Genomic DNA, 142,022 nt, shown 5'->3' with positions numbered 1-142,022 from the left:
CTGCTGCTTCTCACTTCCCAGCTACTCTGTACCTGCAACACTGGGGTTAGGGGAAAGGGATGAGCTACTAAAGCCCAGTGAGTAGAAACACTGAAAAACAGTTCATTCATACGCATTTATTATGAAAATGTATCACAACTCAAGCATCTCAATATATCTTGGATTAGACATGACCCCAAAACTCCCTCGACGGGCTATTGAAGTCGCCTTGGTCCAATCCCCACTAAGGTAGACATGACCCCAAAAATACCCTCTGTCAACACTGACCTGACACAATGACAGGAGCCGAAGCTTAGGCTATTGGAGTCGCCTGGGTCCACCTAATCTCTGATCACATAATATGCAATGCAACAACTTCGTGATTCTAATGCAAATCACCCTAATATAAATCATAGCATCCATGATGCATGAACTATGCTCATACAGTCTGTGTCTGTAGTAAAAAGAAGATTAAGTTTCGTTCTACTCACCTCTGCTCCTCTGGCAGAACTGTACTGACTCTGAACCCTCTAACACTGATGACCTCCTCGATCTCTCGGGTCCAATCCTAAATCAAATGGACTCGAATGAGGTGTCAAACATACTCAGAATCACTCTTAAACAATCCCCTATAAACCCCTCTGAACCTCTGAAAACCATCACATAAAGCATGCAAAAGAAGGCTGGGCAGGACACGTTCGGCGGCAGGTTCGGCGGCCGAATGTCCTGAACAGAGCCGAAACTCACATACTTTCGGCGGCCGAATCTCCTCTTTCGGCGGCCGAACCCTTTCGGGGGCAATGTTTCGGGGGCCACTATACACTCCAGAGACGAAAGTCCCTGTCCTTCGGCGGCACCTTCGGCGGCCGAATCCCCCTAACAGAGCCGAAAGTCTAATCCTTCGGGGCAGGTAGGCAGCCGAAACCACCTCCTCATCACGTTCGGCGGCCGAACCCTCTTTCGGCGGCCGAAGCTGGGTTCTCCAGTTAGGCAGAACCTCGCTCTCCTCATACTCAACTTCCCCCAAAACTCACTCAACATGCATCTCAACACACATATCAAGCATATACTCAAAGATATGCACAAAGGGGTCCAAAACTACCTAAACACCCCAACAAACAACACCCATAACACATAAACATACTCATGCATAAAAACCCTCAAAAACCTCCTTGTACACCTCACCATGGAACTCTACCCTTTCCCTCCATAAAACTTGCTTAAAACATCATAAAACATAAGGATCAACACATACCTCTTGAAGAACAAAGGCTGGTGTGATCCCAAACTTGAAGATATGGAGATCCAAGCTCCAAACGTCTCCAAGCTCCACCTCCTTGCTCCAAGCTCACCACTCTTGAATTCAAGGAGAAAACTCATGAAAACCTTGAAAGATTTGAAGAGAAACCATGAAATCAACCCAAGGAAAGCATGAACTCACCTTAGCCCAAAAGAGAGAGAAACCTCCTCTTTTTCCAGAGCAAGGAGCCCTTTATAGGTGGTCAACCGCCCCTCTTTCGGCAGCCTAACCTGCATGCGAAACCATGCAACGTTCGGCGGCCTAACTTGGCGTTTCGGAAGCCGAACCTATAGCACTTTCGGCGGCCGAACATTACCTTCGGCGGCCGAACCTGCATTTTGCCTCCTTAGTCTTTTCTCTTCAAAACTCATATCCTTTCTAACATAAAACCATTAAACCACTTAAAACCATCTTAAAACCTTTGTTTTACCCTTAGGGAAGGCTCCGACAACTTCGAATTCCACCGGACGGTAAGAATTCCGATGTCTGAGAAAGCAGGGTATTACACTAACTTTTTTCTTTTCCCTTTCTCATGGAAGACGATCTGCGTCAATTGACTATCGATAAAGAAGAAGATGTTGTTGTCCCTATTAAGAGCTCCAAAGATATTCCGATCGTCACTTATAATTTCTGTATGGTGGGGATGTTTCTCACATATAATTTAATCAATTTTCAGAATATGCAGATCTTTTTGGCAGATTTATGGCATCCTTTAGAAGGGTATTTATTATGAAATTATAGGCAAAAATATATCTGTTTTGGTTTTTTGATAATGTTGATTTTGAAAATATAGTGAATGAGTGCTATCGGTTATACAATCAATTCCTACTTGTTTGGAATGAGATATAAGTCAATAGACAATGATTGAGAGGAGTCATTTCGTTAATGTGGAAAAATCATGTGTATGTTTCTATAGTTGCCATTTCTTTAAATTTTATTGATTCTGTTGTTTCGGAAGCTAATGTTCAATGGAGGTTTACTGATTGTTATGCGTTTTTGAAATTACAATGACGACGTTAGTCTTGAAACCTTATTCGAGTTTTATCTCGTATAATCTCTATTCTGTGGTTTTATTCGGGAGACTTTAATGATTTATATTCGAGAGATGAGAAAGAATGATAAACATCTTTGCCAAATTATCTTATGTAGGGGTTTAGACAGACAGTCAAATATCTTATGCAGAAATTTGATTTTGAATAATTATAAATTTTTGTTAAACTCTAAAATTGATATTTCTATTAGATGGGTTCATCGTAATACTACTCTAATTGCTCATACTTTTACTAGAGAATTTATTATGTATAGTTATCTCTCTGTTTTGGATGATATCACTCTTTATTTGATGGAAATTTATTAATATAATCAGTAGGTTTACTTTAAAAAAAAATTATTATAAAAAAAATTGAAAGTACTCTCCATGTGAAAAATACTAATTAATATATATATTTTACCAGATTTGTGGATCAATTAATAAGCTTTTCTATCTCTTAGAAATAGATAATAAAATACTTTATGACTAAAACTAGTGAAAAAATTTATTAATAAATATTGTAAAATATTAAAGATATTTTAATATATATAGTAGCTAATGAGTTTTTAAATATTATAAAAATCAAATAATAAATTTTCTCAAATTTAATTTCATTAAATCACTATGTTCTCGCTCTCATTTCCTACATGCAAATTATAGTGTTAAATTTAATCAAAACTTAACTCACTCAAAAACTAGTTTCACAGAAAAAGTGTCTAAAACCTTATAAATGACAGATTACATTTATTCTAAATTAATATGAAATTTAACACATACACTCACATTCATTAGTATATTGGAGCATGAAACATTTACATAAAACTCAACATCTGCAAGTATGTACTGATAGTATATTAAATTTAAATCAGACTTAATTTATTAAAAAACTAGCTCAAATAAAATAAATATCTACGACCCTTATTAAAAGCACATTAATCTATGGCCCTATCCCATTTCCTACTTGCAAATTAAATTATGGAGCACAAGAAAAAGCCAATACAATTAATATTTTTCAGAATTATCGATCCGTTTGGTGCTTCAAAATGAAGTATTCTTCTTAATTTATTTTTTTTTTAAATTTAATTTAATCTAATTTAATTTAATTTTTTTAAATTAATTATTGTGATTTTATATTGTTCTATTATGGATTTTGTGGTTGATGGTGGTGAAAAAGAAATCATAATTAAAAATAATCAAGGTCTTTAATTTAGATCAATTCAATATTTTCATTTGGTTGGATTTATAAAATTTTATTTTTCGATTTTGGTTATTTCATTTAATTGGAATCCAACTATCAACATTTCTAAGTAATTTTTTATAAACCGAAAAAATATAAAATTTAATTAGCAGCACTCTTATTAATATTTTTAGGTGAAAAAAAATCTCTGAAGCCGCACAATCGACAAAAAGAGAGCACCAGAAGCTTCAGAAAAAAGAAACTGAAATCCAGAAAAAAAGAAGACAACATAATAAATTGAATTTCCCAATTTACAGGAGCGCAATTGAACATTAAACCAAAAAAGGAAAGAACTAAAATGAAGAACAAATTTCAAATTAAAACATTATTAACGCATAAACACACGCAACTGTTACATTTTATTTTTCAATTAACCATAAAATGACAATTGGTCGTGAACCAAAATGCTAAATCCGAAACTGGTGACTATTACAAGCCGAGTGGCCCCCACCATTGACCAGACATTTCCCCACAATTGGCTTTTGAAAAGTTCTTACCATGATAAACAAAATATCGCGAGATTTGAATTTGTTGCCGATATCGTGTATTTCTTTTGCATGAACATTATAAATGACAACCGCATGAGACTTCAAGCTCAATGCTGCCAATGTCATCACCTTCCCAGAAACATGTCTTGTTTATTTATTTATTCTTACAACCGATTCACCTTATTTGTAAGGATAATTTAATTAAAAAAATTTAAATTATTCTAAAATTATATCTATTTAATTAATATTTTTACTTTATTTTTTAAAAAATTAAAAGTATTTCTTTTCTTAAAAAATAATTTACTAGTTAAATTATTTTATTGAAAGTTCGCTTCCTAAAAAATAACTAGTGGTTTATTTAGTTTACAGAGGATTCGACAATGGTGTGACATGGATGTTATGTTAGAAAAGAAGTCCATAATTGTGGGTAGGGTTGTTTTCTCTCAGGGTGAATAGTATTCGATTTAAATTAAAAAAATTAATTAAATTAAATTAATTTTAAAATTTAGTTCAGTTTTTTATTTAATTCGGTTCGGTTCGGTTTATAATTTTAAAAATTTAGGTTATTTTGATTAGGTTCAGTTTCGATCAGAAAAAATCAAAAAAATTGAACCAAATTGATTAATAATAATATATTATTTTTAATAATATAGAGAAATTAAATTATATTAAGATTAAAATATTTTAATTAAATTTTAAAATATTAAAAATAAAGTGTAAAAAATAAAAAATTTATTAAAAATCAAAACCGATCAAATCGAACCGAATCAGACCGGTTCAGTTCGATTCAATTTCTGATCAAAATCAATTCAATTCAATTTTTATAAATACTAAAATTTTGATTTTCAGTTTATTCGATTCGGTTCGATTTTAAACTGAACCGACTGACTACACACCTCTAATTTAAAGTTTAAACACTTAAATTAAAATTATAATTTATTTAATAACTAAATTTATAAGAATTATAATAATAAAATATAAATTAATTGTATTATTTATAATTCATCAGAAAAAGTAATAATTAATTATAAATATCATTGGTTGTATTCTAAATTTTATTAATCATGTTATAAATATTTATAAATTGATAAAGTAGATAATTATAATTTTATTATTTTATAAAATTTAAAGTTTAATCAATAAAATTTCGAGTGTAATTAGTAATTAGTAAAATTATATCTGACTTTCTTTTTTTATAAATTATTAATAATATAATTAATTTATATTAGTTATTATAATTCTTATAATTTTACAGATTCAATAAGTTACCATTTTAATTAAATATTTGATAAAATAATATAAAGATCTGAGCACATATTTAACTTATGTCTTCCTTTTTCTTTTTTAGTTTTATTTTCTCCTAATTTTTCTTTAAATAAATATCATATCATTTTTTTTCTCTTTTTTTTGGTAGACCATATAATTTTCTCCTTAATACTATTTCTACTTTCTTCCCTTTTAGAATTTTCAGCCTATTAGAAATCTAAATTTCCTTTTTAGTAGAGTTTTTATCACGTATTGCCTATTAAAATGAGTTCAAAATTTAATAAAATATTTTTTTATTGAGAAAAAATACATTATATTTATGTATAATTTTTAAAAAAAAAAACATTATAGTTATTTCTTGAAAACTTATAAATGAATTATTAATCTTTTATAAAAATGAAAAATACTGAATGAGCAAATTATATTATTATTATAATTTCATATTAGAATTTAATATTAAAAATTTTTTGTATGTATATTCTCATAATTAATTAATCATTATGACATGTATAGTTTGATTCATTAAGTTTGGGAGAAAATTTACTTTTCAATTTGGTATGATTATTTTTTACGAAAATAATTTAAATAAGTTTTATAAAATTATGTATAAATTTATTTTAAATTTTTTTTTGAAAATTGAAAAAGAAATTAATTTTTTTTATTTTAAATAAAAAATTAGAAAAATATTAAATTGAATTAAATTTATGTAAAATTTTTATTCTAAATATAAAATATATTTAATATATTCAGATTTAATCCCGCCACTTCAAATCTATATAAAACAAAAAAAATTTGTTTAAATCATTCCGCATAAAATAGCAGGTGCTGCAATTTCTCCCTCAAATTGGCGATTTTTCCACTGACAAAAGATTCTTAAAACAGACCTCGTTATTTTTTTTGTCTTAAACCACTCGCGCTTCCATATCGCGTTCCTTTTAACACTTTCTCAATCGAGGATATCTCGCGATATTTTAATTGAACGCGGATTGGGCAGATGATAAAAAGAGAGAGAAATATTCAAAAGTGAAAACGACAGTAAGCAATTAAGGGGGGCCGACTGGACGTGTGTAGCGGATATTCACCATATTTAAATTTGTGGTTTTGAATCCGCTGCACCGTCTTTTCTGTTCGTATCATTTCACGCTGTTATAAGCTATCAGCTGCTTATCATAAGACTGCGAAATGATCAATAATTGCAGTGTCTTATAACTGATAAGTCAGTACAGATGAAAGACCCTGTGCAACGCATTGAAGATAGCGAGAAGTCTCTCTTTTTCATTTCTTCTCTCTTGTTTATCCTCTCTCAAAAGCAACCTCTGAAACCCTAGAACGCCTCGGATTTCGAGCTCGGTTTGAGCCAGGAAGTTCCAGAATTTGGTGACTTGAGCTTAGATTTGTGATTCAGCTTCGAAATTTGGGACTAATTTGCGTATTCTTTGTTGAGCTGGGCGCTTCTGTGTCTTTTCAATTGAAAGCTCTCTGGCTATTCAATTGAGAGCTCTCTGCTTGTTTGGTTTTAGGAGTTTGGTGTCTGGATCGGTTGGTTTTGGAATTTGGGAGCTCTAGCAATGTCGTCTTTGAGTAGAGAATTGGTATTTCTCATACTTCAGTTTCTTGAAGAAGAGAAATTCAAGGAGTCTGTGCATAAGTAAGCCCCCTCCTCTCTCTCCTTCTCCAGCGTCAATATGTTGGTGTATGCTTAAGTATAAGTAGGTGCTCCATTAGGTTCAATTGAGTGGTGGTTCTGTGTATATTTGGTTTTTGTATTCCCTTTCTTTCCGAGACAGGTGTTTCCTTGGTCATGGAACAAACAATGGGAAAGAAAAGAGAGTTAAGCGAGGAGGTCAAAATTTGAAAGGCTTAGCTTAAGACCTTAAGTGTGGAGTTTGTTTATTTTTTTGAATGAATAAAAGTCTGTATTCTGACTCAAAGGTTTGTTTAAGATGTAGCTGAGTTTTAGCTGAGTTTTGGATTTTGTCTGTGGGGTTTAAGTAATGCAAATGATATGGTTTGCTGTCTTGGTTTGGTTGGGGTTCTTGGTTGTTCTAAGATCTAAATAATGTGAGAATTCTTTTCTTGTTTTGAGTGAATATCACGTTAATTTGTGAGTTTCAAAAGATCGGATTGTTTCGTTTCATGTAACAGGGAATTTGTCTTAGTTTATAAGTTGGTCAAAGTAGCTTATAGAGCTCTACAAAAGCTGACTTATTTATTTACAACATTTTTTTAGCATATAAGCTAAAAAAAAAATCTTTGAAGTCTAGTTTCTCATTTTTGGTGCTTATAATCGTTAGTTTGATAAATTATTTTAGTATATTTCCTCATTTAATTTTAAAGTTTCACTACATACCTTATTTAGTATTCTTTTTTGTAATTTTAAGAATAAGTATGCTTCTAAGCTATTTATCAAATATGTCAACTTATTATCAGCCACTTTTAAGTATTTTAATCAAGCCTGTTATTATTTAAAATTTTAAATGCTTATAAGCTTAAAACAACTTTATAGTGCCTATAATTTCATTTTCCTAAGCTAAGCCAAATATCCTTTAAGACTAAACCCAATTAACATGTGTTATAATGGTGTCGAAAGAAGGAGGATTTGAGTTTCTGAGAAGCATATCAAAAGAGATGTTTGACAGTTTTTTGAACTATGGAAACTCTAAAAGTCAGCCAGACAGTTAAACTGTGTGTTGAGCCGGGGATTTGTTTTTGTTGGTTTTAAATTAATTGCCATGATTTAATTAGGAAGTAAATAGATTGGAAAATTTTTGCTAAAGTATTCTTTTTCCTCCTTAGACTTGAGAAGGAGTCAGGATTTTTCTTCAACATGAAGTACTTTGAGGAGAAAGTTCAGGCTGGAGAATGGGAGGAAGTTGAAAAATACTTATCTGGATTTACCAAGGTCGACGATAACAGATACTCCATGAAGATATTCTTTGAGATTAGGAAGCAGAAATATCTTGAAGCTCTTGATCGGTATGCTGAGCTTGGATTTGTTTCTAGTTTACTTGATATAGTTTCTTTATAGTTGAAAGGATGTGATTTTGTTATCTTTTGGTTTCTTGTTACAGGCAAGACAAGGCGAAGGGTGTTGAAATTTTGGTGAATGATCTAAAAGTGTTCTCAACATTTAATGAAGAACTGTATAAAGAAATTACTCAGCTTTTAACACTTGGAAATTTTAGGTAATTCTTTTTCACGATATGTTATATTCATTACCTAGCCTGGTGGACCATGACTTTTGTTAATATTTTTTATGTTTGGTTTTTGAGAGATTGCTGAGAATAGACATAAATTGAGTATTAAAAATTGCATTGTTTGGATGAAGAAATGGATATTTTAACTCAAGTGAACTTAATTGATCGACTTGTATTGGCTAAAAATTTGTTCACTTCTCTGAATCTGAACCACCAAAGCAATTCACTTTTCCCACACTCCATCCAACCAATAATGCTAATGTGCTAGACAGGTGCTTAATTCATGGAATTTCCTGCTTTGCATATGTGGGTTTATGGAATTGGTGAACAGTGTAATCCATTATAATATTGTTTTTCCTGGTTATTATAACAGGGAAAATGAACAGTTGTCCAAGTATGGGGATACGAAAACAGCTCGTAGCATAATGTGGATAGAGCTGAAGAAGCTCATTGAAGCAAATCCTCTTTTCCGTGATAAATTTGCCTTTCCTTCTCTGAAGTCATCCAGATTGAGGACTTTAATTAATCAAAGGTAAAGTCTAACCCAATAGTTTTCCTTTGTTCTCTCTGTTTTTGCAATAAAACATCATGCTTAAGTTATTGTGTTTAGCAGGAAATCTACATATTTCATATTATTATTGAATTATTTTCAATTAATCAGAAAAATAGTTAATTAAATTAGCCATGCTTGAGTTCACTTTATGTTTGGGAAGCTTCTTCTCTCTCTCTCTCTCTCTGTGTGTGTGTGTGTGTGTGAAGTTTTTATTTGTTCGCATTTTTGTTTCAGCAAAATAATCAGCCACTTAATGCCTCTGCTGTTATTGCTTTTTTCTTGATAGTCCTTGCATATTTTTCTGCATGTTGCTGTCATGATTCATATTACTGCTCTATTTGGTTTTTGCAGTTTAAACTGGCAGCATCAGTTATGCAAGAATCCGAGGCCAAACCCAGACATTAAGACTCTATTCGCAGACCATGCATGTACACCTCCCAATGGTCCTCTTGCTCCTGCACCTGTCAACCTTCCAGTAGCTGCACCAGCGAAGCCTTTGGCTTATACAACTCTCGGGGTGCATGGTGTATGATATCTTAAATCTTAATTTTCTAATCCAGGCTGAGGCCATGATTTTGGAATTTATCCATTGAGTACTTCCTTTTCAATTTTTGTCTATAGCCCTTTCCACCCACTGCAGCAGCAGCTAATGCTGGTGCATTAGCTGGTTGGATGACAAATGCTTCTGCTCCTTCACCCGTTCAAGTGGCTGTTGTCACTGCATCATCAATACCTGTTCCACAAAATCAAGGTTTAGTTTTGATATATATTCTTAAACTGAAACAATTTGAAACTTCTAATATCTTAATTTTTTTATATTATTCCTAATGTGGCAAATAATGAATTAAAGAAGTGGACTTTGCTCCTTCAGTTTCCATCTTGAAACGGCCAAGAACACCACCAACAGCTCCAGGTATGGTTGATTATCAAAGTCCTGATGAACAACTAATGAAACGTCTACGGCCTGCTCAATCTGTTGAGGAGGTAACTTCAAATTGATTTTATCCATTTGTTTAATTTTAGGAAATTCTTTTATCATTCTTTTTATCATTGTGCAGCTGAACTGTTCTCAGGTCTGCTTTCTTTGTTTCATCTATAAAGTTGGGTAGATTCCCTTTACTTCATTTTTCCAGGTAACATATCCAGCATCTCGGCAGCAGGCATCTTGGTCTTTAGATGACCTGCCTAGGACAGTGGCTTTGAATTTGCATCAAGGTTCAGCTGTCACAAGCATGGATTTTCATCCTTCTCACCACACATTACTTCTTGGTATATTGAAATTTGTTTTAATTATTTGGACTACATCTTTTATATTTATTTATAAACTTTCATTATGACAAATTGCGTCACTTTGGCAGTTGGTTCTGCTAATGGTGAGGTTACACTGTGGGAACTTGGGCTACGGGAGAGGTTGGTTTCAAAGCCCTTTAAGATTTGGGAAATGACAGCCTATCCATTACAATTTCAGGTTATATGAAATACATTGTTTATTTATTCATTGGAAATTTACTTGTCCTATTATTCATTTCTGGATGTCCTCTATTGAATTGATTTGGCTGGTATTGGAAGTCGAAGAATGATTCATTGCACTGTTAATGTGGTATCTCTTGTCAGTTTCATTAGAAACATACGTCACCACTGAGAATTTCATGCAGGCTTCCCTTGTCAAAGATGCACCAATTTCTGTCAATCGCGTTACTTGGAGTCCTGATGGAAATCTTGTAGGTCGGTGCCTTTTAACGAATGCTGAACACTAATAAGTTTTCCTTTAGTACCTTATCAGTTTTGTTGCTACAGGGGTTGCATTTAATAAACATTTGATTCACTTGTATGCTTACACTGGGTCAAATGATCTACGCCAGCAGTTAGAGGTCAGTTGGTAGCTGCATGACATGGGAGCCGAAATCTGTAACTTAAGCATTAACTTGCCTTCCTGTTCTTAATTTTTTTTTTTTAATTAAACAAACACAGATTGATGCTCATGTTGGAGGGGTTAATGACTTGGCTTTTGCTCATCCAAACAAACAACTGTGTGTGGTAACCTGCGGAGATGATAAGCTAATAAAGGTAAGGGATTAAATTTCATTAGAGGATTTGTTAAATTAGAGTTTCAGCATTATCTAATATAAGATGAGAAACAGGTGTGGGATCTAGGGGGACAGAAACTGTTTAATTTTGAAGGTCACGAGGCTCCGGTCTATTCTATATGTCCTCATCACAAAGAAAACATCCAGGTATTTTAGGACATATGAATGCACTTATTTATTCTTATTTTATGCTTGCATTTTTCACTTTCTAGGAAGTAACTCAAAAAATATAACTGAAAAATATGTTCATTTGCTAGTAACTTCTATCTTGGTTCAGTGTGGATGTAATTATCTCAAAAGCACTGATACGTTTTTGGACTTCTACCATTTTAAAGGCATTATACCTATATTGATTAAGTCCTCTTTGTGAAATTTTCATAAATTCACATGGTTTATTCTACATGATCTCAGTCTATCCAGCCAGATAGAAATTGATTGTCTTCTGAAATTCTGCCTAGTTCAGTCTCATTTCATTCATCTCAAATTGCTTATTTCCCTGATAACACCACATTTTCAATTGCACTGCCCATCCCTATTAGACTCTTATCCACTATGGTGCTGCTAGTCTGTTTGATGATGTATATCAATTAGCATTTTAGTGATGATATTTCAGTGGCATTGATTGTTCTAGTTGTGAACTTGCAGTTCATATTCTCAACTGCTATTGATGGAAAAATAAAGGCCTGGCTGTATGATAATTTGGGATCTAGAGTTGACTATGATGCTCCAGGCCGCTGGTGCACTACAATGCTTTATAGTGCTGATGGTAGTAGGTAAGACCATTGAATTGTGAATTGGAAAAAAAGTAAAGAAACAATGCATGTGGAGTTGTAAATTTGAGGTGTTTACTTCTTCATCCTTTTCCCCCTTATTTTTAAGCATATAGTTCAAATTCTTCGATGACATTTTCCTTCTTTATTGTTGTATATTGTTTTATTTTGGATTTTAACATGCTGTTCACTACTACAATCATTCAGGTTATTCTCTTGTGGAACAAGTAAAGAAGGGGATTCTTTCCTAGTTGAATGGAATGAAAGTGAAGGAGCAATAAAGCGGCATTATGCTGGATTTAGAAAGAAATCAACAATGGGTGTGGTACAGTTTGACACCACACAAAACCATTTTTTGGCTGCAGGTGAAGATAATCAGATAAAGTTTTGGGATATGGATAATCCCAATGTGCTTATAAGTACAGATGCCGATGGTGGACTACCGGTTAGTTATTTGATTTAGTAGTGTGATACATATTCTTTTAAAGGCATCTAATCATATAAATTGCTACAGAGTCTCCCTCGCCTGAGATTCAACAAGGAAGGATATCTACTTGCTGTTACAACTGCAGACAATGGATTCAAGATACTTGCAAATGCTACTGGTCTCAGATCATTGAGACCGGTAGAAACTCCAGCTTTTGAAGCTTTGAAATCGCCTATTGAATCAGCAGCTATCAAGGTTTTCTTGATTTCTTTTACTCTTAAGTGATTATTCTTCTGGAAGAAAAAGTGCTGAGATGTAGAGGAAATTCTCTGTCCATTGATCAGGTTTCTGGCACTTCTGGTGTTACAAATGTGATTCCAGTCAATTGTAAAGTGGAAAGAAGCTCTCCTGTTAGGCCTTCTCCAATTCTTGTATGACTTGCTACACGATTTAATTCTGGTTTTTTTTATTTTAGTTTGGGTCTTATGAAATGTTACATGGCAGTTATTCCATTTATTATTTGCTTGGATTAGTTTAATTTTATAAGATGGCAATATCGGTTGTGGGCTTGCAGCTGCTTGGTTTAGTTAAAGCGTGTCTAAGGAAAAAAGGTTTGTGCACATGTCAGAGAAAAAGTAACCAACTAAGTATTGTAAAAGAGATGTCACGTACAAGTTAGAGAAAAAGGGGGTCATCTATTCCACCTTCCTAAAAATGTGCTTGTTTCCAGACACTTAACTGTTACATGATGTTGAGGCATGCATTTAATACTTTGCATGTCATTCAATGTGGACTTTGTTTCTCGAGATATAGTGGATAAACTCATCTTTCCAGAAAATAAACTCTGTGTTCATGGTGTCCTATTTATGATAATTGCAGTTGCCTACTGGCCTAAGGAAACTCTTTTCTGTTAATTCTTTCCAAATACAGCAGTTTACTTGCTTTGTTGGCAAGGATCAATTTGACTTTTTTGGCTTTCTTGTTCAAGAATGGAGTTGATAACTTGAATAGAAGCATGGACAAGCCCAGAACTGTGGACGATGTAATTGATAAATCAAAGCCATGGCAGTTGGCTGAAATTGTGGATCCAGGGGACTGCCGTTTAGTTACCTTGCCTGACAGCACGAACACTTCCAGCAAGGTTTGTTGTGTTTCATGTTGTATCAATTTGTTTTACATGACTTTCTTTCCAATAGTTCTATGATAAGGTCATTTTTATCCAGGTTGTTCGACTTCTTTATACAAATTCTGGTGTTGGCATTTTGGCACTTGGGTCAAAGGGTATTCAGAAGCTTTGGAAGTGGACGCGTAATGATCAGAATGTAACTGGAAAGGTAATGACTTTTTTAATAGTAGTTCATGTGATGATTTCCATTATTTTTTCCCCTTGTTTTAGTTATTTCTATATCTAGTTTAATGTTTGCTTTCGTTGTTTAATGATATTTTAAAATTTCTGTGTTTAAAGGCCACTGCCAGTGTTGTTCCACAGCTTTGGCAACCAAACAGTGGTCTTCTTATGGCTAATGATGTATCAGGTGTTAACCTTGAAGAAGCAGTCCCATGCATAGCACTTTCAAAGAATGACTCATATGTAATGTCAGCAGCTGGAGGAAAAGTTTCACTGTTTAATATGATGACATTCAAGGTATGTATACTCGATTTTTTTTTGGCATATCATCATCATCATTGTTGTCATTTTTAATTTTCACAATGAATGCTTGGTCGGCAGGTAATGACAACATTCATGTCTCCTCCTCCTGCTTCAACCTTCCTGGCATTTCATCCTCATGATAATAACATTATAGCCATTGGAATGGAGGATTCAGCTATTCATATCTATAATGTTCGAGTGGATGAGGTGATGAATTGCTTGAATAACACCCCCTCCCCCCCCCCCCCAAAAAAAAAAGAGGGTTTCTAGTGGAATCTGACCTTATATCTATTCTTTGTTTTCTAGGTGAAATCAAAATTGAAGGGGCATCAGAAGAGAATTACTGGTCTAGCTTTTTCCACCAATCTCAATATCTTGGTTTCTTCGGGTGCTGATGCTCAAGTAAGTGGGAGGCATGCTGCTTCTTATTTAAAAAAGTTAGGAACTCCATTAATGCCTAACAAAAATGTGTTTGGGTTGCATGCATACACACAAGTTGGTTAAGTTACCATCTGAGAGGGCTTTCTGTATGATTCCTCATCTTTTGATTTTTGGGGTTGTCTCTTTTTCTTGTCAAACTTGTAGCTGTCTGTTACAGTTCAATTTTCTGCTTTGGTATCCACTTGTCATGTTCATTGATTATAAGCATTAAGGAGGGAGTTCAGATTTAACATTATTATTGATTTGATAAGAGGGAAGAGGTTTGCAAGAGGGGGGCAGGGGGTTGGTGGTGAATTCCCAAGTCATGTCCTGGGGTTATAGAATTATAGTTTGATGCAACATTGGAACATATTTTTAATCAAGTGTTATTCTTGGAATCAAATTCCCCAATGTACAGCAAAATGTCTCTCTTTTGCCATCTTAGATGGAATGTCCTCTGCACCAATTAGGTTGCAAAACAGTGTTTGCTTTTATGCTACCAGTTAATGTAGTGACTATTTTCTGCAGCTTTGTGTTGGCAAAATATCTTTTTTTTTTTTTATTGTTTTGCCCGTCTTACATGGAATGTATGCACCAATTAGGTTGCAAAACAATGTTTGCTCTTATGGCACCAGTTAATGTGGTGACTATTTTTTGCAGCTTTGTGTCTGGAGTATCGACACATGGGAGAAAAGGAAATCACTTACAATCCAAATTCCAGCAGGAAATGCACCTAATGGCGACACCCGGGTACAATTCCACTCTGATCAGACCCGCTTGCTGGTGGTTCATGAGACCCAGTTGGCAATATATGATGCCTCCAAAATGGAACCTGTGCGGCAGGTAGTAGGTTGATGTTAATATTTCACATGCAGTTGCATTTAGAAGATTTAGTTACTATGTTCTTGTCCCATTCTGTTTCAGTGGGTACCACAAGATGCATTGTCTGCTCCCCTATCTTATGCGGCATACTCTTGCAACAGCCAATTAATTTATGCCTCATTTCGTGATGGTAATATTGGGGTATTTGATGCTGATAGCTTGAGACTAAGGTGCCGTATTGCTTCATCAGCATACCTGTCCCAGGCAACCATGAATGGGTAATGTGGTGTCTTCCTTGTATGGGTTTGCTGCTACTGTTTAATCCTTTTCTATGTGCTGGTAGATATAGAAGTCACGTGTCATTCATGAACCACAGTAAACTCTAACAAATTTATATTTATTTTATTTTAGAAGCCAATCCGTTTACCCTCTTGTTGTTGCTGCACATCCCCAAGAGGCCAACCAATTAGCTATAGGGTTGACAGATGGATCTGTCAAAGTGATGGAACCCACAGAATCAGAGGGAAAATGGGGATCAACTCCGCCTGCTGATAATGGTACGCTGAATGGCAGGACTACATCATCATCTACAACTAGTAACCACACACCTGATCAGTTACAGAGATGAAATTCCTTGTATTCTACTTAGGTTGCATCTGTAATTTACCAACATAGAATTTAGGTTCCTAATTCCCTATGTCCCTTATCAAAGGTAAGTTTGGACATGAATGATTAGAGATATGCTCATTCTTGTATACTAATGTGTAGTTAGCAGTAGTTATTTGATTTTTTCTTTAACCACGCTCGGGTTATGAGCTCTTTCAAACGGTTATTATATTGATAATTTATTTTACCATCAAATAAACTTAATTGTGATTGTGATTCCCTTGTGCTTTAGAAGTTGTAAAATGGACAAAAGGATGTTTTATGTGCATGGGAAGGGCAGTGATGGTAATCCCCACTGGTAGTTTGAAACTTAAATAGTTGGAGTGAGACTAGGTCAGTGTAACGGTCAACTGCCTACTTGCGGCAGGTAGCTGTTTCGTCCCACATCAGTAGATTGAAAAAAATGGAATGGTATATAATAGTTAGCACAAAATTACTAAATAATTTGGGTTAACCATTTTGGGTCAAGTGAAAAGTGGGTCCAAAAGTTATTTGAACCAGTTTGGATTCGGCTATTTCAATTGGTATCACTCTAGGTTAGACAAATTGTGTGGAGTTAGTGGGCCTGTGAGAAAAGGGTTATCTGTGAGAGACGAGGTGGAGTCGCCCGAGGAACTAGCGAATCACAACCCAAAGATCCAATCCTGGTTTAGCAATTGTATCCATCCAGTTGCGCCGAGGACGTCGCCCGGTCTTGGTTTAGCAATTGTATCTATCCAGTTGCGACAGCTAGTGGGCCTGCGAGGAAAGGGCTACTCGTGAGAGACGAGGTAGAGCTGTCCGAGGTACTAGCGAACCACAATATTCAAGGGTTCGATCCTGATTTAGCAATTGTATCCATCCAGTTGCGACGAGGACGTCGCAAATTTAGCGGGGCCGAGTGTAATGGTAAGCTGTCTGCTTGCGGCACGCAGCTGTTCCGTCCCACATCGGTAGATTTGAAAAAAATTGAATTGTATATAATAGTTGGTATGAAACTACTAAATAATTTGAGTTAACCATTTTGGACCAAAGTGAAAAGTGGGCCCAAAAGTTATTTGGATCAGTTTGAGCCTGACTGTTTCAATTAGTCTCATTTTGGCATTTTTGTTAATTTTTTTTTTAATTTTTTGTGCCAAACGTACGACTTTAGCTTCTGGATAGGCATGCTTTGTTGAGAGAAGAACAATAGTGTGGTAACGAAGCAAGAAGGATGAGGTTTAGGGAAGTGGCAGAGTCAAGCAACATGGAGAATCGGGGTAGTTGGTTCAACAGAGAATGAATGCCGGGGGTTAATGTGGTATGTTATAGGGGTGTGCATCGGTCGGTTCGGTTCGGTACCGAATCGAACCGGCCAAAACTGAATTAACCGAATTGTTTCAAAATGTAAACCGAACCGAACCAAATAAGATAGAAAACCGAACCGAATCGAACCGAACCGGTTCGGTTCGGTTCAAAACCGATTTTTGAACTTTTTTTTCTAATTTCATTGAATTATATTATAATTTGGACCAAATAACATAAACAAGACGCAGTTCCACAAGCAGTAAATCCATCAAATGAACTGTAGCACTAAAACTAAAGGAAAAAAGAAATCAGCAAAACACTAACAGATCAAAGTAGCAACAAAATTTATCAGAAACACAATACCAAAACACTCAAAAACAAAACCCAAAAAAGCATAATTCAAACACTTACAGCAACCAAATTTCATCCTAGAAAGAACCCAGAAATTACTCACCAAAAAATTTTCTTAAAAAAACAAATACCTGAGCTAACTCTACCAACACGGTGAGACTGAGCAACTGAACCTTCTTTGAGTATTTAGAGTGTTGTTCTACAGCCTGTGAGAGAGACGGCTGTGAATCATTGAAACTTACAAGCTAAACTTACAAGCTAAGTTCATGAAACTTACAGTGAAAAGAGTCTCGCGAGCGACGGCTATGAGAGAGAGAGACGCGAGCGATGGCCGTGAGAGAGAGACGCGAAGGGTGGCAGGGTGGGTGGCCGGTGGGTGGCTGTGGGACTAGCGACTGGGGTGGGTGGCTGTGGCTACGGATTGAAGACGCGAAGGATGGAGATTAGGGATTTGGTTTGAGAGAGACAAGGTATGCGCCGCGTGAAGAATGACGAGGGATAGGAAGTGAATTGATATAACCTATAATAAAACGCTGCGTTTAAAATTAAATCGGTCGGTTCGGTTCGACCGAATTATTTTGACTCCAAAACCGAACCGAACCGACCAACCCGAAATTTCTAAAAATTAAAACCGAACCGAATCGATTTTATTTTAAAACCGAACCAAATTATTAAATTAAATCGGTTCAGTCGGTTTATTCGGTTCGAACCGAACAGTGCTCAGCCCTAGTATGTTATTTCTAAAATTTGTGTTCTTTGAGTTGACACGGCCATTTGTTGATCATTTGATGCTAGTTGTAGAGATGAATCATCGATGGAGAAAAAAGAAATCCTTTTGGGATTGATAACTTGTTGCCAATAATCCACGACATGCCACCTATTAACATAAAAAAAATGCTGAAAAATATTTCCCTGTTAATGTTCTATAATCCAAAGAATAGGGTTTATAATAGTTGTGTAAGTTTGTCCGGAGAGGAGGGTATTCATCTACTTTTATTCCTTCTCTTTCCTATGCTAATGACGCCTAACAGTCTCTCTACTACAGTGCCACCAGCCTCTGTCATGCATGTTTATACGTACAAGGTGTCAGATGCCCTCTCCACGTCAAACGACCATTTAATTCCTTTCGGCGCGCGTGAAGGCAGGGCTGCGAGGTGACTCGGCCTGCTGTCCTTCCTCATGTCACGTCACCAGGCTGACCTTCTTCCCGAGGGACCTGGGATCATGAGTGATCTGGTTCGCTTCATGGGTCTAAACCAAGGCTGAAGATATTGGACTGGTCCGCTAGGAAGGCTATATGGGTTTTGGGCCAGTGTTGCCTTCATGGGCCCGGCCTCAATCTGAGACGCGTGAAGCCCGGCTGTCATCAATTGCCCCTTTACCTTCTCAGCAGTTATTACATGAGTGATGGGGTTAAATATCTAAGCCTTCATAATGACCGCACGGCTCGAAAACGACTCTTCACAAAACGTCTTTTCCTTGCCTTTACTATCTTCAAATTCAAATTCTCAAACCTCTGCCAAACCCCTCTTCCTTTTCTACTCTCTGTGCGCTTCATCTCTTCCGTCTTCCTGTCAAATTATCTCTAAGGTACGTTTCTCATATTGCAATGGACGGTCCTAAGTTGCCTGATGTCATGAACTTAGAGTCCAATGTTATCCCTTCTTCCCTGGCGACCCTTTTCTCTCGGAAATATCTGAATACCCCTCTATTCCGGATTAGGGCTCCCCACTGCAACGAGAGGATTGTTTTTCCCGATCCTCCACCCTTTGGTCTAGTTGACCCTCAAAAGGATCGTAGCCTAGTCATTTTTGTCAAAAAACGTGAGTTTGGCTTAACCTTCCCTTTCTCCCCATTTTTTGTTGAGATCTTCCAATATTTTAGTATAACTCCTCGTATGTAGGGGTGAGCATTCGGTCGGTTTGGTTCGATTTAAATCGAAAATCAAAATTTTAGTATTTATGAAAATCGAATCGAATTGATTTTGATCAGAAATCAAATCAAACCGAATCGGTCTGATTCAGTTCGATTCGATTCAGTTTGATTGGTTTCGATTTTTAATTTTTTTTATTTTTTACACTTTATTTTTAGTATTTTAAAATTTAATTAAAATATTTTAATTTTAATATAATTTAATTTATCTATATTATTGAAAATAACATATTATTATCACTAATCGGTTTGGTTCAGTTTTTTGATTTTTGTCTGATCAAAATCGAACTGAACCGAAATAACCAAAATTTCTGAAATTAAAAATTGAACCAAACCGAATTGAATAAAAAACCGAACTAAAATTTTAAATTAATTCGGTTCGGTCGGTTTTTTCAGTTTGAACCGAATACTGCTCACCCCTACTCGTATGCTTGCTCCCAACTCGATTCTCTTCATGTGTTCCTTTGAGTTTGTCTGTCTGAGCTGGGATTTCACTCCTATAGCTCGTTTATTTTCCACCTTTTTCCGTCTAGTCTGTGCAAGCCAGGGTTTTTACTATTTTGCCCCCCGAGGAGGATTGTCTATCTTCTCGAGGCACAAAGACTCCATCAAAGGCTAGATAGAGGGGTTCGCTGTGGCGGAGCTAAAGGGGGGTCCCAAGTTGTCCTAGCAAGTAGATCTCCCTTGGAGGGATGTTCCTCCGGGCTGCAATGACCTTCCTTAGCTGACCTTCTCTGAACAGGTCGGCCTTCTCAGACTGACTTTTGTTAAGTGGAAGTATGATAATGAGAAGTACATGTTTGTGTCTAGTCTCCAGAACTGCAAGGATGCTGGTATTTGCTTTGTTGATGTGCTGTCTTCCCTTATTTTCATCTTTTATTGGGTATGCTTCTAACTCGTTTGATTTTTGTTTCTTTGTAGCTTCCAAACTCCACATGGAGAAGATCAAGCCCCCAAAGAATTTCGTCTTGTCTCGAGAGAGCATGAGGGCTACTCTGGACGCCTTTCGAGCTGGATTGTCGGTGGCTGATGCGACTCAGGAGGTTGCCGAGACCATCTCTCCTCGGTCAACTGGTCGAGCCATTCCTCCTGCCCCGACCTCTTCTCATGCTTTGGCACCGGGCTCTAAGGGTCTTCATTCGGGAGCTTCCAAGGCCTCCAGTCGTAGCCGATCTCACTCCTCCTCCAGGTCTCCCACAGCTCCAAAGTCTAAGCCAGCCTCAATCCTGACGTCTCGGGAGCTCGTCGCCATCGAGGAATCCGCTGAGGACGTCTCGCGGGGAGAGGATGAGGTCACTTCTACTACTGAAGGCATTCCCCAGGAAGGCACCGAGGTTCTCCCAACTGTTGGTGGTGTTTCTGAGGGTGGGGCCGAGGTCGTTCTGGCTGGCCAAAGTATCTCTGAGGACGAGGCAAAGGCCAAAGCCATTCCAGCTGCTTCTCGCTTGAAAAAGACCTCGGCTAGTGGTGGTATCGTTGTCAAGGAGGCCACTGGCAAGCGAGCTCCTCTCTTAGAGTTTCCTGCTATGGCTCTCGCCCCGAAGAAGGCTCGCGTTCCTAAGCAGCCTGCTCCAACTCTCCCTCCTGCCGAGAAGAAGAAGACGTTTGTGGAGCCGTTACACTCTGCCCCGGCCAACGAGATTTTGAATGCCGATGAAATCACTCCCCAGTCCCCCGTGAGCATTGTTGCCAGGCTGTTGCGGGAGAGGATGTTCGGTGGGGTCACTGATGCCTTAGACCCACGTTTACTCGCTCTCATTAGCCTTTTGGCCTGTTCTACTTGGGAGCAAGTGGCTTTTCGCTCCCGAACTCGAGAGGAGCTAGGGGACACAATCAGGGAGATGCTCCTTATGGTGAGATATTTCCTCTCTCCCCCTATAATACCCGGCTAGACCCCGGCACCGGAATTCCTACTTTCCGGCGGAATGTCCGTTGGAATCTGAAATTCTAGGATGTCGGAGTTTTCTAGAAGGGTAAAAGAAAGGTTTTCCAAAATGTTTTTTCATGTTTTTATTGTTTTAATTAAGCAAATTGGAGTTTTGAAAAGAAAAGACTAAGGAGGGAAGAAACCAGGTTCGGCCGCCGAACCTCAAGTTTGGCCGTCGAACATAGGGCTGTTTAGGGGGCACGTTAGGCTGCCGAAGGTGGTGGAGCTGTGGAGACAGTTTTGGCCGCCGAAGGTGGTTGACCGGCCACCTATAAAAGGGGCCTTTGTCCGGAATGGAGGTGAGTTTTCTCTCTCTTTTCGGGCATAGGTGAGTTCATGCTCTCCTTTGGTTGTTTTTATGCTTTTTCGTTAAATCCCTCATGTTTTCATGAGTTTTTAGTTTGGTTTTGAAGATTTTGAGTTAAAGAGCAAAGGTTTGAGGCTTGGAGACTTCGGATCTAGTTTTCTTGACATCACCGAGTTTGGACCATCAATCCTCTCGATCTTCAAGAGGTAAGCATGGATCCTCACCTCTCCTTATGTTTTAAGTATGTTTTGAGGGTTTTAAGGGAGTTTTATGCATGTTTTAGAGTGGATCATGATGGTTAGGGTTTATGTTGATCATAAGCCATATGTGTGTATTTGTGTTGTTTTTGGGGGTTTGAGCTAGTTCTAAGCCCCTATATGCATGAATAAGGGTATATGCATGTGTTTGAGAGGTTGGTTGCTTGTTGTGCATGTTTGGAGAGGTTTGGAAGGCTTGGGAGGCTTCTTGTGTGCGAGGCTGAGTTCTGAAAGAACTCAGGTTCGGCAGCCGAAGCCATGTTCGGCCGCCGAACGCCTTGAGGAGGCTGTTTTGGCTGCCTAAACTCGCTCCCGAAAGTTTGGACTTTCGGCTCTGGCGTGGAGTTTCGGCCGCCGAACCTGCCCTCGAAGGTTGGTGAGTTTCGGCTCTGAACCCCTTTCGGCTGCCAAAGGTGCCCCCGAAAGTGGCTGAGTTTCGGCTCTGGAGGGACTTTCGGCCGCCGAACCTGCCGCTGAAAGTGCCCTGTCCAGCCTTCCTTTGCATGTTTTTCCATGCAGGTTTAAGTTGTTTTAGGGGGGTTTTTGGGGAGATATTTAGAGTTATGTTAGAGTATGTTTGGTCCCTCATTTGAGTCCACCTTTGTAGGATCGGACCCGAGAAACTGAGGAGGCCCACAGAGTTGGCTGGTTCAGAATTAGTCCAGCGTCTGCTAGAGGTGAGTAGAACTAAACTATGTTTTAAATTAATGAAAGGGTTTTTAGCATGACCCATGCATCATGAATGCCATGTATATAATAGGTTGTTTGCATTAGAATTTACGAATATGTTGCATTGTATAATTTGATGATGATGATGTGGATGGATATTGAATGATCCTCTAGCCCTCAATATGATACCATATGACATGAGATGATATGATATGTATGATATGTAAGTCCAGGCCGAGGCCCATTCTACGCCCCTGGCATGATTGGTTATGTTATGTTATGTTAAGAGAAAGTCCAGGTCGAGACCCATTCTACGCCCCTGTCACGGTTGGATATGTAGAGGGTTATTGGTGACAAGTCCATCCTTGATGTGATTTACTTGTGATGTGACGCATTTCATAATGGCATATGATATTTAAATGTTTTTATTATTCTACTCACTGGGCTCTAATAGCTCACCCCTCTCCCTAACCCCATGTTTTCAGGGCCAGAGAGAAGACAGGGTATCAGCAAGGGTAAAGAGTATGTAATAGTGAGTAGCGGACATGTATTGTATAAGTAATGTAATGTTATGTCTATTGAGATATAGTATTGTGCTTGGCCCTAGAGTATGGATAATCCCTTTTGTACATGATCTGTATGTAATGTTTTATTGATGTTATATGATGAGAACCAAGCTTGATATGTAATGATGACCCATCTAGAGCATTTGATGAGGGCTCTAGTATGGAGTTTTATGGTTACAGAGTTAGTGCATGTGCAGGTCAAGCTTGGTAGATGAAAAAGTTTAAAGTTTTATGTATATGTTTGATCATGTTTGGGATTATACCAGTTGTACAGGATGCATAGTAGGCTTGCTACGGGTCCCGACGACCTTAAGTCGATATGGATCCTAGCGCCGGTAGCGGTCCGGTTTCCGGGTCGTTACACCCCCCTTTTTTGTGTTGTTCTTATTCTCGTTGTTTTCTAATTTTGTTGCCTTTTCTCTTTGCCAGATGATGGGTGTCTTCATGGAGATCGATGCTCGTGATTGGTCATTCCAGAGCACGGTGGACCGCCAGATTGAGGAGGCCCGTCACGAGGAAAACCTTGTAGCTACAAGTGATGTCTAGGGCCAGCTTGCCGCAGCTCAGGGTCACTTGAAGGACCTTAATGACGAGCTAACTTGGACACAAGACGCCATTAGGAGGGCTGACGAGAGGGCAACTACAGCGAAGTCTCGTCGTGATGAAGTTTTGGCACAGTTGTCCTCTCTGGAGGAAGCCCAGCAAGAGAGGGATGAAGTTGTGTCTTGGCGAGACGAGGCCTGGTGTCAGTGTGAGGCAGCTAGGTGATCAAAAATAATTTAGCCACATTTTTATTATCTTTATTATTATTTAATTACACATTTTTTCAGCTTAATTTATGTTTTTGTGATGTTTTGTAGAAAAGGAAGAAAATGAAAAGTTGGAGACAAAGTGCAGAAAAAGCTGGAAAATTGATTGGGTTAAAGTGATTTGGCCAAATCACTCGCAGAAAGCTAAAGCAGGAAACTGGGACTGACTTGCAGAAATGATTTGAGCAAGCGATTTGGGCAAATCACTGCCCAAATCAAACTGACGCAGAGGAGGACAACAACGCGGGAAAAAGGAAAATTTTAAATTTCAAAAGCATTAAAGTCCTATCCTACTTCAAACACTACAAGATCAATCATTTGACAACTCCAAAAGTCACACCAAAGAAAATCCTTCACCAAATGAATTCTATTCATTATAAAATACAAAAGCAAGAAGGAATTAAAAGGCCATCTCGAAGTCCAATTCAAAGAAGGATCCCAAGTCCTAAATGAATTAGGACTCTCCACCTATAAAAGGGACAGCACCAAAACCAGCAGGCATCATCGGAAATACTGTAGAAATTCAGCAGTAGCACAACAACTTCTTCTTTTATTTTTCTTCCTTCTTTTTGTGTATTTTTGTCCACCATGAATGGCTAAACTCCTTTTCTAGTTGAAATTGGGAAATTTCAGTTTTGTGATGAATTGGGAGATTTAAAACTCCATTGTTAAACTCCTATTTTTCAATATTTATGCAACTTGTTCTTCATGCTATTATTGCTTTGTTATTAGAATCAATTAAGGCCTGTTGCTTTTAATTACATAAGTGATAAATTGTTAGTTTAAATAATTTAGGTCCGTAATTGCTTAGATTGTCTGAACACAAGCACACTTGGTTGCATAATCTAAACTTGACCACGCGGTTGGCAAGGTTAGAATTAAGTTTCTCTAAGTCTTAATGCAGTTAACAGTTGAAAAGTAAAAAACCCCAATGATGTTCCTTGGGAACTTGTTAACTAGTGTTTGACTAGCGAACATTTCCTAGTCAAACTAAAACAAAGGAGAAATTTGGTTGTGAGAAGCGTCTTCCACAACCTAAACTAATTTATTGAAATAAATAGGAGTATCAAAGAATCAATGATCAATTCTAAACAACTGAAATAGATCCATACTTCAACTAGAGCTTTTCTTCCATTGATTTACTCATCTTTTCATATTATTGCTTTTTCTCACTACTTAGTTTTAATTTTAGTTCTCTATCATCAAAACAAACCCCCCTCTTTTTATTTATTTTTGTTATTTACTTGTCCAAGTCATAATTAGGAAGATCTTTAGTGTCAAATCTCTATGGTTCGACCCTATTGCCACTATCTACAAATTAATTTGTTCATTGAAAATAGGTTTATTTTTGACGGCTTTGACAATCGCTATCACTAAGGCAGATCGTGATGATGTCCAGGTTCGTTTTGAGACAGTGGTATCCCAGAGGGAAGAGGCCCTAGCCAAGAGTGTCGTTCTTGAGCAGGAGCTTAGCAAACGCACCGAGGACCTGAAAGGTCTGACCTTGGCAGCAGAGGAATCAAAGCTTTAGAATCAGCAGCTCTGCCAAGAGGTTAAGGCCCTGGAGGGGAGGTGTTCTGCTCTGCTTGAGGACGCTAAGCTCACTGAGGATAAGGTCCAGTTGGCATGTGAGGAGCGCCTGCAGGAGTATAAGGGCTCTGCTAAGCTAAAAGCTAAGATCGATTAGGCTTGCCAAAGATGTCTGCAGGAATACAAGAACTCTTCAAAGTTACAAACTGAAATCAAACGAGCCTGTGAGGATCATCTTCAACATTACAAGGACTCTCTTGAGTTGAAGACCAAGATTGAAGAGGCCTATGAGGTGCGACTTGCGGAGTTCAAGGCTTCTGATGCGATGAAAAAAGAGATATGGAGCAGAGCTTTTCGCATGTTCGCCCCCGGGTTCAACCAGGGTCTGAAAGAAGCTAGGGATGCCCCCTTCACCCCCTTAGCTCATCTCCGAGCTCCTGAAGTAGATTCTGATGGGGAGGAGGTGCGCTATGGGGAGGACGATAAACCCTTACCTAAGGGCGCTCCTTCTTTGCTAACTGGGCCTCGAGAAGGGGGTGGTGGGCCTTAAGGGCCTCGACAGGGCGATGATGAGTCATCTGAAAATGTCTCTGGTCTGCCTACAGAGGGTGCCGAGGTTCCGGGGGATGTTAATGTACATAGTATAGATGATGATGTAATTACTGAGGTTGAACCTCTTAGTATTATTTTACCAGATGTAATTGCAGACAAGTGAATGAATACAGACTGTGATTTCTTTTTATGCTTGTGTTATCTTTCCTACCTTTTATTTTTTTGTCCTTTTATTTCGATGTTTGACTGCATGTCGTTGTTGACTTGTGCTTTGAGCAATGGACGAGATTTTGTTTCTGCTTGTTCCTTACCTACACTTGGATTATTTTTTGCTTCTATTTTCTTTCTGGTTTTGCCGATCTGCTTAAACCCTCTAAAATTTACTTAACTTTATTCAATCGATGGATCAAGCTGTCTTCTCTGGGACTTTGCCAGTCGAACTGTCCCGAGGTAAGAGTTCGATGTCTAACTAAGCTTCTGACTTGCAATTCTTTTTTATTTTCTTGAAAACAGTATTGTCCTTGAGCTATAATCTTGTTAGAGCTATGAGCTTGGATATGTAATAGTTAGAGGAATATCACATTCACATGGGCGTTTCGTGTTTGTCCCTGCTACAGGCTTGGACACGCAATCCTTTGACAATCGGAGTGGTTTGGGCCATGTGCTTTGTTGAGACGTTGAGCTCGGCTTCCTGACGTTTTCTTTCACTTAGCTGTCTTCTGTTAAGTTTTTATTTACTTAGGAGCTGATCCGGGCTGGAAGCTTGGTTCCATGACTTTGTTTATCTTTGTTGTGTGCTTCTTCGTTTGTGGGCCTCTTTGTGTGGGGCCCATCCTTTTTTGGTTCGCTTAGTCTTATCCTGTCTGATTTATGTATTGTGGGTCTGCCCTAATTTCAAGCACGTTTTCTTGACGAGCTCGTGAGCTCGGACTTCAGTCTTCGCTTTTTAGGTGTCTCGAACTCACTATTGAGGTTGGACTTCTGTTTTTGTTTCCGTGTTGAGACAATTTTAGGTTGTAGCTCTGTTTGTGTATTCGTGCTTTTGTAGCCTTTATTTTGTTAGTTGGCTTTCCCTTTCCTCCTAGCTTGACCCTTCTTGTGTTTGGTTCTTCTCCGAGCTCAGTCCCGCTTAGCCTAGCACGTGATTCAGCCTTTCTCAGGTCTGATTTGACGTTTTTGAGTTTCCTTGGGCTTGTGTGGGATTCAGGCTCAGTGGCCTTACTGTCGCTTCATCATCTCAATCGGTTTTGTGGTGCCGGGGGTCATTTTCCGAGGCCCGTCACCTACCTCACTGAGGTCTTGCTCAAGATTCAGACTCTTTGGCCTTATTGTCGCTTCATCATCTCAGTCGGTTTTGTAGTGCCGGGGGTCATTTTTCGAGGTCGGTCACCTACCTCACTAAGGTCTTGCGCAAGATTCAGGCTCTTTGGCCTTACTATCGCTTCATCATCTCAATCGGTTTTGTGATGCTGGGGGTCATTTTCCGAGTCCGGTCACCTACCTCACTGAGGTCTTGCGCAAGATTCAGGCTCTTTGGCCTTACTGTTGCTTCATCATCTCAGTCGGTTTTGTGGTGCCGAGGTCATTTTCCGAGGCCGGTCACCTACCTCATTGAGGTCTTGCGCAAGATTCAGGCTCTTTGGCCTTACTGTCGCTTCATCATCTTAGTCGGTTTTGTAGTGCCGAGGGTCATTTTTCGAGGCCGATCACCTACCTCACTGAGGTTTTGTGCAAGATTCAGGCTCTTTGGCCTTACTGTCGCTTCATCATCTCAGTCGGTTTTGTGGTGCCGGGATCATTTTTCTATGCTGATCACCTACTTCACTGAGGTCTTCTAGTGCCTGTTCTTTTTTCTTTTTAAAGAGAATTCAGACACATAATGATAAAAATAACATCTTTTGACACGAATAGCCTTGTTTATTTCATTTATATTTATCAGAGTACAAGTATTCATTTATACTGTCTGTATATTAAGGAAAATACCTCTTCAAATGTTGGATGTTCCAGGCATAGGGTTTCAAATTTCCCTATAGGTCCTCGATCCGGTACACATTAGGCTTAACAACCTTGGTTATTCTGAAAGGGCCTTCCTAGGTTGGTGCTAGTTTTCCCACTGCAGCTCTCTTTCCTGTGGCTTCCAGCTGTCTTAGTGCCGGATCTCCTATCTTCAAGCTCCTTTCCCTGACTTTTTAATTGTAATAGCGAGTTGCCTTCTGTTGATAAACATCAGTGCGGACTTGGGCTTCTTCTTTGATTTCCTCTAGGGCGTCCAAGTTGCTCCTCAACTTGTCGTCATTAGTGTCCTTGTTATTGAACTGGACTCGATGAGTGGGGACTTGCAACTCAATGGGAACCACAACTTCCGTGCCAAATGCCAGTGCAAAAGGTGTTTCCTTCGTTGGCGTCCAAGGGGTGGTCCAGAATGCCCACACGATGCTATTGAGCTCGTCTGCCCAATTCTTCTTTGCTCCATCCAGTCGCTTCTTCAATCCCTGGAGGATATCTCGGTCTGTAACCTCCATCTGGCCGTTGGTTTGAGCATGGGCCACCGAGGAGAATTTGTGCCAAATGCCCATGTTTCTTGTGAACTCTTTAAAGGTCTTGCAGTCGAACTGCTTGACATTTGTCTGATATAAGCACCCTCGTTATCCCAAATCTGTAGATGATGTTGCCCCAGACGAAGTCTATCATTTTTCTTGCTGTGATAGTGGGGACGACCTCAGCTTCCGCCCATTTTGAAAAATATTCCACAGCTACTACAATGAATTTCTTCTGTCCTGTGGTCTTGGGGAAAGGTCCCAGGATATCTATACCCCATTGTGAGAACGACCACAGGCTAGATATGCTGAATTGATGGGTGGCTGGAATGTTGATTGTGTTGGTGAACCTCTGGCACATGTCACATCTTTTGACAAATTCTTCTGTCTCCTTCTTAACTATGGGCCCATAGTACCCTTGCCTGAAAATTTTGTTCGCCAACGTTAATGCTCCTTCATGAGCTCCGCACATTTCCTGATAAATCTCCTCCATAACCCTGGTTGCCTCTTCTGGGCCTACACATCGGAGCCACGGGCTAGACTTCCCCCTTCTGTACAGGGTCCCCCTTACTGCTTGGTAATTGGCAGCTCGGGCTACAATTTTCTTTGCCTTGGCTCTATGGCTGCTTTGCTGAGGGACTAGGTAGTTAAAGGTGGGTTGAGGTTCAGTGGTAGGGGTTCCCTCTACTACGGAAAACACATTCAATGGGGTATTGAGACCCCTTTGTTGCATTACTTGCCCCAGCCAGTGGGTGGTGTTTTGTAGTTGAAGAGCTATGGCTTAGAGTTCTTGGTTGGAGATGGTGTTTCGGGGTATGTTCCCTGCTGAGCTTGGTGAGGGTACAGACAACATTGGTGGCTGGCTGGTGGGAGTAGTAGGGCTAGAGAAAGAGAACCGCTGCTCTTCTTGGGCAGAGCTCACGTCATTTAGAGTGTTAACGGTGTGGTTTTCATTGTGATTTGCCATTGTGGATCTCAGTGGATTTTGCAAGAAAGGAACTCCGGTGACGAGAAGGTCTCCTTCGGTTCCCATAGACGGTGCCAATTGATGTTCTGCGATCCAAAGAATAGGGTTTACAATAGTTGTGTAAGCTTGTCCGGAGAGGAGGGTATTCCTCTCCTTTTATTCCTTCTCTTTCCTCTGCTAGTGACGCCTAACAGCCTCTCCACTACAGTACTACCAACTTCTGTCATGCAGGTCCGTACGTACGGGGTGTCAGACGCCCTCTCCACGTCAAGCGACCATTTAATTCCCTCAGGCACGCGTGCAGGCAGAGCTGCGAGGTGACTAGGCCTGCTGTCATTTCTCATATTACGTCACCGGACTGAGTTTCTTCCCGAGGGACCTAGGCTCATGAGTGGTCCGGTCCACTTCATGGGTCTAAACCAGGCTGAAGATATTGGACCAGTCCATTAGGAAGGCTATATGAGTTTTGGGCCAGTGTTGCCTTCATGGTTCGGCCTCAATCTGGGACGCATGAATCCTGACGGTCATTACCTGTCTTATACACATAAATTAGAAAATATATTAACGTAGTTAAAAACAATAAAGTTTTATATTGTCTTTTCTATTATACTCTCCATTCATATTATTCCATTGCTAAATTATTCTCAAAACTAATAAAATTTTTATTTTTCAATGTATATTAAATAGAGATATTAGAAAAATAACAAATAAATTAACAAATTAAAAAGTAAAGTAATATATAATTTGAAGGAATGAAAAATAAAAGTAAATATTTTTATAGAACTACCGCGGTATACTTCATGTAAAAAATTTCATACTTGAGGACTTAATATGATACCTTACCCCTAGCAGTATTCGGTTCAAATTGAAAAAATCGACCGAACCGAATCGATTTGAAAATTTGATTCGATTTTTTATATATTTCGGTTCGGTTCGGTTTTCAATTTTTAAAATTTCAGTTATTTCGGTTTGGTTCGATTTTGATCAGAAAAAAACCAAAAAAACCGAACCGAACCGATTAGTAATAATAATATGTTTTTTCAATAATATATAAAAATTAAATTATATTAAAATTAAAATATTTTAATTAAATTTTAAAATATTAAAAATAAAGGGTAAAAAATAAAAAAATTATTAAAAATCAAAACCGATCAAACCGAATCGAATCGAACCGAATCAGACCGGTTCGGTTCGGTTCGGTTTCTGACCAAAATCAGTTCGGTTCGGTTTTCATAAACACTCAAATTTCGGTTTTCGGTTTATTCGGTTCGGTTCGGTTTTGAACCGAACCGACCGAATGCTCACCCCTAACCTTACCTACCACTCTCACTTTGGCAGCCATAAAGAAACCAATTTTTGTTTTAATTTTCCTCTCGTGAAATTGCAGTTGGTACAACAATCTTGAGAACATTGTCATATACTTATCTTCTTTTCTAGTTTGCTTCTTGTTTGCTCTTTTTTCCTTGTGTGCCCTCTTGTGCTCTTCATCTTCAATTTTGTAAACCTTTGTTTTTTTTTTTTTTTTTTTTTTTTTATAAAATGAATAATGTTAAATAAAAAGTGATTGTGTGTGGTCATAACCAAACATTAATAAAATAATTGTTTAAAAAATTAAATAAATAAAAAAATATAATTGCAAAGAAAATTCAGAGAAATGTATTAGGCCCAAAATAAAGCTAGATGGGCCTTTTCGAACCTCCCAAAAGCTTGGAGAATGGGCCAAGTCATAGTCGGACTCGGAAACAATCAAACAAACCCTAGAACAAACTTAAGCTGCTGCTGCTACTCTTGCTCTGCTTCTCGCCCAGAGAGAGCGGCACTCTCCTATCTGCTTACACTCTCTCTTCTCCATCTAGTTGCTCTCTATTCTCTGCTGAACAAGTAATGCCTCTTGTTCTTCGTAATTTGTCTCTCACAAATTTTATTTCTAATCAATAGATGTATTTTTGTATTGCGTTTTTAACGCTTTCGTTTATTTTTTTTTTAATTTCGTAATTTGTGGATTTGTCTGTCTGTTTCCAATTTTAATTCGTTCTTTTCAATTGGTCTTAATTTTTTATTATCAATTTTCAGCTGGTTTATGTTTACTTCCGATGAATGGTAATTTGATTCTTATATGTTGCGGTGAGCAGGTGCAAATTTTGTTTCTAAGATGTCGACTTTTGCCAAACCAGAGAACGCTTTAAAGCGAGCTGAAGGTCAGTCGTAAATCTGGCTATTGTTCTTTGGTAGCTGTTAGCTTTAAATGTTCTCTTGCGTATTCGAGTGTTTATATGTTCTTCAATTCTCTGAGAAATGAAGTTCTGAGCTGTCTTAAAACTACTTAGTTTGATGTTGGCATATGGTTCAATTCTTGTGTCTTCTGCCCCCTTTTTTTTCCCGTATTATAATTTGAAGATCTGAGATGGTTGTGATTTAGTTTGATCATGGAATTGATGCTAATTACTGAATGTGGCAATGGGAGAACAGCCTTTTCTGATTATTTTCCTGGAAACGGTGCTGTGCACATATGTTGCTGTAGGGAACTCGTTATATACTATTTCAATTTGTCATCAGTTTGTATGCAACTGAACTACTCAAAACTTTTCATCACTTGACCAGCAACTGAACTCTTCACTGCTCCAATTTGTGGTTGCAGAGTTGATAAATGTGGGGCAGAAGCAAGATGCTTTGCAAGCCCTGCATGATCTTATCACCTCTAAGAGATACCGAGCATGGCAAAAGACACTTGAGAAGATCATGTTCAAATATGTGGAGCTTTGTGTTGACATGAGGAGGGGAAGGTTTGCAAAGGATGGTTTAATACAGTATCGCATAGTATGCCAACAAGTGAATGTAAATTCCTTGGAGGAGGTAATCAAGCATTTCATGCATCTCTCCACTGAAAAAGCTGAACAAGCCCGTAGTCAGGCGCAAGCCCTAGAAGAAGCTCTTGATGTTGATGATCTTGAAGCAGATAAGAGACCAGAAGATCTGATGCTTAGTTATGTCACTGGAGAGAAGGGAAAGGATAGGTCTGATCGTGAACTTGTTACCCCTTGGTTCAAGTTTCTATGGGAGACCTATAGAACTGTGCTTGAAATATTACGAAACAATTCAAAGTTGGAGGCATTATATGCGGTACTTCCTGCCTTCAACAGAAAATCCTTTTCTATTATTTTTATGTTTTGGCTGTCTGTTCTAATGATAATGTAATCATGGTGCCATGGTCTTTTGTAAAAGTATTATCTACTTTCTGAGAACCATGATCTTATCACTCAAGTTGTTAACTGTAGATGACAGCACATCGAGCTTTCCAATTCTGCAAACAATACAAACGGACAACAGAATTTAGGCGACTGTGTGAGATCATCAGAAACCATTTAGCAAACCTCAATAAATATAGGGATCAACGGGACCGGCCTGATCTGTCTGCCCCAGAGAGCTTGCAGCTGTACCTTGATACACGATTTGAGCAACTGAAAGTTGCTACTGAGCTTGAACTCTGGCAGGTATGTGAGTTGTGCCATGCTTTTTGTAGATGTGGTGGTTGTATGTTCATTGTTTACATATGGAGAGGTTATTCTTTAATGTTATGGATAAAAGATTACTCTCTTCTTTTCCCTTTTATTTTCTAATTCTCACATTCAGGAAGCTTTTCGGTCCATAGAAGATATTCACGGATTGATGTGCATGGTCAAGAAGACTCCTAAGCCATCTTTGATGGTGGTATACTATGCCAAGCTAACTGAGATTTTCTGGATATCATCAAGCCATCTTTATCATGCATATGCATGGTTCAAACTTTTTACGCTTCAGAAAAGCTTCAATAAAAACTTAAGCCAGAAGGATTTACAGTTGATAGCCTCATCTGTTGTGTTAGCTGCATTAGCAGTTGCTCCTTATGACCGTGCAAAGGGCGCGTCTCATCTTGAACTTGAAAATGAAAAAGAGCGCAACTTGAGGATGGCCAATCTAATTGGGTTCAATCTGGACCCAAAACCTGAGAGTAGGGAAGTGGTAATGTGTTTTATGCCATTGGATTTGACGTTAGTCACCTTTGTTTTTTTCTTTCCTACTACAATGTATACTCCCTCCATTCCACAAAGCTAGGCCTACTTGTTTTTTCACATGAATTAATAAAATATAGTTAATATTAGCAATAAATTTTATGTTATTTTTCCTAATATATCCTCCACTCATATTGCTCGAATACTATTCTTAGAACTAATAAATTTTACTTTTTTTCAATGCATATTAAATAGTGATATGTTAGTGAGCTAATAAATAAATTATCATCTTAAAAAGGAAACTGACCTAAAATTTGGGGCAGATGAAAACAGAAAACAATTTTATCTTTGTGGAAAAGAGGGAGTATATTATTATTTCCAGTGATGGTTTCCTTATTCCTATCACTTTTTTTTGTCTGCAGCTGTCAAGGTCATTTCTTCTGTCAGAACTAGTAAGTTTAAATTGCCATTTTTTTGTTACTCCATTTTTGTATTCTCCACTGCCACTATATATATGTAAGGTTTGCTTGTAAAGAAACCTGTATTTTTGAAAAAGAACGGTGTCCATATATTGAAAATAAGCATCTTTTTGATTTTTCATCATCATTTCAGTTGGATAAAATATGCAATGCAATATTTGTGTTATTTTGAAAAGTTGTGAATTTTTGCATCTCAAAGAGATAATAATTACATGTATAGATGTTTAAAAAGTTTTATGTTATCTGTATGTGGTTTCCTCATGAAGATGTGATGGGTTAATTCTCGCAGTGCTATGTGATTTTGATGTAATTTAGGTTTCCAAAGGTGTATTAAGCTGTGTGACACAGGAAGTGAAAGACCTTTACCATCTTTTGGAGCATGAGTTTCTCCCACTAGATCTTGCAGCAAAAGTTCAGCCACTACTGTCTAAAATTTCAAAACTTGGGGGAAAACTTGCTTCAGTTTCCTCTCTGCCAGAAGTGCAAGTATCTCAATATATTCCTGCCCTTGAAAAGCTTGCGACCCTGAGGTTGCTTCAACAGGTATAAAGATGTTCCCCTTTTTCGATGTACTTTAGTTATCTTCTTCTATGGTCACATATGCTTCTCCATGCTTTTTCCAGGTGTCTCAAGTGTATCAGATGATGAAAATTGAGAGTTTATCTCAGATGATCCCCTTCTTTGATTTTTCTGTTGTTGAGAAGATTTCTGTTGATGCTGTGAAACATAATTTCATATCTATGAAAGTTGACCATATGAAGAATGTGATATTGTTCACTAATGCGGTATGTTCTATTTCTAGGCTTGTGTTTTATAAAGTCTCTCTCCCTCTCTCTCTCTCTCTCTCTCTCTCTCTCTCTCTCACACACACACACACACACACAAAAATTAAAAAAAATCCACACACACAATCATGCACAGTTGCACATGTATGATCATACTTTATAAATTTTGTTATAATGTTGGTGGCTGCATTACTTGTTGTTTGGGACTGAAGCTTATCCTGTCTGCATTGCATCATTTCCATTTGTTGGTGCTGCTTGTTTCTGTTTTTCCTAATTTGGGCGTGAGCTGAAGCTTGATTTCATTCATTCGGTTGGCTCTTTTAAGGGTCTTGAATCAGATGGACTGCGAGATCATCTTGCAATTTTTGCTGAATCCTTGAATAAAGCAAGGTCCATGATATATCCTCCAGCAGAGCATTCTTCAAAGCTAGGTGAGATTTTACCTGGATTAGCAGAGATTGTGGATAAGGAACACAAGAGGCTCCTTGCTCGGAAGTCAATTATTGAAAAGAGGAAGGAAGAACAAGAACGACAGCTTTTGGAAATGGTATTCAAATTTAAACTGCCCTGCATAGAGCTTGATAATGTCTCATGTCCTGCAACCTTCTTATTGAAACTCTGCTTTTTTAAAGGAACGAGAGGAGGAGTCAAGAAGGCTGCAGCTGCAGAAGAAAAGAGAAGAGGCAGAGCAGAAGAGGCTTGCAGCTGAAATTGAGCAAAGGAAGAACCAAAGGATCCTTCAGGAAATAGAGCAGCGAGAACTTGAAGAAGCACAGGCTTTGCTTGAGGATGTTGACAAGCGAAGTAAAAGGAAGGGGGGAAAGAAGCCAATTTTAGAAGGAGTTAGTTAAAACATAATTTCAGTTTCATTTTATGTAATTGAAGTAATCGTCTCAATTGTAACACCTTTATGTGTATACAGGAGAAAGTGACAAAGCTAACTATAATGGAAAGGGCTTTGAATGAGCAGCTCAGGGAGAGGCACGAAATGGAGAAGAAATTACAAAAACTAGCTAAAACAATGGATTATTTGGAAAGAGCAAAGAGAGAAGAGGCAGCCCCATTGATTGAGGCTGCTTTCCAACGACGATTGGTGGAAGAAAAAGCTCTTCATGAACGCGAGCAGCAGGTATCGTTATAAGCTTGTTAAATATACATTTCAGAAGATAGACGTGGTCACTTATCTATATCTTAAGTGTTTTAACGCATGTATAGCCATTGCTTCTTAATTTGCTATGTCTTAATTGAGTGTGGTTTTATGGTTGGTGTTTTGTTATTATTTTCTATTTATTATGCTATTTGTCATAAATGTTGCAGCTAGAGACTGAACTAAGCAGGCAGCGGCATGATGGGGACCTCAGGGAAAAGAATAGGCTGTCTCGTATGCTGGACAACAAGGTCGGTATATATTTGCTGTATGTTTATTTTTTAGGTCATTGCTTAAAATGATTTTGTTTCTGTTATTCTGTCACAGATTATATTCCAGGAAAGAGTGGTGAGCCAGCGGCAAACTGATTTTGACCGGCAGAGAGCAGAGAGGGAAGAAAGAATCAATCAAATCATTCTGGCCCGAAAACAAGAGAGGGAGGCTAAGAGGAAGAAAATATTTTATGTGAGGTCTGAAGAAGAAAGACTCAGAAAGTTGCATGAAGAAGAGGAAGCTCGCAAGCGTGAAGGTAATCTAGATAATGCAAAGTTTTATTATCTTCAAGCTATCTAATAAATAATAATTCTTACCGTTTTCTTAATTCAGCTTGTTGAACTGGTATTTCTGAAATTGATTATTGTGCTTTTAAATGGTTTCTCTCCTTAATATGTGAAATCCTTCGATTTTTATGCAACTCAGCTTCCAAGTTACTATTGTACGTGTGGACTATATGTCTTATTTTCTTCCATTATACCCTGAATCAATACCAGCATTGTTTAACCATCTTTTTTATATTATATATATATATGGGTTTTTTTTTTTTAAACCATTGCATTGGCATTTTCAAATATGCAGAGGCTGAGAGACGGAGGAAAGAAGAAGCTGAACGCAAGGCAAAGTTGGATGAGATTGCTGAAAAGCAGAGGCAGAGAGAGAGAGAATTGGAAGAAAAAGAAAGGCTAAGGCGAGAAGCTCTCTTAGGGAGAACAGCTGACGGGCCTCCTAGGCCTTCTGAACTTTCAGCTGGGTCCCGTCTGGAGCCTGGAGCTGCTGCTCCTGCAGCTGCTGCTGCACCATCCCCTGGAAAATATGTGCCTAGGTTCCGGAGAGAAGGCGTAGACCAGGCGCCTGATCCTGACAGGTGGAGTGGAGGAAGCAGTAGGCAGGCTCCTTCAGATCCTGAACAGCGGAGCAGTGGGAGCACCAGGCAGCCACCTGCAGATGTAGATCGGTGGGGCAGCGGGGGCACCAGGCAAGCTCCTTCAGACACTGATCGGTGGGGCAGTGGCAGTGCCAGGCAGCCTGCTGCAGATTCCGATCGCTGGGGCAGTGGTGCAAGGCCTGAGGATCGCAATCCGCCTGGTGATAGGTGGCGTAGCAGCAGGTCATCATCTAGGCCATTCGGACGTTGAATTGTTGAGTTTTATTGAATCCTATGCTGCAACTGTGCAACAGAAACGAGAATGATTTTTGGTGAATCATGTTGAAATTTCTCCAGGAATAATTATTGTTCCTAATTTTGGGACTTGCAGTTAAAATAGATGTTTCCTTTTCTTGCTTCTTCATTCTCTTTATGGTAGCTCAAGTAATTATTCGATGTAATTTGGAGCTCAAAACTAGGAAGAGTTGTTTATTCCTTTTTGACTTCAAAAGATAACTTTTCTGTGAGATGATCCCGATGTAAGCTTTTATTTTTATTTTTATTTTTTTTTTGAGGTGCTGAGCCCCCTTTTCTCTTTTGGCACTTGTGGATTGCCATATTCTCTGTTACAAGTTTTAGATGATTTGCTAGCATCTTGAGGTGTACTGTAGCTAAGCCTCCTGTTTAGATACCAGTATGGATTGGAGTATTAGTTCTCGAATTCTAAGGTGTCAAGGCAATTTCTTCATATCCCTATCTTCTATTTGTCTGAAGATTTAATAAACAAATCTTGTATTTATTCATATTTTCCTTTTTCTTCCCCACCACATTTAGCTGTAGGACATCAATTCTTGTATTTCTAATGTGAGGTCGGTTTGAAGAACCATGGGGCATATAGGCAGATGGCTGATGGCCAAGACGTTTGTTTCCATTTTACTCCGAATCTGCTGATACAGCTGTAAGTAATTTCTTAAATACTCTCTTTTTTTTCAATTTATTGCATTTTTCAGTACATTGGATACATGTATTATATGTTTTATTTTTTTCATTGATTTCGATTGGAGGCTTCTCTAACTTGAAAAGGACTCCAGTAGCGTTATGCTAAACATTTCATTAATTAGATGCTTTGTATAAAGGGTAGGCAATTGCATACTCCTGATAAATCTCCCTGCGTCCACATGCAAAAGAGATCTAATTAGAGGTGTAAATGAACCAAACCGTTCGTGAGCTATTCGAGATTCGATTCGATAAAAGCTCGATCGAGCTCGACTCGATTTCTAAACGAGCCAAGCTCGAGCTTAATTTTTAGGCTCGTTTGGTAAACGAGCAAGTTTGAGCTCCATAGTATTCGGTTCATTAAGGCTCGTGAGCTCGGCTCGTTTCTGAGTTCATGAGCAGGCTCGCGAATAGGCTCGTGAACAGTCTCGTTAAGCAAACTGAAATTACTATCATAAGAGAAATAAACTCAAACCCTGCATATACTTTAATGAGCCAAATCTAAATTTTTTAAAATTCAGCTCTATATAGTTTAGTTATACTCTTAAACTTGTATATATTTGGATCATTGAGATTTAAAAACTATCTTTATAAGTTTACATGCTAATTTGTAGATATACTTATTTAACTAAAATTATTTTAATTTTAAACTTATTAGTTTTAAACTAAAACTTATTATACATGTAAATAAATTAAATTACTCGTGAACTATTCGAGATTCAGCTCGATTAAAGCTCGACTCAGCTCGATAAAAGTTCGACTCGTCTAAGCTCGTTTGCTAAACGAGCCAAACTTGAACTTCTTAATACTCGGCTCGAGTTCGATATGAGTAAAGCTCGAATTCGGTTCGAGCTCGAAAAAATTTTAACGAACCAAGCTTGAGCTCTTCAAAGCTCGACTCGGCTCGGTTCGTTTACACCCCTAGAGATCTTAAATCTCTTTCTCTTAGATTTGTTTATTTGTTCGAATAACCCTGGTTAATTGATATCAATATCATCGCCCGCCTTGTCGAGAGGGAAAAAATTGTCATTTTGAAATATATATATATATATATATATATATATATATATATATATATATATATAAATTAGTGATTTTTTTTAAAAAAAAATTAGATAATGAATAATAATTCTCTTAAAAAATAAATAAATATTTCTTTTGTTTATTTTTATTCTCACTTTTTAGAAGTTGTTTTATTTAAAATTATTTATCATTTTGCTGTTTCTTTTACCAAGTATAATAACTAATTTTATAATTTTTTTTAAAAATATTATTTTATCTACTAAATGGTAGAAAAAATTATTAATATATTAAAGTAATTACGAAAAATAAAGTCCCGTGGAAAGTATTATCTTAGAAACCGCCAAATCCAATGCTAAATCTGATTAATGGAGCTGGTTGGTGGTAGATTTTAATTAATTAATTTAAGTGATGGATTGGTTTGCATTCATTTTATTATATCTTTAGCTTACGTCACCCATGATGACACAACTCAAAATAATAATAATTTTTAAATTGCCTTCAAAATTTGAGAATTTTTCTTTTTCCAAATTAAGAAAATTATTAGCTATTATTTTTATTTTAATGAAATTAACTATTTTGCTCTTTTATTTTAAAAATATATTAATGAATTTTTATATTTTTATTCTAGTACTAATAACGGTATTTTTTTTGAAATTTGAATGAATTAATTAATAGAAAATTGATTTAAACTAAAAAGAGAATAGAAATGATGAAATAAAAAACAGAAATATTAACTAATCTAATTTTGAAATTAAAAAAATTAAATAATTAAGTTTAGTAAAATAGAGGGATTAGATAGTAATTTTTTATTAGAATTTTGAAGTCACCATTAAGCAATTATAGGTCTACAGATATGTTAGCTTCTTATTGTATGGTTGCATTATTAAAAGTTGTACCATCACCAGATTAAGTAATATCTGAATTATATTAAATTACAACAGTTTATTCCTTTCCTTAAAAAAACCAAAAAGAAATATTCTCCATTGCAACTTAGGACATCTTGCCGATTTGTCCTTTCCTCTTCTGATCAACCCAAATGATTTTTTATTATTTAATGCAGAAGTTGGAGCACCTCGGCTTTTTAAATAAGGAAAGTGGGTCCCATTCCAGGTTCTTTAGTCCCTGCCTGTTCAACACCTATTGGCAAAGAATCCATGGACAAGATGCACCTGTATCTTGGAAGAACTTCTTTGGTTCTTCTCCTCATAGATTATCTACAGGATAATGCAGACACTTTTCATTCCCTGTTATTATCAAAATTGGATAAGAATTTTCAGTATTCTTTCATATTTTCTTACAATTTATTATAATAATGCAATTTCATTGCAGGCTAGTACAAAACTAAAGAGGGCTAAAAACCAACAAGTTCAAACCAGAATTCCTCATAAAAGAAAAAATAAATAGTAGGCATGCATGCAACCCAAACAAGATATAAATGCTCTCAGTTAAAAAAAAAAAGCAGCCCAAAAGTAAATAACAAGTATAGAAGGAGGAAGGGCAGCAGAGCTCTAGGCCGATGAGAATATGACACACCATCTAACGGTACAATTCTAAAGTGCAAACCAAAAAAATTGAGCTACTAATCCTCAAAGACAAGTTTTAAAATTAACCCTTACTGTCGTTTGTCAAAAACTTACAAAGAAATCTAAAGAAAAAAAAATAAAATAAAATAAGAATCCATAGATTACCAAGAAGTATGGTGATGGCTCTCCTACTCGAAAGTAGAGAAAACAAATAAAATAAGAAAAGAAAAAAACCAAACAAAGTAAAAATAAACACCAAAGAATATAAAGAAACTCGATCATGATTTTTTCAAGTTATACAAAAATTTTAAAAAAAATTAAAATTAAAATATTTGAAAATTATTTATATGGTCAAATGTGTTTGAAAGTTTTTTGATAACCATATTATTGAAAGCGTATTCGACGATCTAATTATTGAGCATATAGTCTGTCGAACATTGATGTGACGATATTTGATATGTATGCTATGATAATAGACTGTAAAGAATTAATTTTTTTTATTTAAATCCTAACTATAAAAAATAATTGGATTCATGCTAATTTCAAAAATACTTCTTTGGATATTTCTGATTTTATTTTATTTTTTAATTTTTACATGAAATGAAAAAAAAAAAAAAATTCTATACGGACGCTCGTTCCTTCGTCACACTTCTTTGTCCTTTTCACCCTTCTCTCTAATATTGGAGAATTTTTTAACAATTTGACACAACGTTGCACAGTTTTCTTCTAATTTTTATTAGCAATATCAAAGTTGAGAAATATATTAATACGATAATATAATAATAATAATCACTATCTATTTGGTTTCCATATGAACTAAGAACAATAAAATAATATTAAACCGATATCATGGATGAATGATTCATGGCCAAAACACTCGCTTTTTATAAAGATGGTTGGCAGACAATGTTTAATTTGGCTAATCAGCTTCTTGGTTCATGCAGAATCCTGTACTGCTTAATCAATCATAACCTCCATGTCCTATACGACCTTCTACGATTAGTGAAGAGCAGTGCAGTTAAGGTATCCGAGACACTGACGTGCCTGGCCAGAGTTGGATCACTGAAAATGCACTTAGAAACATTCCACTTAGGAATCCATTATTATATTAGCAGCTTTTAAATTGGTGATCGGTTCACTTCTATGTAATTTTGGGGCGAGTTTTTCTATAAATAGGACTTCTAGCGATTGGCTTTCTCGCTCCATAGATTCTTTCCTTTCCTCTTCTGCCTTTTCAACACCAGATTTAAAATGTTTTTGATATATTTTTTGATGGGGTTAGTAACCCAAGTGTCAGCTTTCGATGCTTGCCCTAAATGTGGCAGCATGGAAGTCCCGTACCCACTAAGCACAGATGACACTTGTGGAGATCCTAGGTACAGAATCTACTGCAACAATGGCGTCCTAGAATTCCTGTCCTCTGAAGGGTTCTACTACAAGATCCTCAGCATTAACCCTAGTGCTTATAAGCTTGTCATAAAGCCTCCCACGATACAGAAGAACACATGTTACTCTGCTGATCTTGCTTTTGGAGGTCTAAAGCTTTCTGAGAACTTGCCTTTCAATATCTCTACTCATAACACCGTCCTGTTATTTAACTGCTCTGAAAGAATTCTCTTATCACCATTGAACTGCTCATCGACAAGTTTTTGTCGGCAGTACGAAGCAGATGAAAGGGGAAGTGGATGCAAAGGTACCCTCTGTTGCCATTTCTTGAAAGATGCATCAATGACACAACATAGGATTAGGGTGAGGGTTGGAGGGTGCACTGCTTATACTTCTATTGTGGATTTGAAGCCTGGAGATCCAGTTGATGCATGGAACTATGGCATTGAGCTGCAATGGCTGCCTCCAAATTTACCATTTTAATTAATGTGCCTTCATGGTACTGCTTGTGTGTGCTTCCTTCATCTTAATTTTCCTTCCTAATTGTTGGGGTCTTTTTTTTATTTAACTAGAGAACAATTGTCTGTTCCTGTCATTTCCTTCTTCTTTTTTCATGGACTAAATTGATCCAACTTGTTTTATTTCTTTTACACGAAACATCATCAACTGCTTTTTTTTACATTGACTAAATTTCTTGGCTGAAAAGGCTAGCAAGACTTGTTCAAATGGAGGTGGTAATATACTAAGATTTTTCCATGCAAAGGTGGTCCCAAGCAGGAGAAGCAACTTCATTTAGGGACGATGAAGGGAACTGGAGATATTCTTTTGATAGTAACGCTTAGGTTGTTTTTGTACAGAAAATATGGAAGAATTCACGTGGGTTTCCAACAAAAGTCACTGCTGGAATGAAAGACAAACTTATCCAGCCAATATATGCAGAGAAGAAATTAAGAAAACAGCCGACATATTTGAAAATTTTAAATATGTTTCTTTTAGACATGTGAGAAAAAGGGTGTAATAGGCTTTTAACAGTAAATCTGAGAGATCAGTTCAATAGTTTTAAGAAAAAATTTTAAATTTTTTAATTTTAAGAAAAATTAATTATTATCATTAAAGTTTATCCCATAAACCGCCAAGGCCATTGAGCTGGCTGGCCGTACAATTTTAATTAACTAATTTAATTGATAATTAGGTTTGATTTGCATTAACCATTTTACTAAATCTTTAGCTTACGTCACCCGTGATGACACAACTCAAAATAATTTTAATTTCTAGATTCCCTTCAAATTTTAAGAATTTTTCTTTTTTTTTAATGGTTTAAGAAAATAATTATTTAATTTCTTTATTCTAATAAAATTAATTATTTTAAAATAAAATATATAGTTTTAAGTTAATTAATCTTTATATTTTTGTGTTGTTTACTATTTTTTTTTTAAAAAAATTGGAATTTTTGTTTACTATGTTTTTTTTTTAAATTAGAATTGAGATTGAAAGAGTTGAAGACTTCTTAAATTTACTCAAACATATTTATCATCAAATTAAATCTATTGAGTACTGTATTATTTATTATTTACTATTAATAATATTAATTTGAATATATCAGTTAATTACATTTTAGAAAAAGCATTCTCCGTTCTATATTTAGAATTTTGTGATGGTTTATTTTTATTTTTTTTATCAATCTAAATTATTTTTTATTATATAATAAAAAGGATTAGAGTGTAAAATAATTAATTTAAGTTATTTAATAATTTTATATTAATTATTATATATAATTTTAATTTTTCGTATTTTATCCATGCGGAACTTGAGAAGCTTGGTTTTTTTAAATAAGGAAAGTGGGTCCCATTTCTTTGAATGTTGAACACCTATTGGCCAAAGAATTCATGGACAAGATGCACCTGTGTATCTTGGAGGAGCTTCTTTGGTTCTTCTCCTGATAGATTATCAACTTTTACAAGATAATGGAGATACTTTTCATTCACTGTCACTATCAAAATTGGATAAGAATTTTCAGTATTGGCTTTTTCGTGTTTCTTCACAATTTGACACAAGTTGCAATGTTTACTTGTGATTTTAGTTAACAATTCCAAAGTTAAGAAATGTATTAATGTGATAATATCATAATAATCACTGAGAAAAGTAAAATAATATTAAACCAAGATGATGGATGGATGGATGGATGATTCGTAGCCAAAACACTGAAGAAAAAGGAAATTTTTTAATTTTTTTTTTATAAAATTGGTTGGTAGACAATGTGAAATTTGGCTAATCAGCTTCTTGGTTCATGCAGAATCCTGTACTGCTTAATCAATCATAACCTCCATGTCCTATACGACCTTCTACGATTAGTGAAAGGCAGTGGTTAAGGTATCCGAGACACTGACGTGCCTGGCGAGAGTTGGATCATTGATAATGATGCACTGAGAAACATATCCCACTCAGGAATTTATTATATTAGCAGCTGTTAAATCGGTGATTAGCGCGAGTTTTTGTATAAATAGGGCTAGCTCTTGGCTTTCTTGCTCCATAAAATCTTTTCTTTCCTCTTCTGCCTTTGATTTTAAAATGTTTTTGATTTACTTTTTACTGGGGTTAGTGACCCAAGTGTCAGCTCCTGATGCTTGCCCAAAATGTGGAAGCATGGAAGTCCCATACCCACTAAGCAGAGGAGACACTTGTGGAGATCCTAGGTACAAAATCTATTCTAGAATTCTTGTGCTATGAAGGATTTTATTACAAGATCCTGAGCATTAACCCTAGTGCTTATAAGCTTGTTATAGAGCCTCCCATGATACAGAAAAACACATGTTACTCTGCTGAACTTGCTTTTGGAGGATTAAAGCTTGCTGAGAACTTGCCTTTCAATATTTCTACTCACAATACTGTCTTGTTATTTAACTGTTCTGAAAATATTCTGTTATCGCCATTGAACTGCTCATCAACAAGTTATTGTAAGGAGTATGAGGCAGAGGAGAGGGAAAGTGGGTGCAAAGATACCCTTTGTTGCCATTTCTTGAAAGATGCATCAATGACCCAATACAGGATTAGGGTCAGGGTTGGAGGGTGCAGAGCTTATACATCTGTTGTAGATTTGAAGCCTGGAGATCCAGTGGATGCATGGAACTATGGCATTGAGCTGCAATGGTTGCCTCCAAATTTACCATTTTAATTAGTGTAATGGTGTTTTGATAATGTGCTTTCATGGTACTACTTGTGTGTGCTTCGTTCATCTTAATTTTCCTTCCTAATTGTTGCTGTTATGGGTCTTTTTTCATTTAACTAGAGAATAATTTTCTGTTCCTATCATTTTTTTTTATGCACTAAATTGATCCAACTGCTTTTTTTTTTGACATGGACTAAGTTTCTAGGCTGAAAAGGCTAGCAAAAGCGGTTGAAAATTGGGGGGGAAGGGGGAATATACTACAAGTTTTTTCCATGCAAAGGTGGTCCACAGCAGGAGAAGCAACTTCATTTATGGTCTCAGGGATGATGAATTGAACTGGCGGTATTCTTTTGATGGTAACGCGAGTGCCTTGGAATACTTTCAAAAACTATTTTCCACTTCTTGTACAGAAAATATGAAGAATTTACGAGGAATTTCTAACAAAAGTCACCGATGAAATGAAAGATAAACTTATCCAGCCAATATGCAGGGAAGAAACTAAGAAAGCAGCAGATATCTGCATAATGAATTCCAGACAAACTATTCTAAATAAGTTTTGAATCTATATCCCGATTAAACCAAAATAGTTAACCTAAATTATTTACTAGTTTTAAGCTAGCTAATATATATTCTTTTCCTCATGCTCAAAATTTTATTGATGCGTGACTCATTCCAAAAGATAGCTCTAAGAAAAAAAGTGTCTATAACTCATTAAGAATCATATTACTCCTTTCCACGATTAATGTGCGATTTAACACACTTTGTAATAAAAATACTCAGAGTATTTGCGTTGAGATTCGGTGATCAACTCCTCTTCTTGATGAGGTGAAAATTAATTTGATAGATCAACTTCCCCATACTTGAGTTTGAGGGAAACCTTAGTTATAGCCGAGGACTATCATGGTTTTCCTTTGGGTTGAAATTACAGAAAAGTTAAAGATATCTCGGACCCTTTAAATATTGAGTGGGAGAAATCAGCTTCTCTTCTATCTCAAATATTATTATGGATATTCCAATTATTTCAATAATTTTTTAAAATTTATTTTAATGTTTTTAAATTTTAGGAAAGATAATTATCATTATTTAAAGTGAAACAAAGAGGAATTTTCCCACCGCATGTGCATGCCTGATCTGTCTTCGCGGTTAGTCTAGCTTGGATCTTAGTTCTTGTTCTTCTAGCTGATAGAAGAGTTCCTGATTCGGATCTTATCCGGATCTCTCTAAGGCTCCAAGTTTGTTAGGTTTAGTTCCTATTGTATTTAAGCTTTTCGGGTCGGTTCATGTTTGTAGTTTTTTTTAGATTTTATTCCTCCATCTCATTTCATTGAAATTATTTTTTAGGAAAAAAAAATCATATAAATTTTAATTCTGATTCACAGAAACAAAAATAGTAATCAATTTCTTTAGCTTAAGATTTTAATTCGATTCAAAAATTAAAATTAATTAATTAATTCAATCAATCCAATTTCAATTTAATTTAAAAATTAAAATTAATTAATCAATTTAATTTTAAATTTAATCGATCCGTTTCGGATTCGGTTTCCAGCCATGTCTATCTCATATACCGCCAAGGCCATTGCTAAAAGTCGGATAGATGGAGCTGGTTGGCCGTACAATTTTGATTAACTAATTTTAAGTGATGAAAATTAGGTTTGGGTTTATATTAACCAATTTATTAAATCTTTTGCTTACGTCACCCGTGATGACATAACTCAAAATAGTTATAATTTCTAGATTCCATTCAAAGTTTAAGATTTTTTCTCTCTCCAAAGTTTTTTCTTAATGGTTTAAGTAAATAATTATTTTATTTAAAAAAATAAATAATTATTTAATTTCCCTATTCTAATGAAATTAATTTATTTTAAAAAAAAATTATAAGTTCATCATTATATTTTTATTTACTATTTACCATTAATATTGATAATTTCTCTCTTATTTAAAATTTGAATACATCAACTAATTAATAGAAAAATTGATAATAAACTATACAGTGAAAATAAAGAATAGACCAAATGAAAATATAAAGATTTATTAATCCAATTTTTAAACAATAAGAGAATAAATTTTACTAAAATAGATATATTAAATAGTATTTATAAAAAATGATTATTTAATTTTAAACTTACTAATTAATTTATTAATTTTAAAAAATATATTAAAACGTGGTTAATATTCTCCCTGCCAACTTAGGTCATCTTGCCGATTTGTCCTTTCCTCTTTTGATCAACCCAAATGATTTTTTATTATTTAATGCAGAAGTTGGAGCACCTCGGCTTTTTAAAGAAGGAAAGTGGGTGTCATTCCAGGTTCTTGAGTCCTTGCATGTTGAACACCTATTGGCCAAAGAGTTCATGGACAAGATGCACCTGTGTATCTTGGAAGAACTTCTTTGGTTCTTCTCCTGATAGATTATCAACTTCTACAAGATAATGGAGATACTTTTCATTCGCTGTCACTATCAAAATTGGATAAGAATTTTCAGTTTTTTTTCATGTTTTTTCAGAATTTGGACAAGCTGCACTGTTTACTTGTGATTTTAGTTAACAATTTCAAAGTTCAGAAATATATTAATGTGACATTTGGTTTCCATGTGAATGAAGAACAATAAAATAATATTAAACCCAGATGAGGGATTGATGGATGCACGATTCATAGCCAAAACACTGAAAAAAAAAAGGAAATGATACAATTTTATATTCATATTTTTTATATAAAATTTGGCTAATCAGCTTCTTGGTTCATGCAGAATCCTGTACTGCTTAATCAATGATAACCTCCATGTCCTATACGACCTTCTACAATTAGTGAAAGGCAGTGCAGTTAAGGTATCTGAGACACTGACTTGTCTGGCGAGAGTTGGATCACTGATAATGCACTTAGAAACATTCCACATAGGAATCCATTATTATATTAGCAGCAGTTAAATGGGTGATCGGCTCGTTTTCATGTAACTTTGGGGCGAGTTTTTCTATAAATAGGACTTCTAGCTATTGGCTTTCTCGCTCCATAGAATCTTTCCTTTCCTCTTCTGCCTTCCCAACACCAGATTGAAAATGTTTTTGATATATTTTTTGATGGGGTTATTATTCCAAGTGTCAGCTCTTGATGCTTGCCCTAAATGTGGTAGCATGGAAGTCCCATACCCACTAAGCACAGATGACACTTGTGGAGATCCTAGGTACAGAATCTACTGCAACAATGGCGTCCTAGAATTCCTGTCCTCTGAAGGGTTTTATTACAAGATCCTGAGCATTAACCCTAGTGCTTATAAGCTTATCATAGAGCCTCCCATGATACAGAAAAACACATGTTACTCTGCTGATCTTGCTTTTGGAGGGTTAAAGCTTGCTGAGAACTTGCCTTTCAATATTTCTACTCACAATACTGTCTTGTTATTTAACTGTTCTGAAAATATTCTGTTATCACCATTGAACTGCTCATCAACAAGTTATTGTAAGGAGTATGAGGCAGAGGAGAGGGGAAGTGGATGCAAAGATACCCTTTGTTGCCATTTCTTGAAAGATGCATCAATGACCCAATATAGGATTAGGATCAGGGTTGGAGGGTGCACAGCTTATACATCTGTTGTGGATTTGAAGCCTGGAGATCCAGTGGATGCATGGAACTATGGCATTGAGCTGCAATGGGTGCCTCCAAATTTGTCATTTTAGAGTCATTGTGTTTCGATAATGTGCTTTCATGGTACTACTTGTGGTGCGCTTCGTTCATCTTAATTTTCCTTTCTAATTGTTGCTGTTATGGGTCTTTTTTCCATTTAATTAGAGAACAATTATCTGTTTCTATCATTTTCTCATGGACTAAGTTGATCCAACTGCTGTTTATCATTTCAAAATCAAATATTGTGGATTCGTATCTAATCATTAGCCTAAAAAGAAAAGCGAATCATGAAAATTGTTACAATAATTTTTTTTTTCCCTCAAAAGAATGCAATAAATTAGTGAAAGAAGAATGGGCAATAGCTCAGGGTAGTTTTAATTACTTTTATTTTAAAATTTTGCAAGTTTGATACTTTAACTTTAGTCGCAACAAAGTCATTAGACTCACTTTGATTTTATATTTAATATATAATTTAGAATTTTATATATGTGTATAATATCATTTAATAAAATTTATAGATATATATAAAAATGTATATATTATTTTCAATTAATGTTTAAAAAATCTATCAAATTCAATTCAATTCCCGTTTTATATCCAAATCGGAAAGGGGCCGCAAGGACTGCCACGTTAAGTAATATAATCATCGTTGCATCAATTTTTCCGTTCAAAATGACAAAATTCCATGAAGCCAACATAGCGAAGAAAATACAATTGTCACTCATCAGCAAATAAGTTTCTAGTTCGATCTACCGCTGCTAGCTTCCTTTTCTCTTTGCGAATTTGTAAAAGTCGGCACCCTTGGAGACACTTGATGGTGTAGAAGATGCTTTTACAATAATTAATGTCGTACATACATCTGCCTCCAGAAGCCAAGGCCGTGAATTGGAAAAAATAAATAAATAAATAAGCAACCGAGAATCCACAAACGCCTGACTTTCATGTTTGCATAGGCAATGCAATGCCTAGCTCAAGTCACCTGGCCAGGATCTTGATGGCTGTTGGGCCATTAGCCAATGCCACACATTGCTGAAATGCTTATAGATACAGTTTCACCAGTTGGAAGCTCGTATGCCATGTCTGATAATCACGTCACAGGCATCAAAACGTGAGCTCCATGACGAAGGTTCCTCTGAATAGCCTTCTAGTGTTAAAAGTTGAAACTCTGTACATAATTCTACATTTTCATGACATCTTTGTTACTTTTGGACTCAGGAACGGGTGCTAGAAATGGGTATATATCATTGTGTTGTCAACTTTCTATAAATTATGGAGATATGGATTTAAATTTGGATATATCATGTTATATAAAATAAAAATAGAAAAATAAAATAAAATAAAATTTTGTAACAATAATTATAATTTAAATATGATCAAATACATCATTCAAAATAAAATCAAATAACTATTTTTAAAATATATGCTCTTCATAAAAAAAAAACTCTTATTAATTATCCATCAAGTGTCTTACTAATGTCATACCACATGATGTGTCATGTCAACATGGCGCAACATGGCAAAATGAAGCATGACACTGACTACTTATCTACTACACAACTTATAATAACTAATTCCTTGTGAATATTCAGCTGTATACTGGATGCCCCCTCAATATTAGGAATTACCATAAGTTAATAATACGAAGCAAACAAATCCCTTCACCGTAAAAAGGAAGAAGGCACCTCTACAAATCTCACCTATAATTTTATCGAGTCCCGGAATTTCACAAACTGGCCGAAGAAGTTTCTTGCGTTCAATAGAGGCCATTTATCATTTGCAGAGGCTGCAGTGTTCCACTTGGACTGGACACGATGAACGATAAGTAACAACTTTAGAAAGCCGTCTCCAAAGTCGTTTGTTGTCTTAATACATTGTATCTGAACAATAGGTAAAAAGGCACATATGCAATCTTTCCACTTGGATTGGTCACAATTAAGAAGCTGCTGCGATGAGCACATCACTATGCAAGCTTCATTTTTTACTTACAACTTCAAGCTGTTAGCAATCAAACTATCACAAACATATCTATCAGGTCACATCTCTGTTCTCTGTCAGTTTAACAAAAGCTGGGAAAAACCAGAATTGACACAACCGGTTGTAAAACAAAACACCTAGGAACTATATCTCTACCTCATTTCTTATACATCTATTACAATCAGTAACAGAAAGCAAAAAACCAGCATGCATGCTCCCACTTCCAGCCAAAAAAATATATAAATATTTACTCTGTTACCAGATGATTTACTATGCAATCACTGTAGGTCTGCTTGGAATTTTCCCTTCCATGGCATCTTTCTTTTTTTGACAGTTAGGGCAAAGGAAAGGGCCTTCCCAAGGCTTTGATCCAGGTGAAAAAAAAGACCCTGAGTTTACTGATAAACCGTCAGTGGGGTTTTGATCGACTTGGCATACAGCACATCTGTATAGCCCAGAGTTTGTGTTTGAAGGAAAATCTTTACCCAACCTGCATTTTAATTATGAAAGTTAGAGAGACTAATACTGTAGAAATGCATCATCAAGACCAAACTTCTACGCTCCTAGTTCCTATTCTGGTATAAGCAGCAAATTAAAGCATCTGGACAACACAGCAGAAAATAAGGTCCTCATTTAGCAAAGAGCCAGCCTTTATTCTTTTTTACACACTTCTCAAATAGGCTATTTACTAAACAGCCAAAATGCAAAGGCTCTGACAAGTATCAGATGAACTTGACAAACCTTTCTGCAAGCATAGCAGAACCCTCTTCAAACAACTCTTCTACCACACCAACAGCAGAAAGTTTATTTGTTGCTTTGCTCACAGAATTTAGAGATTTCTTTCCAAATAGAAGTGAACTAAGCACGTTTTGTTTCTTCCTTGGTATAGAAGGTAAGACAGGAACGTCAGATGGGATAATATCAACAACAAGGCATGTTGTATCATCCTTCAGCCCTCTTGACCTTAATGCCTCCTACAGAGAAGGAGAAATAACTATTATTAAGAGAAACAAATGACAAACATAATACAAGACTGGACCCATAACAAGATATGACCTTAACCACCAACTTGGCAGCAAGCTCAGCAGGTAAACCCCGACAACACTTTGCAGCCATATCAGAAGATAATGCATCCCAGATACCATCCGAAGCAATAATGAGCCTTCCTCCAGCACTTGATAGCTAAATAACCGGAAAAGAATTTCCATAAATTTAAAATTTCACAAATAATGAAAGAAAAGTGATAAATCCATCATGAACAAGAGAAATTGACACCACCTTCACTTGCTTGACATGCGGTATCGGAACAATAAATTCTCCAACATCTGTATCTCCAATTGACCTAGAAAGACATAATCCACCTGGCCAGCAGCGCAAGGGACCAACCTACACCATTGAGATATTGAGCCATTGTAACAAAGGAAAATGCAGGAGAAAGTGGAAGGAGATGGGATATGATAAAAATTCCCCTGCAACAATTTGCATATGACAGACAATGATTGTGTTTTACCTCGTTTCCTCCAAAAACATTGAGCCTTCCTACTTCACCCCCACTTGCAGTTACACGCTCCCTCTCTTCTGCATTCTCTTCTAACCTGTGATCAACTGTCAAGAGTGAAACTACACCCCCCTGGATGTCCAAGATGCACCTTGAATCCCCTACAGAAGCAACAGTCACAGTCCACCCATCTATCACAACGAATGTCACAGTTGTCCCAGAAGTTTCCCCTGCCATTGTATCAAAACTTGAAAGAACAGTAAGCTCAAATGCCAAAAAGAAAATTGAAGTAATACACATAGGAATATGGATTCATACTTCTCTGCTGAAATTCTATGTCAGTTTTCACAAAACCAGCTACTAATGCTCGAGGAAGGGCTTGAAGCCACTCTTCCCGACTGACTTCCTGGGGAATTGCACTCAAAACGTTATCTAATAACTTCTCCTTAGTAAATATGGCAGCTGATATACCATTATGTCCATCAAAAATCTGTCAAGAATACCAATATAATGAGTTCCTATAGAAAAAGTACCAAAATCAAATCCATGTACGAATTCTCAAGGGCCTAAATTACAGTAATGTTTAAATAATTCTACATCTAATTGTTGAGAAAAGGTAGGAAATACAATATAATGCAACAAAAAAAAAAGTTGTACCGCAAAGACAGAAAATGTTGTTGATGAATCCCCAGGAATTCTCTGGCAGTCAGGTTTTATCAGAAAGTAATCCTCTCCCTTCTTAGCCAAAGCAGCTTGTCCATACTTCACAAAAGGTTTCTCAACCTTCTCGTTCCTAAGCTCACGACCAATCAAGGTCCCAAGTGGAACGAGAGGGGACGTCATCCTTGATACTTCAGCCTGGCTCATGGCAGTTTAGGTGTCAACATTCCACAACCCCAGTGCCAAAACCCTATTCATACTCAATAAGCAAGTGAATAACGTTCACCTTCATGTCTTAAATCATGTACCCTTTACATTTCAATCCAGTACAATTAAAATATTTAACCACTTAATGACTAATGAAAAATGCAAGGAGATCTTTAAATAAGGGAAAACCAAAATTTCAAGAGAATATTTCCATGAATTTCTCAACACCAGAAGAATCGACAAGAACCTTAGTATATGAAGTCATCTATTTATCACTCAAAACAGGGAAAAAAAAAAAAACACCATGCCATATCTGAGTTCGTGATTCTAGAAAGCAGTTCATTAAAATAATTATGACAGCCAGGAAAAAACAAAGCTAGAGTAGAGGTGATTTTTGCTCATGGTCACGAAAATTAATCACTGAATTTCAATGTGTTAACAAAATCACTCAATTTTATTTATTTATTTCAATAATATCATTGTTTCTAGTTTTCTCTAGATTTAGGCATTTAGCCAATCGTTAATGTGATAGACCAAGTATGAGAGCCCAATAGCCTATATAAATACATGCTGAAAAAGTAGCCAATCCGAAAAACTCACAATTCCCCATGTCAATCAAGACAATCACAAGAAATCCCACAGTTTGACCTAATTTTGCTCCATTTTAATTCATTACCCAAAAAAAATCATTAACATGCAATTTACAGAGGAGAAACAGAAACAAAGAAGGAATCAAAGAATTCAATCCAAAATGTTGAGGGAAGTAACCCGAGTGAAAATGAAAAAGCTTAATCCATCAGAATTGACCAGGCAAAGTTCCTTGGCAAAATTACAGAAATCTCAACAAATAGAACTTCAATTATACTTAGAATGAGAATAAAATAATCTAAAAAATGGCATTAGAGAACAGAACAAAAATGTATGAAAAAGAGAGCCATTAGAAACCAAGAAAACTCACAGTTGAAACATGAAGAGGCCTCAACAGATCCAGCATTGACGATAAGTGATCTAAAGCCAATCCATTTTGCTGAAATACCAGAAGATTTAAGTTGAAGAAAGTGAGATGAGAAGAAAAAGCCCTAATGTGGAGAAGAGGAAGAGAGAGAGAGAGAGAGAGTGACTCACAGATGTATCAGTGATTTTGATTGGTGGAGAAATCTAGAGATATGGAGACGCGGGTTTTGCTTTGCTGTGTGTCTTGGAGCTGATTTTCGGACAAGCACCTTTCTGATTATGACCTGTTATGTCCTAATCTAATCTCCCATTCGATATTATAGATGAAACTCGCTCCTTTTCCTTTTTTCGGATTTTTCTTTTGTTCTATTTACCCTTTTGCCCCCCGTTTTATTCATTTAGATTTTATAATTAGGGATTTAATGTATTTATTTTATTAAATAAAGCGTTTTATTAATTCTTATATTTTTACCAGTAAACATATTCACTGAATTTTCATTTTATTAACAAAAAATTTAAATTGTCGTTAATGATCATAATTTAAATTAAATGATAATGTCTAAAAAGGTCATTTAAGGGAAGTTGACTTTTAATGGAAGTGTACATGGATGTCAATGCACATAGAATACTTGTGCTCCCTCGCAAATATGAAAATAAGAGGGATTAGTTAGCAAAAAGTTGGTGGGTCATGATAATGGCATAATTAAGCTAATTAAGATAAGCAATTGCTTAATCAAAAATTTAGACTTTTTATAAAAGCCAGCTGTATTCTTTTTTATTAGAGATAAGGCCACTAGATGATTATGACACACAATCTATTCTCTTTATTTTTCTATTATATAATTTATTTCAATAGATTGTTTTCTTTCCAGTGATTATTTTATTTAAAATAAAAAAATTCAATTTTTTTAACTTATAGAAATTTTATTTTTAAAAAATATAAATCTAAAGGGTATAGTTGTAATGAAAAGAAAAGAGTAGGGGCAAATGAAGAAGAAGGGAAGAAAAGCAAGTAGGGATAAAAATTATAAATCTCCAAATCTGGAAACCATTTGTAAAGCTTTCGGAATTTGCCTAGGAATTAATGAATAAGTCCAATCCAACATCAAAAAGGGCAGGCAATTGTGGACGTGGCCATGTGCTAGTGGGGCCCATAGCTTACGGAGCGGTTTAGCCACTGATTTGGATGGGTCCGGACCCCAGCTGGAAAGGTTGACAGGTATTCCCCCAAGCAAGTGGATGTCACTCGCTTGCCCCACTGATTTGTAAATGTTCGGAGATAACTCCAATACCAGATGCTAGAAAGTATGTAAATCTGATATAAATGGTTGTTCCTATGCATCAGCTAGAAACCTAAACGAATAGAATACTCATGAAAATTAAGGTAAAAATTTTATTTATATTAAAAATATTTGAATTTAATTAAAAATTAATTTAAATGATGTAAATTTTAAATATAATTATTATTTAATCTCATATATTTTAATTAATAATTTATATAAAAAATATTTTTTATTAATAATTTTCAGTTAAAATTTTAATACTTTTAAATAAATGCAATTATAATTATTAAAACCTACCATCGATGTTAAGAGGCTGGGAGCCTGGGAAAGCCGACAGTCATGACAGGGAGAAGGGACTTGCCCTGTAAAGAGAAGGAAAATCAGAAAGAGTTTCTCTCTCCTTTATCAATTGAGAGATCCTAACTTTAAATTTTTTTTCTATTCATGAATTCAGATTATCAAATATAGGGAAATAGATGTTATTATTACTCCTGCTGTATAATTTTTATTATTATTTTTAATTATTCCAAAATTATTATTACTTCAAAAACTATAGTAATTGAATATTATAATTTTATGTAATTTTAATTTTATTTTTATTTTTAAAAACTTTTTAAAATATCTTTTAATAATTTATAAAATTGAATGTATTATTATTTAAAAATAAATACAAAAGTTTGTTCAAGTGTTAATCTGGGTATGTTCATTTCTGTGAAAATTTTAATAAAAACTCATTATTTATCTTAATTTTGATTAGTAAACCTGAAAGTTTCTATAATTTTCTCTGTTTGATTTTTAAGTGACATATCTTTCTTGTGGTTTGGTGGGAATGACGACCTTTGGCGTGGTCATCCCGGTGAGTGGATTTCTCCTCCATACCTCCTAAGCAGGATTACAGATAATTTTTTTATTTTATTTTCTCAGCTTTAAGAGATGAGAAAGTGTTCAGCGGTTGAGCAGACCTGTATATGATTTGAGCTTGTCTTTGGGCTGATTTTTATTTGTTTGGTGCAGAAGTGTGTTATGCTAGGTTATGGTTGGATTTGATATCTCCAGGAACGAGCATGGTGTCAACAGTCTTGTGGTTTCCAGTCCTCTATCTTCTCTCTCCTTCCACTTCTTTTCCAAAGTCCTTTCATAGCTGCCTTCTTGAGGTTTCTTTATCACCTCAAGTTTCTTTTTTTCTCTTGAGTTCTAATGGCATAATTTTGATGCGGGTTATCTTCTTTTTTTTTTTTTTTTTGTAATTTGGTTGTGAGGAGGAGATCTTGCACATGCAGAGACGGAAGGATGAATGGCACCATGGAAGAGATCAAATCAAATGACTCTGGAACAACTGCTTCTCTAGAAACCACAGGCAGCAAAGGCCAACAAATGTATAGCAACAGAAACTAAAATAAATTACATTTCATGATCCAATTTCTTTATCTTTCCTTTTCATATTCCCATTCTGTTTACAATAACTGCAAATGCAAATGTAAAAAGAGGACAACAAAAAAAAAGAAGAGGAAAAATCACAAGAGGAAAACCCCCCGTATTAGCAAATCGAGATCAGCAATCTTTCTCCCTGCTCTTTCTCTAAAACTAAGTGATAATGGTAAATACACAAAAAGGGTATTATAAAATAATTTTAAAAAAAAAAAAAACATATGGCCACCTCCTCCAGCAAATGATGGTAGAATTCTCACTTTCCAAAGGCAGTTTTCCTCTTCACATCAGCAGTAAATGGATGTCTTACAGGCTTGCTTTTGACAGGACTGACCCCATTTGCTTTCTTTGATGGAGAAGGAATCAGTGATGGAATCAAACTCCTGCAAGATAAGGGAAAGATCAGTAATAGCAAAGAAAATTTTCTTACTGAGGTTGCCAATCAGAGAACACAGCAGCATTCTCTGCAAGTGAAAAGCAACTTACTTGATTTCTGGTCTCCTTATTGCCTTAACATTAATCTTCCTTGGCTTAGATCCCAACCCATTGGGAATGCCACTCAGTCTAGGAAGATTAGATTGCCATAGCAAGTCTGGCTCAGAACACTCACTTGATGTGATCTCAAGCTCATCAGAATCAGTGGATATAACCTCAAACCGACGACTCTGTGCATCAAATTCTCGGTTGTCCTTATTATTTGAAGTAGGATTTTTATTATTACAAGGTTGTTCTGGGTAAATCTTCGAAGGATCTCGATTATAGCCCTGATAAAATGGCTCAGGCAATTGTCTGCTATCTAGTTCCCATTGTCCCAGAAGATTTTCCTCTCCACCTCCATTGTCATACCTATTCACCATGACCTTATCTACCCAGTCACCAGAGGCTGATTCTTTATCATCCTCTTTTCCATTCTGTGCAGGACTGCCAACGGGTGGCCAAAAAGGTGACTTTGTCTGCAAATCATTGAGATCCAAGCTTCGTCTTCCCGAGGTAGATGAAGAATTACTCCTCATCTAAACACAAATATAAGCAAAAATTTCATGCTTTGGAACTATTACTTGATAAGCAAAATTTTTTCAGATAATCAGTTTCTGCTGTTGCGGATAATTTACCTCTATGCTACTGGCAGCAGCATCCAGTGATTGCCTGTTACTGTTATCTCCAGCTCCTTGCCAACTATGTTGAGAACCAGAATGTCCGCCTGGCTTCATCCTAAGTCTTTCTGGGGAGCTGGATTGAGAATTTTGTGAGTTCTCTGAGCCTCCCTCTTTCCTAGCTAAGGCTGCCTTAAGGGTGGCAATCTGAGGACATATTGGAAAAAATGCTCACTATATTTCTGAATGCAACATATAGTCCAAGCATAATAGACAACGTGCAGAGCTGTTATGGTGGTTTAGACCCATCATTTTCTTATACAATGAACCTTATCAGGAAAAATGAACAGCATCTATTATGGAGGAGTAAGAACCTGCTCTTTTAACTCCTTCACCTCAGAACTATCCTTATTAACTCGAGCGGCACCAAGCTCAACTGTGGCAACCCGTTCAGCAAATTTAAGTGTACTAATTGTTTCTCCAAGAGCTTCATGTTCAGGACTTATGTGGACAAACATGAGAGTCTTGGCCTGTCCTCCTGATGGTTATGGGAACCCGAAGCAATCTTAGAAAAATATTATACTGAAGAAGAAAAAGTGGGTGTATTTGGTTTATCTTACCAAGTGAATCTTGGAGTAGTTGAGTGAGTTTACTGTTCCTGTAGGGCACATGAGAACTTTTTTGAGCAAGGGAGGATATTACATCTCCTAAAGCAGAAAGTGATTTGTTGATATGTTGCGCTTCCTTCAATCTATCTCCAGTCACCTCAGATTTGTCAACCCGTTCGCTTCCTGCTAGGTCAACTAGATGCATAGAACCATGAATCACTGCTCCAGATGTGAGGTTTTTCCCTTGGACATGAACTGTCAGGCAGCTGCAAATATTTTTCCACTATAAATTAATATTTATTAAGCATAACATCTGACTAGCAGAAATATCAGCTGCACCTATGATTTCGACTAATTAAGCATAATCAAACATAAAGCTTTTACTGGAAAATTTGTTGCACCTATGGGAACGACTGCTTCGGTCGTTCATTGCTGTAGCACTCACTGCACGATTCCTATGCCCAATGTTCATCAAATTTATGACATCAGCTGTTGAGGACACAGCAAGTTGGGTTGCATCAGGTACATTAATCCCATTCTGAGAACTGTTGCGGATTTCTAATGTATGCCGGAGTTAAGAACACAAGTAGGATGCAGGGTAGCATTGCAATACACATAAGTATTAACAAACAAAATTAATATAATAAGGATATCTTCTATTTATACCAACACTTGCAAGGAGATCCCTCACTTGCTCATTGTAAATCTCTAGCATCTGGACTGAGATTTCATAGCGAAAAGTTTCTTTCCTTTGATCTGAGAGAAGAAATAGATCACTCAATGCCCTATAGTTTACACCTTGGCTCTCTTCTGTAAGTTCATTGGGGCCACTCTGGATTATTAAATGAGATGAGCAAGCAAAAGTTATTTCATCTGTCAAAAGGCTGTAAAGAAAAAGAGACAAAAAAACACAAAACTAACTAATGATTTATAATGAATCATCTTGTAGCTATATGATTTCACTAGTGATATGATGTATCCTCTCACCATAGTGTAAGTTTTCCCTGATCCTGTCTGCCCATATGCAAATATACAAACATTGTAGCCATCAAGAACTGACCGAATCAAAGGCTGAGTGTCCTTAAATACTTCCTCTGCAGTGAATAATAAGCAGAAAAAAGTTAAAGAACAAAAGTCAATTAAAGTAACAAATGCATATTAAAAAAGAAGCAAAATGGAGCCTTACATACCTTGAGTTGCCATAGGACCAAAAACTTTGTTGAAATTAAATGATTTCCGTCCCTCTTTCCCATATTTTGAGGGAGTGATTATTGTAATGTTTCCTTCCTCTATATGATCCACAATACTGAAACAGTTTTGCCCACGCAGGAAGGGTCTAACTCGGCAGTATACCCTAATATTTCCTAATAATTTGTGATAACTATTAAACCAAGATGACAAACCTTTAAACCAAACTTTGCACCAATGACAAGTAATACCTTTTAGGTCCTGAACTTGATTGTATAATTTGTGGTTTTCTTCAAGGACTCTCTGATATCCTGAAGCAGCATGAGCTAGGCCATGCAAGTGCTTGCCTGTTGCAAGAAATGGTAATGATATATAACCATTCCTCTTCCAATAATATTTTTAGAAAAATGCACAAAATAATAATTTTACCCAATTTGTTGAACTCCTCCTGATACTTAATCTGCAAAAACTGCATTCCAGCTTTCGTCGAGTTAAGAGTATGTTTGAGTTCCTACAGGCACCAAAATATTTACTAATTAACCATTGTGGGAAGGTTCAAAGATCTGAGATGGGTACGATACCAGAACATTACCTGAATATGTATTTGCTGCTGCACCATCATTTGCTGCTTCAAACACTGAATTTTTGGTTCCTCTTTATGGTCATCCTTTTGATTACAGCATTCTCCTGTTGTGGTTTCTGTGGAAGCTTCTTCTGCTTTGATTGCTGTAGAAGTTTCTTCTTCCATCTTAACCATTGCATTAATTGAAAATAAAAAATCACCCATTGAAGACAGAATTTGCATTCTACTTGCATTCTATATTATATTGCAAATTAGCAAATTCATTATTCAATTAGGGATCATGCAAGAAATAACCACACCTTTGTATCACTAGAAGTTACTTCAAGAGACTTGCCAGGGCTAGATGCTGTGTTTGCAGTTGTTTTCATCTGTCAGATTACCAAAAATACTAAGAAATTGCTTAAAGAATAGTTATATATCAAGACAACTAGGCTTCACGTTAATCACAATTGAGAGGTGAAAACTGAAGAGAGAGAGCAGGAAAGACGGAAGACAATTTCACATTTTGGGAAACAAAGCTCCTCACCAGTTCTTGTTGGCTTGCTAGCCGACGTTCAAACTCCTCCATGACTTTATTCAACATAGATTCTACAACCTGGTATCCACAAATTATTCCTTAGTTAACATTTAAAACCAATAAATATATATATTGAAAAGTTGGCTCAGATCGTACCCATCTAAAAGAATAATCAGTCTAACAACAATGATTCTTACATTTGGTATTTCTTCTTGCTTCTTATTGGAAAGAACTGCACGGACTAGCATATGCAAGGAACTAGAAGCACCCTGCAAAATAGAATGCAAATGCAAATGCTTTTAGTTTTACTATGTCACCAATCACCTAAAACATTGAGAAACAGAAAAGCTGACTGACTGCTTCATTGAGGTCATGACCAAGATCACCATATAAAGAGTGATCATCACTGGGGAAAGATGTGGTCCGTGAAAAGGAATTCATGAAAGGTTCTGTAGCTTTTCGCATGAAGGGTTTTCCAGCCCCACTGTGTTGGGTTTTTAAACTTCCACCATATTTCCATGTCCCAATTGCACCACTTTGTTTCCACTCACTATATGATTTAAGTGCTAAAACGCAGTTCACAACCCTTGCAGACTTTCCTCCCTGAAAATTCAAGATATGTACCAATGTCACTAGAAAAAGACAACTTTCACAAGCTGATAGGAAATTGGCATGGCATTTTCAAGAATTTTCCCTTCCTTTTCACTTCAGCTCTCACCTCTCCCAGATCAGAGGCTTCAAAATTTGGAAGTCCCATTTCCTCCACAGCCACAAGGAAGTTCCTAACGTTTTCAAAATACTGAAATGCAGATAGAGGTGCACCATCAGGAACCGCAATTGAATCACAAGGGCCTTCCACGACCTGCCAAATTCCAGGCAACAATTCCACCGAATCTCATAAAAATCATGCAATTATGTAATTAAAGCGAAAACAGGTAAAAACCAGGTTAATCATACCTTTGGCACTGCTCCAGGTTGAACCTTGTTAATGACATTGCACAAAATTATCCCACTTCGCAAACGAAGCAGGAATTCTTCTTCTGAGGGCTCTGAAGGAAAATCTTTACCCCCAAGAACTTCAATCATTTTTCGAAGCCACCCAGCTGCTTCATACCTTCTAAGGGCTGCAAAATAAGCCGGCAACATGAAATTTTTATTCTTCTTTGCAACCAAATGTTAACAATTACATTCCTCCCAACTCCGAAGTCTAAACACAAGGAACAACCACCATTCAAAAACCTTTTTTTCTTGCCAGAAGTGACAAGTACACGCACAGCTTAAATGATTATCCATGGAAAATGCAATACAGAAACTCAAATTTCAAGGCTAAATAAGGGGAATCCTGTCACTACTACAAGATTTAACACTCAATTCCACATGCCAACATATTCGTGAAAATCAACCAGCTAATTAGAAAATTCAACAGCTTAAATCCAAGATTGGATATTGAAAGAAACCAGCAAAGAGTATGGCTATAAAAAAATTTTAATTTGCAAGCATCCAAAAACAATAAGAAAAAACCAAAATCAACCAAAGTGTGGACAAGAAAAGGGAAAAAATAAGAAACAAAACGAAAAGGTGACAAGAAATGAAGAAAAAGATTATCTTGATCATACAAGCTTCGTCAGCTTTTCTTGAAGCCAAATTAATTCCTCTTGATCTAGCCCAAGTCTCATGCTGTTGAAGAATTTCTTCCACGACAGAAACAACAGAGAAAGGCAATGCTTGCTCTGTTGCCATTTTCTCCAACAAACAAAATTCACCCTCTAAAAGGAAGATCCTGTTTCAGAAATCCCTGTTTTTATATATCCCATTTAACCCTCAAAAAACCCAAATCTCCAAAATTCACAAACCGGGAATTTGCATATGTATATATGTGATATTTTTGTAGCAATATCTATCTATATATGTACTCTTAAGAGACGGAGAAAAAGATGTATGGTCTTATTGAGATCTATCTGAAGGTATAGATGGCAGGTTTGCGTTACAGAGACAGAGAGAGAAAGATAATGGAGATTTTTGGTAAGATTTTCTCTCACTTTCTCTCAGTTTCTCTTTCTTTCTCTGTGTCTAATTTTGAAGGGGGAAAAGCTCTCTCAACGAACCTGGTTCCGAACCTCCCGGTTTTGTCAGCGGGACGGTTTACATTTTTGCGGGTAAAGTAACTGAAGCGCTAATTTTACCCCCTTTTTTATTTTTTAATTTAATTTATTATTTTATAATATTAATTTGATTGAGATATTATAAATAATTTGTTAATTTATATCTGAAGAAATTATAAATATATATAGATAGATTTTTTTATTTAATTATATATTCTATATTTTTACTTTAACATTTAATTATTTTTAATATAAAAATTTTCATTTAAAAAAAAAAATTATTTATATATATATATTCCCAAAAGGATTTGGCAAAGTAAGAGAAATAGAAAAATGTAGAAGTGCAATTTCATTTTCTTAAAGAAATGAAATGTCACCTTCATCTTAAAAAACAGAGCAAAGGAATCAATCAAATATTCATAGAAGCTATGGATCTTTAGTTCTCTAAACTTTTGCCACGTGGCAAAAGTTCCTTTTCATTTCACAGTTGGACCTACTGAGTTTGTCGTCAACTCACATCACCTGTAATATCCTAGTCATTTTTTTCTGATTATATTTGGCTGCCAAATGGGATTTTTTTTTTCCCCATATTTGCCGCTTGTTTATTCTATTTTTATTGTCATAATTTTTTCTTATAAGTTTATTATAAATTCTTATATTGGATTTACAATTTTTCCTGATTTTTTTAGGCCTTATTTAGATAGAATAATTCAATTAAAAAATTTAAAATTTCCATGAAATATAAAAATTATTTTTATTTAGTTAACATTTCTTTTTTCATCCTTCAAAAGTTAAGAATTTTTTTTAACGGAAGAAAAATAATTTATTTATTTTTTTAATTTAATTAAAATACATTTAAATCAAATAAAAATATAATTATAATGTCGATAAATCAAGGTAAAGGTCATTTAAATAATTTATTAAATGTATAAATTAACATTAACTAAATATGCAAGAATAAAAGTTTTGAGATGCAATTAAATGTTTATTTTTTTAGGAAAAAATACTTTTTAGTCCCTGAGATTTAACGTAATTAACACTTCTGTCCCTCTATTTTGGCGACCCAACACTTAAGTCCCTCATTTTCTCTTCCGTCTAAATTCGTAGTCCTTCCATCCAAAATAGCCGTTTGGGACATGTAAATTGACAAAATTAATCCTCACTAAAAATCCCACTATTTTAAAATCACCAAACCCAAACCCAAATACCTCTTCTTCTTCTTTTTTTTATTCTTTCTACCCTTTCTGCAACTTCTTATTCTTCTTCTTATTTTTTCTTCTTTTTCCTACCCTTTCTGCAACTGGAGAAAATATGAAAACTTCTTCTTCCTACCCATTTCTGCAACTGGAGAAAATATGAAAAAGAAAAAAAAAAAAGATTTCACATTGAGAGAAAGGTATTTTTAGAAAAAATTATCACCTCTTACCTTTGACTCTTTGACCAAACGGTTTAAATGGACGAAAGGACTATGAATTTGGACGGAAGAGAAAGTGAGGGACTTAAGTGTTGGATCGCCAAAATAGAGGGACAAAAGTATTTATTACATTAAACTTTAGGGACTAAAAAGTAATTTTTCTTTATTTTTATAAGCAATAAATCGTGTAATTGATTAGTTGAATATAGCATTGATGTCAATTAAGAGCTCTTTGACCATTTGACCAAAAAAATTATTTACAAAAGAAATAAGAACGAGGAGATTGATATTTTATAACAGATATTTTATGACAACTAATTTGAAGCTCAAATTAATAATAAAATTTGTTTACACTTTAGAGTATAATGAAAATTATTAGAAGTTTTAGAAAATTATCTACTTTAAATATTAATTTTTGATTTCCTATAATATAAAAATATAATATTAATTGTCTATAATTAAAAAAATTTAGAATTTACTGATTCGACGGTTATCTAAATTTATAGAATTTTTATTGATTATGTATTTAATGGTAACGATTAAGTGATGGAGCCTTAATTAGTCTAAATTGAATGAATCTTTTTATTACACTTGAATTTTAAGTATAAGTAGTCTTGATCTAATTAATGATCATGACCAAATCAAAAGGTGACGATTGAGTCATGGCTCTATTATTATTTTTATCGTTATAGAATTTAGTTGATTTTTCTATTAGTGACAAGTCAATAAAATTTAGTCGGTCTTTCTATTAGTGACGAATCAATAGAATTTGATCAAAGTTTTTTTAGTAGGAGATACGTGGGAGATAGGAGTGAGTAGTATTCAGTTTAAATTAAAAAATTAATTAAATTGAATTAATTTAAAATTTTGATTTGATTTTTTATTTATTTCGATTCGATTCGAATTTTAATTTTAAAAATTTTGATTATATCGGTTTGGTTCAATTTATTTTTTATTAAAAAAAATTAAAAAAATTAAATAAAATCTATTAGTGATAATAGTATATTATTTTAATAATATAAAGAGATTAAATCACAATAAAAATTAAAATATTTTAATTATATTTTAAAATATAAAAAATAAAATATAAATAATAAATAATTTATTAAAAATTTAAATCCATCAAATCGAATCAAATCATATCAATTTAATTTGATTGTTGAGAAAAATTAAATTAATTTTATTATGGGATAAAAAAGTAAAATAAAATACTGTTTTCAATTTTCCTCCAACTTTCAATAAATAGTTTTTATCCACTTAGCAATATTATTATATTTATAAACTTTTATATAATAGTTTCATTTGATTAGGAAAATATTTTTTATTGGTTAAATTTTTAAAATATTTTAAATATCAAAAAATAAATCAATAAATGTGTAGGCATATTAAATTTTATATTAATTAAATACAAATTTTATAAAAAATTAAAATAAATATTTAAAGAATCGTTGAATTTTTTAATAAAATAAAAAAAGGTAATTTATGTAATTTTTTTCCATTAATGAGATGATGTGGTTGGCCTTCGCTCATGCATAGGCTAAGCATGCGAGCATAATTAGAGAGATTATCTTTATAAATAATAAATGAAAAAGACATAGACGTGTAAATGATGATGATTATTAACAATTGCACCTTTAATTATGGAAATTAAAACAAAAAAAAAAGAAATTAATGTTGAAAATATGATTTATTTGAAAAAGTTGATTTTCAATAATTAAGGTAAATTAATTATAATAATGATCATGTTCATGCATTCTCTGATTTTGGTATATTTCTGTATCTTACTATTTTTTTTTTTTTTTTAGAAAAAGAGGGATAGAGCCCTGTATCTTACTATTTTTTATTTTTTATTTTTTAAATAGAAAGTAAAAATTAGGAAAAAGGGACGAAAAATTTGGAAGTAAAATATGATAATTTTCAGATTTATTCATATACACTTACCGCCAGATTAAGTCTGTGAGTATATATTTTGCTATTTAATTAGTGTATTTTTTTTCAACGATTCAAATTACTCTTATTTAATTTTAATTTTTTAACATATTTTATTTAATATTATTTTTAAAAAAAGATGGAATTTCGTTATTACAAGCAAACAAAAGAGCACTAGTTGATAACAAATTTTGAAGAATGAACTTCAGTTGATAATTTCAGAAGAAGAAATAAAAACTGTAAATAGAAATAACAACAGGCTAATGGGCAAATTTTCTATATGACCTATAAACAGAAAATGATTAACTAATTAGCCCAACCAATCAAAACAAACCACGATTATTATAAATATGAGTGACTGAATCTCCTAATTTTTGGAGATGAATTACTTGATTATTGCCATGATTAAGTGAAAAGTCACTGTAATCCTCTCTTAAAGTTTAATTAGAGAACCCAAATTAACTAAGCAGCACCTTAAATCGGTGCCACTGCTTGTCACCCACTCAACTAGGCAAATCAGATAGAATATCTCATTCAAGAGATAGCTAATTATGAGTGGTTTACTAATTTATGACCTCTGAAATTTATTTTTATTTTATTGGTTAAGGTAGAAATTAAATTTAAGTTCTGAATTTTTTTTTAAGAATAATTTTTATTTTTATTAACGTTTGAGATGTTAAAAAATTAAATTAATAAAAATATTTTTCTAATTAAAAAATTAAATAAAATTTTTTCCCATACATCCTTCACTCGGCTGTAAATATGACAATAGACCAAGGGGTTTATTGTCAATTCAGGATCTCTCGTTCCCTCCAACGTTCTTACGTATTTAAACATGTGGTTCGGACCCGAACCTGGGCCCCCACGTTAGGTTCGGATGACTAAATTTTAAAAGATGATTAAGCATAATTTTATAGCTATTAAGGAAAAAAAAAATAGTGGGGCCATAAAATAGTGGTCCAAAAGTGGGGGCCCAGAGCACCATGCCGGCATGTACTTGTTATTTGTTAAGGGCAAAAGGGTGCCGGCCCAATTTCACCGTTTACTGAAGTGGGCTCCGTTTCCAGGCTGAGGACCCAATCTCTCTCTCTTTTTATGTTTTTTTTTTTGAATCAATTTTATGTTTTTTATAATGACCTGATTTTACTATACAAAATCATTAGTAGGACAGTAGCTGTTGCTTCTTCCTCTCCGTCGCGTGACGGGTTCGTTTTGCAAATGAACTCTTGACTTACTATGCTAACCTTAGAAGATGAAGAGGAGGCGGCGATAATTATTCTCGGACAGGATGATAGCCTAACGGCGATTGCAACTCCGACATTCATCTTGGTCAATCGGCTATTGACAAACAGATCCTTCAATTTTGGTGCTTTGCGCATCACTCTTTCTGCTGTTTGAAGACCTAGGCGAGGAGTTAATATTAAGAAGATAAGTGATCGACTCTACCTGTTTCAGTTTTTCCACTTTTTATCATTATTGTCTACTCAGGGTATTACTCACCAGACTTATTGTGTCCATACTCCTCAACAAAATGGTATTATCGAGCGAAAAAATCGGTATTTGATTGAAACTGCCCATACCTTACCCATACATCATAATATTTCACTGTGTTTTTGGGGTGAGGCGGTTCTTACTGCCTACTACTTGATCAACCATATGCATTCCTTTGTTTTGTAGCATTAGAGTTCTCATTTGGTTCTCTTTCTAATCCTCTAACTAGTTGTCTCTGCGAGTTTTTAGATGTATATATTTTGTTCATGATCATACCCCTAGTAAAGACAAACGCCAATCCAAATCAATTAAATATGTCTTTCTCGGCTATTCTCGACTTCAAAAAGCTTACAAATGCTATGATCCCACTACTAACAAATATTTTATCTTTACAGATGCCACCTTTTTTGAAATCTCCCCTTACTTTTCTTCTAGTCCAACGCACAATACCTTTGTTCCTAGAGCTTTGTCTATACCTGCAACTCTTATCTCTCCTTGGCCTCACATCAATCCATCTCCCACTCCTACACTACCTCTTCAGGTCTACACACGTCGGCCTCAACCATCTGCTACTCACAATGATACTTCTCTCCTTGATGCAGGTACTTTTAATGACTCACCTCCAGTTCTATCATCACCTACTTCGGTCATGCCTTCAGTAGCAACAACTACTCCTCCTTTTGCTCTCCGAAAAGATATTTACTCTTCTCGAAATCCTCATCCTATTTATAATTTTGTGAGTTACCATCATTTGTCTCCTTCTTATTATACTTTTATTTCCATCATGTCTGCTATTTCTATACCCAAGACAGTTAGAGAAGCATTAGATCATCCTAGTTGGTGTAATGCAATGGTTGAGGAGATAATTGCTCTTCATAATAATGGAACTTAGGAACTAATCTCTTTATCGCCTGGCAAGTCTACTGTTGGTTGTCGATGGGTTTACACAGTTAAGGTGGGACCTGATGGAAAATTGATTGCCTTAAAGCTCGCATTGTAGCTAAAGGTTACACACAGATTTTTGGGCTTGATTATAGTGATACTTTCTCTCCAGAAGCCAAAATAACTTATGTTTGCCTCCTTATCTCACTGACTGAGCCCTTCATCAACTGGACATTAGAAATACCTTTCTTCATGGTGAGCTCGCCGAAGAAGTCTATATGGAGCAACCTCCAGGGTTTGTTGCTCAGAGAGAGTCAGGCTTAGTATGTCGTTTTCGACGCTTCTTGTATAGTTTAAAACAGTCTCCAATAGTATGGTTTGGATGATGTAGTTCAACAGTTTGGAATGTTTGGAAGTAATTCTGATCATTTTGTATTTTTTCATCATAATGGCAATAGATGCATCTACTTGGTGGTCTATATTGATGATATTGTCATTACAGGAAATTATCATGATGGAATCTCTCAGCTTAAGCAACATTTATTCAATCATTTCCAAACTAAAGACCTGGAAAAATTGAAATCTTTCTTGGGAAAATTGAAGTCTTTCTTGGGAATTGAGGTGGCATAGTCTAAAATAGGTATTGCAATTTTTCGACGAAAATATGCTTTAGATATATTGAAAGAAATAGGCATGTTAGAGTGTAGACATGTGGACACTCCCATTAATTCAAATGTCAGACTAGTTCCTGAACAGGAGGAGCCACTTAAAGATCCTGCTAGATATATAAGATTAGTTTGCAAACTCAATTATCTCACTATCACTCGACCATATATCTCCTTTACTATAAATGTGGTTAGTCAATTTCTTCAAATTTCATATTGTAGTCACTGGGATGCAGTCATTCCATTTTTAGATATATCAAAGGAGTTTCAGGACAGGGACTACTCTATGAGGACAAAGGGTCACTCATAAATTGTTGGCTATTCTGATGCAAATTGGGCAAGTTTCCCTTTAGACAGATGATCTACTTCAGGATATTGTATTATGATTGGAGGGAATCTTATATCTTGAAAAAGTAAAAAATAGGATGTGGTTGCAAGATCAAGTGCAGAAGCAAAATATCGAGCTATGGCTTTAACAACATGTGAACTCATTTGGTTGAAACAACTCCTTCGAGAATTGAAATATAGGGATACTGGCTAAATGAAACTGATATGTGATAATCAAGTTGCCCTCCATATTGCATCAAATCCAGTTTTTCATGAGAGGATGAAGCATATAAAGGTGGATTGCTATTTTATTAGGCAAAAGATTGAGTCGGAATGCATTTCTACTAGCTTTGTCAACTCGAATGATCAACTTGCTGATATTTTCACAAAATCTCTTCGAGATTCACAAATAAAGTATATTTGTAACAAGCTTGGAGCATATGACATGTGCGCTCCAGCTTAAGGGGGAGTGTTGAGATTCTTTTTATAAATAGCCTAGATTTGTAGTGATAATTAGGGATATGATTGGGATATGATTACACTATAATTAAGGAATTAATTTATTTTCTTGGGAGATTTACTATTTAGTCCTTGAATATTGTCATTATTAATAAGTCAATCCCTGCATTTTCAGAAATCTATTAAAACATCCTTATTTTTTCTCTCTATCAAATAGTCCTTCTATTTTCTTTTCCGTTAAAAATAGATGAGGGATGAAAGAGAAAATTTTTAAAACCCAATTTTACCCTCGAATAAAACTCCTTATTTAGTCCCTAGGTATTACCATTATTAACAAGTCAGTCCCTACATTTTTCAGAAATCTATTAAAACGTCCTTATCTTTTTTCAGGTCTATTAAAACGTCCTTATCTTTTCTCAGATCTATTAAAACGTCTTTATTATTTCTCCCCGTCAATGAAATAGTCCCTAATAGTCCCTCCTCCTCTTCTTCAAAGAAGAAAAAAAAGAAGAAAAAGATGATGATGATGAAGAAAAAGAAGAAAAAAAGAAGAAGAAAGAGAAGAAGAGATGACAATGAAGAAGAAGAAGAAGAAGAATTGCCTTCTTCTCCTCCTCATTAAAGAAGAAAAAGAAAAAGAAGAATCGAAGAAGAATTGAAGAAGAATCGAAGAAGAAGAAGAAGCAAAAGAAGAAGAAGAAGAAGGAGAAGGAGAAGGAGAAGGAGGAGGAGGAGAAGGGGGAGGATAATTTGGTCTTTTGCTATATTTTTAACAGTAGAAATAGACAGAAGGACTATTTCGTTGACAGAGAGAAAAGATAAGGATGTTTTAATAGGTTTCTAAAAATGTAGGGACTAACTTGTTAATAATGACAATACTCAGGCACTAAATTATAAATCTCCCTATTTTTTTACCTAGTATGTACTCTTGTAAGTAGTATATATATCTCAATTGACTTGAGGGGAATAATCAAGCATTTTCTCTCAAAGTTTTTGCTTTCTTCTTCTTTCTTTTCATCATCGATTTTAGTATTATTACTAGATATTATCTCTTCCTCTCAGTTTGCTTTTATGCCTGGTATGATAATTACTGATAATATTGTGATAGCGTTTGAGCTCATTCACCACATGAGAAGAAAAACAAGAGGTACAAAAGGGGAAGTGGCTTAAAATTGACATTAGTAAAATTTATGATAGAGTTGATTGGAACTATCATAAGTTGAGCATGCTGAGATTGGGTTTCACTAGTAGGTGGATTGATATGATTATATTGTGTATCTCTACAGTTAGATATTTTATTGCTTTAAATGGTGAAGAATTTGGTATTATTATTCTAAAGAGAGGGCTACAACATGGAGATCCCTTGAGTTTATCTGTTTATCCTATGTTCTTAAGGTTTGACAGTTTTATGTCATAATGTAGAATGGTGTGCTCTTACAAATGGTACACGAATTTTTCGCAGGGCGCCTATTGTGTCACATCTCCTTTTTTCTAATGATAGTTTCTTCTTTTTTAGAGCAGATGGAAGGGTGTGTCAACAGATTAAAGATATCCTAGGAACTTATGGGCATGCTTCAAGTCAAGCTATTAATTTTTATAAGTCAAATATCTTTTTTAGCTCTAATTGTCCAAACAATTATAGAGAAAATATCTCTTTACTCCTGGGTGTTCATAATTCTCTTGATTATGGGAGGTATTTAGGATTACCCTCTCTTGTTGGGCGTAATAAAAGGCGAGCATTCTCATTCTTGAAAGATAGATTATGGAAAGGTGTGTGCAGTTGGAATGGGAAGTTCCTTTCTAGAGCAGGTAAAAAGATATTGCCTAAGCCATTCCTTCTTATGTTATGAGTGTGTTTGCCATTCCTGTGTGTTTGTGTGATGAGCTAGAGAGGATGATGAATTCTTTTCGGTGGGGTTCTAATGGTACAAATAGGAGAAAAATTCAATGGTTATCATGGTAAAAGATGTGTCTGAGCAAGGATAAGGGGGGTTTAGAGTTATAAAATCTAAGTTATTTTAATTTGGCTATGTTTGATAGGCAAGGTTGGAGATTTTGCTCTAGCCAAGAGTCTCTTTCTTTTCGTATTCTCAAAACAAAATATTTTTCTAGAATGGATTTTCTTGATGCTAATAAAGGGTCTAGCCCAAGTTTTATTTGGAAGAGTATTTTGTAGGCGAAGGATTTGCTGAATCTTGGTACTAGGTGGAGAGTAGGAAATGAGGATCTGATTAGAGTGTAGGGGGATCCTTGACTTAATAGAGATAATAATTTTTTTATTGAGACTCCACGTGTGGATGGGTTAAAGGATTTCAGGTTTTGGGTCTGCTTAATGAAAATGGCACGAAGAGGAACTTGTAATTACTTTCAAAATTGTTATTGCCTAATGTATTGTTTGCATTTCCTATATTTTTTTAAGTGTTTCTAAATAGTATGATAAAAGAGTATGACATAATACACATAATGGGTTAGACACTGTTAAATCTGGTTATTATTTGTTGATTAATATGGATGTAGAATTTGATTATTTTGCTATCTTAGGGTTCTAAAAGAAATTCTGGCAGGTACAAGTGTAGGTACCACCAAAAGTTAAAAATTTCATGTGTCTCTTCGAGGTATTCTCCCTACTAAGTTAACTCTAATTCTAAAATGTTTAAATGTTTCCCTGGTTGTAAGTTTTGTGGTCTTGGGAAGGATGTTCTTCATGTCTTGCTCCATTATCTTGTAGCTGTTGAGTGTTGGAGACCGTTGGGATTTTCTATTCCTATTCATCATATTTAAAATATTTAAAGTTTTTTCCAATTTATTTTGGATTTATCTAATGTTTCATTAGAGAGCAGGTTGTGTATGACATTTTGGAATCTCTAGAATGACAGGAATACCACCGTGGCGAGATTGATATCCAAGTCCTTATTTGCTTATTCAGTCAGCCGTGGACTTCCTAGCATGATGGCTGAATGTTCAGCATTTGGCTAGTAATCTTCATGATATCTCCTCTTCTAGTTCATAATAAGCATCTAGTTTTGGGCGAGTAAATATCATGTGGATGCATGGGTGTTTAGTCATTTGGCACTATCAAGTATGGTGTCATTTTACGTGATGCATTCGACTCATTTATGACTGCAATTTCTGAATACTAGTGAGGTAGCCTCCAGTCTAAAATGGCTAAAGTTCTTGCTTTATGCGAATCTCTTATATGGCTTACTGCTTATAGTACTAAATTAATGAATATTGAGCTTGACTCGAAAGGTGTGATAGATGTTGTTTTGTCTTCGCATGATAATTGTTCAAAATTTGGTCAATTTATTCATGATTACAGATCTCTTCTTAGGCAAAAGTCAAATTGAACTTTATTTTGGATTAAGCGACAAGCTAATACGACTATCTATGTATTGGTTAAAGAAACTCCTTCTTATACTAGTCTTATTAATTTTTGTGTCATGAATTTTTGAAAGATACGTTAAATATTGATTTTGCTTCATATTTTCACTTAACGTTTTGAATTCTAAATTGAATATTTTGGGAAGACTTGGGTTTTGAATATTTTGAATTTTTATAATTAATAAAATTTATATTAAAAAAAGACTGATTATTACGTTCACTCTTTTGATTTTTAAATATTAATATTTTAATTAAATTAAAATATTAAATATAATTTTTTTCTTAATATAATTAATAAAATTTATATTAAAAAAATAAAATTAATTATTACGTTCAGTCTTTTCAATCTTTAAATATTAACATATTAATTAGGTCAAAATATTAAATATATTATATTATTTAATAGAGTCTAAATTATAATGCTGCCATCAATTTTTTTAAAAATATTAAAAAAAAGTAATACATTGAAATGTCTTATAGTAAGATTTTAAGAACCTTGAACACTAAGGAGTTCAGATAGGGTAGATTATTAGTTTTTTCAAGAATTAAAATCTCCAATTTATGTTTTAAGGTTTGAATTTATATTTTTTATTGTGGATTAAATATTTGATTATTAAATTAGTAATTCAATTATTTTACAATAAATAAATAATATATTTTCAATGGTAATTCAGAATAACCCATCTCTCTTCTACAAAAGACAAATTATAACAGAATATCACAAATAAATATTTCAAATAATATTTTAACATTTATAACATTTTTCTCTTTGTTTGAATTGTTTTTTTAACAAAAAATTTCAATTTTTTTTTATAAAATTATATATAATTTTAATTATTTTTAAAATGAAAAAAATCACGTTAAAAATAATTAAAACTTTCTTTTTTGAAATAAGAGAATTAATATTTTGTAAATTTTTTTTTATTTCATGGAAGGAGTTTAAGCATAAAAATGAGAAAAGAAATTTATAGAGCTAAAATATTATAAATAGAAAAAAAACATGAAATGAGTATATTAGTAGGTTTAGCCATATTCGGTTCAAATTGAAAAAATCGATAAAATTAAATTAATTTAAAAATTTAGTTCGATTTTTTATTTATTTCAGTTCGATTTGATTTTTAATTTTAAAAATTTTAATTATTTCGGTTCGATTCGATTTTAATCATAAAAAAATGAAAAAAATTAAACTTAATCGATTAATGATAATAATTGATAACCGTTGGGTCTCACACCCGCTTGGGCTGAGTCAGAGCTCACGAAAGCAGATCAGGCCCTAAGCTTGGAATGCCCCTAGGCAGGCCTACCCAGCGGTTTCGGCCTGGGCTCCGACATGCATGATAGGCCAGGTCGTCCACGAGCCCAAGCCCGATAAGAAGGAAGCCAACCCGGTGATGGGACAGGGGGAGAAACGAGCAGGCCCCGTCCCTTCGCAGCCCTATTCGCATGCGTACTGGGAAAAATTAAATGGCCGTCTGACATAGGTAAGGTGACTGACGATACTGTACGTACGGGCCTGTCCGACAGAGACGGATGTCACAGAAAGACCGTAAGGCGTCATTAGCAAGGCAGAAGAAAAGAATAAAAGAGGGAGAAAAGGGACGCTTTTTAATTTTTTTTTCTTTAAGCTTACACTCACGTACTGTAAACCTTATTATCTGGATCTCAGATCATCAATTGGCGCCGTCTGTGGGGACGAAGGAGATCTTCTCGTCACCAGAGTTCCATTCTCACTACACCCACTGAGATCTATAATGGCTAACCACAACGAAAACCACACTACCAACGCCCCAAATGACCTGAACTCTGCTCAGGAAGGGCAACAGTTCTCTTTCTCTAGTCCTACAAATCAACCACCAATACTGTTCAATCCCTCGCCGAGCTCGGCAGGGAATGTACCTGTAGTTGCCGTGTCCAACCAAGACCTTCAAACCATTGCCCTTCAGCTGTAAAACACTGCTCAATGGCTAGAGCAAATAATGCAGCAAAGGGGTCTCAATACCCCATTGAACGTGTCACCCATAGCTGAAGGGATTCAAGCCAATGAACCCTAACCAACTCTCAACCAACCAATCCCTCAGCAAAGTAGTAGGGAGACATGAGAAAGAGATAGGAGAGCTGATAAGGAAGAAGAACCGATGGCCGGAATTCACAGAAGAAGGGTGAGAGTGCTTATAGAGAACGATGAAGCGGAGAGCTATTTTATGGGAATAGCCAGAAAAACAGGAAGTGAAGAATGGAGGGAAGGATACCGCCCGGAGAAAAGACCTAGGCAGGAGGAGGAAGGCGTAGACCAGAAGCTGCAGAGGATGAAAGAACAGCTGCTAGCTGAGTTGGGGGCAAAAAACCACGGCCAGACCTTTTTGCCTGCATCGTCATCATTTTCGGGATGGATTCAGTAGGAGACCATCCTTAAAAAATTCATGATGCCACCAATGGCGACGTATAATGGAGTAGGGAACCCAATAGAGCACATCCTCAACTACAAAACCTTTATGGAGTTACAAATCCTATCGGATGCCTTGATGTGCAAGGTATTCTCTACGACGCTCACAGGCCCAGCAAGGGCTTGGTTCAATAGCATGGAGGCAGGGAATATCAGAAGTTTTGGTGACCTGGCTAGCATCTTCATCAGCCGGTTCGTAGCAGGAGTACCGGCTGACAGAAAAATCAGTTACTTGGAGACAGTCAGGCAAAGGAGGAACGAGTCCCTGAGAGAGTACGTAGCCCGTTTCAACACAGAGGCCCTGCAGATCCCCGAGCTGGATGAAAACCGGGCTGTGGAAGCTATGCAGAAGGGGACCACCTCCCCTGAGTTCTTTGGTTCCCTATGTAGAAAGCCACCGATCTCCTTGGCAGAACTGATGAAGAGAGCAGAAAAGTATATAAGGCAGGATGATGCCTTGACAACCAGCAAGTTCGCCAAGGAAGCAACAGATAGGGGGAAAGCTCCTGAGGAAAGGAGGTTGGACAGACACGAAAAAAGGCTAAATAGGGGGCCCAAGGTATACAGACAACCTTGGGATAGGAGAGAGCAAAGACCACTGCTACCTCGGGTCCTAGAAGCAATCACACCCCTCAATGCCTCCAGAGCCGAGGTGCTCGTGGCAGTTCAAGATAAGGAGTTCCTCAAGTGGCCCAAGCCCATGAGAGCGGAGGCAAGCTAGAGAGATCCTGATAAACATTGTCAATATCACCGCACCTATGGCCACGATACCAATGATTGCTACCAGTTGATTAACAAAATTGAAAGGCTAATCAAGAGGGGTCATCTCCAAAACTTTGTGAAGAAACCCGAAGGAGAAAGACCCCAACAGAACCTTACAGTGGAGAAGCCCCGAAGGTTGAGGGTAGGACCGGTTAATGATGGCTCTAGCAGGACCATCAACATGATTGTCGGAGGAACAGAAGGACCGGATGAACAGAGCACGCAGAAAGTAGAAGGAGGGTAAGGTAAGGGTTTTGCGAAAATGGGGAGAACTTGGAGAGAATTTGAATTTCGAAAACAAAAAGTGAAGAAGAGACGTTTTGATGGGAACCGTCCTCGGACCACACAGTCATAATGGGTTCTCGATATTAACCCCCTCATCACTCATGCAATAACTGCTGAGGAGATAAAGGGGCAATTGATAACCGTTGGGTCTCACACCCGCTTGGGCTGAGTCAGGGCCCACGAAAGCATATCAGGCCTTGAGCTCGGAACGCCCCTAGGCAGGCCTGCCCAGTGGTTTCGGCTTGGATTCTGACATGCATGACAGGCCGGTCATCCACGAGCTCAAGCCCGATAAGAAGGAAGCCGGCTGGTATAGGCCCTGAGGGCCATTTCAGATTGTCATATCTAAGTATCTGAGTAGCAGTAGTTAAGCCTACAGAGTTATACAGGATTGTTGAGTAGTTTTGTATCATGTATGGGGATTTATCAAGTACACAGAGAGTACAGTCGGCTTGCTACGGGTCCCGGCGGCCTTAAGCCGATCTGGATCCTAGTGTCAGTGATGGTTCAGACCGTTACAGAGGGGTACCGGTTTCCGGGTCGTTACACCGGTGATGGGACAAGGGGAGAAACGAGCAGGCCCCGTCCCTTCGCAGCCCTATTCGCATACGTACTGGAAAAAATTAAATGGTCGTCTGACATAGGTAAAGTGACTGATGATATTGTACGTATGGGTCTGTCCGACAAAGACGGATGCCATAGAAAGGCCGTAAGGCGACATTAGCAAGTCAGAAGAAAAGAATAAAAGAGGGAGAAAAGGGACGCTTTTTAATATGTTTTTTTTTAAACTTACACACACGTACTGTAAACCTTATTTCCTGAATCTCAGATAATCAATAATATATTATTTTTAATAATATAAAGAGATTAGATCATATAAAAGTTAAAATATTTTAATTAAATTTTAAAATAATAAAAATAAAATATAAAAATAAAAAATTTATTAAAAATTTAAATCGATCAAATCGAACTATATCAAACTGAATCAAACTGATTCAGTTTATTTCGATTTTTAATCAAAATTAATTCGATTTAATTTTTATAAATATTAAAATTTTAATTTAATTTAATTTTAAATTCAACCGCACACCCTAAATATTAGTTCAGAAATTATTATTGGAAATTAATTAATGCAGAGAATCTTAGTTCAATGGATTGGAATAATTCAAAAGTTTCAACCTTGACCAATTTTTTTGCAAATTCAATTTTTATTAAAAATATATATATATACGACAAATTCAACAACAAACTATTTAAAAAAAGAGAGAGAGAGAGAGAGAGAGAGAGAGAGAGAGAGAGAGAGAGAGAGAGAGAGAGAGAACCCTTGAGTTCAAAGATAGGCAGAGAAAAGAAGAGTTGAAGTCAAAGGAATGGGTCCAATTTGAAGAGGTCATTGGTCCCAATCTGAAGTGAATTATTATGGTTCATAAAGATTATTTTCACTTTCCAGTGATGGTTAGGGAGAGTTAGATATAAATCATGACACCTCACCTTCCCTAATCTTATATATTCATTCTATTATTTTAGGAACCTTAAAGAAGGGTTAAAGACTCAAAATCCCAAGGCTATACTATAATTAAGGGTTATTCATTTTATACATTTCTTAAACATATTTCAAACACTTTCATTTATCAGAAAAAAATTATTCAAAATGCGCTTCTATTTATTTTTTAATTATTAATAAAATATATTTTAATATATTTTTTAAAATTAAAAAAATTAATTAGTGAATTTTTTTATTGGCTTCTATTACCTTTCAACTTTTCTTTTGAATCAAAAGGTAACCCATTCACTTAAACAATCCTCACATGGCACTTTTGTCTCCTTGGTCCAACAAATTTTTCAAGATATTATTTTCTCCAACCCTACACAAAGCATATAGATATATATCTAAAAATAAGGTGATGAACTTTAATAATAATAATAATAATATCTTAAACTTTGATAAAAAAAAAAATCATCATGTTCAATCACATATATCTTTTATGATTGCAATTTTTTCATTATCCTTTTCCCAATACAAGCTATGGTCCAAGTCTCTTCCTTCAATTATAGAATCAAAAGACTTGTGGGTAGCCAAGTTTTGTTTGGCATGTGAGAAAATTAATGGTCCAATTTGCTTAGATAATTATGAATCCTATAAAAATAAAACCAAAAGATAAAGGTCTAACAAAGCTTCTAAGCCCTTTAATCTAATACTAAATTTAGTGTCAAATAAGAGATTAGAAAAAAGAAAAGAAATAATGGGATTTTATTTATGGGCGAAAATTTTATTATATGAGGTGATAAATTTTTTATTTTTATTTTAATAAAAATTTATTATATTAAAATTAAATTGTATTCCTATCGAATCGATCTGTTAAGAGATAAAGTATTTTCAACGAGTATTTACTCTATCTATGAGAATAGAATATTCAATCTCATCTGAAAGAAAAGAGTGTTTGAATTACAATATTCGTTAGTTCAATCGCGTTTATATAAAAATAAAATATTTAAATTTAATTTATCAAATGGAATTTAACGTCATCCACAGTGAATAGTAGTAAATTTTAGATACGATATTATTAGTTGAAGAAACTTTGAAATAGTACATGCATATGGTTGTTATTGAATTGGACAAGTCCAGTCTCCTGAGTCCCTAGGTGGGGGAGGGGAAAAGAAGAAACCCATGAGTTGCTTTTGGACATAAGATAAGAGATATGATCTCTTGACTCTATGAACTAAGATATGCACACACAAATTAATTTTTATTTAAAATTAAATTAATTTTTTATAAATACTAAAATTTTAATTTTAAGTCGAATCGATATAATCACCGTTTAGTTAAATTACTCTATTTTTTTTGTAGAATTTTTTCTATCTTAAATTTAAGTCACCAATTCCTTATTACATGTTATAGCATATTTCAAGTCAATACAAATATTTTTTTTTTCTTTTTCTCCCTTATTATATGAAATTTCCTTTTTTTTTTATTTTACTTTAATTATTGAATATATACTTTTAATTTATTATTTACTTTAATTATTGAATATATACTTTTAATTATTTCAGTAGTATTAAAATTTTTCAGATGTTTGTATCTATCACTTTTTTATATATAAATTAAATATTTAGAATAAATATCAAATGTTAATAGAATGGTAATAATTCATAAATTTTTTGAAATATTTTTTAAATATTATTAATTTTGATTTTAATTATATTTTTTAAATATTATTATTAATTTTAATTTTATTGATTATTATAAACCACAAAAACAATTTAAAAATTTTTATAATTAAATATTATTTAATATTAATTTTCAAACAATAAGATAATAAAATGAATCTGTATAATCTTAAAATGATCATCTTTCTAATTATTTATTTATTAACCATGTTATTTTGTATGGAAAAAAAAGAAGATATATAATGAAATTAGGTGAGAAATGAGAAAGAAAATATTTATTTTTTTAACTATAGTAATCTAAATTTTTTTATAATACATGAATGATTATAGTGATATTAAATTGAGTAATCAAATTGAAAATTAATATTTAAAAATTTAATGAACTAAAATTTACAATTGAAAAGAATCAAAAGAAAATTTTTGACCAAATTTGGTCTCCAAAAGTCAATAAATTAAATGAGGTGGTATAAAAAAAAAAATTCACTTGTTATTAGCTTTAGAATTATAATATATGCATGGAGTTGAAAGTAGAGCAATTTTTCAAATCATGTAAAAAATAAAATTTATTTTTAAAATCATGCAGGATCCGAAAATATTTTCGGATCTTGTGTGTCAACCAACTGAGTTCGCCAATCATAGTGGCGAACGCAGTGGTTTGCCACCAATGATGGCGAACTTTATGATGTTCGTCACTTATGGTGGCGAACTTTATGATGTTCGCCACTATGAGTGGCGAACTTTTCTTGGGCTTCCAGCGTGGCTTGTTCGGCACCCAACGTGCCGAACAAGTCACTTAAAGCTGCAACGGCTAGTTCAGCACTGGAGTGCCGAACTAGCCAACAATTTCAACGGCAGTAATGCCGGCCAGCGACCGCTCCGTTTCCTACTCGATGTCCGGTGGATTGCGCAACGGTTGCGCATTCGCCGGATGTTTAAGCCAACGCCGGCGCTCTCAAGATCTGCGGAATTGCTAAAATCTCTCTTTGATCTCGAGACACCCGGGTTGTGCACGGCTGCGATCTTCATTGGCGACAGCGACGATGGGACGCGACTGTGAGGGCGGCGGCGGCCAGGGCTTCTTCCTGAGGAAGAAGATGCCCAAATTACTATTCTGTCCCTGAAGAAAAAAAAACTTTTTTTAAAAAATAAATTATTTTATTTTAGTCTTTAAATTAAATTTATGTAAAATAATTTTATTTTAATTTTTATTATTTTTGTTATATATGCATATTTAAAAAAAAATTAAATAAAAACTTGGTGGAAAGAAATTATTTGTGTTGGAGAAGAAGATTTGCTGGAGATGAAGGCTGTGATGGAGAAAGAGAAGAGAAGGCAGGAAGATTTGCTGGAGAAGAGAAGGGCTGTGCATGCAAAGCCGCGTGGCTGTGCATGCACACATGTTCGGCACCAATGGTGCCGAACATGCCGCGCTGCAGCCATGTCAGCAGACGTGGCACGCAACCAATGTTCGCCACTATGAATGGCGAACATCATGAAGTTCGCCACCATTGGTCGCGAACCACTGGGTTCGCCAGTAGAACTGGCGAACTCAGTTGGTTGACATACAGGATCCGAAAATATTTTTGAATTCTGTATGATTTTAAAAATAAATTTTAATTTTTGCATGATTTGAAAAATTGCTCTTGAAAGTAGAACTATATAAAAGCGAGCTGGTGGGTGTACAAGTTATCTATTTTAACGCTCAAATCAATAAATTAAAAAATATAATAAACGTAAAGAAATGCTTATAACTTAAGCATTGTAAGAAAATAAAATTAAATATAATATTTTTTAATAATGTAATAATAATATAGTTAATTGCTTGATAAGGGATTTCGTTAAATTAACTGGTCGATAATTCTGTGATTACAGACGTAACGAAAATATGTTGGATTGTGCCTACTAACGATAACTTTATACCGAAACTCAATATCTTCAAAGAAGAACGAGTTCTGATGAAAAACTAAGTATAACAGTGTCTAGCTCTTTTTTTCTTTGAAAATTACGCATTCACTTTCATTCTTATCACATAATTTTATTTTATGGTGACAACTTATAACTTATTTTAAGTAATTGTAGTATAATATCACGTATGAATTTTAATGGAGAAAAATCTTTTTCATAATCATTAGCTACTAGCAAAAACCTATAACTAGAAGTTGGATTACAAGAGCTTTTAGCGTATTATCAAATGTTAAACATGAAGAATTTTTTGGACTATCGGATTTAAAAAGCCAAAATTTTATATTTTTCGTAATTTAAGTATAAACTTTTAATTTTAAATGATAAAAGTATATTTTTTTAATTTTATTATAATTAATAATTAAACACTTTAAATTAATTTTGATCAGAATTAAATCATATCATCTATCTTTATTTACTAGAATTATTTTTAATAATTAATAATTCCATATTATTAATTTAATTAATCATAATTAAGGAGCTAATTAAACATACTTTGCTCACATAGAACTTCCAATTTGAAAATTTAAAACCCTAAATCATATTGAAATAAATTGATCGTGTGTTATGTAATAGTCACACTCCCATGTGACGCATACCAAAACTCACACTTAATTATAATTAACTAAATTAAAATGTGTAATTATTTATTATTAAACAATTAAAAAATAGTCCACATGACATAATTTATCATTGGGCAAAATTAATTAAATATTTTACTATAATTAAATTTTACCATCCAAAATTTAAAAAATTAAACAATAATCATGAAAATAAGTAAAATTTTAAACTTTTATATCTAATAAATCTTTTTTTTTTTTCATAATATCTGCCGTTTGATCTTCTGTTTTTTGGGTTTTTTTTGTATCCATTGTCCAAAATGATTACGTGGAGGGATTAGGAGATTAATTCTGTTAAGTAACTTTGATTAGAGTGATTCAGTTCCTTCTCACCCTCTGCCCTATACTAGCTACTAGCTAGGGTTAGGGCTTCATTTTAAGTCTCTTCCTTGATTCAAATTCTTTTCATGAAAGAAATGAAATTCAGCATCTCAGCAGCTTTTCTTTTCTTGCTTTTTTTTTTTTTTTTTTTTTTTTTTTATAGAAAAGCAAATGAGGGACATAATGAAGGACTTCATCAGGATTCTCTAATAGACATCATGATGGCTAAAGGCTTAAGATGCTTAATTTAAAATATTCTTAATATTTTATCTAAATTAATTAAAAATTTAATGAAAATATTTCAACTTAATTATAATCTATACTCTCTGTATTATTAAAAATAATATATTATTGTAACTAATCGATTCAGTTCGATTTTTTTTATTAAAATTAAATTAAATTAAAATAATTAAAATTTTTAAAAATAAAAATCAAATCAAATCTAATGAAAAAAAATTAAAAATTAAACTAAAATTTTAAATCGAATCGAGTTAAAATAATCAAAATTTTTAAAAATAAAAATCAAATTAAATGGAAAAAATTAAAAATTAAACTAAAATTTTAAATTAATTTAATTCAATTAATTTTTTTAATTTAAATTGAATTCTACCAAATAAATAATTAATTTACTGAATAACTAAAAAGAAGGGATACGGTGACATTTTCAAAGGAAGAGATTGGATCTGAAAACAGAATGCAGGCCCGTAGAATTTCTGAAACTGAGAATTTGCCCCCCATTGCACAACCCACCACTTATTACCCACAAGCCCATACTTCACGTTACTTGACTCATTAAATTAGCTAACTCAAAGCCTTCATTTTCTATTTATGCACTCAAATATTAATGAGAATTAAACTAAAAAAATAGATGATCTAATTTTTTCATCACTTGTTTTCATCTTGAAAGAATTCAAATAAATTTGATGTTATATTAATACCAATCTCACAATTTTTCAAACTAAATATTTATTTAAAATTTAAATACAAATATAAATATAAAAAATACATTTAATTTAACTATTAGATTACAGCCGATAATTAGTAGTTGATAATTGTTATTATTAATTGATATAAGAGCTTAGTGTCGGGTAAAATTTTTTTTTATTGCACTTATTCGATATATAAATTAATTAATAAGGATATATTCATATATTTAATTTTTATTAAAATAAATATATAATTAATATCGATGTGATTGAAGTAAAATTATATCGTGATTGGTCAATCTGTAAAAAAGAGAATATAAGATAGTTGGCGTCTACAGCAGTTGATCTGATACTTAAATGAGTGAATTTAAAAAAAGGCGAGTGTAATGAATAGTTTAAAATTCAAAAATAATTATGCAAAAATGTATATCTTGATCATTGTGTTTATTAATTTTTATACTGTAAAAAAATACAGTTGGTTATTAAATCTCTTGAAAATAGGGATCTACTGAAAATACAACTGATATCCTTAAATAAATAAGGAATCTCGTAATTATAAGTGAAATAGAAATCTATTGAATTGTATACTATCTTATTTTATAACGAGAGTTTATAACCTGTTTTGGACAATTATTACGAGATTGATTATATATGCAGTTTGAAATTAAAATTTTTAGCATTAAACAATGTTTATGAACGGCTCTAATTATATAACTTTTCTAATTGTAATAATTTAGGGAATGTATCAGCTAAACAAAAGCAAATTGATGAGTTTATTAAATAAATATAAAGCAATTGTTGGATATGAAACCTCTAACAGCTGCATATCTCTAATCCAAACATACCCCACGGCGGACGAAAACGAAAACAAGAGAGTGACCATTACAAATATCTTCCCTTAAACTTAACTTCCAGCCATTTAGCTTCTCAAGCTTCAAATCCATCTATATGTATACAAGAGCATCTATTGCATGCAAGCCCCATTAAAGCAACTGAAATACTGACCTTTCCATTTTGGCGAGAAAATAAGAAACTTCGTACTAGGGTTGTCAAAGGACAAAGCTTTGTATTATGAAAAAAAAAAAAAAAAAAACCCAAAATCAAGGGCAATTAAAGAAAAATTTATTAAAAACTAAGATGAAATATGAGGAAGGTTGATGTCCAAATCTAACCTTTCCAAAAATGGCAAAGAAAAATCTTTTTAAAGAAAAAGGATTGGGAACTTTTAAATAAAAGGAACATAACTTGCAAAAATGATAATTTTCAAATGCAACATCTTTTCAAATGATTACAAATTATTAAAGATAAATTTTTTTGGCAAGTAAAAAAATAATTTAAATGAATTATTGTAAAATTATATAAAATTTTAATTTTTTTAAGTATATTGAAATTAAGGTGAGTCGAATTCAATAAAATAAAAACCAGTGAATTTAATTTTTCAATTTAAATCGACTTTAATTTTAAAAATTTTAGCTTATTTTTATTGAGTTTATTTATTTTAAAATTAAACTAAAATAAATTATTTTAGCGTATAAAAATATGTGATTATTGTTTATAGCTTATTTTTTATGATTTTGTTATAATCATAGTTGGCTAGGGATGAGTTCGCGTCGGCATATTGCAAATTATGTTGCCTTTTAAGGTTATAATTTGGTATTTGATTAAATAGAGATTTAATTGTTTTTATAAAATGAGAATTAAGGATTGGAAGGATAAAATTTGAGAGTTCTCAAGTTTATTCAAATACACTTATTATCGGACTAAAATTATGAATACAAATAAAGATTTAATTGTTGATTATTTTTTTTAAAGAATTATGAAATTGATAATTAATTAAATATCGTTGCCTTCTTTTTGGAAAAAACTGTTTACAATTATTAGAATTTTTCTTATTATATTATATGGAAATGAAATTGTTTGAATTTAATTTTTTTATTTGATTGTGTTTTTTAAATCCAATAGAATGGGGAGTTCTCTCTACCTTCATTAATCCGTATTTATTTATTTATTTATTTTAATTTTAGTCACATATTTTTATTTTTTTTAAATAAAATTAAAATTAAAAGAATAGAATATAAAACTTTTTAAATTTATTCAAATATACTTATCATTAAATTAAAATTTTTTTTCACACAATAAAATTTCGGGAGTCATAACTGTCTTTTCTACCATTACTTTCTCTGTGGCTATCGATATTTAATGCGGATGAAGATTATCTCATTCCCTTTCAAAGTTGGGACTTGTTTTTAGTCTAAATTTGGAGATTGTAACTTGGTTTGGATAGTCACATAAACCTCTTTGCGAACTTGCAATTAATTCCATACACTGCTCGTATGGCTACTTCCTTTTCAAGCGATGATGATAGGACTGAGGTGGTTGGCCGCGATTAAGTTGGAAGCTTTTAGAATAAAGTCTTCTTAGTGGCTGAGTTGAATGGTTTAATTATTGTATAGATTATTTGGTTAGACTGAATTGTTAATTTTTTTTTATTTAATTTTTTTTTTATTATTTATTAAAATCATAAAATACATTTATGAGGGTTGCAGATAAATAATTAAATTAAATTAAATTAATTAAGTTAATTTAATTTATTTCGATTTTATTCTTAATTTTAATTTCGTTCGATTTTTATTTTATTCTGACGATTTCTTAATTTTGTGCAATTTTATTTTCATTCGGATTTTTACTCTGTTGATTAGTCCTTGCACGAAATTACAGTTAGAACCAGAAAAAAAAAAAAGAAAAAGGAAAAGACAGTGGGAATGGGGCATATCTCGAAGGATATTTTGGTCATTTGCTAATAAATCCACCGATGAGGTGGCGAAGTCGCTTACGCCACAAAAGTATCAACGTTCACCAATCGCCATATCCCAATCTGACGATTTTTATTTAATTTCAAATTAAAATAATATTTATTATATAAATAAAAATAAAAATAATAAAAAAACGACTGCGGCATCAAGAAACGCAACCACCGAAACGAAAAGAATAAAAGTAGTTTCTATATTTCGCGAAACATTTTCAACTCGTTTCTTCTTCCTCTCAGGTACCAAATCCCAGCCCTCCCATTCCCTCACTCTTTTCTCTCCGTAGATTTTCTATCTCTCTAGCTCGCTTTATACGTATTTGTATAATTTTTGAGCTTTGTATCGAAACAATCGATTCCGGTTTTCTTAAATTTTCTTTTTAAAAAAAAATTTTTTTTTTCGGACGTTGGAGGATTTGAATGATTAATTTTATCGTCATAGTATGTTTATATATGTTTTTCCTTCTCTTGAAGCAAATTAACGTGGCTCCTAGTCAAAGGGAGCTAAAAATGGTGATTTTAGGAGTATATTTTTGTTTTTAAATTTTTTCTTGGTTAATTTAAAGTATTTTTATTTCTTTTTGATACATCGGAAATCAAGTAAGAGCATTTTTAACATGGACAATTTTGAATATCTTGAATTTTGTGATCTGGGTATTTCTTGTTTTTGATTTTTTGTCGGCTGTTTTTGGATTTGTGTTATTACAGATCGGTTACGAGAAAGAATTGGTAAATAGGGACAATTTCTTTGCGAGATTACTCTGTATTAATCATATAACCTCATTTGAGTACAACCTAAGCAAGAAAGAAAGTAAAGCGAATTCAATAAGCTGGGGATTTGCTTCGATGCGATTTGATTTGGTATAGCTGTGTGAATTAAGAATTTTTGTAATGGTATCTATTGGGTTAAAACCTGGGGCTTAATATTTGGGTTGCTGGTCTTCTCTTTTTGTGCGTGCAAAATAGATGGGAAGAGGAGGGAGGGTGAATTATAAGAGAAATTTTAAAAGTAGGGTTAGGTCTAAAGACAAGGATTCTGATGATTCTGATGAGGACTATGTGGTTGAAGCTGAGGAAAATCCAACTGATGGTGATTCATATAATTCTGGGAATTGTTTAGATGATTATTCATCAGAAGAGAGTTTTGATAGTTTTATAGAAGAGGAAGAAGAGGAAGAGGAATTTAGGAATGTTGTTAGATCCAAAAATATCAAGGGTTCACAACCAAATGGGAATATTGGGGGTAAAACTTCACAGAAAAGAAAAAGGGTGTCTTATGAGGAGGAGGGAGATGAGGATTATGTTCATGAGGGGGACGATGATGATGAAGATGATGATGAATTCACTCTAGATGATGATGATTTTCTGGATGAGGATGAAGAATTGACAGCAAAAAAGAAGAGGAATAACATGAGAGTGGGCAAGAGGAGGACTGAGAAAAGGGGATCCAGGCGTGGTCCAAAGAAACAGAGGAAATCTAGGGTCTCAAAGAAACCTTCAGTTCAGAAGGGAAGAAAGAATCGTAGGTTAAGGAAGAAAGAAAGATGTAAATATGATGATGAATATGATGTTGATTTTATAGATGATAGTGCAATCATAAGAGAAAAGAGCAGCGAAAATTCAAATGTGAGGAGGAGGAGGAGATATGTCATGTATTCGGATTCGGATTTTATGCCATCTGGATCATCTGATTATGAGTTTACAATCTCGGAGGATGAGAGAGAGCAGGTAAGGGAAGCCAGCAAATTGTATGGAGAACTAAAGACTAGTTTGAGGAGTTCATCGTCTATAAAGAAAATTCAGCAGATTGGGGATTTATGTGAACAAGGAAAATCCATTGTGAGAAAAGGCAAGGAGAAGGTAAAGGAAGTAAGAGCAGAGGTAGGAAAGCAGGTGTGTGGAATTTGCCTTTCGGAAGAGGATAAAAGAAGATTACGGGGTATCCTGAACTGCTGTGATCATTATTTCTGCTTCACTTGCATCATGGAGTGGTCAAAAGTAGAGTCGCGTTGCCCTTTGTGCAAGCAGAGGTTTAAGACAATAACAAAGGATGGAAGAACAGCTGTGGGAGTTGATCTGAGAAACATGGTAGTAGAAGTACCCAAGCGTGATCAGGTCTTGTTTCTTTCTTCCTATTGCTTGACAGTTATTATTTTCATTTTCTTTTTTTCTTTTTCTTATTTCCTGTTTTGGATTGTATTATTGTGTTATGTAGGTCTATCAGCCATCAGAGGAAGAAATAAGGAACTTTATTGATCCATATGAAAATGTGATTTGTACGGAATGTCATGAAGGTGGGGATGATGGCCTCATGTTACTCTGTGATCTCTGTGATTCACCTGCACATACCTATTGTGTTGGTCTTGGGCGGCAAGTTCCTGAAGGCAATTGGTATTGTGATGGCTGTCGACCTGTTGCTCTTGGATCCTCAAGCTTCCAAACTCAGGAACTTTTGCCTGATCAGAGGACAACAAGCAACACGTTTAATAGGTCATCTCTTGTTTCAAATAATGGAGACGATTTAGACCCCACTTTAGATTCGTCACCTTGTTTAGCATTCGCTCAAGTAGTTGGAAATTTGTCATCTCCCAGATTTTCCTCTGGGGATGTTCAGGCAGCTTCTCCAGTATCTGGAGCAGGGGCGCCAACTCTATCAATGAGACGTCACATACACCGCCGTATACAAAATATCCTTTCGATTAGCAGAATGTATAACATGGGTAGCAGAGCTGGTGACGTTTCAGCTGCCAACTTGTATAGTGACCCTTCAATGCCTCAAATTGATCAATGTAGGGAAAACGCTATTCAAAGTTCCAGGACACAAGAAATGGGGTCATTGCAAAGTGCATCCTTTGATGTGAGATTGCATGACCATCCCTCCTCTTCATTGCAAAATGGCGATCTTTTTGCTATTAGTTCAATCCAATTGAGAACACAAGCAGTTCATGATCCTACTATTACAACTATTGATAGGTCTGTCAATTTAACATTATGGCCTGAACTCACTGGGATCAACTCTGCATCTTGCCATGATCAGTCCAATCAGGGCAACAGCAGGCCAGGCATTGTATCTGAAGTTAATTTGGTACCTCATAAAGCTAGAGAAGAAAGTCAATTCTATGTGGTAAAGGAACAATTGCAGTCAATGGTCAAAAGCCACTTGGGAAGCTTGTCTCAGGGCATTGATTTAGGTATCTGAAAAACTGGAATCTTTTTGTCAACTGTGTGATTTCTATTTCATCATCTTATATGTGTAGTTCTCCTTATGAATTAAGCTATGGGAATTCAAATATACAAGGTTTGGATGGTCTTGGAAACAAGCTTGAGAAGTTTCATGAATTCTTAGTAGTTGGTAGCCCTTCTGTTTGGAAGCATAGTGAGAGTTTTGTTGTTTACTATGTACTGGTATTCTGGGAATGCTCAAATAGTGCTATTTCTTGTGATGCAGGCCATGATACTTTCAAGGAAATTACAAGGAGTTCTACGCATACCATCTTAGCTGGTTGTGGTCTTGAGCACAAGAGGAGTGAAGTCCAATTTATGCCCCTGCCATCAATTTGCACCCATGTTGAGAGGGTGGCTGCTGGACAGACAAGTATAATGAAAGGTTTATGCTTATCTTGTTTTGATTCTTTTGTAAGGGATGTAGTGAAGAGGATCATGGACACAAGACTGCCTCAGTGGTTAAGTTTAGGTCTCTAGTCTTTGACACAATTTTTTTTTTTGCACTGTTTTTTGTTAGTTTTTAGGCAATCATTTATGGTTAAGTTGTTGATAGATATCATATAATTTTCCAACATTGAGCATTGAAGGCCTCTATTCTTATTTGATCATGAAACTAATTGTTAAGACGAATTCATAATGTTTTTATTACTGGGTCCCTTTCTTTCTCCTTTTTTCCACTCTCTAGTGCAGTTTGTCTTTATATGAAAGGTTGTCGTGGATTTCAGTTTTGTTCTCGGTTTATGACAGGATCTCACTAGAATTAGGTTCATTGCTGTTTTATTCCACACTCATGTGGTTTAATGAGATCATTTGTACTTTATTCCATTTGAATGTGATAGAAGAGGGCATTGCATTGGTTGGAATTGGATAGTGAATCCAATAAGTTAACATTTTTGTCTATGCAAGTACTTGAGTAGCAAGTTATCTTACTTTGTGAGCTAAGCTTTGATTTTCTGAGGTCAAAAGGACAAGCTGTTTCTACGTGTAATGGAGACAAAGACATGTACTTTTCTTTCTGGCTGGGGATTGTTGTGCCATTGATTAAAGGCAAGTACATTATCGTAGTGAAGAGTAATGAGGTGGTATTCAGTTATGTCAGAGAAGAAAAATTGGAAAAATTAGAACTTGCCCTTTTGATCCATTCATCTGACAATTGCTTCTATATCTATATTAAAGTGCTTGTTTGACATTACTGTTAAAATTATTATTGAAAAAACATACTATTTTAAAAATACTATTTAAAAAATATTAAAAATTATTTGATATAATTTAACATAAGAATATCAAAAACTGTTTTGTCCAATAATATTCAGAGCTTGTTTGGCATTGAATTTAGGAAAGTACTATTTTAGATGCCTTTGAAAAAAGTAGTTTAAAAAAAATATAGTTTAGAAAAAGGCTGTTTTGTTATTTTATAATTTTTTATGATTAAATTATTTTTTAATATTTTCTAAATAGTATTTAAAAAAATATATAAAAAGCCCTTAAAATGGTGTTTTGTTTTTTAAAGTGTATTTTCTTTTGGTTTCCAGACTCAATGTCAGGCTGCGCCGCGAGTCAACAATATGGGTAAAAACATTCAAGCGCTCAGGACTTCAAAAGCTCTGGCTGTCGGTGGAAACCCAGCTCTTTTATATTGAAATTGATTATCTACTGCACATAAATTCTTTTGTGGAACCTAATCTAAAAAAAATGAACCCAGTTCCATTCATCGAATAGGCTAGTACATCAATGGTTTCACAGATTTGAGAGGTCCAAGTCGCAGGCTGAGTCTACCAATTACCATGAGGGAATGGCACTGGCACTAAGCTCGCACCCCAATGCAAGTACTTTCGGCTTAAACTCGATTGCTGAACAGGAACAAGAACTCCATTCATATGGGATATTAAAATCCTCTGGTTCATATCCACAATAAAGCGAATGGGGTACTCTTGGAATCAATCAGGAAAAGCAAACTATCTCAGGACTTAAGAGAGGAGAATATAGAAAATTTTTCTTTACTTTTCTTTTAGTGATGACCTGAAATAGAGAATCGGTGCAGCTCCAACAACTGAATTTCACATGAAACATTGCTTAAACTCATTCCTACATCTTATTCAACACTCCTGCCTTCAATACATTGACAATGTGGCATACTCGATGCCAACCAACCATAGATTTGTTGAAAATTAGACTTTCATGATGCAGTGCCCAGCAGCATGAGTCCTCTTCATAAGATGTCATCAAGAATGGCAGACAACAACCAGCCCTTGAACAAATTCAGTCCTTTGGCCTTATCTTCCTGATCCTTAATTGATAGAGGCGACATCATATTTCTGTTCCAAAAAAAACCAAAAAAATTAGACATTGTTCATTTGGGTGAGACCCAAAAAGTTCTGAAAATAACTATATTATTCAAATTTCGACTGTAAGCAGGACCATAATATGCAATAAATGTAGAAAATTGATCAACTTCAAATAAAAGTGGAAATTAACCCTTTACAGTTCTGGATAGAGTAACAAAACAAGCTCAGCAGAGGGTCTCATAGCACGTTGAGAAATTTTATGGAAAAAGAGAAGGGGAAGGGAGGAAAAAGGAAGGAAAGATACTGCAGTTACTCTTATTTGATCAGAGGATGAAGAAAAAATGCAAGGGGAACCTTCTATTGTTTGGTTTTGGTGAAAAGAAAGGGGGAAAGAACCATGAAAGCTGCTAGAGAACAAACATAAGTAAAAACAAGGAAGTAAATATATATATATATATATATATATATATATATATATATATATATATATATATACATATATAAATCCCCCTAAAAAAAGGTTTTATTTGAGGGGAATGGAAGTTATTAAGTATCCTTCAACAGCTCCCCCTTTCTTCGCCTTAGTGCATATGATCATAAGCAGAAGAACTCATCCTTCTCTTGGACTCTATGACCATCAGCACTTCATAACATGGCAAATAGATCCTTGTGTAATAAATGCCCAAAATACTACATATAAGAAGAACTAGATAACATACCGCTCTAAAACATTCTCATTAAAGCTTTTCTTGGCTGAGCTTGTTTCATCTGAAAAAGAATGTTGAACACTTGCAAAATCATCAGCCATAGGCAAAATGAATGAAGACAACAAAGGATCAGGTGCTGTATTGAAGGAGGAAAATATACAGGAAGAACGCTCAAAGAGAGATTGTAGATTTCCTTCTCGGAGCTCTTTCCTCAATAAAGCAAGTGTAGAATAATGTCCACCTTTTTGTGATCTCTTCGTTTGCTGCATGTATGCAGTCGTTAAGGAAGTCGATGCATTAAGCCACACAAAGGCTGCATTTAACATGACATACAAATTAAACTATGTAATTGGGACAACAGGGTTTACTAAGAGACTTCCTAGATGAATAAAATAACCTATAATTATTGGAAACAGTAATGGTGAATCTCAATTAAAACATGGAGTTAAAATGAAAACCACAGCAAGACATAAGTATTTGCAAAGACATTTTCAAATTCCCAAATAGTTTATGTCTAGCATAGAGGATATTATGCCCAAAAGTAACTTAGTATGTTACCCAAAGAGGCTTTTTTAAGTATTGAGCTCGTAGGAATGTACTTGGCTTGTAAGAACGTGAATGCTAAAGACTCGTGTTGTTGCAGCATCTGCCATACATGCTTCAAATCCATTGCGTAGAATGAACTTATAAAAAGTGCAGAAACTCAAACCACCTTCAAACTTGAATAATGTCATCACCTACCAACTATGCCAATGGATATGTGAGAAGAAGCCTAGCTAAACCCATCAAAATGAGCAATAAGTTGCTCCAATTCATGGCAAAACGATAAAAGCAGGAGGAAACAACCCATAACATAGATAGATTTCGTTGAAGAAATTCTTCCAGGCCCATAACATAAAGCCCAAGCTTACAACCCAAACCCAAAAAGCCCAAGAACAGTAACCCTAACACCATTCAGAGGCTGGGCTGGAAAAGGATTGGCCTTTCTTTGCTGGATAAAGTGGTAGAAACTGAAGGGCCGAGCCCTAAGAATACTCTCCATAGAGAAGAAAGCATAGTCTATACCTAAAAAACTTGGAGATAGAATGAGGAAAAATAGAAATTTAAAAAAAATTTAAAAAATCGTCACATTGGGATATTATGAAATTTGATACTTATATGGCGCACGCAACTTCGTGATCTGATCGGTGCATTTATTATCAAATGACCAAAATGCCCTTCGAGATATTCCACATTTCCACTGTCTTTTTATCCTTTTTTTGGATTTAACTGTAATTTCAAATGCGAGTGCTAATGATCACGGTGAAGTCAACCGTAAAAATTCGGCTAGAAAATAAAAATATATAAATAAAATTGATTTTATTTGAAATAAAAAAATAAAAAATAGGAATGAATAAAAATTAAAAATTAAAAAACGACAACGGCATCAAGAAACGCAACCACCGAAACGAAAAGAATAAAAGTAGTTTCTATATTTCGCTAAACATTTTCTGTATTTTCAACTCGTTCCTTCCTCCTCTCAGGTACCAAATCCCAGCCCTTCCATTCCCTCTCTCTATTCTCTCCGTAGATTCTCTCCCTCTCTCTCTCTCTCTAGCTCGGTTTATACGTATTTGTATAATTTTTGAGATTTGTATCGAAACAATTGATTCCGGTTTTCTTCAATTTTCTTTTTTTTTTTTTTGATTTTTTTTTGGGCGTTGGTGGATTTAAATAATTGATTTTATCGTCATAGCATGTTTATATATGTTTCTCCTTCTTGAAGCAAAATAATATAGCTCCTCGTCAAAGGAAGCTAAAAATGGTGATTTTTTAAGTAAATTTTTGTTTTAAAATTTTTTCTTGGTTAATTTAAAGTATTTTATTTCTTTTTGATACATAGGAAATCAATTAAGAGCAGTTTTAACATGGCCAATTTTGAGTATCTTGAATTTTGTGATCTGGGTCATTCTTGTTTTTGATTTTTTGTCGGTTGTTTTTGGATTTCTGTGTTATCACAGATCGGTTACGAGAAATAATTGGTAAATAGGGACAATTTCTTTGCGAGATTTCTGTGTATTAATCTTATAACCTCATTTGAGTAGAACCTAAGCAAGAAATAAAGTAAAACAAATTCGATTATCTGGGGATTTGCTTCGATGCGATTTGATTTGGTATAGCTGTGTGAATTAATAATTTTTATGATGGTATTTATTGGGTTAAAACTTGGGGCTTAATATTTGGGTTCCTGGTCCTGTCTTTTGTTGTGTGCAAAATAGATGGGAAGAGGAGGGAAGGTGAATCATAAGAGAAATTTTAAAAATAGGGCTAGGTCTAAAGATAAGGGGTCTGATGATTCAGATGAGGATTATGTGGTTGAAGTTGAGGAAAATGCAACTGATGGGGATTCAGGGGATTCAGGGAATTCTATAGATGATTATGCATCAGAAGAGAGTTTTGCTAGTTTTGTAGAAGAGGAAGAAGAGGAAAAGGAGTTTAGGGTTGGATCCAAAAATAGCAAGGGTTCACAACCAAATGGGAATACTGGGTGTAAAACTTCACGGAAAAGAAAAAGGTTATCTTATGAGGAGGAAGATGAGGATTATGTTCATGAGGAGGAAGATGACGATGAAGATGATGATGAATTCACGCCAGATGAAGATGATGATTTTCTGGATGAGGATGAAGAATTGACAGCAAAAAAGAAGAGTAATAACATGAGAGTGGGCAAGAGGAGGATTGAGAAAAGGGGCTCCAGGCGTGGTCCAAAGAAACAGCGGAAATCTAGGGTCTCAAAGAAACCTTCAGTAAAGAAGGGAACAAAGAAGCGTAGGTTAAGAAAGAAAGAAAGGTGTGAATATGATGATGAATATGATGTTGATTTTGTAGATGATAGTGCAATTGTAAAAGAAAAGAGCAGTGAAAATTCAAATGTGAGGAAGAGGAGAAATACCATGTATTCGGATTCAGATTTTATGCCTTCTGGATCATCTGATTATGAGTTTACGATCTCGGAGGAAGAGAGAGAGCAGGTAAGAGAAGCCAGTAAATTGTATGGAGAACTAAAGACTAGTTTGAGGGGTTCGTCATCTATAAAGAAACTTCAGGAGATTGGGGATTTGTGTGAACAAGGAAAATCCATTGCCAGAAAAGGCAAGGAGAAGGTAAAGGAAGTAAGAACAGAGGTAGGAAAGCAGGTATGCGGAATTTGCCTCTCAGAAGAGGATAAAAGAAGATTAAGGGGGACACTGAACTGTTGTGATCACTATTTCTGCTTCACTTGCATCATGGAGTGGTCAAAGGTAGAGTCGCGATGCCCTTTGTGCAAACAAAGGTTTACGACAATAACAAAGAACGGAAGAACAGCTGTGGGGGTTGATCTGAGAAATATGGTAGTGGAAGTACCCAAACGTGATCAGGTTTATCTTATTTCTTTCTATTTATTGCTTACAGTTATTATTTTCATTTTGTTTTTTCTTTTTCTTATTTTCTTTTCTGGATTGTATTATTGTGTCATATAGGTCTATCAACCATCAGAGGAAGAAATAAGGAACTTTATTGATCCATATGAGAATGTGATTTGTACTGAATGCCATGAAGGTGGGGATGATGGCCTCATGTTACTGTGTGATCTCTGTGATTCACCTGCACATACCTATTGTGTTGGCCTTGGGCGGCAAGTACCTGAAGGCAATTGGTATTGTGATGGCTGTCGACCTGTTGCTCTTGGATCCTCAAGCTCCCAAACTCAGGAACTTTTGCCTAATCAAAGGACTACAAGCAACACATTTAATGGGTCATCTCCTGTTTCAAATAATGGAGACGGTTTAGACTGCAGTTTAGAGCTGTCACCTTGTTTAGCATTCTCTCAAGTAGTTGGAAATCTGTCATCTCCCAGATTTTCCTCTGGAGATGTTCAGGCAGCTTCTCCAGTATCTGGAGCTGGGGCGCCAACTCTGTCAATGAGACGTCATATACACCGCCGTATACAAAATATCCTTTCTGTTAGCAGAATGTATAACATAGCTAACAGAGCCGATGGCATTTCAGCTGCCAACTTGCATAGTGACTCTTCAATGACTCAAACTGATCAATGTAGGGAAACCTCTATTCAAAATTCAAGGACACAAGAAATGGGATCATTGCAACGTGCATCCCATGACGTGAGATTGCAAGACCAACCCTCTTCTTCATTGCAAAATGGAGATCATTTTGCTATTAGATCAAGCCAATTGAGAACACAGGCAGTTGATGATCCAACTGTTACAACTACGGAGAGGTCTGTCAATTTAACATTATGGCCTGAACTCACTGGGATGAACTCTGTATCTGGCCATGAGCAGTTCCATCAGTGCAACAGCAGACCAGGCATTGTATCTGAAGTTAATCCGGTACCTCATAAAGCTAGAGAAGAATGTCAATTCTATGTGGTAAAGGAACAATTGCAGTCAATGGTTAAAAGCCACTTGAGAAGCTTGTCTCAAGGCGTTGAATTAGGTATCTGCAACCTGAAACTTTTTGTCAACTATGTGATTCTATGTGATTTCTACTTCCTTATCTTGTACTTCTCCCTATGAATGAAGCTATGAGAATTCAAACAAATTAATTTTGGATTGGTTTTGCACACATTCTTGAGAAGTTTCATGAAATCTTTGTTGTTAGTAGCCCTTCTGTTCAGATGCATTGTGGGAGGTGTGCTACTTGCTATGTGGCGGGAATGCTGAAATTGCCTTATTTCTTACTGTGCAGGCCATGATACTTTCAAGGAAATTGCAAGGAGTTCTACGCATACCATCTTAGCTGGTTGTGGTCTTGAGCACAAGAGGAGTGAAGTCCAATTTATGCCCCTGCCATCAATTTGCACCCATGTTGAGAGGGTGGCTGCTGGACAGACAAGTATAATGAAAGGTTTATGCTCATCTTGTTTTGATTCTTTTGTAAGGGATGTAGTGAAGAGGATCATGGACACAAGACTGCCTCAGTGGTTGAGTTTACGTCTTTAGTCTTTGACCCGCTAGTTTTTTTCCCCCTTTTTGTTTAACTCTCTTTTTCTGTTAGGATTTTAGCGCGATCATTTATCGTCAATTTGTTGATAGATATCATATAATTCACCGACATTGAGCATTGAAGGGCTCTATTCTTATTTGATAACGATGCTAATTATTAAAGACGAATTCATAATGTTTTTATTATCGAGTCCCTTTCTTTCTCCTTTTTCCCACTCTCTAGTGCAACGTGTCTTTAGATGAAAGGTGGAAGTGGGTTTCAGTTTTGTGCTTGGTTTATGACAGAGATGTCACCAGCAGTTCATTGCTCCCCTATCCCACGTTCATATGGGATTTATGAGATCATTTTGTACTTTATTCCATTTGAATATGATAGAAAAGGGCATTGCATCGGTTAGAATTTGATAGCGAATCCTACAAGTTCACATTTTTGTCTATTCAAGTTGTCCCACTTCCAGAGAGCTAGGCTTTGATTTGCTGAAGTAAAAAAGATGGATGTTTGTACATGTAATAGAGACAAAAACATGCACTTCTCATTCTGGCTGGGCATTGTTTTGGGGTTGAGAAAAAGCGAACAAATATTCCAATTGGTCATGATAAAGGAAATCTAATATCTATTCTTTCCTCTAAAAGGTGAATAACGGTGGTTGTCAGTTATGTCAGAGAGGGAAGAGTTGGAATATTTACAAGTTACTTGGCCCATTGACCCACTCGTCTGACATCTGCTTCCATATCTGTGATCTACTGGGGGCTCCTCTGCTATTGCGCAACAATGTGGGCAAAAAGATTCAAGCGCTCAGGACTTGAACCATAATTGAGGACTGAAAAGCAACAAAGGATTTTTTTATATATATATATTTTTGGATACTTTATTATAATGAAGGAAAAATAAAATTATCTCAATACAATTGTTTAATTGTAATGCATTTTGATTTTATGATATGTAATTTTAATATAAATGATATGCACCTATTTCAATTTCATGGAGAGAAATGTTTCAGATTAATGAAGTTTCCTCTTCTCTTTACTAGTTATCCAAACAAAAGAAAGGTTGGAAGTTCAATTTTTCTTCTTCCTTTTCTCTTCTCTCCATTCACTCAGGAAAAGCAAAGCAATTTTAGGATTTAGAGAGGAAAATATAGGAAAATAAAATATTATTATTATTATTCTTTTCTTTTAATGATGAACTGAAAAAGAGAATTACTGCAGATCCAACAACTAAATTTCACATGAAACATAGGTTATACTCATTCCTATATCTTATTCAACACTCCTGCCTTCAATACATTGACAATTTGGCAAACTCACTTCAAACCAACCATAGATTGTAGGGCTTTTTGTTGAAATTGGCTTTCATGATGCAGCGGCCAGTATGACTTCTCTTCATAAGATGTCATCAAGAATGGCAGACAACAATAGCCCTTGAACAAACTCACTCCTCTTGGCCTTCTCTTCCTGATCCTTAATTGACAGGGGCGACGACATCATATTTCTGTTGCAAAAACCAAAATATTAGACATTATTCATTTGGATGAGACCCAAAAAGTTCTGAAAATAACTATATTATTCAAATTTCAATCATAAGTAGAACCAAAGTATGCAATAAATGTAGATAATTGATCCACTTCAAACAAAAATGGAAATTAACCATTTGTAGGCCTTGTTTGGTTCAAAATTTAGAAAGTACATTTTCCAGGAAGAACATTCTTATAAAAGAATGAATTTGAATAGCCTCCAAAAAACTCCCTCTTTACGACATAAGCAATACTCATCCTTCTCTTAGACTCTATGACCATCAGCATCATTAGTTATTTGAGAAAGGAAGAAGTCATCCTTCTCTTAGACTCTACGACTAGCATCTTTATTTATTTGAGAAAGCATCTCAGCTGTGGCATCCCTTCAGATCATGCTTATCTTATATTTTCACATAAACCTTTTATGTTCCGTAACAAAATGAATGGGTATGTAGTAGAGAGTAGGCAAACTTAGGGCTACATCCCTCAAATGACCAGATAAACAAAATATTCATCTGATCTGATGAAGCAGCAACTCTTAAATAGATTCTTGTGTATAAATGCCCACAATTCTTAATCAATGAGAAATGGTATAGTAATCAGAGGCTATAATGACATTTAAAAGATCAGGAGTTTAGGGCAGATTTTGTAGGAAAGGGTATCCGTCCATCGTCCACAAACAGTCAGGTACTTGTGTCACTTCTAGTCCACCTCAAACTCTCCCATCAACCCTCTCACTCAAAGCCAAGGAAATGCATCCTTCACAATTTTGTCCTCTCATTCATTAATGGAGCAAATAATTATCCCTCTCAATGGTATCTTATAACATCAAATTAAACAATATGAATTGTGCATCATAACACCCTTAGTCCATGTATCAAAGAAAAAAGGGTTTACAAGTAGGATACTGCAGTTTGAGTTCCAATAACCAGTACCTAGAAGTTGTGTCTGATATCAGTCAGCAAAGAACGTCCAAACACCCTAACACTGTCAATATCTGTTGACTAGACACTATTTTCTTCCTTGCCAAGTCAGCAGCCATTAACAATATAAGAGTGTTTGATCATCTTTGCTAACAGACTAAACCAAAGGGTACTGGTTTTGTAAAAAACCCAAACCACATGATTTGCCATGAAGATGCTCAAACCAAAGGGTATTGGTTTTGTATTTTCTTTGAGTAAAAAAATCATCAAGTAGGCCCTTTATAGTAATTCATGGCATGAGTTCTGATGGCGATTATTTTTCTCTATGATATTGCAACTAAATACTATACCAATTGGGGATTATTATTAGTGTATATGTATTCTAACATGTGATTAACAGGCCAAGTAAAATGTATAGGAACGTATATGGAAGAAAAACTAGATAACATACCCCTTTAAAACATTGTCATCTAAGCTTTTCTTGGCTGAGCTTGTTTCATCTGAAAAGGAAGGTTGCGCACTTGCAAAATCATCAGCCATAGGCAAAATGAATGAAGACAACAAGGGATCAGGCGCTGCATTGGATGAGGAAAATATACAGGAAGAACCCCCAAAAAGAGATTGTAGGTTTCCTTCTCGGAGCTCTTTCCTCAATAAAGCAAGTGTAGAATGATATCCACCTTTTCGTGATTTCCTTTTACGCTGCATGCAGGTGCTAAGGAAGTCAATTCATTAAGCCACATAATAACCATACTTTAACATGTCATACAAACTAAACTATGTAATCGTGACAACAGGGATTACTAAGACTTCCTTGATGAATAAAATAACCTACAATTATTGGAAACAGTGATGGTAGTGGTACACCTTCTTTTAAAACATGGAGATAAAATGTAAATCATGGCAAGAAATCAGTATTCTCAAAGAAGTTTTCAAATTCCCAAATAATTTATGCTGCTTTTAGAACAAAAGCATCAGAAATAATCTTAGCAATCTCCAGTACTCCAAACAGAAAGCAATCAAGATAACAACCTTGGTTCACACGTTTCAAGATTTCCTACCAGGTTTGTTGAGAAATACTCACAAGTAAAAATGGAAATAAGTAAATTCCAGACAGAGAAAAATAGGAGAACTTTAATTTGCTAAATACTCCTGATGCACACAAATCAAAACATCATAAATTGTTATTTGTAAGCCAGCAAACCATCAAATTTGTTCACTAAAAATTATCAAATAGTCCTCATGATAGATGAACATACTTTGGAGAGAAAACAATCTCTACTTAATAAAAAAGATACCTTGAATATATTCCCATGTTGTAAGGTTATGTGCGCAACCATATCAACCCCTACCCTCATTGCACAAACTGGACACACCTGTAATAAACAGCACACATCATAAGCAAAGTTAACCTTCAAATAAATCTCATCATAAAAAAGAAACACACATTCATCCATTATTATATAACAAACAAAAAATCTCTTTCCTAAAAATACAAAACCTATTAAAGGAACTCATAGATGCTAGGAACTTCTAATTTTTCAGAGAACAAGAAAAGGAAAGCCAGTACAATTGTTTATCCAACAACAATATTTGCCACAGCAAGGCTGGAAAGTGGAATCACAGCATCAACTTATAGCAAAGTCCTTAGCTGGGTCATCACACCCCATTTTATCAATCAGTATTTCAATCACATCCATCAGGAGACATATAACTGTATATGACACAAATAATGCTTTCCTCAATCATCAAATAGAAGAAACTAAGGCTAGCTGAACACTATCGTCATGGCCAGAATGCATATTTAGTCCAGCTCAACTTCACAAAACTTGAAGGCCAGATATGCACATGAATCCCTCTGCCACTCCACTTGTCAAAATTGAAGGCTATCAAAATCAGGTTGTGTTAAGCTTGTAAAAATTTTGTATGAGACTGGAATCATTTACTTAAGGTAAATTACTAGTTAGTCTCTGAATTATGGTACATTCACAGCTTGGTCCTCATAAATACCACCGAAGCCACAGACCCTTTTGTAGAATTAGAGGTCTCAGTAAGTGATGACTAATGAAGACAAGCTTCCACGAGTATGTGACAATGCAGAGGGGTGGCGGATGGCACATCCTATGGAGAATATATGGACGAGCAAGAATACTTGGGAAACAACAGGTCCATGGATACTAACCAACAACATTGAGAATATTCTACATCTTCATGGGTACCCAATTTAACCAATTCAACTGATCACTGGACTTCAAGACCCAACACATGAGAGGAGGATGAGAAGAACCCATCAGGATTTCTAAATCATGCAGAATTTGAAACAGGCTGTAGCATGAAGAAGCAATGAGGTGATTCAGTGGGCAGAAGACTGTTCACAGAAAAATTCTGCTAATCCTCCTGAATTTTTTTAACACCCTTGTTGATATCTCCAGTTCTCCACTGAAATCAACAACAAAGACTCTTGATTTGGACCTTGCCATATTTGGACAGAATAGAATCTGAAGCATCCTTAAGCTTATCAGGATTTGACCAAACACACAGGATTAAGACACACTGAAAAGCTAAACTCTTACTAACATCATTAGTAGGTTCAGTTATGAAAGCCAACTATCCAAATTCAATACCATAAGAGAAAGAAAATGTTAGTTTTCATGATTCTATTCATTGCTTCAATAGCATCAAATTGCTTTGTGGGGGGTGAGAGGGGAGTATTTTGGGTATGAAAAGAATATTAGATCTCCTCTGACCTGTTCATATATCCATCGACTAACAAAAAATATCACTTAAAATGGATTACGGGGCCAAATAGTAGACTTCATCAAAAGGAAGCAACCAAATTATGTACTTCTAAATTATGACCATGAAGTAGCATTCTGAACCATGCAATTCCTGAACAAATCTCATTCACAAAAGTAAAAGGAATGTTCTAATCTAACAATTAAAAATATATGTAATTGCCATTGAAAGAAGATACCCCATTCTTTGCCTCCATGGGATGCTCATCGTCAATATGACAGCACAACCCAACAATATCAAAATATTCTGAGCAGAATGGGCAAGGAAACTCCTCCCTTATATCATCATCTCCATCAATTTCTTCAAAACCTATAAACATATCTGTAATTGGAAGAATAATACAATTAGTTCCAGTTAAAGAGGAAGCATCCAGAATCACCTCCAAAAATTTTATGCTTATTAAGCAGGCAAAGTAGACCAAAACAAATTTATAGAACCATATATTTAATACCCAATGCTCGCTTAAAAGTTCTTTTTCCCCTTCCTCTCTCTGTCTCTTCTCCGTAAAAGTGCCTTTTACTTTTTTAACTTTTCCATAAATAGGTCATAGAAAGATTTTCAAGCTTCATAAATTTAGCAAGCTCAGCTGAGCAGAAGTATATATATTTATAACATCTAAAACATATCATTCAAAGCTGATCCATCCAAAGCTTTAACTACTTTCTTTACTCATACCTCAAAATTCAAAATAGAAAAGACGCCACAAGCCAAAATCATTCTTATATTCCGTTGAAACAAAATTAAATCTTTTGGATAAAATCTAAACCTTACTTCTTCACTCAGCCCAAAAAAATATGGTACTGATCTTAGTTAAAAGGAGTTCTTAGCTTATTAAGAGTCAAGAACCCAACAACAGATGCCTATCAACATCAATATCCAAAATGAAATTTATTTTCATTTTGCTATAATGAATAATAACTTCTTTTCCCAGAAAGCGGAAGCAAAATTTTCTTAAAAGCTCTTCTCTCCCCCTAGTACAAAAACAACCTTTGAGCTTCAACTTTCGTGTCAGAAACAATCAAGTTGAGTGATGCAAATGCCTTTCTGCGATAGTAACAATTAAAATCAAACCAGGAAAAACAAAAAGCACCGCCCAGAATCCCTATTTTCTTTTATCATATATTCGTGACGGACCTAAGAGGCCCTTCCAAATTTTAATTAAATACGAATTTGCTCTTAATAGACCTAGATTTTTATGTAAATTTAAAATAATAAATTGTTAAGTGTATACTCTGGCATCTAAGAGTTAACACTGCGTCTGTCACTGTATATGGTCATTTTCTCATCAACCCACCAAAATTAAAAACCCAACATTAAGAACAATGAAAAAAAAAACACCAATGAAGCATAGAAAAGCAAAAGAATGAGTAATGGGATTGATATCTCCAAGCTAATACTAGAAAAAAAAAAAATCAAACATTCAACACTATGATTCATTTTCATTACCCTTTACATATTCCGAGAACCCAAACAAACAAGAAGAAAGAAACTATCCTCTAAAAAGCTCACCAGATCGCGATTGGAGGACTGATTGGTATCGCTTAGAGGCCGAAGAGAGACGAGCGCTCCAAGAATCAGCATCCATAGCTCCCTTTTTAAAGAATTACAACAAGAGCTCTAAAATCCCAACTGAAACCGGAAAACAGTGACTATTGGGGAATTTGATCGATTGATAAGGCTATAGTCTTGAATATATTAAGTAAATGAGATACTGAAAAAGAAAATTGTGAAATTGATAAGGTCGGTTCAGGAGAGGAGCTGACGAGCTATATCCTTTTGTGCCTCTTTCTCTCTCCTCCTCTCGTGGGATGAATTTCACGCAAAAAGGGAAAGGGAAAGGGAAAGGGATTGTTTTTTGAGCTTTGCTCTTCCTCTTATATTTTATTCTGTTATAATTACTATCCTGCCCTTATATTTTATCAGCCTAATTAAAATATCTCATTATTTTAAAAAAATTATTATTTAATTTCTAAATATTATAATTATTAATAAATTAATCCTATATTTCTCAAAACTTATTAAAATATTTTTAATTTTTATCTCCATCAAAAATATTTTTTACATTTATTTTTACATAGTAGATTACCTTTTCTTTCTCCTTTTCCTCCTCTCCTTCTTCCATTTTAATTACTATTCTTCTTCATTTCTTTTTCATTTTTCTCCTTTTTCTCTTTCTTCTTTTTTTATTTTAATTCATTTTTCTTAAACTTTCTCTTTTTTCTTTTTCAATTTTAATTATTTTTTTAAATTTTAATTCTTCTTCTTGTTTTTTTCTTTTAAACGCCTCTCTTCTTCAATTTTTAGAAGAAAAAGAAAAAAAATATAAAAATATTTTAATAAATTTTTAAAAATATAAAAATCGAACAATACTAAAAAATTAAATAAAAGACAAAATTTAAATTTAAATTTTTTTTTTATTATTCATGAAAAATAAAATATAATGACTATTTTATTAACTATTAATAAATTTTTAAAAATAAAAAAATTAATTTATTAATAATAGTAATATTTAATAATTAAATAATAAATTTTTCAAAAAAATTATTTAATATTTAATATGTTAAAATTCAGTAATTAATTATTTTATTTATTAAAATATTTTTAACATTTTAAAAAATTTATTAATTAATAATTTTATTAATTTTAACCGTTAAATATTATAAAAAAATTTAAAATATTTTAAATATAAAAAAATTAATTAATAGATTTTTTTAAAAAATTTAATAAATAAATTAATAAATTTTTTAAAATTATAAAAATTAAATAGTAAATATTTACAATTAAAATCAACGAAAGACTAATGAGTAAATTTTTAAAATAAAAATAATTTATAAAATTAAAGATAGAAAAAGGGTATTTGGGTGTACGGATTGCTATAAAAATAGTATTTGGGCGTACAGATTTATTTATTAGAAAAATTATTATTAAATTTTTAAATTTTAAAAATTTATTAATTTATTTCAATATTAAATCACTCGAATAAATATAATTATATTTTATAAAATTAAAATTATTTAATAATTTATTGAAAAAATTAATTCATTAATTTTAATGTTAATTAAAGAAATTAAATAGTATAAATATTAAAATTAATAAATACTAAATAATACATATAATTAAAATTATATAAACTAAATAATATAAAAAAATAAAAAATTTAATTTTATAAATTATAAAGACATTTTATTAGATAAATTTTAAATAAGAATAAATTAATATAAAAATTGAATAATTTAATTAAATATTTTTTAATTACGGATAAATTATTTTTTTTCGCATATTTTAAAAATTAATTAGTATAATTAAAAGTAAATGAATTCTAGTTTTTTTTATACGACTGACACCACTAAATTATTATTTTTTAATTTTTAATCACTATTAAATAAAGCTAGACATTAATAAGCTAATAAATAAACTAACGTCTTAATAAAAAGTCATCTGTAATATAAAAAGATAAAAAGGAAAAATAAATTATCTATCGAAACAATTAAAATATTTTATAATTTTGTTAAGTATTTAAAAAACTTAAAATTAAATTATTTTAGTAATAATTTTATAATTAATTTTTAAAAATTAATATTTAATTTTCATTATACGTGAAAATTTATTAATTAATTTTTTAATCTTAAAAAATATATTAAAATATTCATAATATTTTAAAAATATACTAATTAAAGATATTTTAATATATTTTTTAAAATTAAAAAATTAATTAATAAATTTTTTTATATTATAAAAACTGTATGGTAATGTTTCTAAATTTAAACAATAAAATATTTATTTTAAGAAAATATTTTATAAAAAATAATTTTTTATATTTAAAGTGCTTAAAAAATTTATTAACGAAAAAACTTTTTTCCTTCTAAATATTTCATTTCTCCCTTTAACTATATTAAAAAAAAAATTAAAATTTTATTTGATTCAAATTCTTTATTTCCTGGGAAGTCAATTCCACCTAAGTTATTTCCTTTCTTTCAAGGAATTATCCTTCTTTTAAGTTCCCAGAAATTAGAAAAACATGCTAAGCAAACAGGCGTCTTGTTCAACTTCATCCCCATTCTGTTTCTTCTCTCTTCATATTTCATGCAAAAACTGAGCCACAAGACAATGCCATTAAACAAAGAGCAGCCTGTTCTTCCTCTCCAGGCTTTTTCTTCTATGGCACCTCTGTTTCTTTACTATTGATGATCTTACACACATCATTTTCTCACCCATTACGATCACTCTCATCTTCAATGACTCCCCCAATTCATTACCATTCATGCTATTGACTGAGCTCGCACTCATGCTGCTTCTGATGGTGCTGATATGGCCTTTTCTCCTTTTCTTCTCGGAGTCCTCTTCTAAGCCCAACACTGTTTTTCTTTTCTTTCTGTATCTGATTCCACAAGCGTTGTATAGTGACTGAACATACCAAAATCCCAAAATCACAGATCCAAAACTATGAAACAAAGTAAAATAACAAATGGGTATCTAGAAAAATACAATGGGTAGTGGTAAACAAGGGAATCAAATGAAATACAGAAACAAAAACTCAAAGAACAGAATGAAACAGAGCAAAATAAGCAGAGAGAACAAGTGGGACACCTTGGGACCAGCAGGTCCACCTCTCCACATGGGTGTCCTGCTAGTTTTGCAGTCATTACAAGATTTCTTTATCTAAAAAATCTTGTCCTCTTCATCATCATGCAATGATTTCAGTACCATAATCAAACAACCCAGCTAACATATTAGTAATCATCAAAAAGAAACCCAATAAAGGAAAAAAAAAAAAAAAGCAACACAATCATTCAAAGTTAGCTCACTCTTTCCTCAAGATCATCCATCGTGCAAAAAACCATCCTTGGCTTTTCTTCTTTTTTTGTATTTTTTCTTGGAGTTGTTCTGATGGGGAGAGAGATATTGATCAGGCAGTGACTCGGTGAGTAGAGCTGTCACCATTTCTTGAACAGAAAGAATGACTCGGAGAGAGAAAATAATCATAACAAATATAGAGAAAACAGAGAGAGCAGAATGTTTGTTTTAAGCTCTATTCTTTGGGTTCAGGGGTTGGTCTATTGAATGACGAAAATGCCCCTATACTTCACCCTTTTTCACATTTACACCCTCAAAACTTTTAAGTTAGAGACAGCCACGTGGCGACATGCGCGAACGAGCTGGTTATCGTTTTAAAACTGCCAACTAATTTTTTCCGAAGCAACTAGTAGTTCAACAATCTCATTCCATTTATTTAAATATTGTTATTAATATTTTTTTATAATTAGTTACGTTTTTATATTTTAATTAATATGTGAAAATATTAGCAATTTCTATTTAAATAACCGTAAGTATGGTATAAATTAAATAATAAAATTTATGCTCATCAGAATTTATGTTAAAATATATATAATAAATATTTTAATTTGAATCTAAATTTTATTTAATAATGATCAATATATAATTTTATGTTTCTACTAATTAATTATATAATTATTTAAATATATTATAAGTGTGGCACAAGGCCTTTTTTTAATGATAAGAGTATAAAATACATTATAAATGTATTAATTATTATTGAAATTTGTTAAATAAATATATTTCACTATTTCTATTTCTAAAAGTAAATGATTCCATTTTTGAATTTTGAATATGTTTAAATTAGAATTTTTAAAAAAAAGAGAATGAAATATTTTTAATTGTGATATCATTTCTCTTTATTCTCTTTCACAAAATCAAAGAACCCACTCTCAATCGTCAATTTCTCCAGCTGATTTATCTCCTTAAAATAACTTATTTATTGGCCCCACAGTTCACTGGCTTCAGAGATAAGCTATTGCCAAGCTAAGAAACTGCATGGCATTGGAAATAGAAGAGTCATTGTCAAGAAAAGAGAAGCCAATTGTTATATGATAGTAGATGATTGAGCTATAGACCCTAAAACATAATCGCTCGGTTTGAAATCAATAATTTTGTAAAATTTTCATTTAATTGATTTTTTCTTCAATTTTTATTTAAAATAAAAAAATTAAAATTTTATAATTTGAAAATTTTTTATTATATATAAAAATAAAATCACAAATTATTTTATAAAAATTTATTTAAATTCCTTTTTTATAAAATTATTGATTATTTTATAAAATTCATCAATTTTTTCACTTTGAAATATGTTGATTAAAGATAAAGAGTCACCTAAGAGCTATTCACTCTAGGAGAAGGCTCAAGCTATCGAGCATCTTACCCAAGAGATCCAAGTCCAAAATGCAATGATTATGCTTCACAGATAAAGTCAGTCGAAAATGCTCGCTTACTCGTTCATTAAAAAAAAAATTGTAAAGTATAAAATTTTTTGACAAATATTTTATATTTCATTATAATGATGTAACACGGCAATGACATGATATTTTTTTAGTGAATTAATAAAATTTTTAAAAAATTAAAAATTTAAATTTAAATTAATTATTTTAAAGTATAAAATAAAATTACTAAAATCATAAAGTATGAAATTTTGTTAGCAATTAACCTTATAATATTTCAAATTCTTCCATTCAAATATAATGTTAAGGGTTTTCAAATGATTAAGAAATCAATTAAATTATAAGTAAATTATTCTTAATTTAACTAAATTAATTTTTTTATCTCATATAATTACTTTAATCTCAATAATTATCTTCATTAATCTAACAATAGAAAAATGGAATAACTAAAAGAGAGAAAATTATAAAATAAATATTAAGAAATTGAAGGTCAGGTAAAATTAGAAAACTAATTAATAATTCTTAATTTTCTCATAATTTTGAATAAATTAACTTTTAAATAAAGTAACATAGAATGAGCAGATGGATTATTATTGTTGTTGTTATTATTATTAAAAAATCTTACCTTTATTGTAATAATATACACGCTTGGAGAGAAAATTTCTCCCGTTTTTACTCTATTTGTTCCTCACGGTTTGGCCAACCGTTAGTCTCCTTAAGTTTTTTCATGCTTTTGTGGAACGGAAGACTTCGGAGATGTTTATTTTAATTTATAATTTTTTTTTCAAATGTAAAATAAAAATTAGGAAAACAGAATCTGAGACATCTCATATTTATTCAAATGTATTTAATATATTATTATATTTACTATTATATTAAATATGTAAGTGCTTTAATTTATAAGTTTAAAAATAAATTATTCATTTGATTATAACATTTTTTAAATTTGTAAATTTAATTTATAAGATTAAAAAAAATAAATTGGAGAAACCATTTTTTTCATTTTCATTCTTATAAACACTAAATTTATAAGTTGGTTCAACTACTAAATAATTACTATATTGTCCTAATTAATTTTCTCGCCTTATAAACTAATTTAATTTATTCTCCAATCTAACACACTGTCCAGTCAGTGTAAATAGGTTTTGCAGAAGGAAATATCTAAAGACCTATGAGATTATCATCGTCTAGGTAGATTCGGAGATAGTAGACAACTCTGAAGGCATAGAGCCGGTCCTATACGTTGATGTTCGAAAACGAGAATGTGATGCTAGCTCTGCCCGCTCACCTTAGGGGCTCGTCGAAGCTCCAATTGCTAGTTTGGAAGGGCTGCAGCGGGTGATTATGACGAATGCTAGCTTGAGCTCCCGAATCCTTTGATTTCTCTTCTTGGCAGAAGGCACTATCGTTGTGTCGTAAAGACCGATAAAGCTGCATGTAGTTTTTGCTTCCCTTCAGCTTAGCCATTAATTCTGTTTAGGCTTGGGATTGGGCTAGGCCGCCGGACCTCATATATACTTAAGATGCGTGGCCTCATGCTTGGTGCTGGCTGTTATGTTCGTGGGTTGTTGGAACTGTCGTATGCTCATTATCTAAGAAAAAAGTTGAAATAAGTCCCTGTATTTTTCGTAAGAACCAGACAAGTTAAATAAGAGAGTGTGTAAAACTAAAGACACTAAAATCTCAAATAACAGAGGCAATCGTTCCACGGTCAAGCAAATTCATCATGTGACCCTACAAAGATAGTAGCAACTCAACTAGACGAGTATCACTTCAATAAAAATTTAGTTTAGGATTGTGTTTGGAAGCAAAAACTGAACTAAAATTGCTTCTAAAAATTTCATGGTTTTAAAATGTATACAGTAAAAATATATTAAATTAAAAATATAAAGGTGCTTTCCCGAGAGTTGTCTAACACTTCACAATGACAAATTATAACATTTTATGCAACATGCAAACCAGATCCATCGTAATAAAATAAAAACATATACGCAACTGACTCTAAAAATTATAAATAAATAAATATATATATATTTTTCCATATTCCTAGTAAGTACAAGCACGCCACTAAATGGATTCTGGGAGTGCCAAAATCGACAGACTGTGGAAAGGGCAGAGACGCTACTAAAACAAACTATGACAACAAATACATTCAAAAAGACCCCATTTTCGTTCTGAGAGCCCAACCTCCAAGAACAATCCCCCCCACCAAAAATGAGCACGGTTTTCTCAAGTTTATAGCAGAGAAAACCCATGTTCATAATGTGACCCAACTCATTTTGTCTTCCCACACCAATATTAATCTCGTCAATCTGAAAACCCCGAACTGTCCTGCCTTTTCTACCACACCTTAAGACTGAACCAGTAGACCCAAACATGACACCATGACACCCAGCCTGAAGCTGACAACTGTTTCGCCACATTTCACAACTTCAATACTGAACCAGTGACAACTCCTGCAGGCCATGAACTAAAATAATGTAAACGATCTAGTAGTTGCTAAAATAAAGATTACTAGCACAAGATTGTTCCACATTACTAAAAGGATTGATAAAATAAAGATCACCTATACAATGTTCCGCATTTCTAATAATATTTGCGCATTACTAACAAGATAATAAAATAAAGATTATCTACATTACTAAGAATATTGAAGAAAACAAGATCAGAAGTAATACTTACGTCTAGCTGAAATTAAATCCACCAGATGGAACAGCAGGCATTTCACCCCCACCAAATTGGAACCCAGATTGGGAAGCATCTCCTGGAGGCATTGTCTCATCCTCCTCCTCCAGCCAATATGTCTCAAGCATCTTCACAGCCTTCTCATAAATCTCTGTGTTGTCATGAGACTGTAGATTTTCAATTTTCTCCAACCCTTCAGCATCATCAATCATTTGTGCATATTGATTTACCCCTCCAGTGTTGCCTAAATTCTTGTCAGCTTCTCCTACCTTCAAGATGTTTTCAAGACCTTCTAGACACACTGTAACTATCCTTGGATCAGGGCATATGAGAAGGTCACATAAGGGCTTAATGCAACCTTGGCTAACAAGGTACCTATAAAGTCGAGAACAAAAAAAAAAATAAAAGAGCAATATCATATTGATACACCATAAATTGCAAAATATAATTTTCAGAAGCAGATGGAAAAAAATTCCTTTTCTTACTTGATTTGTTCATGAGAACCACCGGAAGTAGCATTTGAGATTGCCCATGCAGCCTCCTTCTTAATGTCAAACTCAGCATTTTGAAGTAGATGAACTAATGGGCCAATGATATTAGCCTCAATTACAGCCTGCAAGTAAATAAGATATTATGATGAATCATTCATAGTCATGATCAATACAATGCCATAAAATAAATACAACCAACAAGCATAAATGGTTACCTGAATCTGCTCTTTGTTTCCGGCAGTTATGTTAGAAATTGTCCAACAAGCTTCCTTCTTGATACTCTTCTTATAGTTATTTGTCAACAAATTCAGAAGGCAAGGCAGTGCTTGATGATTGATGATACACTAGAAGGCAGCATATCAAAAAAATTGTAAGAACACAAACAAATGCTGCACATCCGCACAATGCAAGTTTAGATTTGAAATAGGAAAAATTAATACCGGGGGAAAGAACCACAAAATGAATAATACATGCAGGGTCCATTTTCAGTGTCTTACCAGCCCAACTACAAACTAGGTATTAGACTATTATATTATCATTAAAAGAGGTCAGAGCATAGAGGCTTGTGAACATTAACACTATACTCGCATATGGATAGTGAACTTCAAAGAAACATCTAAGAAATTGTTATTATAAATAAAACAGCCTTTTTTTCTAGGGATAGAACAGTGACTTGAGATAGTTATGCACATACAAGACAGAATAATGTTTTATGCTATAGGAGTACCTGGGTCTGCATATCATCACCAGTGACAATGTTCCCAACAGTGCGGAGTGCAGGAATCAGAACTGAAGGAGATGGGTGTCTGACACATGTTGCAAACATAACTTTAGGTGCATAACAAGCAATATAAATAAAGAATCAACAACCAAGACAAAAGAGCATAGACTAGGAGTTCTAACACTCACAATAAAAGCTCAACTAGCCGAGGGCATACTCCGGCTTCAATAACAGCTTGAATTTTGTCATTGGTACCATCAGAAAGATACGAGAGTGCCCAACATGCATCAGTCAAGACTTCCTCATCATTAGAATGAATTAAACGTGCAAGAGCAGGGAGGGCAGGTTTAACCTGTTCAGTAAGTGCAACAAGAAAAAAAACCCTCAGACAAGTAACAGAAAATGTCATAAAGAAGAAAGATCGTGAGATTTGAAAAGACTGAAGTGCCATAAGCATTATCAAGTAATGGCAAATGAAAATGCACTGGAAATGAGCAAACCTGGTCAAAAGGTGGCTGTGGCTTGCCTCGGCAGAAGTTAGACAGCGTCCATGTAGCATTCCTTAGCATAGATAGTTTAGCATGCTCATTCAACTGTGCAAGCAAAGGAATCAAAGCTCCATGGCCAAGAACAAGATCACGACATTTAGGAGAATCTCCAGCAACATTTCCCAATGCCCACACAGCCTGCATATTAAAACGAGAGGAAAAGGAATTTGGAAAATTTCATCATGCACCACTTTCCACTTAACTGCTACACAAGAACTAAATTATCACCTTTCAATGTTACAAAGGACAACCAAGCCAAAGCAATAATGATACAAGTAGGATGACATTATAGTCGATTTCTGACTACACCATACCTGTTCACGAACATCATCACTTGGAGAACCAAGAAGCTTTACAAATATGGGGACAGCTCCATGATCAATTACCACCCTTGTATTCTCAGAAGTCCCAGAAGCAATATTTGTGAGAGCCCAAGCTGCTTCAAACTGCATGAATTGTCAGCCAATTAGATTCACTACATATGACCACAAAAGATTGAACTGAAAGAGGATATTTTAGTGCATCAGACAGACCTGAAGCTGAGGAAAATCCTCCCTCATAAGAAACTCAACAAAACGGGGGACAACACCAGCCTGTATTACTTCCTCAATTGGAGGGCTACGCTCTGGTAATGGATAAACTGGCAGAGTAAGTATGTTATACACACAAAACAAATTACAAGATATACTTTACAGGGACCAGTTTCTCACCAATGGAGAGCAATTTCCTGAATTGTGTTGTTGCCTCAAGCTGCAAATTACTATCATCAGACCAAACACCAGCAACCATTGATGGGAGATGCTCCAACTGCACTCAAGCAACAGAAAAAAAAAATGTATATATGTGTATATATATATTCAATAAAATAAAATAAAATCAATAAGTTACAGCATCCCTTTCAAAATACAACTATTCAAAATTACAAAAGTGAAAAAATCCCACAAAATGAACAGCAATCTGGTGAATATAACTCATTTATATACAAAAGCAAAAGGTCAAGCATGGAAACAATCCATATTGAGCTCAATGCCACTATTCAACAAAGTAGATAACACTGACATTCTAAGTTACTTAAAATCTAAAAGACTATCTTACAATAAAAATCAGCAATCAGAATAGACAGTCATACAAGGATAAATGTCAATAACTTATTTGAACCCTAACCTCATTACCTCAAACCACACAACCAAAAAACACCACCACCAACCTAAGTTCAACTACAAGCCATGAAATGAGAACAAAATTGCGTTTAAGCCTGAAAAAACAGAATTAACCTATTATTGCTTACGCTAAAGCCCCAAAAAAGGAAGAAAAGATTATGCGCCACACAAACTATAAACCATAAAATACCACAGCCACATTCCCAAAGAAATAACCATACAGTGGAGCATAATAAAGCAACACAATCACACATCAATTCACCTGAAGCACGATAACATGTATGAGCATCAAAACTAGCAAAAAAACTAATTCATTTCAAATTCACAGACAACTGACTACTCGTTATGGAAAACTGTTATGCACAAAGATATAACAACTATGAAATCACTGATTATGCACTATATCAAAACACATTTCGATCAAATCTCATACTCAGAAAATAAAACCGGTACCTAATTCAATAGAAAATGATTGAATTAAACAATCTAAAATCAATTAAAAACTGGCTCTAAAATAAAAATCAATTTCACAAATAGCAGAACATGGAACCTTATATAAGCAACAACCAACTGAAAACGACTCTTAAAAGCAGTTGAAATCACAAGCAAGATAAACCATACCAAAAGGAGAAGTTAATATGGAATCCATTTTTTACCTCCAAAAATCTTAGCAAAATAAAAAATAAGAGCACACAAAGAGAAGCGCCTGAATAGACAACCAACCAATAATGAGATGTAAGGTAAGAACATCTCAATTGATAGTTCGAGTGCTCAGCAAAACTCATAATTCTAAATCATAATAACTGCCAAGGCCAACAGAACTAATTCAATTACGCTAGTCTCCCCTGAATTTTACGATCGAGCAAAATTATTCACACTGCACGAGATAAAAAAAAAAAAAAAAAAAAAAAAAAAAAAAAAAAAACAATGCTCAATAAATAAATTAAGTCGATAAAAACGTTATTCTAATATTAATTATGCGCAAAAAAAGGCAAAAGAATCACACCGACACATAAACAGGAATTAAACTGAAATCCCAAGAACTTAATAATAATAACGATCAAAGCTCCTAACAACCAAACTGGATGTCCCGTAAAGAGGCAAATGAAAACATAACTGAATTTGCACAATCGATTACTCCATACGCTGAAATTACAAAACTAACCTTCTTCTCGACAGCGGAGGAGTGAATCGAAGCAGGCATCGGCTGCGCTTGGAGTCCCTCACGGCGCTTCTTCTGCAGGCTCTCCTCGCGACGATTCTTTCGGATCTCCACCATGTTGTCTTCTCGCCTGCGACGACCTTCCTCAGCATCAACAGCAACCTTGTATCTATTCCTGCGGACCTCGGTCCTCGCGCTTGGCCTCAAAGACATGATTACTGAATTGGAATAAGTACCGATTAGTCGGAGGATTGAAGAAATGGAATTGATTGAAGCAGAAGAGAAATTGGGAGTAGGGTTTTGCAGATGAAATTGGAGGTGTGAGGGTTTTGATTTGAAGGGAAAGAGGAGATAGATTACAGGGGAGTTATAAATATATAGGATGCGTTAAAGAGGTAGGGTTTGATAGAATAATGGGCACGGATCAAGAGTTTATTACATGATGTACCATTGAGTTTGAATTTGAAGTTGAGGGAAAAAAGGGACTTTTTGGAAATGGTGGGACCTTCTCCTACTGTTTATCCATCGCCTCAACGACGTCGTTTAAGAGTTAAGACTCGCAGTTCAGATTCCAAACTGAGATGAATAATGCGGCCTTGGGGGAATTATAAATGAAGGGGGCCTTTTAAGCTATTTTCTTAATGGTATTATTAATTTTTTAACTAAATTGATAGTAAATCAGACTTTTAATTAAATAAATTAAAATGAAATATTTTTTTTTGTTTAAAATGAAATATTTTATGCCATTTAAAATTTTTAAAAATTTCAAAATTTTCACTTTTTTAACTAATTCATTGAAAAAGGTATGATACATAATTCAGGTTATGTTACTGTCATCACCAATGTTGACTTGAAGTAATTTTTTTAAAGATGTTTACTGACATTTAAAGTTCTATTAAGAATAAATTATTTAGAAGTTATGAAAGTCCTGTAACCATAACCCACATATATATATACCTATAAAAATAAGTTAGAAGTCCGATTCTCCAATTGGACAATAATTGATTTGAATTTGCTTCATTGACGAATTTGCCCTTGAAATTTTAGTCTTAAGTACAGTAGATGGAATTATTTGTCTTCTAATTAACCTATTCCTTTTGTCCCATTTGTTTGAGGCCAATTGTCAAATTTCCAGGCTTTTTTACATTTTTTACTGCCGCCCCTTTATATTATTGGTTGGAATATTGGCATTTAATTGAAATTAAAATAGTCAATTAAATTATTTAAATTTAAAATTTTAATTCAATTTTATTTTTTTATCAATTTAATTTAATTTAAATATTTAAAAATTTTGATTTAATCCATTTAATTCAATTCAATTTCACTGGTATTTCTTATTTTAGATTTCATTCCACGCATATACATCACACACACCATACTCCTTTCTCCTTGATCTCTCAACTCTCACTAAACCACCATGCCAGCCACCCTCCTTTTGCCTCAATCTCTCTCTTCTCAATCTCTCACTGAGCCACGCCGTCACACTTCTTCCTCCTTGATCTTTCTTTACTTTCTCTATATCTGACTAAGTCATGCCAAATTATTCTTTCTTGATCTCTCCTTTATCGTCAGTCACCGAAATTATAGTAGTTTCGCGACTCATTACTGCTGCTTGATATCACTGCTTACTAATCGAATTTGGGAATCAATATATACCGCCACTGATATTAGAGCAATTGATAGTAATTTCGTTGTCCCTCAGCCTCCCGTGAGCAATAAAAGTTAAGTTTGAGGTTTCTAAATTTGCTTGGATCTATTATTACTATTGTATAACTCCTACATTTGAATGTTTAAATTCAGAATTATTTTGTTGTATTCACTTAATTTGTGAATTTCTCAGTTTGCTTGGAATTTTATAGTTGTTTCTACTGTACTCCTTTGGTTGTATTGGGTTCCTCAATTTATTTCTCAATTTACATGTCGGTTCCTCAACAATCTCTATAATTGCTTTAATTTCATGATGATTTTATTCTTCTGAAGCACTTTTGAGATTTTAATCTTGATAGGGACTTGATATATATATATATCAAAGACTTGATGTGATAAGCAATGAGTTGCAAGGAATTTGTAAACACAATGATGCCATTCTTGAAATCAAATATATATTTATAAAGCTTATCCACTGAAGAAGCCGAGGAAGAGAAATCCTATAATAATAATAGGAAAAAATTATTATAAGATGTCTAATTTTTAGTAAAATTAATTATTCAGTTTTTATAATTATTAATAATTAAAATGACTTTTATATTTTTAAAATATAACCGTTTTATTTTTTTTTAATATTTATAAGCAAATTCTATCACTACACGGATTTTAAAAAATACTAACAGAAATTTCCGTCAGTAAATATTGATATTCAGTTAGTGAACAATTTCACTAACGGATCTGTGACGGATTCATTCCGTTATAAAATATATCGTTGGTAAATTATTCACCAACGGATTTTGAATCCATTAGTGTTACTAACGGATCACTAACGAATTTATCCGTTGGTGTCACTAACGAATTCAAAATCCGTTAGTATTGGAATAGCTTTCTTTATATATGCTTTATTAACGGAATGTAATTTTCGTTAGTAATATTAATGGAATTTGCGTTAGTAATCCGTTAGTGAATATAAAATGGTGTTGTTTTTCTTTGCGACAGACATGGATCCGTTTGTAATACCAACGGAAATTCTGTTGGTAAATCATAAAATTACAAAATCATCCCTATATATCTACACTTGTACCATGTACATTCATATACATCCATCATCATCCTGGACATTATTAAACTATATACGTAAAAAACCAAATTAATCATTAAAATATATTTAAAACTTAAAGATTTCATAATTATATTACATATACTAATTTTGTATAACAATTATAATTTAAAAATAAAATTACCAACTGGTCAGAATAAAAGATACATGCTAAACTAAACTAAACTAGCAAGCTCATCATCTGTATCATTATCACTGTCTGTATGATGATCACCAATGACAGAGGCATCATCATGTCGCTGCTGTGGAGACGGAGTTGGAGGTGCCCTAGGAGCAGATGTCTGAGTGGATGTTCCAACACCCTGTTGTGCCATCATCCTATGCATAAACGCCTACAACTCCTCCACCACTGTGTTAAGTCGACCATTCTCTGTCTCTAGCCGATCAATTTTATTCTGCATCCTGTTCATTGTTTCAATGGTAGGAGGATCCACTCGGGGTGCAGACGTGTATGAAGCGGAATAATGAGATGTTTCATGAAAATATGCAGAAACTTGGGACCCTAATCCATAAACTCGACTCTTTTTCTGCCCGCCAACCGCTTCGTAGTAAACATGGGCCTCATTTATAGGTGTCGGCTCATTAGTTCCCTCTTGTTGCTGTCTTGCTGCCTCCTTTAGTTGTATGTATTTATCATGCATTATAAATTTTAAATAACGTATTACTAATATGATCTAAGTACATCAAAATTGTTTATAACTACATTTATTATCAACTTACATAAATAGCTTTTGACCTAGCATCAACAAACTCCTCTGTCCCATTTCTCTTATGTGTGGTGTAATACCCGGCTAGATTCTGGTATCGGAATTCCTACCGTCCGGTGGAATCTCGGATGTCGGAGACCTCTAGAAGGGTAAAACCATGTTTTCATGAAATATTTTAATGTTTTTGATGATTTTAAGTAAAGAGGAATTGAGTTTTTGAATAAAAACACCCTTGGAAGAAACTCAGGTTCGGCCGCCGAAACTCAAAGTTCGGCCGCCGAACATGCATGCATTTCGGGTGTGCCTTAGGCCCCCGAAGGCATAAGTGAGGGAAGTCCAGGTTCGGCCGCCGAACCTCAAGTTCGGCCGCCGAAAATGGCATGCATGCGGAGGCACGTTCAGCCCCCGAACGTGGCCTGGCCAGCCACTATAAAAGGGTCCCTTAGCCGAAAACGGGCGAGCTTTTCTCTCCATTGTCGGCCAAGGTGAGTTCTCCGCCGTCCCTCACCAATCTTGAGTCTTTTCCTTCAAATCTTTCACGATTTTCACAAGTTTTCATCTTGTTTTGAAGATTTTCAAGTTTTGAGCAAGTTTTGGAGCTTTGAGGTTCAAGAACTCAAAAATCTCCCACCTCCGAGTTTAGGACGTCTCTCTCTCGATCTTCAAGAGGTAAGAGCCGATCTTAAGCTCATTTCATGTTTAAAGTAAGTTTTATGTAGAGGACTATTGGTGACAAATTCATCCTTGATGTGATATGATTGTGATGTGATGCATTTCATGTTATCATATGTTTCAAATGTTTTATTATTCTGCTCACTGGGCTCTAGTAGCTCACCCCTCTCCCAAATTCCCCAGGTTTGCAGGTACAGGGTAGACCAGGAGGTCAGCAAGTGTAATGAAGTCTTATGCATATAATAGCTAGATTGTGGACATGACAAATTGTATAATGATGTATAGTTATGTAATGTAATGACATTGAGGATTAGAGATTGTGCTTGACCCTATGTGTATGGTATCCCTTTCAATACATGATCTTAAATGTTTTACGATGCTTATGTGAACCAACTCAACGTATTATGTATCGCCCATTGAGGCTTTGATGAGATCCCACAGAGGGGTCATGTTTATGATGATGTCCATATTCAGTGCATGCACAGGTTGAGTTTGGTGTATGATAGAATGTATGAAAGAAAAGTTTTAAATTTTTATGTATGTTGTTGATCATGTATGGGATTAATCAGGTTCACAGGTTGTATGTTAGGCTTGCTACGGGTCCCGGCGGCCTTAAGTCGACCCGAATCCTAGCGCCGGTAGCGGTCCGATTTTCGGGTCGTTACAGAATGGTATCAGAGCCCTAGGTTCATATGGTCGGACCTAGAGAGTCGGGCTCATAAATGTTATAGAAGGTCAAGCACAATAGGAAGATCATGTCCACTAGGATAGGATGTGGAGTCCTGTCTTGCATGATGATGTGAAATGTCATGATTATATGCATGTGCATTAATGATATGTGATGTATGTGATGAGGGTTCATGTGTGCCCACATGAACCATATGATGCTAATGTTTGCTTGTTATGTGCTGCCTTTCAGAAAACAGGATGAGAGGAACTTGTCGATCAGCAAGATTGACTGGAGTACCACCTGAGGATGAGGGCACGAGCGCCCGTCCTCCAGCATTGCCTAGGGCAATGTCTAGTAGGTCTAGCAGAGAAAGAGCAGTAAGAGACCCTAGAAGGTCTTTGGATCTGGGTAGAAGCAGATCAGTCAGAGGAACAGTTCAGGGAGGAGCGTCAGAGGACATGGGGGATGATATGGATATAGAGCAGAGGAGGGATGGCAGTTTGGGAGTTAGCATGTCAGAAGAGGGAATGGGAGAATCCCAAGGAGGCACTCAGGCCTCGGGATTTGTTCAGCCACCTTACTACCCACCCTTCTCACAAAACCCTGGGTATTCGATGGGAGGCACATCGGACTACCACAGCTTTAGCCCTTATCCCACACAGATGCTATACCCACCTTATTATCCACCATATTCACAATACCCAATGTATCCACCCCCACCTTACTATCCAAATCCAGCAAACCCTACCCCAGGGGATGCTGCACCTCCTCCTCCTCCAGCAGAAACAGCAGCCCCAGTTGCTCAACCTTCTAGACCTAGCTCAGCCAGTGGGAGCAAGGTCAAGATGACCGACTACATGAAGTTGGGTGCTCCCCAGTATGAAAAAGGGGATGACCCGTTTGTGTATCTTGAGAGGGTCAAGGTGATCACAGATGAGATTGGGGCTGATGACAGTAGAGCCATTCAGATGGCCGGGTTCACGCTTGAGTGCAAGAAGGCATGAGAGTGGTTCAAGAATTATGTGAACCCGAGAGTGGACAGCATGTCTTGGGAAGAGTTTGCAAACGAGTTTGCAGGATGGGCTTTTCCAGATAGTTCAAGGGAGCTAAAGATGATAGAGTTTGAGCAGTTGAGGCAGACTGATGAGATGAGTGTAGAGGAGTTCACAGACAGATTCTTGGAGCTGTTGCCTTTTGCAGGGCAAAATCTTGACTCGGATCAGAAAAGGTCAAGGAGGTATATCATGAAACTCCACTCCAGATATTCCTCATTGATCCAGTCAGCAAATAGGGAGAGCTTCCATGCCATAGTGGATATGGCCCAGAAAATGGAGGCCAGTGCCATCGTTCAGGGGACAGTTAAACAGTCAGTGGCATAGCCTTCTGGTTCTAAGACCCCAGGCTCTTCTTCTTTTAGTGCAGCAGCTCCAGGCAGCAAGAGGTGGAGCAGTACCACCAAGAAGCCGAAAAAGAACAAGTTTTGGAACAAGGTCAAGTCCAGTCTGGGACTAGGGAGTGGCGCGAGTTCTAGTGCGGATAATGCAGTATGCAAGAAGTGTGGGAGACCGCACAAGGGAGTATGTCTGGTTGGGACTACAGCCTGCTTCAGATGTGGGCAGGAGGGACACATGGCCCGGGAGTGTCCTAGGGCAGTTTTTGGAGCACAGTCTCAGCAGACAGCTTCTGGTAGTGTGGCTCAGCCAGCAGCTCCGGCCACGACTCAGGCCAGTGGCAGAGGTAGAGGGAGAGGAGCAGCCTCTTCTTCAGCGGGTTTCAGAGGTGAAGGTCCATCAGCTCCAGCACGGATCTTCACAATGACTCAGCAGGAGGCAGATGCATCTAACACCGTGGTGGCAGGTAACTTAGTCATTGGTTGTTCAGATGTGTATGCCTTGATGGACCCTGGTGCATCTCATTCTTTTATTGCTCCGAGAGCCGTTCAGAGGTTGGGGTTGATGATCTCTGAGTTAGAGTGTCCTCTCTGGGTCAGCGGACCCAAGTGTGACCCATCAGTGGCAGAGTCAGTCTGCCAGTGCAGTCCAGTCTTTGTTGATGGGAGATGCCTTTCCGCCGACCTTGTGGTTCTAGACTTGACAGATTTTGACGTCATTCTAGGGATGGACTGGTTATCTACCCATGGTGCTACCTTGGACTGCAGGGACAAGGTAGTCAGGTTCAGAGTTCAGGATGGGTCAGAGGTTGTCTTCAGGGGAGACAGGAGGGGTACACCTAGAGGTCTGATATCAGCTCTTTAGGCTCGTAGGTTGCTTAGGAAGGGATGTCAGGGGTATTTGGCTCATGTGAGAGAGCTTAACAGTCAGGTTAGAGAACCCGCCTCGGTGCCAGTGGTTAGAGAGTTTCTAGACGTCTTCCCAGACGAACTGCCAGGTTTACTACCTGCTAGGGAGATAGAGTTCGAGATAGAATTGATGCCTAGAACCCGACCGATCTCTATCCCTCCTTACAGGATGGCTCCAGCCGAGTTGAAGGAATTGAAAGAACAGTTGCAAGAACTGGTAGAAAAGGGCTTCATCCGACCGAGCACCTCACCTTGGGGTGCACCAATCTTGTTTGTCAGAAAGAAGGATGGATCCCTTAGGCTTTGTATCGACTACAGGCAGTTGAACAAAGTCACTACCAAGAATAAGTACCCATTGCCAAGGATCGACGATCTATTCGACCAGCTAGCTGGAGCAGATTGTTTCTCCAAAATAGATCTGAGATCGGGGTACCATCAGCTGAGGATCAGAGATGAGGATGTGCCAAAGACAGCTTTCAGGACCAGATATGGGCATTTTGAGTTCCTTGTAATGCCGTTCGGGTTAACCAACGCCCCTGCAGCATTCATGGATCTCATGAATAGAGTGTTTAGTCAATACCTGGATCACTTTGTTATTGTCTTCATAGATGATATCTTGGTGTATTCCAGGAATGCAGTCTTCATAGATGATATCTTGGTGTATTCCAGGAATGCAGAGGAGCATGCCCATCATCTGCAGTTGGTTTTGCAGACCTTGAGGGAACATGGCTTGTATGCCAAGTTCTCTAAGTGTGAGTTCTGGCTGAGGAGCATTTCGTTCTTGGGGCATGTAGTGTCAGAGAATGGGATAGAGGTGGACCCCAAGAAGACAGAAACTATGGCTAACTGGCCTAGACCCACTTCAGTGACAGAGATTAGAAGTTTCTTGGGTTTGGCAGGTTACTACAGGAGGTTCGTTCAGGACTTCTCGAAAATAGCAGCTCCTCTGACCAGATTAACCAGGAAGAATCAGAAGTTTCTGTGGACCGACCAGTGCGAAGAGAGTTTTGAAGAGCTTAAGAAGAGGTTGACTTCAGCACCAGTGTTAGCTCTGCCGTCTAGTGATGAGGACTTTACAGTCTTTTGTGATGCGTCCCGTGTGGGACTGGGTTGTGTACTAATGCAGAATGAGAGGGTGATTGCTTATGCTTCTAGACAGCTAAAGAAGCATGAGTTGAATTACCCCACACATGACCTTGAAATGGCAGCAGTAATCTTTGCGCTCAAGATGTGGAGGCACTACCTCTATGGGGTAAAATGTGAGATCTTTACAGATCATAAGAGCCTGCAGTACATCCTGATTCAAAGAGATTTGAACTTGAGACAGAGGAGATGGGTAGAACTGCTGAGTGACTATGATTGCAAGATTCAGTATCATCCGGGTAAGGCAAATGTCGTGGCAGACGCCCTAAGCCGGAAGTCACTAGGCAGTCTATCCCACATCACGACAGAGAGGAGACCAGTGGTGAAGGAGTTTTACAAACTCATTGATGAAGGTCTACAGTTGGAGTTGTCTGGTATAGGTGCTTTAGTGGCTCAGATGAGAGTGACACCTGTGTTTCTGGAGCAAGTGGCTCAGAAACAGCATGAGGACCCAGAGTTAGTGAAGATTGCCAGGACTATTCAGTCAGGCAAGGACAGTGAGTTCAGATTTGACAGTAAGGGGATCCTCCGCTATAAGAGTCGATTGTGTGTACCAGATGACATAGGGCTAAAAGGAGACATTATGAGGGAGGCTCATAATACAAGATACAGCGTTCACCCCGGAGCCACCAAGATGTATCAAGATTTGAAGAAAGTTTATTGGTGGCCAGCGATGAAGAAAGAAGTGGCACAGTTTGTGTCAGCCTGCGAAGTGTGTCAGAGGGTGAAGCTGGAACATCAGAAGCCGGCTGGAATGCTTAACCCGCTACCTATTCCAGAGTGGAAATGGGAAAATATAGCTATGGACTTCATAGTGGGGTTACCGGCGGCGTCCAACAGATTGGACTCCATATGGGTGATTGTGGACAGACTCACCAAATCTGCTCACTTCGTCACTGTCAGGAGTGGCTATTCTGTGGACAAGTTGGCGCAGGTATATGTTGATGAGATCGTCAAGCTGCATGGGGTTCCTGTTTCGATAGTGTCGGATAGAGGGCCCCAGTTCACCTCTAGATTTTGGCGGAGTCTGCAGAATGCCATGGGTACCAGGTTGGATTTTAGCACTGCTTTCCATCCACAGACGGACGGACAATCAGAAAGGACCATCCAGACGATAGAGGATATGCTTAGAATGTGCGTGCTGGACTTTGGCGGTTCTTGGAGGCAGCATCTACCCTTGGTGGAGTTTGCCTACAATAACAACCATCATGCTAGCATCGGGATGGCTCCATATGAAGCTTTGTATGGGAGGAAGTGCAGATCACCTGTTTGCTGGGAAGAAGTTGGAGAAAAGGCCTTGGCAGGGCCTGAGCTAGTAGAGATTACCAGCAGGGTAGTACCCATAATCAGAGAGAGAATCAAGACTGCTGCGAGCAGACAGAAGAGTTATGCAGACATCCGCAGAAGGCAGGTAGAGTTTCAGGAGGGGGATCTGGTATTTCTCAAGGTGTCTCCAATGAAAGGAGTGGTTCGCTTTGGGAAGAAATGTAAACTAGCCCCACGATACATCGGACCCTTTGAAATCTTGCAGAAGATTGGGAATGTGTCGTACAAGCTAGATTTGTCTGCTTCAATGGCAAGAATCCATCCGGTTTTCCATGTTTCAATGTTGAGGAAATTTGTGTCAGATCTGGGCAAGGTTCTTAGTGAGCCTCATGTGGAGATCCAAGAGGATCTCACCTATGTTGAGCAGCCAGTGCAGATCATTGACACCCAGATCAGAAAGCTGAGAAACAAGGAAATCCCGATGGTGAAAGTCCTATGGAACCACCACAATATGGAAGAGTGCACCTGGGAGACACGGGAGTTCATGCTCCAGCAATACCCTTATCTTTTCTAAGGTTAGTTTCTTATATGTTTCATGTGTTTTATGTGTATGATATGTGTATGCCATGCTATGTGCTAGTTGAGGAACATTCGGGGACGAATGTTCTTAAGGGGGGAGAATGTAATACCCGGCTAGACTCCGGTATCGGAATTCCTACCGTCCGGTGGAATCTCGGATGTTAGAGACCTCTAGAAGGGTAAAACCATGTTTTCATGAAATGTTTTAATGTTTTTGATGATTTTAAGTAAAGAGAAATTGAGTTTTTGAATAAAAACACCCTTGGAAGAAACTCAGGTTCGGCCGCCGAAACTCAAAGTTCGGCCGTCGAACATGCATGCATTTCGGGTGTGCCTTAGGCCCCCGAAGGCATAAGTGAGGGAAGTCCAGGTTCGGCCGCCGAACCTCAAGTTCGGCCGCCGAACATGGCATGCATGCGGAGGCACGTTCGGCCCCCGAACGTGGCCTGGCCAGCCACTATAAAAGGGTCCCTTAGCCGAAAACGGGCGAGCTTTTCTCCCCATTGTCGGCCAAGGTGAGTTCTCCGCCGTCCCTCACCAATCTTGAGTCTTTTCCTTCAAATCTTTCACGATTTTCACAAGTTTTCATCTTGTTTTGAAGATTTTCACGTTTTGAGCAAGTTTTGGAGCTTTGAGGTTCAAGAACTCAAAAATCTCCCACCTCCGAGTTTAGGACGTCTCTCTCTCTCGATCTTCAAGAGGTAAGAGCCGATCTTAAGCTCATTTCATGTTTAAAGTAAGTTTTATGCAAGATCTATGGGGTAGAATGCATGTTTAGCTCATAGTTAGGTTTTTGGGTTTATGTTGTGTTTTTTAGCAATGTGTTGTTGTTGTGTGTTGTAGTTGGGGTTTAAGTTAGTTTGAAGCCCCTAGGAGCCAATGTATGTATATTTGCATGATTTGGTTGAGCTAAATGCATGATGGTTTGAGTTTGGAGGCATTTGTGCATGTTTAAACCAAGTTTCTGCCCTTTGGGAGAAACCAGGTTCGGCAGCCGAAGGGACTTTCGGCCGCCGAACACTCTTGTGGAGGCAGCCTTCGGCTGCCGAAGCTTGCCCCCGAAAGGAGACTTTCGTCTCTGTCTGGGAGTTTCGGCCGCCGAAAGTGCCGCTGAACATGCATGAGTTTCGCCTCTGTCTGGGAGTTTCGGCCGCCGAAGGTGCCGCCGAACCTACCTGACTTTCGGCTCTGGAGGGACTTTCGGCCGCCGAACCTGCCGCCGAAAGTGCCCTGTCCAGCCTTCTTTTGCATGTTTTGCATGATTGTTTCATGATGTTCTAGGGGGTTTTGGGGGAATAGTTTAGAGTTATGTTCATGTATGGTTGGTCCCTCATTTGAGTCCACCTGTGTAGGTTCGGACCCGAGGAACCGAGGACCCCAGCAGTGAGTTCAGTTGCTTCTGAGTCAGTAGAGCTTCAGCTAGAGGTGAGTGGAATAACTCTTATGCTTTTAAATAAATAAATCAGTTTTAGCATGACTCACGCATCATGAATGCCATGAGATATAATAGGGTGCTTGCATTAGAACTCACGAATATGTTGCATTGCATAATATGTTGATGATGTGGATGAATGTTGAATGATCTTTTAGTCCTCGTATGTTATGATATGATGATGATACGGTACGGAAGACCAGTGAGGCCCATTCTACGCCCCTGGCACAGTCGGAATGTTATGTTATGATATGTTATGAAAGAGAAAGACCAGCGAGGCCCATTCTACGCCCCTAGCACAGTTGGACCATGTAGAGGAGTATTGGTGACAAATTCATCCTTGATGTGATATGATTGTGATGTGATGCATTTCATGTTATCATATGTTTCAAATGTTTTATTATTCTGCTCACTGGGCTCTAGTAGCTCACCCCTCTCCCAAATTCCCCAGGTTTACAGGTACAGGGTAGACCAGGAGGTCAGCAAGTGTAATGAAGTCTTATGCATGTAATAGCTAGATTGTGGACATGACAAATTGTATAATGATGTATAGTTATGTAATGTAATGACATTGAGGATTAGAGATTGTGCTTGATCCTATGTGTATGGTATCCCTTTCAATACATGATCTTAAATGTTTTACGATGCTTATGTGAACTAACTCAACGTATTATGTATCGCCCATTGAGGCTTTGATGAGATCCCACAGAGGGGTCATGTTTATGATGATGTCCATGTTCAGTGCATGCACAGGTTGAGTTTGGTGTATGATAGAATGTATGAAAGAAAATTTTTAAATTTTTATGTATGTTGTTGATCATGTATGGGATTAATCAGGTTCACAGGTTGTATGTTAGGCTTGCTACGGGTCCCGGCGGCCTTAAGTCGACCCGGATCCTAGCGCCGGTAGCGGTCCGATTTTTGGGTCGTTACACGGCTAGAGTCCGGCATCGAAATTCTACTATCCGGTGGAATCCAGGATGTCGGAATCCTCTAGAAGGGTAAGAATTATGTTTTTTTAAAGAGTTTTGGTATGTTTTAATGTTTTAAGTATAAAGAAAATGAGGTTTTGAAAGAAATGCACTAAGGAAGAAATGCCAGGTTCGGCCGCCGAAGGTGAAGTTCGGCCCCCGAACATGCATGAGTTTGGAATCACGTTAGGCCGCCGAAGGTGGTCTGGCCAGCCACCTATAAAAGGCCCTAGGTCGGTGAATGGATAAGATTTTCTTTCCATACACAGAGAGAGGTGAGACCATGATCTTCCTTGGGTGATTTTCATGTTTTCTTCAAATCTTTCAAAGTTTTGATGAGTTTTATGTTGTTTTGAAGCTTTTGAGCTAAAAGCCAAAGTTTTGAAGTTTGGAGACTTTGGAAGTGATTTGCTCCATATCTCCACGTTGGGATCGTTTATCTTCTTGTTGGTAAGAGGTAAGTGTAGATCCTGAACTTCTTTTCATTCTTTATGCAGGTTTTATGGTGTTTTATGGGTAGAAATGCATGATTAGGTTAAGATGAGTTTTTAGTTGATTTGTGGTCAAAGCATGTAGATATGTTGAGTTGTGATGTTTGTTGGGGTTTGAAGTTAGTTATGGACCCCTTTGTGCCTATACTTGAGTATATGCAGGTTGTGGGCAGTTGGGTTGCATGCTTGTGTGAAGTTTGGGTGAGTTTTGCATGAAGCAGAGTAGGGTTCTGCCTTACTGGCAAACCCAGTTTCGGCCGCCGAACATGCTAAGGAGGAAGGTTCGGCCGCCGAACATGCTAAGGAGGTGGTTTCGGCTGCCTAAGCTTGCCTAAGCTTACCCTCGAAAGTTTGGACTTTCGGCTCTGGAGGGGGGTTTCGGCCATCGAAGATGCCGCCGAAAGTTAGGGACTTTCGTCTCTGGGGAGGACTTTCGGCAGCCAAAGTGCCGCAGAAAGTGCTTGAGTTTCGGCTCTGGAAGGGACTTTCGGCCGCCGAACCTGCCGCCGAAAGTGCCCTGTCCAGCCTTCTTTTGCATGTTTTATATGATTGTTTTAGGATGTTTTAGGGGGTTTTTGGAGAGTTTTATAGAGTTGTTCTTGAGCTAGTTTGGTCCCTCATTTGAGTCCACCTGCGTAGGAACGGACCAGAGGAACCGAAGAGAGCAGCAGTGAGCAGCAGTGAGCACTGCTTCAGAGTCTTCAGAGTCAGTTCAGAGTCAGCCAGAGGTGAGTGGAACTAAACTTAATGTTTTAAATTGAGAAATTAAATGCTTTTAGCATGTTCCATGCATCATGATATGTAATAGGTTGAGTGCATTAGACTACACGAATGTGATGCATTGCATTATTCTATGCTTGTACGGATCGGACATAGTGGATTCATTAGCCCTCGTAGTAAAGTCCTGAGGAGCCCTGAGAGGGCCGGGCACAGGGCATCCTAGGGTGCGTAATAAAGTCCTGAGGAGCTCCTTCGCGAGCCGGGCACAGTTGAGGGATTTTTGAATCAGTCCGTCTGAGATGGGTGATTTACTTGTGATGTGATGCATTCCATGTGAGCATGTTTTATTGACATGTTTGATCTGTACTACTCACTGGGCTATAGTAGCTCATCCCTCTCTTTAACTCCAGTCTTGCAGGATCAGAGGTCAGGGGAAGTTCAGCAGGGTACAGGAAGAGTAAAGAGTTTTGTAATAGCATAGTGTGGACATGTAATCTTGTAAAGAGATGTATTAGATTTGTATAGAGTTTAGTAGTGTGTTTGACCCATTTGTATTGTAAATCCCTTTTGTGTACATGATTTGTTTTATGTAAATGTTTTTATGAGTATGTGAAAACCAGGCTTAACATGTATGAGTTTAACCCGTCTAGAGCAAGCTCTAGTAAGGGGTTCTGTAGTACAGAGATAGTGCATGCACAGGTTGAACCTTGGTTCAGAGCAAAATTTTATGTTTTTACAGAACATGTATGATCATGTAGGGGATTTTACAGGTACTCAGAGAGTGTAGCAGGCTTGCTACGGGTCCCGGCGATCTTAAGTCGACCTGGATCCTAGCGCCGGTAGCGGTCCGATTTTCGGGTCGTTACATGTGGCCTCGAAAAGCTCATGAGGATGTGGTTCTCTTCCTAGTCTTTCTCTCTGTTACCAAGTATAAGAAGGATAACAATTAGTATCGCAAAAAAATATTTATAACAAAATATATATTAAAGGGATTACTAATACCATCCTCTGCTGGTGGGTATATTGTGAAACTGATCCGCAAGCGTGCCTAGAAATGCCAGATCCTGCCCCTCCAGCCTTATTACGCCTATTGGCAGAAAAGTTGTCACACTTCTCTTTATATTCAGAAGTGTTTCAAGTTTCCTGCCACTTTCTCAAAACAGAATCTGATGTTTAAATAATCTGGGCAGTTCTTAGCCTTCTCTATAAATTCATTGATCCCCTCTAAATATATGGGTTAAGTAAACCATCTCTGAGACGGGCATACATCCAACTTCTTTCAGTAGACATATTAACTATAATAACGATGCTGATATTAAAATATAAAACTTATAAAGCAGCAATTAAATTATGCATTATATTTAAAATATGCAGTAATTATATCAATTTTTCTTGAGAGGATAAAAATGCAAAAAATGTAGTAATAATATAAAAATCTGAATTACATGATAATTAATTACTCATTTCTTGATAATCACGCGTTTAATTAATTATTAGGTACGCCAAATAGGTGCCCTGCATAATGCATCTGCTGGTGCACTAGATAGTGTCTTGTTTGAAGCTTCTCCTTGGGAATTGAAATACCTAAGGGTTATGGCTGGTATTAAAGCCCACTATCTTAAAGGTTTAGGATTAATGAGTTATTCACAATACATTATAATTCTGATGATGGAATTTTGTTGTTGATAAAAAACCAGCAGTGAGCTTCTTGGATTGTGTGAAGCGATTTTATCCTAGATTTGATACATATTTGGGAACTTGACTGAAATGACCAAAATTTTATTTTACTGTTCATACAATACTGTCAACAGAATCTAATTTGCATTCTGAACAACTCAATTCTTCTTTTGTTTAATTTTTGCTTCTCAACATGCCCTAATTGTCCACTTGAATTTCTACTGATTCTAGCTTGCTACTAACCCAAATCTAGCCTTGATATTCAATTCTGCAAGTTGTTGCATGTCAGTTTAATTTCATTGTCTTATAGTGTATGCTGCTGATAAGAAGTTGATTTTCAAATTGAGTAACTATGATAGCTAAAAAATTTATGAAATGTTTATTAATTTCCTCAGTGAAATGAAATTATGCTATGTTTGTATGTATGAAATAAACCCAAAAGTTGTCAGCCAATTTCCACCATAACAAAGTAACAAAAACAACACATAACATCACTTCCTATTATAACCCAAATTTTTTTTAAAAAAAAAGGAAAAGAATAGAACAAAAATTTACACAATTCATTGTCTCCAATCCCACAGAACTCCAGTAACTCAATCAACAACTACTGAATAATGGAAGATGATAATGAAAGAGCCTAATTACCTTGTTAATTGCTGAAATCCATAATACAGGGGCTTCACAGTTGACCGGTGATGTTGGTGATGGCGGTGATGGCGGTGATGCAGTTGACTGGTGATGTTGGTGATGGCAGTGATGGTGGTGATGTTGTTCACCGGTGATAGCGCTGGCAGCGAAGGATTGCACACTAAGGGGGATTTCAGAAATGGAAAAGGAGAAGGGGATTTCAGCTAGGGATTTTACACATTCTGCAATTTCCGAACGCAGGTGAGGAGACGAATTCGTTTTGTGTTTATAATTCACTAACGGATAACTTCTGTTAGAGACAATACCAAATTTTTCTTCGCTAATGGATTTGTTACCGACAATACTGTCTGTTAGTATTTAATTTGCTTACTAATAGATTCGTTAATGGATTTAATCTTCTGTTAATGGAGAAAACATCTTACAACATCCGTTAGTGTTTCCATTATTATTACTAACAGATTTTTGTCCGTTCGTGATTTCCGTTAGTGTTCCGGCAGATTCTTGTAGTGTATTAGTTTAATGTGAAAAGCCCACGTTATCCTTTGTAAATAAAGAACCGGACATCATATCCTTACCCCTCTCCACCTTCATCTCCATCTATCCATCATTTATCAACTTAAAAAAATAAATAAAAATAATTTCTTTACTCTCTCTTCATTTTTCAAATCCAAACAAAGGTGAGAATTGATCTCAGTTTTTCTATATTTTGAAGTAAATCAATGACCAACTCTAGTGTGTTTGATTGAGATACTTGAATCTCTCCTCTATTATTTATTTTGAAATTCTTGGGATGGTAATTTCAATCTAGATGAGTTTTTATAAACAACTACTTCTTCTGCTCCTTTATCTCCATGTTCCCATATATGCTTAATCAATGGTAAACAAAACTCATTTCTCTACTCACTCTCAAAATCAAATTTAAGTTCTAATTCCAATTCGATTCATTTCATTTTATTGCGGATGGAGGGTATTCTACAAGGATAATTTCATTAATAAAAATGGAATATTGTACTCTAGAATTGAAAAGAAAATCTAAAAGAAATTATATACACAGATGGTTTTGAGAAAATACATTTTGCTCCAATTTTAAAACATGGCATTTTCTTTCATCTAAATCCATAAAAATCAATTTATTATGCTCCTCCTCCCAATCAATTTCACTATACAATTAAATCTCCGGGAGAATTCGTAGTCAATTCACTCCTTACTATTGTTCCAAGTCTTGATGGAAGATGGACTAATATTCATTCTCCTCTTTCCTCTACCAAAACCCTCACCCCCAACCCCTTTTCCCACGGTGCTTTGCTCCTCTTCTATAACCTTTCTATGCTTTATCGTCTACCAACAGCCTTGAGAGAAATTGAGAGACAAGAGAAGCTTTTGCTTCGGTAGAAACACCAAATATATAGTTAAGGGAGGAAATCAAAAGACTAAAAAATTTTGAGAGTAATTGAAAGAGGCAGATGGGAGGAAGAAGGAGCAAAAATTTCTTATTTCAGTTTACAAGGGAATTAATATTGATTTTCTAATTTTAAAATATTCTCTTTCATTTGACTTAGAGATATGACTATTGACTAATAGAATTATTAACAGAAGAACTAGCCTTTTATATTTCAAAAAAATTAGAGACATTTTATTTGGAAATAAGAATTACAGGGACTCACTGATTAATTTTGATAGAGAATAGGCAACCAAATATGATTAGGGGAGGAATTGTGGAGGGTGGAAGAGTAGACGGTCGGATGAAAATAGAGTAAAAAAAATATTTTTTACATGTTAATATTTTGTAAAATATATTTTTTTGAGATTTTTATTATTTAGTGGAAATGAATTTGTTTAAAAAAATTATTTATAAATTTTAAGAATGAAATATTGGAAATGGAAGAATTCGGTGGATCAGACATTAAATAAATTAAAATTAGACATAACATTTTATGAAATCAAATGTGAATAATATGTTAAATAAATAAAAAAGATGTTATGTTAGTAATACTTATGAATTTTTATATTTATAATTTAAAATTTTAATTTTAATGAAAAATTTAAAATTTTATATTTATTATAATTATAATAATTTTTTAAATTAATTTTAATTAAATTTAATTGACTTATATGATATGCTATATGTCATTATATATCATTGTTTTTATTATATAATCAATTTGATTAATTAAAATTAAATTTTAATAAAAATTTTAATTTTTAATTATATGAAATTTCTAAATTATATAATTAAAATATTTAATTCTCTCAAAATTAAATAAGAATTAAAATTGAAAATTTTAGGTAATTATAAGTTTAAAATATTAATTAAAGTTTAATTTAAATTAATGAAATTATTTATATAATAAAAATAATAATATATGATATGCAATATCAATTAATTCATAAGTCACTATAATTATAATAAATTTAAAATTTAGATTATAAATATAAAAATTTGTAACATTTAAATTTTGATAACTAAATTTATAAAATTACTCAAAAGTGGAGGAAGAAGATTCTTTTTTCTAAGCAAAAGGGAGATGAATGCCTCCTACCCGAAACAAAATAGGAGTATCGAGGAAGGAACAGACGTGACAAGCCGAGGGAGACTAGCTTTTAAAGACTGAAAAAATAAAAATCTTAGAGAAACTAGAGAGAGAATAGACTTTAAGAACAAAGGCATTTTTTTTCCTCTATCCAAAGGAATCATGATTAAAATGACTTCAACGCCCTGTCTCTTTTACATTGTGCCGACAGACATAATAAAGGGCATTTCCCTTACTTTTTTTTATGAACTTTTAACATATATAAAATTCTTCACTTCATTTAAATAAACTTTGATGCATTTTTTATTATATAAATTTATGCGATCAAATGTTTAATTTTATCTACATATTTATTGAAATTATGTTTTTAAGATTTTTTTTGAAATGAAACTAATACTCGGTTGGTCGACTTAGCATACACTCGTTTGTGGCCTAAGCATGAAATGTCTTAAAAACTTCTAGTGAAGTGGAGCTAACACCCGATTGTTCGGCTTGGCATATACCCACCTTGCAGCCTAGGCATGAAATGTCTTAAAAAATTTTTGTGAAGCGAGATTAAACATCCTGGCAGGCCTGACGTATACTCGCTGTGACTCGAGCATGAAATGTCTTGTTTAGTGGGACCAATACCTCGATTGTGGCCTGGCATGAGATGTCTTGCTATGTGGGACGGACATATAGATGGACTGATAGATTCCCGCTTTGTGGCTTGGAATGAGATGTCTTGCTATGTGAGACTGACACCCAAATGGCCTGACGGGTTTCCGCTTTGTGGCCTGGCATGAGACGTCTTACCATGTGGGACTGACACCCGGATGGCCTGACTGGTTCCTGCCTTGTGGTCTGGCATGAGATGCCTTGCTATGTGGGACTGACAACCGGATGGCCTGACAGGTTCTCGCCTTATGACCTGGCATGAGATGCCTTGTTATGTGAGACTGACACCTGGATGGCCTTATGGTCTAGCATAAGATGCCTTGTTCAGTGGGACCGATACTCGGATAGTCTTGTGGCCTGACATAAGATGCCTTATTTAGTGGGATTGATACCCAAATTGTGGCCTGGCATTGTAATACATGACCGGCGCTCAGATGGCATTGTGGCCTGGCATAAAGTGTCTTGTTTAGTGGGAGCTTGTAGCCTAGTATGAGATGTCTTGTTATGCGGGACTGACGCTCGGATGGCTTTATGGCCTAGCATAAGATATCTTGTTATACAGAACCGATACCTAGATGGCCTTGTGGCCTGGCATAAAATTTCTTTTAGTGGGATCTATGTTCGGATTGTGATATGGCGGAACCCACCTTGTGGCCTGACATGAGATGTTTTGTTATGCGGGATTGATATCTGGATGGCCTTATAGCCTTTTAATGAATGCTATTTAATCTTTTTGCAGGAGGCAACCCCATCGTTCCTTATCGCTGAAGAACACAACACATGAAAAAAAATACATCGTTAACTATTGTAAAATTCTCTTAGATTATAAATATTTCAGGAGTGGGGAATGATTTGATCATCTAACTCGGCCAACTTATAAGACTCTGGTCGGATAACCTTCGGGACCCTAAGTGGTCCTTTATAATTTTCGTCCAACTTACTAGACTCGACATCTATTACATCTATTCTTTTAAGGACTGAGTCTCCTCCCTTAAAGACATGTGACATATCTCTCCTGTTGAACATTCAAGACATCTCCTGCAACTCGTTTATTTTTTTCCCTCATCATCGCTGGGTCCTTTTGTAATTACATGGATAACCTCTACAGGTTCTCTATCAGGGGTAATTTCAAGAGTTGTTACCTAGGGTGTAGGTCTCCTCTCTTTCCTACTCTTTCTGGTAAACTTTCAAAGTGTGTCGCCCCTTATTAACCTATCGATCTTGTCCTTCAATTGCAGGTACTCCTTCGTCGTATGTCCGTGATCTTTATGGAAGTGGCAGTACCTAATCCTATCTCACCTTTCGGCTTTCTTAGGGTTGAGCTTGGGAGGCTACCTGATCTTCTTGTCGTTTTTCCTAATCTATATTAGAATGTGTTCGTGAGTCATTCAATGGAATATAATTCTTATATTTGTCTCAGTCATTCCTTCCCCGGAAGACTGAGTAACTTTTGTGGTCTACTTCATATCCTTGCTTTTCCGAAATTTGATTTTAATTTTGGTTCGTCCTTTTATCTTGTTCCTGGCCTTCTCGGTACCTTTGAGTAACCCATATCAGCTTCCAGTCGATGTCCTTCGGAGTATCGTCTGATGACTTCTCTTCCTTGAACTTGTCCTTCCCTTTGGACCGTATCTAGATTACCCCTGTCCGAGTCCTTGAGGTATCAACGGAGGCTTCCTCCCTTTCCTTGGAAGCCATGAGTGACGCCTCCTCTGGAGCTTTGCATTGTTCAAAAGTAACCTGCAACCTTCTGATGTATTAGAGTATTTGCTCAATGTTCAGATTATTGAGATCTGCTTCGTTTACTATAGGGGGTGCATTTTGTCCACTGCCAGGAGCGAAGAAAATGATAGCACCCCCATTAGTAGCAACCTTAGTAACAGTTCGTGAATTGCCAGCCATTTCAAGAGAAAGAGAAAAGAAAGATTTCTTTTTAAAAGAAGATAAGAGACCGGTTTTATTCTAAATGAACAAAGAGATTCCAATGGAATTTTTCGACAATGGAACCAAATGATGTTGCTGAAACAAAGTTGTGATGTGGCTGAAATGTGTGATGTGATTGGTCAACCTACAAGAAAGAGAATGTAAGGTGGTCGGCACCTACGACAATCACTCCGACGCTCAAGTCAGTAAACTAATAAAAAAAGTCAATGTAAGGAATTGTTTAGAACTCGAGAGTAATTCTGTAAAGATTGTACACCTTTGTCTCTGTGATCGTTAGTTTTTATACTATAAAGGAAAAATTACTTTTTAGTCCCTGAGGTTTAACGTAATTAACACTTCTGTCTCTTTATTTTGGCGACCCAACACTTAAGTCCCTCACTTTCTTTTCTGTCTAAATTCGTAGTTATTCTGTCCAAAATAGCCGTTTGGGACACGTGAATTGACAAAATTGACCCTCACTAAAAGTCCCGCTATTTCAAAATCATAAAACTCAAACCCAATGCCTCTTCACTGTAGATTCTTCTTCTTCTTCTTCTTCACCATAACTCCTACCCTTTCTGCAACTCTCAAATAATGCTTCAGGGAGAAGAAAGATGGAAAAGAGAGAGAGAAAAAAAAAAAAGAAAAATCAACAATGTCTAAAGGAAATAGAGAAAATATGAGAGAGAAGAAAGATGAAAAAGAGAGAGAGAGAAAAAAAGAAAAAAAAATTAACAATGGATAAAAAGAAATGAAGAAGATATGAAAGAGAAGAAAAATAGGGATTTCACGTTGAGAGAATGGTATTTTTGGAAAAAATTATTATCTCTCACCTTTGAATCTTTGACCAAACGGTTTAAATGGACGGAAGAACTATGAATTTGGACGGAAGAGAAAGTGAGGGACTTAAGTGTTGGGTAGCCAAAATAGAGGGACAAAAGTATTAATTACATTAAACCTCAAGGACTAAAAAGTAATTTTCCCTACTATAAAAGATGGAGTTAATAATAGAATTTTCTGAGAATTCGACAATATTGTAGTTGGCTAATTGGTCGAAGATCCCATGATTATAGGCTTAATGGGGATCTACTGAATTGTGCATGCTAATAATAACTTTTAATGAAGTCTCAGCCTCTTTGAGATAGGGCGAGTCTTGATAAAGAGCTGAATGTTCTAGTGTCCGAGTCTTTCTTTCCATAGCTCAAACTGCGTATCGGTTTATTAGATCCTTACTATGTGGGTTTATCTTATGGTGACATCTCATAATTCACTTTGGACGATATTGTATTAAGGGAGAGCGAGTCTTGATGAAGAGTCGAATATCCTAGTATCCGGGTCTTCCTTTTCATAGGTCGAACCACGTATCGATTTATTAGACTCTTGTCACATGCTCCCGTCTTATGGTGACAGTTCATAGCTCAATTTGAGTTATTGTATTATATTACTATTATTAAAATTATAAATTTAAAACTAATGGTAAAATATGAAAATGAATTATTCAAAATGAGTATATCATAATACTTTCAGAAAGAATTTGAAAATGTGATTCTTAAGTAAGTAGAAAAGAATTATGTATCGCTATACAAAATCAATAAAAATATTTTGAAATGCAGTTCTCAAATAGAAAAAAATAAATATCACTATATAAAATCAATAAAAATATATTTTTTTATAAATCTCATATATTAATTAATTATTCTTTTATAGAGATTTAGGTGAAATATGATTATTTTATCTATTGTAATTTATATTTTTTAAAATTTTATTATTATAAATTAATTTGTATATGTACAAGTAATAAATTAAAAATTTATTGAATTAATTATATATTAAATTTTTTTATATATAATATTATAATTTTAATACTTTACTATAAAACTAAATTATAAAATGTATATTATGATTTTTATAACAAAAATATAAATATTAAAGTTTTTTTTATAATATAATTTTATATTATATTTGAAATATTTTTTTATTTTAATTTATATTTTTTCGAATTTTATTATAATAAAATGGTTTAAATATGTAAAAATAATATAAATTATAAATTAATTAAGTAAATTATATAATTAAATTTTTATATATAATATTATAATTTTTATAATAAAAATATAAATATTAAAGTATTTTTTATAATATAATTATATATTATATTTGAAATTAATATAAGAAATACAAAATCATGCAACGTTAAATAAAACTAATTCTTATAAAATTCAGATGAAATAATTACTAAAATTTTAAATTATAAATAATTGTGAATCTAAATTAAAATTATCAAAATTATAAAGATTTATTTTATATTTTTTATAAGTAGCGATACGTACTTAAATTATTATATAAAATTGTGTTGCTAAATTATAATATGTACTTCTAGTCTGGGTAATATTAGCAAGGAATTTAAATATTTTTAGGCAAAGATTTTATTGCTCTGAAATGTGTTTTTTAAATTATTTATTTTGCTTCATATTATTATAAAATTAATTAAATAATTTAAAGGTTAATAAAATTATTTAACCAAATTTAAATTTAGGTAGAAAATCAACGTATCCGACCAACGGCTAAATTTATTTAACCAAATTAATTAAATACTTATATTTGGAGACCTCCATTCACATAGAATCTAGGTCAAAGGCGTAGGCCTTCACCGCAGCTAGCACTCCTCAATGCCATCTATCTCCCTTCCAGGTTGTAAAAGATGGACCTCAACCTCAAAAGCCTAAGCCCTTATCCTTGCCTTCACCCCGATAATAAAAAGCTTCCCAAAAAATAAAATATCTAAAATTAAAAAGGGAAAATTCTTATCAGATCTCCATTTTTAAAAAATTAAGTAGTTTCACTATATAATTTAGATTATTTTATTAAAATATTTTACATTTTATAAAACCAAATAAAATTATTTATATAAAAAATTAATTTATTGTAAAATAAATAATATTTATCATTAAAATTATATAAACTGACGATTTATTTAATGAAATTACTTTTAAAAATATATAAAGAAGTTAATCATGTCTAGTGAGATGATTGCCATTGTCTTTGTCGACTTGGGAAAATGAGGATTTTATTAAGGGTAAACTGTAATTTAATCCCTCTGATTTAGTGAAATATAACCTTTCGTCCCTCTGTTTTAAAAAACCTTTAATTTAATCCTTCACATTTAAAAAAACTGTAAAATAATCCCTACCGTTAAATTTTCAGTTAACCTTCTGTTTATTTTAATAAAAATGACTAAACTACCTTTTTCTTCTCATTTTCTCCTTCTTTTTCCGATCGTCTTCTTCCTTTCCTTCTCCTCCTCCTCCTTCTTCTTTTTCTTCTTCTCCTTCTCTTTCTCCTTCTTTTCCCGATCCTTCCTCCTCCTCCTCCTCCTCCTCCTCCTCCTCCTCCTCCTCCTACGTAAGGCTTTGGAGGTGATGGATCCTCTTACAGCGTTTAGTCCATTTTCAAATATGAACTTGAAATCTTTTTCCACTATGAATGTCCTCCTCCTCCTCCTCCTCCTCCTCCTCCTCCTACGTAAGGCTTTGGAGGTGATGGATCCTCTTACAGCGTTTAGTCCATTTTCAGATATGAACTTGAAATCTTTTTCCACTATGAATGTCGTCCAGTGCTCCTGAAATGTAACATTATTAAATTTGCAAGTTTACAGGTTAGCGTGGTGTTGCTTAATTAAGGTTGAGCTAAAGATTCATGCAAATTTATCGAGGAATTGTTCTCCTATACCCTCATAACTTGTGGGGCTAGTTTGGGGCCATAACCGTTAGTGACTTGGAACTCTCTCTGCATCTTTCAAAGAATTTTCATTACAAATACTGATGGGTCATCGTCTCCCTAGTTGCTGCCACCTGCATTATCGGCTGTCAGTAGCTCCTCTGTTTTCACCTGCAATTGCCAACCTGCTGAGTAAATGGAAAAGGAAATGCTCAATATTTTATGTATAGTCCGAAGAGAAAGAGAGTGAAAGCCACCTGCAAGAAGAACCCATTGGAAGCTCTTATCCTAACACGTGTAGAATCATTCGAGTTTTTCACAATCTCAAATGTGTTGGAGATGGCTACTAATCCTAGGAATTGTTTGTTAAATACCCTGAAGTTGAAATGGGTTTTCTCCTTCATTCACAGTGATAAGGACCGGAACGCAATATCGTTGGTATGCAAGTCCTGGTACGAGGTAGAGAGGTGGTGCCGGAGGAGGATTTTCGTCGGGAACTGTTACGCCGTCAGTCCGCCAATGGTGATTAGGAGATTTCCGGAGCTGAGATCGGTTGAGCTCAAAGGGAAGCCGCACTTCGCGGACTTCAATCTCGTCCCGGACGGTTGGGTGGTTATGTTTACCCGTGGATCGAGGCCATGGCTAACGCATACCCTTGGCTGGAGGAGATCAGGTTGAAGAGAATGGTGGTTACAGATGAGACTTTGGAGCTGATTGCTAAGTCCTTTAAGAATTTCAAGGTCTTGGTGCTTTCATCATATGAGGGTTTCTCTACTGATGGACTTGCCGCCATTGCTGCTAATTGCAGGTTTTCGTTTTTTCCTCTTCTCCACTCTTGAAGCATTCTTTTCCACTTAAACCATGATTGTTGGGTTGTGTGTGGTTGACGAAGAAATGTGGTTTAGGAGGGGAAGAGGGGAAATGGAGGGAATTCTATTTGATTGAGTTTTTTTATTTAAGGGTA

General features: G+C 35.2%; 11 protein-coding genes, 2 long non-coding RNA genes and 2 pseudogenes across 19 annotated transcripts; 9 read left to right on the top strand and 6 right to left on the bottom strand.

Annotated features, from left to right (window-relative positions):
- The first annotated feature begins 6,500 nt into the window (after positions 1–6,500).
- On the top strand, positions 6,501–16,112 carry LOC110621014 (topless-related protein 3). Of its 2 annotated transcripts, XM_021765007.2 has the most exons (25): positions 6,503–6,948; positions 8,097–8,276; positions 8,372–8,485; positions 8,871–9,029; positions 9,402–9,576; positions 9,672–9,801; positions 9,922–10,034; positions 10,184–10,319; positions 10,409–10,518; positions 10,706–10,775; positions 10,848–10,921; positions 11,022–11,117; positions 11,192–11,284; positions 11,783–11,910; positions 12,115–12,352; positions 12,422–12,589; positions 12,679–12,765; positions 13,323–13,475; positions 13,558–13,668; positions 13,800–13,979; positions 14,064–14,192; positions 14,292–14,387; positions 15,066–15,248; positions 15,330–15,505; positions 15,639–16,112. In XM_021765007.2, the coding sequence occupies exons 1-25, from the start codon at positions 6,869–6,871 to the stop codon at positions 15,853–15,855; spliced, it is 3,396 nt and encodes a 1,131-aa protein (XP_021620699.1). In that variant the 5' UTR covers positions 6,503–6,868; the 3' UTR covers positions 15,856–16,112. The 2 variants fall into 2 exon arrangements, with proteins under 2 accessions (XP_043815134.1, XP_021620699.1); XM_043959199.1 differs by lacking the exon at positions 14,064–14,192 and having other exon boundaries at positions 6,501–6,948.
- Positions 16,113–23,044: 6,932 nt separating this feature from the next.
- Positions 23,045–24,615, top strand: LOC122724409. Its single transcript, XR_006351808.1, has 3 exons — positions 23,045–23,134; positions 23,598–23,932; positions 24,029–24,615. It is a non-coding gene; the product is annotated as an uncharacterized LOC122724409 (long non-coding RNA).
- A 6,680-nt stretch (positions 24,616–31,295) lies between these two features.
- LOC110620563 (eukaryotic translation initiation factor 3 subunit A) lies at positions 31,296–37,631 on the top strand. Its single transcript, XM_021764352.2, has 14 exons — positions 31,296–31,444; positions 31,696–31,761; positions 32,202–32,683; positions 32,839–33,054; positions 33,194–33,562; positions 33,975–34,004; positions 34,347–34,574; positions 34,655–34,816; positions 35,142–35,363; positions 35,449–35,658; positions 35,739–35,945; positions 36,134–36,214; positions 36,291–36,492; positions 36,819–37,631. The coding sequence occupies exons 2-14, from the start codon at positions 31,716–31,718 to the stop codon at positions 37,373–37,375; spliced, it is 3,012 nt and encodes a 1,003-aa protein (XP_021620044.1). The 5' UTR covers positions 31,296–31,444; positions 31,696–31,715; the 3' UTR covers positions 37,376–37,631.
- A 4,232-nt stretch (positions 37,632–41,863) lies between these two features.
- On the top strand, positions 41,864–42,645 carry LOC110620342 (wall-associated receptor kinase-like 20). Its single transcript, XM_021764041.2, has one exon. It carries the CDS (start codon positions 41,898–41,900, stop codon positions 42,513–42,515), a length of 618 nt encoding a protein of 205 aa, XP_021619733.1. The 5' UTR covers positions 41,864–41,897; the 3' UTR covers positions 42,516–42,645.
- A 1,926-nt stretch (positions 42,646–44,571) lies between these two features.
- Positions 44,572–45,314, top strand: LOC110621567 (annotated as a pseudogene).
- Positions 45,315–48,147: 2,833 nt separating this feature from the next.
- Positions 48,148–49,073, top strand: LOC110620082 (wall-associated receptor kinase-like 20). Its single transcript, XM_021763660.2, has one exon. It carries the CDS (start codon positions 48,252–48,254, stop codon positions 48,867–48,869), a length of 618 nt encoding a protein of 205 aa, XP_021619352.1. The 5' UTR covers positions 48,148–48,251; the 3' UTR covers positions 48,870–49,073.
- Positions 49,074–50,738: 1,665 nt separating this feature from the next.
- Positions 50,739–54,428, bottom strand: LOC110621188 (probable protein phosphatase 2C 5). Of its 4 annotated transcripts, none has more exons than XM_021765340.2 (9): positions 54,281–54,428; positions 54,114–54,182; positions 52,946–53,146; positions 52,607–52,778; positions 52,301–52,518; positions 52,069–52,176; positions 51,847–51,972; positions 51,532–51,764; positions 50,739–51,280 (listed from the first exon to the last, which is right to left on the bottom strand). In XM_021765340.2, exons 2-9 carry the CDS (start codon positions 54,147–54,149, stop codon positions 51,061–51,063), a joined length of 1,314 nt encoding a protein of 437 aa, XP_021621032.1. In that variant the 5' UTR covers positions 54,150–54,182; positions 54,281–54,428; the 3' UTR covers positions 50,739–51,060. The 4 variants fall into 4 exon arrangements, with proteins under 4 accessions (XP_021621032.1, XP_043815168.1, XP_021621031.1 ...); XM_043959233.1 differs by having other exon boundaries at positions 52,946–53,198; positions 54,281–54,361; XM_021765339.2 differs by lacking the exon at positions 54,281–54,428 and having other exon boundaries at positions 54,114–54,274.
- Positions 54,429–55,989: 1,561 nt separating this feature from the next.
- On the top strand, positions 55,990–56,819 carry LOC110620524. The gene is made up of 2 exons (XR_002488832.2): positions 55,990–56,248; positions 56,407–56,819. It is a non-coding gene; the product is annotated as an uncharacterized LOC110620524 (long non-coding RNA).
- On the bottom strand, positions 56,804–62,867 carry LOC110620523 (kinesin-like protein KIN-14G). Its single transcript, XM_021764296.2, has 19 exons — positions 62,427–62,867; positions 61,768–61,934; positions 61,529–61,672; positions 61,168–61,413; positions 61,008–61,079; positions 60,820–60,888; positions 60,593–60,661; positions 60,303–60,458; positions 60,140–60,221; positions 59,962–60,057; positions 59,713–59,886; positions 59,510–59,616; positions 59,176–59,354; positions 58,924–59,085; positions 58,535–58,788; positions 58,289–58,452; positions 57,933–58,121; positions 57,307–57,833; positions 56,804–57,203 (listed from the first exon to the last, which is right to left on the bottom strand). Exons 1-19 carry the CDS (start codon positions 62,548–62,550, stop codon positions 57,077–57,079), a joined length of 3,108 nt encoding a protein of 1,035 aa, XP_021619988.1. The 5' UTR covers positions 62,551–62,867; the 3' UTR covers positions 56,804–57,076.
- Positions 62,868–86,887: 24,020 nt separating this feature from the next.
- Positions 86,888–90,650, top strand: LOC110620928. The gene is made up of 4 exons (XM_021764879.2): positions 86,888–86,993; positions 87,462–88,868; positions 88,969–89,944; positions 90,202–90,650. The coding sequence occupies exons 2-4, from the start codon at positions 87,720–87,722 to the stop codon at positions 90,453–90,455; spliced, it is 2,379 nt and encodes a 792-aa protein (XP_021620571.1). The 5' UTR covers positions 86,888–86,993; positions 87,462–87,719; the 3' UTR covers positions 90,456–90,650.
- Positions 90,651–92,187: 1,537 nt separating this feature from the next.
- Positions 92,188–93,640, bottom strand: LOC122724447 (protein DEHYDRATION-INDUCED 19 homolog 6-like). The gene is made up of 3 exons (XM_043959408.1): positions 93,529–93,640; positions 92,983–93,283; positions 92,188–92,293 (listed from the first exon to the last, which is right to left on the bottom strand). Exons 1-3 carry the CDS (start codon positions 93,638–93,640, stop codon positions 92,188–92,190), a joined length of 519 nt encoding a protein of 172 aa, XP_043815343.1.
- Positions 93,641–94,420: 780 nt separating this feature from the next.
- On the top strand, positions 94,421–98,149 carry LOC110621394. The gene is made up of 3 exons (XM_021765675.2): positions 94,421–96,368; positions 96,471–97,446; positions 97,699–98,149. Exons 1-3 carry the CDS (start codon positions 95,229–95,231, stop codon positions 97,950–97,952), a joined length of 2,370 nt encoding a protein of 789 aa, XP_021621367.1. The 5' UTR covers positions 94,421–95,228; the 3' UTR covers positions 97,953–98,149.
- Positions 98,150–99,092: 943 nt separating this feature from the next.
- LOC110621395 (protein DEHYDRATION-INDUCED 19 homolog 3) lies at positions 99,093–105,035 on the bottom strand. Its single transcript, XM_021765676.2, has 5 exons — positions 104,698–105,035; positions 103,367–103,509; positions 101,691–101,768; positions 100,844–101,094; positions 99,093–99,447 (listed from the first exon to the last, which is right to left on the bottom strand). The coding sequence occupies exons 1-5, from the start codon at positions 104,771–104,773 to the stop codon at positions 99,339–99,341; spliced, it is 657 nt and encodes a 218-aa protein (XP_021621368.1). The 5' UTR covers positions 104,774–105,035; the 3' UTR covers positions 99,093–99,338.
- Positions 105,036–107,050: 2,015 nt separating this feature from the next.
- LOC110621565 lies at positions 107,051–108,014 on the bottom strand (annotated as a pseudogene).
- A 2,388-nt stretch (positions 108,015–110,402) lies between these two features.
- On the bottom strand, positions 110,403–116,547 carry LOC110620862 (importin subunit alpha-2). Of its 3 annotated transcripts, none has more exons than XM_021764798.2 (11): positions 116,192–116,547; positions 114,577–114,673; positions 114,400–114,491; positions 114,181–114,312; positions 113,819–114,004; positions 113,507–113,670; positions 113,325–113,403; positions 112,813–112,941; positions 112,592–112,719; positions 112,104–112,481; positions 110,403–111,013 (listed from the first exon to the last, which is right to left on the bottom strand). In XM_021764798.2, the coding sequence occupies exons 1-10, from the start codon at positions 116,399–116,401 to the stop codon at positions 112,106–112,108; spliced, it is 1,593 nt and encodes a 530-aa protein (XP_021620490.1). In that variant the 5' UTR covers positions 116,402–116,547; the 3' UTR covers positions 110,403–111,013; positions 112,104–112,105. The 3 variants fall into 3 exon arrangements, with proteins under 3 accessions (XP_021620490.1, XP_021620489.1, XP_021620488.1); XM_021764797.2 differs by lacking the exon at positions 110,403–111,013 and adding an exon at positions 111,430–111,891; XM_021764796.2 differs by lacking the exon at positions 110,403–111,013 and adding an exon at positions 111,430–111,877 and having other exon boundaries at positions 116,192–116,546.
- Between the last annotated feature and the right edge of the window lie 25,475 nt (positions 116,548–142,022).

Source organism: Manihot esculenta, chromosome 8, assembly GCF_001659605.2.
Source record: "Manihot esculenta cultivar AM560-2 chromosome 8, M.esculenta_v8, whole genome shotgun sequence".
Classification (NCBI taxonomy): Eukaryota; Viridiplantae; Streptophyta; class Magnoliopsida; order Malpighiales; family Euphorbiaceae; genus Manihot; species Manihot esculenta.
The sequence above is the reverse complement of the archived record's forward strand: the minus strand, read 5'-3'. Positions and strand labels throughout refer to the sequence as shown.

Bases quoted from the DNA above. Each gene is read 5' to 3' on its own strand.
- LOC110620862 (XM_021764798.2), bottom strand. From the start codon at position 116,401: ATGTCTTTGAGGCCAAGCGCGAGGACCGAGGTCCGCAGGAATAGATAC. The intron at 114,492-114,576 runs GTGAGAAACTGG...ATCCATTACCAG, and splicing joins CAGGAAATTGCTCTCCATTG to AGCGTAGCCCTCCAATTGAG. The intron at 112,720-112,812 runs GTAACCATTTAT...ATTTACTTGCAG, and splicing joins GAAACAAAGAGCAGATTCAG to GCTGTAATTGAGGCTAATAT.
- LOC110621394 (XM_021765675.2), top strand. From the start codon at position 95,229: ATGGGAAGAGGAGGGAAGGTGAATCATAAGAGAAATTTTAAAAATAGG. The intron at 96,369-96,470 runs GTTTATCTTATT...TGTGTCATATAG, and splicing joins AAGTACCCAAACGTGATCAG to GTCTATCAACCATCAGAGGA. The intron at 97,447-97,698 runs GTATCTGCAACC...CTTACTGTGCAG, and splicing joins GTCTCAAGGCGTTGAATTAG to GCCATGATACTTTCAAGGAA.
- LOC110621188 (XM_021765340.2), bottom strand. From the start codon at position 54,149: ATGCTGGATCTGTTGAGGCCTCTTCATGTTTCAACT. The intron at 53,147-54,113 runs GTGAGTTTTCTT...GCCATGAGCCAG, and splicing joins GGCCTCTTCATGTTTCAACT to GCTGAAGTATCAAGGATGAC. The intron at 51,765-51,846 runs GTCATATCTTGT...CCTTCTCTGTAG, and splicing joins CTGCCAAGTTGGTGGTTAAG to GAGGCATTAAGGTCAAGAGG.
- LOC110621395 (XM_021765676.2), bottom strand. From the start codon at position 104,773: ATGGATGCTGATTCTTGGAGCGCTCGTCTCTCTTCGGCCTCTAAGCGA. The intron at 101,095-101,690 runs GTATCTTTTTTA...ACCTGCATGCAG, and splicing joins AACATGGGAATATATTCAAG to CGTAAAAGGAAATCACGAAA. The intron at 99,448-100,843 runs GTATGTTATCTA...TTTTTGCAACAG, and splicing joins GATGACAATGTTTTAAAGGG to AAATATGATGTCGTCGCCCC.
- LOC110620523 (XM_021764296.2), bottom strand. From the start codon at position 62,550: ATGGCAACAGAGCAAGCATTGCCTTTCTCTGTTGTTTCTGTCGTGGAA. The intron at 60,662-60,819 runs GTGAGGAGCTTT...GTAATCTGACAG, and splicing joins TAGCAAGCCAACAAGAACTG to ATGAAAACAACTGCAAACAC. The intron at 57,204-57,306 runs GTAAGTTGCTTT...CTTATCTTGCAG, and splicing joins ATAAGGAGACCAGAAATCAA to GAGTTTGATTCCATCACTGA.
- LOC110620082 (XM_021763660.2), top strand. From the start codon at position 48,252: ATGTTTTTGATATATTTTTTGATGGGGTTATTATTCCAAGTGTCAGCT.
- LOC110621014 (XM_021765007.2), top strand. From the start codon at position 6,869: ATGTCGTCTTTGAGTAGAGAATTGGTATTTCTCATACTTCAGTTTCTT. The intron at 12,590-12,678 runs GTTTTCTTGATT...TCCATTGATCAG, and splicing joins TTGAATCAGCAGCTATCAAG to GTTTCTGGCACTTCTGGTGT. The intron at 14,193-14,291 runs GTGATGAATTGC...TTTGTTTTCTAG, and splicing joins ATAATGTTCGAGTGGATGAG to GTGAAATCAAAATTGAAGGG.
- LOC110620563 (XM_021764352.2), top strand. From the start codon at position 31,716: ATGTCGACTTTTGCCAAACCAGAGAACGCTTTAAAGCGAGCTGAAG. The intron at 33,563-33,974 runs GTAATGTGTTTT...TTTTGTCTGCAG, and splicing joins AACCTGAGAGTAGGGAAGTG to CTGTCAAGGTCATTTCTTCT. The intron at 35,364-35,448 runs GTATTCAAATTT...GCTTTTTTAAAG, and splicing joins AACGACAGCTTTTGGAAATG to GAACGAGAGGAGGAGTCAAG.
- LOC110620928 (XM_021764879.2), top strand. From the start codon at position 87,720: ATGGGAAGAGGAGGGAGGGTGAATTATAAGAGAAATTTTAAAAGTAGG. The intron at 88,869-88,968 runs GTCTTGTTTCTT...TGTGTTATGTAG, and splicing joins AAGTACCCAAGCGTGATCAG to GTCTATCAGCCATCAGAGGA. The intron at 89,945-90,201 runs GTATCTGAAAAA...CTTGTGATGCAG, and splicing joins GTCTCAGGGCATTGATTTAG to GCCATGATACTTTCAAGGAA.
- LOC110620342 (XM_021764041.2), top strand. From the start codon at position 41,898: ATGTTTTTGATATATTTTTTGATGGGGTTAGTAACCCAAGTGTCAGCT.
- LOC122724447 (XM_043959408.1), bottom strand. From the start codon at position 93,640: ATGGATTTGAAGCATGTATGGCAGATGCTGCAACAACACGAGTCTTTA. The intron at 93,284-93,528 runs GTAACATACTAA...TGTTAAATGCAG, and splicing joins ACTTAAAAAAGCCTCTTTGG to CCTTTGTGTGGCTTAATGCA. The intron at 92,294-92,982 runs GTATGTTATCTA...TTTTTGGAACAG, and splicing joins AATGAGAATGTTTTAGAGCG to AAATATGATGTCGCCTCTAT.